This window comes from Theropithecus gelada, chromosome X (genome assembly GCF_003255815.1).
Source record: "Theropithecus gelada isolate Dixy chromosome X, Tgel_1.0, whole genome shotgun sequence".
Classification (NCBI taxonomy): domain Eukaryota; kingdom Metazoa; phylum Chordata; class Mammalia; order Primates; family Cercopithecidae; genus Theropithecus; species Theropithecus gelada.
Window position 1 is genome coordinate 116,407,044 of NC_037689.1, and position 144,179 is coordinate 116,551,222.

The 144,179-nt window shown below is 43.2% G+C and overlaps 3 protein-coding genes across 6 annotated transcripts in view; 2 read left to right on the forward strand and 1 right to left on the reverse strand.

Annotated features, from left to right (window-relative positions):
• The first annotated feature begins 29,710 nt into the window (after positions 1 to 29,710).
• Positions 29,711 to 74,632, forward strand: LONRF3 (LON peptidase N-terminal domain and ring finger 3). 3 transcript variants are annotated; one of them, XM_025372566.1, is made up of 12 exons: positions 31,407 to 32,024; positions 33,422 to 33,540; positions 37,940 to 38,062; positions 42,045 to 42,200; positions 44,530 to 44,794; positions 45,592 to 45,682; positions 62,727 to 62,841; positions 65,729 to 65,850; positions 68,413 to 68,571; positions 69,634 to 69,796; positions 70,805 to 70,954; positions 74,183 to 74,632. In XM_025372566.1, the coding sequence occupies exons 2-12, from the start codon at positions 33,529 to 33,531 to the stop codon at positions 74,336 to 74,338; spliced, it is 1,512 nt and encodes a 503-aa protein (XP_025228351.1). In that variant the 5' UTR covers positions 31,407 to 32,024; positions 33,422 to 33,528; the 3' UTR covers positions 74,339 to 74,632. The 3 variants fall into 3 exon arrangements, with proteins under 3 accessions (XP_025228349.1, XP_025228350.1, XP_025228351.1); XM_025372564.1 differs by lacking the exons at positions 31,407 to 32,024; positions 42,045 to 42,200 and adding an exon at positions 29,711 to 30,688; XM_025372565.1 differs by lacking the exons at positions 31,407 to 32,024; positions 37,940 to 38,062; positions 42,045 to 42,200 and adding an exon at positions 29,711 to 30,688.
• A 54,020-nt stretch (positions 74,633 to 128,652) lies between these two features.
• Positions 128,653 to 130,504, forward strand: LOC112615004 (cancer/testis antigen 47B-like). Of its 2 annotated transcripts, none has more exons than XM_025371635.1 (3): positions 128,653 to 128,916; positions 128,971 to 129,493; positions 130,380 to 130,504. In XM_025371635.1, the coding sequence occupies exons 1-3, from the start codon at positions 128,653 to 128,655 to the stop codon at positions 130,502 to 130,504; spliced, it is 912 nt and encodes a 303-aa protein (XP_025227420.1). The 2 variants fall into 2 exon arrangements, with proteins under 2 accessions (XP_025227420.1, XP_025227421.1); XM_025371636.1 differs by having other exon boundaries at positions 128,974 to 129,493.
• A 5,720-nt stretch (positions 130,505 to 136,224) lies between these two features.
• KIAA1210 (KIAA1210 ortholog) overlaps positions 136,225 to 144,179 on the reverse strand; it is a 77,111-nt gene continuing 69,156 nt past the window's right edge. The window contains 4 exon segments of the mRNA XM_025373170.1: positions 136,225 to 136,400; positions 137,905 to 138,010; positions 140,326 to 140,489; positions 141,471 to 144,179. The exon segment at positions 141,471 to 144,179 is cut by the window's right edge and continues 495 nt beyond it. Coding sequence (XP_025228955.1) covers positions 136,225 to 136,400; positions 137,905 to 138,010; positions 140,326 to 140,489; positions 141,471 to 144,179 — 3,155 coding nt within the window.

Sequence of the window (144,179 nt, forward strand, 5' to 3'; positions counted from 1 at the left end):
AGACGGGCGGATCACGAGGTCAGGAGATCGAGACCATCCTGGCTAACACGGTGAAACCCCGTGTCTACTAAAAAAATACAAAAAACTAGCCGGGCGAGGTGGCGGGCGTCTGTAGTCCCAGCTACTCGGGAGGCTGAGGCAGGAGAATGGCGTAAACCCGGGAGGCGGAGCTTGCAGTGAGCTGAGATCCGGCCACTGCACTCCAGCCCGGGCGACAGAGCAAGACTTTGTCTCAAAAAAAAAAAAAAAAAAAAAAAAAGTAATTATAGTTCATTGTACACAAATTATGATGGCTTAGAATGTTCCCTTTCCCAGAAAACCAGAGGAAGTAATATATTTTAGGTACCATGGTGGGGTCAATGGAGGAGATATTAGTGGTGGAGGCAAACTTCTGATTGCCCCAGCCTAGCTGACAGAGTGGCTTCTGCATGGAACCAAGCTGAAGGATGTTAAAACTGACTTTTTTTTTTTGGTGCCGTGAAATCATTATCAGCTCTAACACCTGATATGGCCAACTTTTTATTATCTGGGTATAAATTATCCTCATCATCATTTAAATGCCCCCTGCATCATATATGCCACCTGCAACAAAAGATATGTTTGTGTACCCAGTCAGGCACATATTTTTATCAATGGTTCTCAACTAGAGGCAATTTTGCCTTCCAGAGGACATTTGGCAATGTTTGGAGACAATTTCTGTTGTCACAATTTGGGGAGGGGGTTGTCATATCTCGCGAGTAGAGGCCAGGGATGCTACTGCTAAACATCTCTACAAGGCATAGGACAGCTTCACACAACAAAGAGTTATCAGGCCTTAAGCCGGGCACAGTGGCTCACGCCTGTAATCCCAGCACTTTGGGAGGCTGAGGTGGGCGGATCACGAGGTCAGGAGATTGACACCATCCTGGCTAATACAGTGAAACCCAGTCTCTACTAAAAATACAAAAACTAGCCGGGCGTGGTGACAGGCGCCTGTAGTCCCAGCTACTGGGGAGGCTGAGGCAGGAGAATGGCATAAACCTGGGAGGCGGAGCTTGCAGTGAGCCGAGATCGCGCCACTGCACTCCAGCCTGGGCGACAGAGCGAGACTCCATCTCAAAATAAATAAATAAATAAATAAATAAATAAATAAATAAATAAAATAAAATAAGTTATCAGCACTTAAATGTCAGTAGTGCTAAGGTTGAGAATCACTGGCCTAATCTGAGCTCAAAGGGAAATGTAAATCTGCTCTGCAGCCCCAGAACATAATACCATGCTTTCCAGGGTTTGATACTATTGACTTTTGGATTTCACAAGCTATTGTTTCCACTTTTTTTGGATGGAAACTTGAAGGTTGACTATGTGGTGGAAATATTCTTAAATGTAATTCAGAGCAACCGAGGTTTTTTGTTTGTTTGTTTGTTTTAAGGTTTCCACTTTGTTTTCTGTTAACCTGATAAATCAATGATTTTACACAAAATATTTTACATTGATGCTTTTGAACTGCATTCTGCAGAATGCAGTTTCAGTGGACTGAATGTTCATGTCCTCTAAAATTTCATATGTTGCCGGGCGCGGTGGCTCACGCCTGTAATCCCAGCACTTTGGGAGGCCGAGATGGGCGGATCACGAGGTCAGGAGATCGAGACCATCCTGACTAACACGGTGAAACCCCGTCTCTACTAAAAATACAAAAATTAGCCGGGCGCGGTGGCGGGCGCCTGTAGTCCCAGCCACACGGGAGGCTGAGGCAGGAGAATGGCGTGAACCCGGGAGGCGGAGCTTGCAGTGAGTGGAGATCGCGCCACTGCACTCCAGCCTGGGAGACAGAGGGAGACTCCGTCTCAAAAAAAAAAATTAATAAATAAAATAAATAAAATTTCATATGTTGACATTCTAACTCCCAGGGTGATAGTATTAGGAGGTGAAACTTTGGGAGGTGATTAGACCATGCAGGCAGAGCCCTCCTGAATGGGATTGGTGCCCTCATAAAAGAGGCCTCAGGGAGTTAGCTCACCCCTTCTACCATGTGAGGACACAGTGAGAAGCTGCCATCTGTGAACCAGGAAGCAAGCCCTCACCAGACACCAATCTGCTATTGCCTTGGTTGTGGACTTGCCAGCTTCCAGAACTGTGAATTATAAAATTCTGTTGTTTATAGGCCACCTAGTCTCAAGTATTTCGTTACAGCCACCCCGACACACTGACAGAGGTATTTCATGGGTCTCATTAGAAAATGGATGAAAAAAAGAGCTGAGAAGTCAAAGTTTTTACCCCCATGCTATCTTAGTCAGAATTGCTTTGTTTTCATATGTTATGTGTGGCTATTCTCTGCAAAATTTGTTTGAAAAGAAGTTCAACTGCTAAGAAGAAAAAACATATTTGAACAGCCCTGCTTTATATAATAGGTAAGTGATTGAACATGTGAATATAAATATAACTTTTTATTTCTCTGTGCACTGGGAACACATAGGGAAATAATTTGAAAAAATATTGCTGCATTCTTTGTAAAATCCATATCTGTGGATTTTCATGAGTCTGAAATAATTAAGAGTGTGTAGGATGAACAGCCTTTAAGGGTAGTGTTGGGGAGGGGGTGGGGCAGATCTGGGGAAGGACATTGTATTATTTCGCTGTTTTATGCCTTAGCAACAAGATGTAACTTCAGTACAGCATCAGAGTCCCTCAGGATTACAAATTACTTGAGGGCAGAAACTCTTTTCTGTAGCTCCTTCTTTTCTGTAGCTCCTTCAGCTCCCTGTCATGATTCTTTAAATATTTCATGTGCAAATGAGTCAATAAATGGTAGGAAGACAGAGCAGGAAAATTCTTTTCCTTCCTATTATCTCTTGTCCCCTACTCTTTAAACTCACTGGGCTCGGCTCTAGACAATGAGGTCAAGTTTATCTTTGGCACCCTTTGCTTTAGCAGGCATTCCTTTCTCCCAAGTGCCCAGTGTATTCTCCTACCCAGGGTCATTTCACTCTCAAATCCCAGAAAGGGCTATCTTCCCATATAGTATCTCATGCCTCAGACCTTTCCTAATCCTCTAGGAGAGGCTCTAGGACCTCTAGGCTTCCTTGTTATGAGTTCTACTTCTTGCTGTCTATAACCATTTTACAGAGTTAGCATCAGGCCACCTAGAGGATGAAGATTATAGAGAAGAGAGCCTTCAAACTCTTGTCTCTGAATGCAACTAGAATAGAACACTGCCCACCATCGCTCATTATATCTAAGCACTTAACCCCACCCATGTTGAATAACACTTACCTACCTCCTGAGACCTTTTTTCCTCCAAGGACAGTTTTGGGTGATCCCAGCATCATTTGATTTTTAAAGGCAGGTAAGCTACAAAAACATAGGGCATCCCTTTCTTGGGTTATCATATCTCCCACCCCTCATGGCTCAAAGTTACTGTCCTTCAAATCGATATATTGAGAAAAGCATGAGCTGCTGCCAGAGCAGTCATTTCTCTCCCGGTGTGTGGTTATCCTGGCCTACTTTGGCTCACAGGAGTGAAGGAAACAAGTTGCTTGTTTAAATTATCGAGAATCAGGCTGGGTGCGGTGGCTCACACCTGTAGTCTCAGCACTTTGGGAGGCCGAGGCAAGTGGATCACGTGACGTCAGGAGTTTGAGACCAGACTGGTCAACAGGCTAAAACCCTGTCTCTACTAAAAATACAAAAATTAGCTGGGTGGTAGTACATGCCTATAATCCCAGCTACTTAGGAGACTGAGGTAGGAGAATCACTTGAACCAGGGAGGTGGAGGTTGCAGTGAGCGGAGATCGTGCCATTGCACTCCAGCCTGGGCAACAAGAGCAAAACTCCGTCTCAAAAAAAAAAAATATATATATATATATATATATGGAGAATCAGTACTAAGGAGTTACTCCTTTAGTTTTTCAAACAGATGGTCATCATGTGCCTGCTATATACTAAACCTATTAACCCCCTGTGGTAGATTCTGATATAATTAACTTCTTAATGTATCATTTTGTTTTCTGTTTACTCTTTCAGCAAAATTCTTTAGGGAAACTTATGTAACTGGTTCAGTAACAAAAGCAAAGAACACTCAAACATACTCAAAACTCATGTAGCTTTTAAACCACTATCTGCAAATATTTTCAGTTTAAAGGCAAAAACAACTTGAGTACCAGGTGTGACTACAAAATAAAGTGATTATTATCTTTTGACAACAAACATAATAGGGTGTACCCACTGAAAGATATAATCTCTCCTTTAATGTAGCCACCATGAGAGTCCATGTCTTTGTTCTATCGGTATGGCAACAACTGCTTGTCTTTTGGGACTAAAATTAGACATCACTTCCTTCTTTCAGGAAGCTGGCCCTCACTCCTAAAGCTGGGTTTCATGCCCCTCTTCTGGGCTCCTGTGCTTGCATCAGTCAAAGCACTTGTCACACTGGATTATCTCTCTCCTTCACCTGGCTGAGTGCTCCCTGAAGATAGGGAGGATGTCTTATGTGGTTTTTGTACCCCTGGGGCCAAGCATGTATAGGACTAGTTGCTCAGTAAATGTTTGTTAGTTGATTGAAAAATATCTCTGTATCACATTTTTGGACCATCTTCAACAACAGCAAATTTTCATTCTTTTAATGGAGAATGATTTTTGGAAAACAAATGTTATTCAGAAACAAGTTGGGCACATAAGGTACTCATCTAGCTTATTTAAAAATTAGTTATGATCATAATATATTGACCAATTTTCTTCTCTGATTCATAGACTGGCTCTGAGAACAACTCCAAAGAAGGAATTACAAAAGGTTCTGAACAATTGTAGCTTCCCAGGGCAACATCTTTTTTTTTTTTTTTTTTTTTTTTGAGACGGAGACTCACTCTGTCGCCCAGGCTGGAGTGCAGTGGGGCCATCTCAGCTCACTGTAAGCTCCGCCTTCTGGGTTTACGCCATTCTCCTGCCTCAGCCTCCAGAGTAGCTGGGACTACAGGTGCCCGCCAACATGCCCGGCTAATTTTTTGTATTTTTAGTAGAGATGGGGTTTCACCGTGTTAGTCAGGATGGTCTCGATCTCCTGACCTCGTGATCCACCCACCTCAACCTCCCAAAGTGCTGGGACTACAGGCGTGAGCCACCATGCCCGACCCGGGCAACATCTTTGAAGGACTACATTCATTTACATGTTTAAGTTACAACATGTGTTTAGAGAATAGTCAAATAAACAAATATTTGCGATGATAATTATCGAATACATACTCTAGGCAGCAGAGCATACCTTTAGATGTTAAGAGCATTACTCTGGAGCTGGACTGCTTGGATTCAAGTCCTGGTTGTGCAGTCTATTTAGCTGTATAGCCTTGGACAAGTTATTCAACCAGTGGGTACCTCTGTTTCCTCATTTGTAAAATGTAGATTAAACAGTACTTCCCTCCTAAGATCGTTGTGAGATTAATTGAGTTAATCATGTAATATACTTAGAAACAGGGCCTGGTACATAGAAAGTGTTCAGTACAGGTTATTATTGTTTTCATCATTACCTTTATCATTATTACTATGTTTGAGGCATTGTGTTAGTAATACTAAATATTTATAAAAGGGGCCAGGTGCGGTCACACATGCCTGTAATCCCAACACTTTGGCAGGTAGACACAGGCAGATTCCTTGAGCTCAGGAGTTCGAGACCAGCCTGAGCAACATAGCAAAACCACTGTCTCTACAAAAAATACAAAAATTAGTCAGGCATGGTGGCATAACTGTAATTCCAACTGCTTGGGAGGCTGAGGTTGGAGAATTGCTTGAGCCCGAGAGGCAGAGGCTGTAGTGAGCCATGATTATGCCACTACACTGCAGCCTGGCAACTCTGTCTCAAAAAAAAAAAAAAAAAAAAAGAAAGTTCCTTCCCTCAGTAAGTGCACAATCGTATGAAAAACATATACATGTGATTTACCTTATAATACAACTTGATGGGTGCCCTTAGAAAAGCCAACTGTCATTGTGGGGAGGGATCTAGTAGTGGTAACATCTCAGTAGAGTTCTATAAGCACTGAATGCCCTCAATTCAAAACATTGTGTCTCAGGAATATGAGTGTCAGTACAACCAGATACCTGATATTCATGACAGTGATAGGAGCAGAAAGACCTGACTAAATTTTTTTTTTTTTTTTTTTTTTTTGAGACAGAGTCTCGCTCTGTTGCTAGGCTGGAGTTCAGTGGCGTGATCTCGGCTCACTGCAACCTGCGCCTCCCCAGTTCAAGCGATTCTCCTGCCTCAGCCTCCCGACTAGCTGGGACTGCAGGCGCATGCCACCACGCCCAGCTGATTTTTGTATCTGTAGTAGAGACGGAGTTTCACCATGTTGGCCAGGATGGTCTTGATCACTTGACCTTGTGATCTGCCTGCCTTGGTCTCCTAAAGTGCTGGGATTACAGGTGTGAGCCACCACGCCTGGCCCCATTTGTTTTTTAAACAAAGTAATAGTATGTGATGTTAATGCCTGTGAAAGTATTCAATGTACCACGCATCACTCTGAATAGAATCTATTCCGGACAGATAATTCACAGATTCTATCATTAATATGTCTCTATCTTTAAAAAAAAACCAATCCCACTTTCAAGAACAAAGATATAGTGCTGCTCTGATCCTTGAAGTGAATAATCTAGAAGGGCTTGCCAGTTTACCAAAATAGCTTACAACTCTACTATGGAATAAAATTGAATCAAAATTTAAGAAGAGTATTATTTAATAATGACAATCTACATTTGGGAAGTATATTGTTTCTTTCATTACTGTGTCATTTATTTTAATGTGCAGAAAATATTTTTCCTTTTTTTTTTGTTTGAGACAGAGTCTTGCTCTGTCGCCCAGGCTGGAGTGCAGTGTTGCGATCTCGGCTCATTGCAACCTCCGCCTCCCGGGTTCACACCATTCTCCTGCCTCAGCCTCCCGAGTAGCTGGGACTACAGGCACCCACCACCATGCCTGGCTAATTTTTTGTATTTTTAGTAGAGACGGGGTTTCATCATGTTAGCCAGGATGGTCTTGATCTCCTGACCTTATGATCCGCCTGCCTCGGCCTCCCAAAGTGCTGGGATTACAGGTGTGATCCACCGCGCCCGGCCCAGAAAATATTTTTCAATTAAAATATTGGTTTCCTTTTTTTAATTAAGAGTTTTTCTCTCCCAGAAGTAGTTATGAAGATGACAATATATATTGCAATCAGTTATTTGGTATGATTCATGAAGAAACACTTTAAAAATAACTTTGTAATAAAGACAGAAAACTGTTTCTTCACGATTGTGATTCATCATAATTATTTTTGAACATTTGGTAAATCTTATTTCTGTGAACTTTTTTTTCTTGAGACTTGGGTCTCGCTCTGTTGCCAAGGCTGGAGTGCAATAGTGCAATCATTGCTCACTGCAGCCTTGACCTCCTGGACTCAAGGTATTCTCCTACCTCAGCGTCCTGAGTAGCTTGGACCATAGGCCTGTACCACTATGCCTGGCTATTTTTTACTTTTTTTGTAGAGATGGGGTCTTGTTATGTTGCCCAGGCTGGTCTCCAACTCTTGGTTTTAAGCGATCTTCCCACTTTGGCCTCCCAAAGTGCTGGGATTACAGGCATGAGCCACTGCACTAGACTGTGAACTTTTAAGAACTTTAAAACCCTTTCAGGGCTTATTTCAGGCCCTCCTTTATGAATTCTGCAAAGGCTTCACTTTGTGAAGAAAATGGACTTGAAGTAGTAAGTGTAGTATAAAACAATGTGGTTACACATATGTTCCTGCAGACTTACCTTTTCAGTTTGTCTTCTGAGAAGTTCAAAGAAGTCAAGGGATTATTTGGGGGAATTAAAGTAATTGCAAAGAGAAACAGTGTGGGCCAGCAACCCTTCCAAAATGACATGCTCTGTACTCTGGGCCCAAGGGGCAAGCAGGAGGTAGGGTGTTTGTTGAAAGATTTCTCTTTCTCAAGAGAAGAAGGTAAGGTTACTATATCAATTCTTTATTTTCTTTTTTTGAGACTGAGTTTTGCTCTCGTCGCCCAGGCTGGAGTGCAATGGAGCGATCTCAGCTCACTGCAACCTCCATCTCCCGGGTTCAAGCAATTCTCCTGCCTCAGCCTCCCAAGTAGCTGGGATTACAGGTGCCCGCCACCACACCTGGCTAATTTTTTTTTTTAATATTTTTAATAGAGACGGGGTTTCACCATGTTGGCCAGGCTGTTCTTGAACTCCTGACCTCAGGTGCTCCACCTGCCTTGGCCTCCCAAAGTGCTGGGATTACAGGCATGAGCCACTGCGCCCGGCCGGTTACTATATCAATTCTTAAGAAGAGATCTGTAGTGGAGCCCTAGATGTGTTTTCTTCTGAAAGAGAAACAGAATATGGCAATGGTAATTGGGGCCATGTACTATATTTGGCATTTGTTCCAGGTCTACTTAGTTAAACTGAATTTTCTGCTTAAAGTTTGGAATTACTATTTTGGAAATGGGGAAGATGCCACTGTAAGTTGTACAGAACAAGTACACAGCTGTCATCTTTATTTCCCCTCAACGGCTATTAACAGTTTATCCTAAAGTGATGGATTTTATTCTGCTACATGGATCATGTGTAGTGCAATCATAAAGCGTATTAATATTGTGAGGAAACTGCATTCTGAGTATGTACACAATTAACACCGTTTCTGGACATGAATAATGATGCCTAGTGTTTCCAACCTCACCGAGAACTTCCTAAAGTTTCAGAAAATGAAATTTTCACCAGTTACAACTACTATAATTTCTGTTGTCCTTCTAATATCAAGATTTAAAAAAAAAATCCAAGCATGCACTTTCAGTCATGATTGCTACTTTAGGGCTGCCTGGGTCCTTTTCGTGTTGAAATGCCCCACCTAGACCGGGCGCGGTGGCTCACGCCTGTAATCCCAACACTCTGGGAGGCTGAGGCGGGCAGATCACGAGGTCAGGAGATCGAGACCATCCTGGCTAACACGGTGAAACCCTGCCTCTACTAAAAATACAAAAAAATTTAGCCGGGCGTGGTGGCGGGCGCCTGTAGCTACTCGGGACCTTCCAGAACCTGACAATCCCTAGGAGGGGGATAAACAGACACACACACACACACGACAGTACACACACATATATATGTAAATAACAGTAATGTAAGACAGACTATGAGATATGGTATTGCATAATATGGGAGAAGGCATTGATGCTAACTAGAGCACCTAGGAAGCCTTAACTAAAAGTAGAAACAAGGCTACCAACCCTCAAATCCCTGGACCCTTCCCCTTCTCTGAACAACTATCTTCAACAGATTCAGAGATTAGGTCCACTGAACTTTAATTTTTTCTCTTTTTTCTTTATTAGGAAATATTTCAGACCTGCAAATGGTCTATAAAAACCATCATAAATACCCATGTGCTCACTTAAGCAAGAAAATGTTACATAGTTGAAGTACCCACACAACTACAACTACAATTCTTTTACTAACATCCTCTGCTCTTATTTAAATTTTTTTTTTTTTTTAATGGAGTCTCACTCTGTCACCCAGGCTGGAGTGCAGTGGCACCATCTTGGCTCACTGCAACCTCCACCTTCCAGGTTCAAGCAATTCTCCTGCCTCAGCCTCCCGAGTAGCTGGGATTACTGCTTGCCACCACACCCAGCTAATTTTTGTATTTTTAGTAGAGACGGGGTTTCACCATGTTGGCCAGGCTGGTCTCGAACTCCTGATCTGAAGTGACCCACCTGTCTCGGCCTCCCAAAGTGCTGGGATTGCAGGTGTGAGCCACCATGCCCCACCATCCTCTGCTTTTACTAGCAGCTCTGAAAGATGACCCTCAGGGAACCCTGTCTTCTGGTATTCATGCGCTTGTATCATCCTCTCCCCCTGACTGTGGGCTGGACTTAGTGACTTGCTTCTAATGAACAGAATATGACAAAAGTTGTGGGATGTCAGTTCTGTAATTAGGTTACAAAAGACTGACTTCCATCCTGCTAGCACTCTCACTCGCTCATTCTGATGAAGCCTGCTGCCATGTTGTGAGATGCTCTATGCTCTTGATTCCTCCACATGGCAAGGAATCAAGGGAAGCCTCTAGCCAACACCTTGTGAAGAGCCGAGTCCTTCGTCCAACAGCCCACAAAGAGCCAAATCCTGACAACAACCGTGTGAGTGAACTTGGAAGCAGATCCTCCTGGTGAAGTCTTCAGGTAAGACTGAACCCCTGGCTGACACCTTGATTGCAGCCTTGGAAGAAACCCTGAAGCAAAAGACTCAGAGAAGCCATGTCTGGATTATGTTTTGAGCTCCTGAATTTTGGGGTAATTTGTTAATTTGTTATGCAGTATGAACTAATATACCTTCCAAGAGGTAACCACTGTCCTAAATGTGCTGTTTATCATTCTCACACATCTCTCTCTTTCTCTCTCTCTCTCTCTCTATATGTATGTATGTATGATCATTCCCATGCATGTGTATATATATAAATTGATTAAATGTTTTTATTCTAGTCTGCCATGGAATAAGCATATATAAGTTGTATTAAGTGTTTTAAAAATCCATATAAGTGCCATTACAATATTTGTATCCCTCTGGAACTAGCTTTTACCTTATTCATTTTTCTACTGCCACCACTCAATCTTTGCTCTTCCAAGAGGTCTTTCTCTCACAGCCCCTATGACTTCTAGTCTCCTTCCCCAGCCCAGCCTTTGGTGTTCTATTCAGTTTACGTGCAACAGTCTCAAGCCATTGAATTAAGCCTGGTCCTACCTTAAACAAAGCTCAGCTTCTTCCCATATTGCTCTCTAAACCAAAATCTGGGCCTAGGCTCTTTAATATTACATGGGCTTCTAGGCTTATCTAGATCATCACTTTGGTTTTCTTTGATAATGCTGCTTTCAATAGCAGTGTGCATGTTAAAGTTTAATGTGTGCAGGAATTACTTGTGGATCTTGTTAAAGTGCAATTGTGATTCACTAGGTCCGCAGAGGCCCTGAGACTCTGCACTTCCAAAACACTTTCAGGTGTTGCTGATGCTAGGTCCGCAGAGGCCCTGAGACGCTGTAGTTCCAAAACACTTTCAGGTGTTGCTGATGCTGTTGATACATGGACCACATATTTAGTAGCAAGGTTCTAGAAGCTAGACATCCATCTCTGTCTTTACAGAAATTGTTTTAACTTGACATTTTAATTTATATAGTGCAGCAATAAAGGAACTTAACATAAGCTTACCCAATGATTGAATGTGATAGCTTTCAAAGAAGGGAAGGTAGGCCGAAACAAAAACAAATAATGTAAGGAAACATTTTACTCAGTGTTATTTACCTAAAGCAAGTGAAAAGAAGAGAATAATTAGAGTGAAAATTAACAGACTAGATAATAGAAAAACAATAGAGAAAAATCAATGAAACTAAAAGCTGCTTCTTTGAAAAAAATTAACAAAATTGTCAAACCTTTAGCTACATTGACCAAGAAGAAAAGAGAGAAGACTCAAATTACTGTTACCAAAACACCCGAGGTTTGGTCTAGATCCTGCTGCTCCTGGCACAGAAAGCCACTCACTGAGACAATGAATATAACGAAGGAAGAAGGCTTTAATAAGGTGGGGGTGGGGGGGTGCTGCAGTTGAGGAGTTGGGAGATCAGTCTCAATTCCATCTTCCTGGCTGACTAATATTAGGGGTTTATTTAGTGGGGAAGAAATGTAACTGTGTGGGAAATCAGGAACTAGGGAGGGGTAAGGAAGCAATCATGAGGAATGAGTGGTTTGGCACCTCATTGTCTGGATGTGGTGATCTGTTGAGTTTCAGTTGTTTGATACTTTTTGAGAGGCCTGAGGGTCCTTTCCTGAGGAAGGAACGCAAATGAAACAAACGAAAGTTTCAAGCTTTAAGGACAAAAGGATCAATTTCTATGTTTATCTACAAAAACTGTCTCTGGGACTATTGGGTTGATTTCATTGATAGAATTACAAATTAAAGAGGGAACATTACTACTGACTGTACAGAAATAAAATAGATTATAAAGAAATACTATTAACAACTGGACATCAATAATTAGATAAAATGAACAAATTCCTAGAAAGATGAAAACTACTGAAACTGACTCAAAAAGAAAAAACGAATATCAATAGACCTATCACAAGTGAAGAGATTGAATTAGTAATTTAAAAAAACTAACCACAAAGAAAACTCTAGGCCCAGATAGTTCACCACTGAGTTCTAACAAACATTTAAAGAAGAGTTAATTTAGCTGGGCGCAATGGCTCATGCCTGTAATCCCAGCACTTTGGGAAGCCAAGGCAGGCGAATCATGAGGTCAGGAGTTCAAGACCAGCCAGGCCAACATGGTGAAACCCCGTCTCTACTAAAAATACAAAAAATTGGCCAGGTGTAGTGGCTCACGCCAGTAATCCCAGCACTTTGGGAGGCCAAGGTGGGCAGATCATGAGGTCAGGAGATCGAGACCATACTGGGTAACACAGTGAAACCCCATCTTTACTAAAAATATATAAAAAAAAAAAACTTAGCTGGGCGTAGTGGCAGGCGCCTATAGTCCCAGCTACTCAGGAGGCTGAGGCCAGAGAATGGCGTGAACCCGGGAGGTGGAGCTTGCAGTGAGCCGAGATGGCACCACTGCACTCCAGTCTGGGCGACAGAGTGAGACTCTGTCTCAGAGAAAATAAAAAATTAGCTGGACATGGTGGCAGGCGCCTGTAAGCCTGTAATCCCAGCTACTTAGGAGGCTGAAGCAGGAGAATTGCTTGAACCCAGGAGGCAGAGGTTGCAGTGAGCCGAGATCCTGCCACTGCACTCCAGCCCGGGAGACAGTACGAGACTCCCTCTCAAAAAAAAAAAAAAAAAAAAAAAAAAAAAGGTTAATTTAACACCAGTTCATCATCACAAAGTATCCCAAAATAGATGATGATGGAACCCTTCCCAACTCATTCTATGAGACCAATATTACCCTGATACCAAAATCAGATAAAGATATCACAGGAAAAGAAAACTAAAGATCAATAACTTTTATGAACATGGATGCAAAAATCAAAAAAAAAAAAATACTAGAAAACTGAAACCAACAACACAAAGAAAACAATGCAGTATAAAAAGTGGGATTTGGCTGGGCACGATGGCTCACGCCTGTAATCCCAGCACTTTGGGTGGCTGAGGCGGGCAGATCACTTGAGGTCAGGAGTTCAAGACCAGCCTGTCCAACGTGGTGAAATGTACTAAAAATACAAAATGTACTATAAATACAAAAATTAGCTGGTCGTGTTGACGCACACCTGTAGTCCCAGCTACTTGGGAGGCTGCGGCAGGAGAATTGCTTGAACCTGGGAGGTAGAGGTTGCAGTAAGCTGAGATCACATCACTGCCCTCCAGTCTAGGTGGCAGAGTGAGACTCCGTCTCAAAAAAAAAAAAAAAAGAAGAAAGAAAGAAAGAAGAAAAGTGGGATTTATCCCAGGAACATAAAGTTGGTTTAACATCTGAAAATCAATATACCACAGCAATTGAATAAAAACTAAAATTCGCATGATCACCTCAGTAGATGCAGAAAAAGCATTTGACAGGCTGGGCGCGGTGGCTCACACGTGTAATCCCAGCACTTTGGGAGGCCAAGGCCGGTGGATCACTTGAGGTCAGGAGTTTGAGACCAGCCTGACAAACACAGTGAAACCCTGTCTCTACTAAAAAATACAAAAATTAGCCAGTCGTGGTGGTGGGCCCCTGTAATCCCAGCTACTCAGGAGGCTGAAGCAGGAGAATTGCTCAAACCCGGGAGGCGGAGGCTGCAGTGAGCCGAGATCGCACCACTGCAGCACTCCAGCCTGGGTGACAGAGTGAGACTCCATCAAAAAAAAAAAAAAAAAAGCATTTGACAAAATCCAATACCCAATACCCTTTCATGATAAAAATATTCAACAAACTAGCAACAGAAGGGAACTCCCTCAACTTGATAAAGGGCAACTAGGAAAAATCACAGCTGACACTATACTTAATGATGAAAGAATGAATGACTTACTCTTAAGATTAGGAACAAAACAAGGATGTCAGCATCTCAATATTGTATTGGGAGTTCTATCCAGGGCAGTTAGGCAAGAAAAAGAAATACGAGCCATCTGAACTGGAAAAGAAAAAAGTAAAAGTGTCTCTGTTTGCAGATAACACGATCTTGTATGTAGAAAATCCTAAGGAATCCACAAAAAGGTCAATCAAGGTTGCAGGAAATAAGATCAATATATAAAAATCAATTGTTTATCTATATACTTGCAATAAACAATTAAAAATGAGATTAAGGAAAACAATCCCATTTACAATATCAAAAAGAATACAACATTTAGGAATAAATTTAAGAAAAAGAATACAAAAATTATACTCTGAAAACTACAAGGCAATGTTGAAAGAAATTAAAGAAGGTATAAATAAATGAAAACACATTCTATGTTCATGGGTCAGGAGACTTAATATTGTTAAAATGGTAATACTTCCCAAAGTAATCTACAGATTCAATGCAGTCTTTATAAGATCCCAGCTAGCTTTTCTTTAGAAATTGGCAAGCTGGCTGGATGCAGTGGCTCACACCTGTAATCCCAGAACTTTGGGAGGCTGAGGCAGGTGGATCACAAGGTCAAGAGATTGAGACCATCCTGTCCAACACAGTGAAACCCCGTCTCTACTAAAAATACAAAAATTAGCTGTGCGTGGCAGCACGTGCCTGTAATCCCAGCTACTCGGGAGGCTGAGGCAGGAGAATCGCTTGAACCTGGGAGGCGGAGGTTGCAGTGAGCCAAGGTTGTGCCACTGCACTCCAGCCTGGCTACAAAGCGAGACTCCGTCAAAAAAAAAGAAAGAAAGAAAAGAAAGCAAGAAAGAAAGAAGAAAGAAAGCAAGAAAGCAAGAAAGAGAGAGAGAGAGACAGACAGAAAGAAAGAAAGAAAGAAAGAAAGAAAGAAAGAAAGAAAGAAAGAAAGAAAGAAAGAAAGAAAGAAAGAAAGAAAGAAAAGAAAAGATTCCAAAATTCATATGGAATTGCAAGTGACCCAGAATACTTAAAACAATCTTGAAAAAGAAGAATAAAGTAGGAGGACTCGCACTTCCTGACTTCAAATTTTACAACAAATGGTAATCAAGACAGTGCAGTAGTGGTATAAGGATAGACATATACACCAATGGCATAGAATTGAGAGTCCAGAAATAAAACCATGTGTCTATGGTCAACTGATTTTGACAAGAGTGCCAAGACCATTCAATGAGGAAAGAATAGTGTTTTCAACAAATAGTGCTGGAACAACTGTATAGCCACACAGCAAAGAATGACGTTGGATCATGCCCCACACTATATATGAAAATGAACTCAAATGGATCAAAAACCTAAATATGGCCAGGCACGGTGGCTCACGCCTGTAATCCCAACACTTTGAGTGGCCAAGAAGGATGAATCACCGGAGGTCAAGAGTTTGAGATCCACCTGGCCAACATGGTGAAACCCCATCTCTACTAAAATTACAAAAATTAGCCGAGTATGGTGGCAGGCGCCTGTAATTCCAGCTACCCAGGAGGTTGAGGCAGGAGAATCGCTTGAATCTGGGAGGTGGAGGTTGCAGTGAGCCGAGACGGTGCCATTGCACTCTAGCCTGGGCAACAAAAAGTGAAACTCCGTAAAAAAACAAAACAAACAAACAAAAAAACCCATAAGATTAAATGTTCATGACCTCAGCTTTGGCAAGGAATTGCTATTTATGATACCAAAAGGACAAGCAACAAAATAAAAAAATAGATAAATTTGAGCTCATCAAAATGTAAAACAAGGACACCATCATGAAAGTGAAAAGTCAACCCACAGAATGGGGGAAATATTTTCAGTTCATTAATATTATAAGGGAGTGGTATCTAGACTATATAAAAACCCAATAATAAAAAGACAAACCAATTAAAAATGGGCAAGGGATCTGAATAGACATTTCTTTGGGGAAGATGTACAAATGGACAATAAACACATGAAAAGTTGCTCAACATCATCAGGGAGATGCAAGGCAAAATTACAATGAGACACCACTTCATACCCATGAGGATGACTATAATTAAAAAGTCAGATAACAAGTATGGGCAAGGGTGTGGAGAAATTGGAATCGTCCTACATCGTTGACAGGAAGGTTAAATGATGCAGCCACTTTGGAAGACAGTCTGGCAGTTCATGAAAAGTTTAAACAGAAAATTCTCATATGACCCAGCAATTCCCCTTCTAGGTATATACCCAAGAGTAAGGAAAATATATGTCCACACAAAAACTTATGCAGAAATTGTACAGGAATGTTTATAGCAGCATCCTTCATAATAACCAAAAGGTGAAAACAACACAAATGTCCATCAACTGATGAATCAATAGACACAATGTGGTATCTCCGTACAGTGGTATATTATTTGGCCATAAAAAGGAATAAAGTACTTGCTGATACATGCTACGACATGGATAAACCTTGAAAACTGGGAGTAAAAGAACCCAGTTACAAAAACCACATATTGTATGATTCTATTAATTTGAAAGTCCAGAATAGGGAAATCTATACAGACAGAAAGTAGATTGTTGCTTAGGGCTGAAGGGAATAGGGAATAGAACAGGGATAGCCCAAGGGCATGGGATTTCCTTTTGAGGTGATGAAAATGTTCCAAAATTGGTAATGGTTGCATTTTCTGTGAACATACTAAAACCACTGAATTCTACATTTTAAGTGGGTGAATTGTATGGTATGCGACTTATAGTACAATAAAGCTGTTAAAAAATAACCTGGGGCATTCATAGGGCTCACCTTGCTTGTTTCCCATCTTCCTGGGATCACCATCCTTCATCACCTACTATTAATATCTAGTGCCTTGAAAACTTACTTCATGTCATCTGTCTTTGATTCTATTTGGTTGTTTCATTCAGGAGGGTAAATGCAAACCCTGTTGCTCCATCTTAGCCAGAAGTGGAAGTCTCCCTATTTCTTAATTGAAGAAACTGAGGCAGCTAACTGGCTTGCCAAAGTTCACATCAGTCAGGACTATAACCAAAGATTTCCTGATTTCTAATCTGCAGTTGAGACAGAATTGTTTCATGTCTAACGTCCGGCACAACTTGATAGCAGAAGGTTGATTAATCAGGCATAGAAAAAGGAAATATGTGTGACTTGACAATCCCTGAAAGGTTCAGATCAGTTATCTGCCTTCCACTCAATCAAGCAAGTATTTGCCACATACCTATGCAGAATGTCTTTTGGGAGACACTACCGGGGATAGAGAAGTCAGTGCTACCATATCTGGCAACAGGGGGATCACCATCTATTTGGGAGAAAAAGCTACACATGAAACATCTCTATGACTCAAATGACTCAACCATGTTTACCTATAATATGATGACTTACTCAACTGTGCAGTCAAGAGAGTCAGGAAGGGTCACAGTGTGTGGCCTTTTCTCAAGAAAGGCTTCCCAGAGGAGGAGGGACTTGGGCTTCAAAAGATAGGCAGCCCCTGAATGGGTAGGGCAGTAGAGGCAGGACATTGTCTCCACAGGACTTATGTCAAAATGTACATGAAGCCTCAGAGGGTTCTTGGCTGAAAAACAACAACAACAACAACAACAAAAACACAACACTTGAGCCTTGTGGTAGGGAGGAAGGAAGGGGATGTTGTCCTGTCTAGAGGAAAGACCTACAGGACAGATATAGAAGATTTAATGGAAGTTCTAGGGTGAGGAGGATGACGAATAAGGTGTCTTTATGCCTACTGCAAAATCAAATCCTCCTAGGTAGACAGTTTTCATAGAAAGCAAAAAGTGTCTTCCCAGGTCATGAAGAGCAGGGCTGTCCACTCAAAGCTGCAAGACAAACACTCTAGACTCTACTCATTCAATCATGCAGTGAGCATGTATTGAACATCTACCATGCACCTGAAGTTGTGTTAGGGGCTGGGGACTCACAGTTGCCTAAGACTTGTGGCTTGCCCCAGTTTAGTCTAGATGAGAAGACAGACATTTGGATGATGAAGACAATTTTCCTTAGGGAAAGGTGCTCTGTTTCCCCACCCTACTCCCTCTGTCAGTCAACAGAAGTGGCCAAGTCCTTTCCATTTGCAGACCCAATATCAGGATCAGGGTGGAACAGAGGGAGAGACTTAAAGGCACAACAACCCGCAGAGGTTTCCGCTTAATGTTGGGATGGTAGGGAACACCCCTGGAAGACCAGCCCAAAGATCTCCTTTACAGCCTGGCTCAAAACTCATCGCCTCCAGGCAGCCTACTTTTCTATATCTGTCCCCCACCACCCTCACCAGAGGCCATCCTGAATGACAGTGATATGTGTGGACATGGTTTAGCTCCTCTAAGAAAGGCCCTTTTGGGGGGAACGCCTAGGCCTGCCTCAAGTTTGTAACACCCACAGAGCCTGCCACAGGACTCTGCACCAGATCGGTGTTTGGTAAATGTTTGCTGAATGACTCAAAAGGCTTTGGAATCAGTATCACCATGAATGGTGTTTCTCTTCTACCTGCCTAGGGCTTGACTGCCTACAAAGGGCCTTGCTATCCCCCTTCCTTTTTCTTGGGATCGTTTCCCTGGCCTCGCGTGAGGTTTCTGCTCTTCCGGCCTAGTGTGATTCTGCTGTGAGGCTGGGGACAACGAGGGATCTCACCCCTCAGGGGAGACCCTGCCCCCGCCCCCCACATACAGGGAGTGACTTGGTCCCTTGCTGGCCTCCTAGTCTACTGTGTCACAGCCGGAGCAGGCTGCGGGTGCTCTCCAAAGACAAACACCAGTGCAGGAGTGCCATCTCCTTCCAGGCCAGGTAAGGCCCACAGTCCTCAAGCCCAGCACTTCCTGCTGCTCCTGGAAGCCACGGGAGGGGTAGGGGACAGTCTGGAATGCTGGTCTCTCTTGGGATTTGACCTTCACTCCCACATTCCATGGCGGTCACTGCACAGGCTCTGTGACCTTGAGCTCAGCCCCTGGGATTGGAGTTACATGTCAGGGCTCCATCCTTCCTGTTGAGCAGGAACTGCAGCCCCACTGGGCCCTGATTCTGGGCAAGTCTGCACCACCACAGGCTCCTTTTCACTTACAGACTCAGCTACCTTGTGGGATTCGAAGAAAGATTATTATCATTAATATCCTCTGTGTGTGCAGGGCCTTGTCATTCACAGAGACACTTCATCATCTTACTGATGTCTCAGGACGGGCATATCAGTTGGGTTTTTCATAAACTATAATTTGAACTCCTTCCTCAGTCATTTTTTCTCTTCTTACTGGTTTTCTAACTCAGTGAGTGGCCCTCCCCCTCCAAAAGTATATTAGCAGTACAAGTATCTCAGAAAAAACAAACATACCCATATATCTTGGTTGATACTTTGAGTCTGATAACACCATGCTCAGCAATTACAGGGCAGGGACACACTCCCTGGGGAGCAAACAGTAGCGTTCAGGGAAAATCGCTATCAAGTATAAGTGTATTATGAGGTCAGAGACCCAATTTACCAAATAGATTGATGAGAGAGTTGCTAGTCACAGTTTGAAAGGGCAGTTATTTTAAAAGGCATTCATAAAGTTATTGAATTTGAGTGAATAAGCACTTGTTTATTCCCCGGGGTTTTCTGATATAAGTTTATAAAAAGAAAGTGACTAGTTACATCCCACAGTTAATTAGTGGTCTGGACTAGGATGCAAGCCCATTTTTCTTTCCTGAGCCTTGGCCTGTTTATATGAGCCTCCCTGGAATGGAAGGGTTTGCTTACAGGCTGCCCATTAAACACTAAAAGTAGAATAGAAGATAAAAGAGTGACTTGAAGCTCAAGTGTTCCAAAACATAGTACATTGGTGACCAGTTCAACATTTAGATAAAGTACTATACCTCTGAAATGAATATTTCCTGCATAGAAGTCAATGGGGAAATGGGACTTGAATTCCGTGAAGTGGCTTTACATACAAAGACCTAGCACCTCGTCTAATGGCACCTTCTGATGAAGCGAACAAAAGATGTCAAGGTGGAAAGCCAGGGTCCTAATTGAATTCTTTAAGCTGTGAGACCTCGTACAAATCACTTAGCCTTCCTCAACTTCCATTGATGCTAATATGTAAGTTACTACCAAAGAGAATCAATTGAGGTCATCCAGTCAGTCTCCACATCTGCTCTTATCCCTAAATGCCTCTCCTCTCCATCCTCTGTTCTCTCCTTAACTGAGTCCTCTTCATTTTGCTCTCTACACTGTAGCCAAAGAGATCCTTTGAAAAGGCAAACCCAGTTATGTAGCTCATCTGCTCAAAACCCTTCAATAGGTCTCTGTTATTATAATAAAAATCCCACTTCCTTACCCTGGTCTACAAGGCCTTTCATGATCTGGCACCTGCTGGTTTCTCTGGACTCATCCCACACTACTACTCCCTCTTAAATTCTAAGCTCTAGCCATAATTAACAGCTGTTCCTGAGTGAGCCAGCTTCTCTCACCTCCAGCCTTTGCACTAGCTTCTTGTTGTTCCCAGAACACTCAGTGCCTTGCAGCTCCCACTCCCCCTTTTCTTCTTCTAACGCTGTAATATTCTGTATCTATATTACCCACCTGGGAAACCCTCCCCCAGTCTGAACTGCTCTTCCTCTGTGTCTCCCCCGTCACACCCCCGCAGCACCCTATGCTTCTGTCTTCTTAACACTCATCAGCCTGATTAAACGGCCTTTTTTTTCCTTGTTGATTTCTCCTACTCACTTCTGCAGGACTGTGTCTTACTCATCATTATGCCCCCAGTGGAGCTCGTTGAATGAATGATGCATGTTTAAATGCTTTGTATACTGCAACTTGCTACACAAGTGTTAAGTATTATGTAACGTTATTGTGTTCAGATTGCTTGCTTAGTTATTGTTGGCATACTCATCCATTTGATAATAAAGAATATAGTATTTCAAGTACATTATTCTGGCTCCTTCTTAAGCCCAATAGTAACAAAGGTTACTACTTATTGAGCACTTAACCTGGTCGAGGCTCTGCGGTAAGATTTTACATGTACAATCTCATTTACTTATCATTATAGCAATCTTATAAGCAAGGTTCTATTATAAGCATCATCCCTATTTTTCAGATGAAAACATAGCTTGCCCAATGTTACACAGCCAGATTTTGAATCCAGATTTCTCAAGTTCAAGATCCATGCCCTGCCAAAGTCTTCAGATAAGGGAACTATCAACAGAGTGAAAAGACAACCCACAGAATGGGAGATAATATTTGCAAACCACATAGCCAGTAACGGATCAATATCCAGAATATATAGAGAACTCCTAAAACTCAGCAGCAATTGATTTCTTTTTTTCGAGATGGAGTCTCACTCTGTTGCCCAGGTTGGAGTGCAGTGACGCGATCTTGGCTCACTGCAAGCTCTGCCTCCCGGGTTCACGCCATTCTCCTGCCTCAGCCTCCAGAGTAGCTGGGACTACAGGTGCCCACCACCACACCCAGCTAATTTTTTGTATTTTTAGTAGAGACAGGGTTTCACCGTGTTAGCCAGGATGGTCTTGATCTCCTGACTTTGTGATCCGCCCGCCTTGGCCTCCCAAAGCGCTGGGATTACAGGCATGAGCCACCGCACCCGGCCAGCAATTGTTTTCTTAAAAAAACAAACTGATTAAAAAATGGGAAAAGGCTTGAATAGACCTTTCTCCAAAGAAGATATGAAAATGGCCAAAAAGCACATGAAAATATGTTTAACATCACTAATCATTAGGGAGATGTAAATCAAAACCACAATGAGATACTACTCACACTCATTATGATGGCTACTATAAACAAAACAAAACAAAACAAAAAACAGAAAATAACAAGAGTTGGCCAGCATATGGAGAAATTGGAACCCTTACGTAAGCATTGCTGGTGGGAATGCAGAATGGTGCATACTGTAGAAAGCAGTATGCTGGTTCCTCAAAAAATAAAAAATAAAAAATAAATAGAAGGACAGTGTGAACCAGCAATTCCACTGTTGGGTATGTACCCAAAAGAATTAAAATCAAGGTCTCAAAGACATATTTGTATAGTCATGTTCATAGCAGCAGTATTCACAATAGCCAGAAGGCAGAAGTAACCTGTGTCCATCAACAGATGAATTAATAAACAAAATGTGAGATTTACATGCAATGGAATATTACTCAGCCTTAAAAAGGAAGGAAATTCTTGCCGCCGGGTGACGTGGCTCATGCCTGTAATCCCAGCACTTTGGGAGGCCAAGGCAGGCAGATTGCCTGAGCTCAGGAGTTCGAGACCAGTCTGGGCAACATGGTGAAACTCCGTCTCTACTAAAAAATACAAAACATTAGCCAGGCATGGCAGCATGCGCCTGTAATCCCAGCTACTCGGGAGGCTAAGGCAGGAGAATGGCTTAAACCCGGGAAGAAGAAGTTGCAGTGAACTGAGACTGCACCATTGCACTCCAGACTGGGTGATACAGTGAGACTGCATCTCCAAGAAAAAATAAAAGGAAATTCTCATATGCTACAACATGGATGAACCTTGAGGACATTATGCTAAGTGAAATAAGCCAGTTGGAAAAAGACACATATTGTATGAATCTACTTCTTTGAACTGCTTAGAGTAGTCCAATTGATACAGACAGAAAGTAGAATGGTGGCTTACTAGGGGATTGGGGGAAAACGGAATGGGAAATTAATATTGAACAGGTATAGAATTTTGGTTTTACAAGATGAAAAAAGTTCTGGAGATGAATGATGACGATGGTTGCACAACAATGTGAATGTATTTAATGCCACTGACCATGCACTTAAAAGTGGTTAAAATGATAAATTTTATGTTATGTATATTTTACTACAATTTAATAAAAATATCTAAGCCCTGATTCTAACCATTTCCCAATCCTGCCAAAGCCTTCAGATAATTTGCTCCTGATGAATGTTTGCTGCTTTCCCTCCAGATAACCTGCCTTTTATTTCTTTTTCCTCCCATGACCAGACTGCTCTGTCTGGTCCTCTAGAGCCTCCACATTAGTGAGTGTCTCTGAAGAGGGCAGGGCCCAGGCTCAAGCCTCCTGCCCACTCTCCTCTTGGGAAGAAAATGCTTACTCTGAGAGCAGCCAGCACAAATTTTACTCATAACAATTAACAGATGGCTGTGCATCCCTTCTGTTCCCAGGAATCACATTTCACATCGGGACTAACTGCACTGTGCATTTTCCATCACTGGTAGCTAATTCCAACAGTGATGTTGGGCATTGTTATTCATCGGTGAAGAACAGACATAAAGAGAGAGGGGAAGTGGCTTGGGCTGAGTCACACAGCAAAGTTAGAACTCCAACCTCCTGGCGACTAACCTTGCCCTGGGCTCTGTCCCACACATCTGGCAGCTCAAGACTTGCTCCTTTCTGTACTCTGGGTGACAGACTCCCTGGCTTACCAAGCGGGTCTAACTTGTCTTGCAGAGAAATTAAGCAAAATCTTCCTTGGGATAGTATCTTGCCATCTTTCTGTTTTTAGTGGTTGACAGGCCAGCATCTCCACTACTTGCTGAATGACCTTGTGCGCATCATTGATCGTCTCTGGACTCTCAGTTTACCCTTCAGTAAAATGTAGGGAAGAATTATTAATGCCACCACCAGAGGAACTGAGGATGAAGTAGGGAGGGAAGAATTGGGGTAAACTCCTCCAATGTATTCTGCATCATCCTTTACATGGGTGAACATCAAATTTAACTGAGCATCACAATCACATGGATAGCCTTTAAGAATACAAATTCCTGGCTGGGTGTGGTAGCTCACGCCTGTAATCCCAGCACTTTGGGAGGCTGAGGCGGGTGGATCACCTGAGGTCAGGAGTTTGAGACTAGCCTGGCCAACATGGCAAAACCTCGTCTCTACTAAAAATACAAAAATTAGCCGGGTGTGGTGGTGCATGCCTGTAATCCCATCTACTCAGGAGGCTGAGGCAGGAGAATCGCTTGAACCTGAGAGGCAGAGGTTGCAGTGAGCTGAGATCCTGTCACTGCACTTGACCAGTCCAGCTTACTTGGAATTCTCTTTTTCCTGGGCCGCCTATCCCCTAATATAAAGGAAGTCCCCTGGTATTGAGCCTCAGAGTGGTCTTTCACTTCTCTATTTAAATCCTCTCCAACCTAGCTTAAAGGCACCTTTTCCATGAGACTGCATTGCAGTCTGTCCCCTTTGAGGGCTTCCGTGGACACACTGTTCCCTTAATTTTGGCACTTCTTACAGACCGCCTGTTAGTTTTTAAATCTTTGTCTCTTGTTTCCTCAGTTAGCTACTAGAGGATAAGGACTGTGTCATATCCTATTATGGCCCTACAAATGGCAGCTCCATTAGCACATAATATATGTTCAATAAATATTTGTTGAACCGATGAAAATCTTGTAGGTGGGAAATCTGAAATAATTTCTTACAATAAGTAAGAAGAAGGAGATGCGGGAGTTCGAAACCAGCCTGACCAACATGGAGAAACCTCGTCTCTACTAAAAAAACACAAAATTAGCTGGGCGCGGTGGTGCATGCCTGTAATCCCAGCTACTCGGGAGGCTGAGGCAGGAGAATCACTTGAATCCAGGAGGTGGAGGTTGCAGTGAGCCAAGATCGCACCATTGCACTCCAGCATGAGCAAAAGAGTGAAACTGTGTCTTAAAAAAAAAAAAAAAGAAGGAGATGTTCTGTGCTCTTTAGCTTTCAGATCACATGGAAAAAATTCTATAAACAAAGAGACAAAGAGATATGAACCCTAACTTCCAATTTGGCCATATCAAATTCATTATGACCTGTGGCAAGTCACTTGCCTTCTCTAGTGTTCAGTTGCCTCATTTGTGAAACCAGAGCTGACATGTAAGCTAACTTTCCTTCCTTCCTTCCTTCTTCCTTCCTTCCTTCTTTCCTTCCTTCCTTCTTTCCTTCCTTTTCTTTCCTTTTTTTTTTTTTTTTTTTTGACAGAGTCTTGCTCTGTCGCCCAGGCTGGAGTGCAATGGTGCAATCTTGGCTCACTGTAACCTCCACTTCCTGGGTTCAAGCAATTCTGCCTCAGACTCCTCAGTAGCTGGGATTACAGGCACGCGCCACCACGCCCAGCTATTTTTTTATAAAAAAAAATTCTTAGTAGAGATGGGGGTTCACCATGTTGATCAGGCTGGTCCTGAACTCCTGGCCTCAACTGATCCACCCACCTCAGCCTCCCAAAGTTCTGAAATTACAGGCGTGAGCCACCATGCCCGGCTAAACTTTCTTTCAGTTGTGAATTTTGGCTACTCTGTATAGCAAGGGGAGGTCTTGCTTTCCATATCGATACCATTAATGTTCATGGTTCCTTTTTTTCCCCCTGTAAGGACTGCAGATTTATGGGTCACCCCAGTTTATAAAATGAGACTATCAAATACAGAACAAATGCATGCTTTGGCCAAGCTTCCAGGCATAGAGTGTGTGCATGTGTATGTGTGCACGGGGTTGCTTACACCTTACCACAGGTCTCTGGCTTTGAATGGACTCTTTCCTCCCAGAGTTGCTCAGCAGTCCTTTCCAAGTACAAGACTGTCAACCATTTGTTATTTGTGTGCCCAGTCTCTGCTTTGTGAATGACCACAGTGCATGGCATTCCAACTGTTTCCTCTTGTCCCTCTGCACACTCCTAGGGCCAGAATGTTCACTGGCATGTTCAGTAAGATCTGTTCAAGCACTGTCCTGCTTATGTCACTGGAGGAGATATACTAGTCCTTGCCCTCTGAAGCTTCTAGCCTACATGGGAAGCCAGTACGAGGATGTGTGTATGTGGGGAAAGATGCACTATCATATGTGAGGGAGAGCCTGGGAGTTATGTGCTGCTTTTCTTTTTCACCCAGGCTGGAGTGCAGTGGTGTGATCTTGGCTCACTGCAACCTGGGTTCAAATGCTTCTCCTGCCTCAACCTGGGTTCACTGCTTCCTGGGTTCAAACGATTCTCCTGCCTCAGCCTCCCAAGTAGCTGGGATTACAGGCGTGCACCATGATGCCCTGCTAATTTTTTTTTTTTTTTTTTTTTTTGTATTTTTAGTAGAGACGGGGTTTTGCCGTGATCCACCTGCCTCAGCCTCCCAACGTGCTGGGATTACAGGCATGAGGCTCCACACCCGGCTGCTGCTTTGATGTGTCTCCAGTATCTAGAACAGTCCTTGGTATGTGGAAGATGCCCAACAAATACATGAAAACGTGTAAAAATTGCTATGGTTTTCAAACTTGATATTGTAAGGGACAGTTTTTCTTCAATGAAATCATACCTGGAGGCTCACTTTTGTGAAACAGATGGATACAATACTGCCCTGCTTGAAGGGAGCTAGGATCAAAGCCTGCCTGCTTGTCTCCTCTGAGCCCCAGAGAGATTCTTAAGAGCCCAGTTGGGAAACTACTAGTTGAAAATGAGGGGCAGCTCAATCCTTGCTCTCTCTTCTTGGTTAACCTCAGCCACAAGGTGAGCCTAGCAAAATAAATGGAGGTTTAGAGAATCTGACACTCCAAAGGGAATATGTGCACCTGAAAAAGATGGTGTTAATCTCCCCCTTCCCCTCATTCCAGGGAGTCTCCAATTAGTAAGAGCAGAGGGAAGGAAGTTCTAAGAAGGAGACTTCTGAATTGGTTCACAAATGTATATCAATACAATGGTAATATTTGTTTAACTTAAAGAAAGAAAGAAAACCACTGTGATAATGTTTTTCAGCATTCAATAGAAACCCACTTGGTGTTGTCCTACGGGCAGTCTTGATTACAATGTAAAATTCCCTGTGGAGTCTGGTCAGTGAGTAGCTGGTACTGCCATTTACACCAGAGTACCTTGCATTATCCAGAACGCTATTAACATTCCTAACCAAGTTCACGGTCAACCTTGTGCACCGGCAGCCAAGAGGGCCTGCCTAGAGAGAGCTTCTCTTCTCCATGCCTGCAAGACTGTGACTCTCTACCTGACCTGGCCCTCTCCTAGCCTCCCTACCATAACAGGGCAAGGGAGGGGAATCAACCCAGGAGATATTCCCTTGTCAAGGTCGTCCACGGAGCAAAGCACATCCCAGATTTGCATCTAGGAAACAATTTTGGGTAACAGACATATGTATATTTTTTAGATATGTCAAAGGGGTAAAGCTCTTTAATTAAGATGGTTTCATCATTATCTATCTCATGAATCTCTCTACCTTCCCCATCGAGTGTCCTTCTTCACAGGTGCCTGAAGGGGCAGGCAGATAATTAGTGCTGGGGATCTCATTTGATAGTAGGGGAAACTGAGAGGTGAAAAGAGCTCCCCTCAATTAGATAGCAAGTCACCAGGAACCCCAACTTCTCCCCTACTGTGTGGCACGGCCACCTCCTCCGCCTCTTAGCCAGTCCTCCAACTTCTACATCTTAAAAACTTAGCTCAGGGGCTGGGCGTGGTGGCTCACACCTGTAATCCTAGCACTTTGGGAGGCCGAGGTGGGCGGATCACCTGAGGTCGGGACCTGAGTTCAAGACAAGCCTGACCAACATGGAGAAACCCCGTCTCTACTAAAAATACAAAAACATTAGCTAGGTGTGATGGCGCATGCCTGTAATCCCAGCTACTTGGGACGCTGAGGCAGGGGAGTCCCTTGAACCCAGGAGGCGAAGGTTGCGGTGAGCTGAGATCGTGCCATTGTACTCCAGCCTGGGCAACAATAATGAAACTCCGTCTAAAAAAAAAAAAAAAAATCAAGCTCAGGTCTGACCCGACTAAATGGACAGCCTTCCATTGACTTCCTATCCCCTCAACCCCCGTTAAAGCCACCATCTACAGCATTTGGACTAGTCATTTGTACTTAAGTAACTGAGTACTAGTCATTTGTACTGAAGTAACACGAAATTTGGTCTTAGGATGAAAGCCACTCAAGGTTAGAGCTGGAGGGAACCTTGGAGATTAAGAGAAACTAAGGTTTGGAGAACCCACCTAAGGTTTCATAGCAAATATGTGACAGATCCAAGGCTTCAAGCCAATTTTTCCAATGTGTTCCTCATGCTTTCCTGGCTACAACTAGTTTCTCTATTTCTTCTTCTTCCTCTCCCTCTCCCTCTCCCTCCTTCTTCTTCTCCTTCTCCTTCTCCTTCTTCTGTGTGTGTATCTTTTTTCCCCTATATGATGCTTCCTTTCTGCCCTGTGACCCTCTCCCCCTGTCCTGTCTTATTAGAGAGAGGCTCTACAGCTAGCTGCATAGTACCTGTTCTCTGGGACCTTGGTGTTGATCTAAGGCTGGTTTAACTACTTAAAGAGAAGCAGAGCCCCGAGGGGGCCTGCCATAACCCAGCTCTGAAACATGACTTAATCCCAAGTAAGATAAGCTCTGACATTTGTTCAGAAGGAAAAATGATGGATTCCAAAGTTTGGCTTCTCCAAGGTCATCCAGCTAAGAGATGGCTGCAGCAGGAGGCAACAATAGGTCTTCAGGCCCCTGGGGCGGCACCCTGGCACTGCCCAAGAGCCTGCAGGCTCTGAAGGCCAACTGAGCCAGCGGCAAGCCTAGTCGCTGCCTCCCTGCTTGGAGCAGTGGACCATACCGTTTTCTGTCGGCTCATTTGTGAGCTTAGTTCCCATCCTAAATGTGGGGATTCAAGGGAGGCAAAGAGTGTGCAGTTGGCCACCCTGCTCGCCTTCAGGAAGTGTGTGGGACACCGTCGAGGCCCCCTAGCCATTGTAAACCAGGCACTGAGGCTCATGCCCAGTTGTACCCCTCCCGCGCAGCGCTCAGGAGCGACAAACCTGGAGGCTATTCAGTCAGTCACTGGGCTGTGCCAGGATTCGCGGACTTTCTCCTGAGCAGCGCTCTCAGTTAGCGTCTTCCGCCTGCCACTCTCGCACGCCCCCAGAGTACCCACCGACCTCAGCAGGCCGGGTACTCCCGGCCGCGCGCATCCGGCCAGTGGCTCCAGGGGCGGGCCTGGTATGTCTCCAGCTGGGCGCCCGCCGCCCGCCCCAGCGCTAGTTCTGGCGTTGAGGGGAGAGAGGTAAGGAGGGGAGTTGGCGGGGCATCTCCCTCCCAGGGCTGAGCTGGCAAGTGCATCTTCTCTGCGAGTTCCTCACTGTCCAGCGAGCGCTGCCCAACTTCTGCGCCGGTGGGACCCGCTGCTCTGAGTCGCTCTTGGCACGGAAGACCAAGCACCCTCAGAAACCGCATTTACCACGTTTGTGAGGCTCCTGAGAGAAGGCAAGAAACCCAGGCGGAGCTCCCAGGGCTCTCGGGCTGGAGCTGGGTTGTGTGTGTGTGTTGGGGAGGGGGCGGGAGGGCTTCATGGATACCCCTCCCAACCTGCTTCCTTTCCCTGACAGCAGCCATCTCCCCCAAAGGGAAAGCCTTAGGCGTCCCGGAAGACCCCGCGGACTGTGCACCTCGAGGTACCAGCCTCTCCTAGGAGGAGTAGGGGGCCACTGGTCAGCGGCTGGCAGAGGGGACCTGTTTGCTGGCCCGTTTGGACGTGGGATGGGGTGGGGTTTGGAGACTGAGAAGCCCAAGACACTGAGTTTCTCCCCATCCCCCAACTCCACTTCCGAAAAAGAACCAGGTGGCGAGGAGGAATAAGGCGACGTGTAAACACAAACAACCTCAAAAAGAAGGCAAGAAAAGCGAAGCCCAAAGAAGCAAGAGCAACACTGTTACAAAACTGTCTGGTTTTGTAACAATTTCCCCGCCGCCGGCCAATGAGCAGCGTGGCGGCAGGTCACGTGGTACCGTTTTATATAACACTTTGCTGAGACAAGACAGTTATTAGGCGGCGCGGGGCGCCCGGCATGGAGCTCTCGGAGGCGCGGCAGGGTCTGGAGCTCGGTGGCACGGCGGCGGTGGCTGCCCCGATTTCCTCCAGCTGCCACTCTTTGCTTCGTGTCCTCAGTCCCTAGACGCCTCTTCCCCTCCCGTGTTCCTCTTCCTATGGAGTCCTTACGGACCGAACAGATGCTGAGCTTGCCCGCCGAGGTCAGCAGCAACAACTTGGAGCCGGCGGAGCGAGGGGCATCAGCGGCCCAAGTAGACATGGGCCCCCACCGAGAGGCGGCTGCAGAGAGCCCGGCACCTCTACCGACGCGGGAGCCAGAGCAAGACCAGTCTCCGGGAACCTCAACGCCGGAGAGCAAAGTCCTGCTCACGCAGGCAGACGCCTTGGCGTCCCGGGGGAGAATCCGGGAAGCCCTCGAGGTGTATAGACAGCTCTCCGAGCGGCAGCAGCTGGTGGCTGAGCAGCTGGAGCAGCTGGTGCGCTGCCTGGCGGAGAAAGTCCCGCAAGGCGAGGTGCTGGCGCCAGCGCCCCCGGGCGAGGGTAGCACTGCAAGCGGCGCCGTGGCGGCGGAAGAGATTGGGGCCGCCGCAGCCGCGGCGGCCACCGAGGTGTGGGACGGCTTTAAGTGCCGGAAATGTCATGGGTTTCTATCAGACCCCGTGTCCTTGTCGTGTGGCCACACCTTTTGTAAACTGTGCCTGGAACGTGGGCGGGCCGCCGACCGGCGCTGTGCGCTGTGCGGGGTCAAGCTCTCTGCGTTGATGGTGGCCACTGGGCGGGCGCGTGGATCCCGGCGGGCTGGGCAGCAGCCGCCGCCGCCGCTGCGAGTCAACGTGGTGCTCAGCGGCCTCCTCGGCAAGTTGTTCCCAGGCCCGGCGCGGGCGTCGCAACTCCGGCACGAGGGCAACCGGCTGTACCGCGAGCGCCAGGTGGAGGCGGCGCTGCTCAAGTACAACGAGGCAGTTAAGTTGGGTGAGTTCAACGCGCTGCCGCGCCGGGGCTGGGGCTGGGTGGCTACACGAGGGAGCGGGAGAACAAACCCCCTAGCGAGATGGGATTTGGACCAGGGCAGAAAAGGGGGCGGGGGACCCATGGACTGTGGCCGGGTGGGGGAGGGGTGGTTCTGGGACTGGGTCTCTGAGTTTGTCCCGTTTTCACTGCTTTAGCTGTCTTTCACTGTGTTTGTGTTGATCTCCGTTGCTTTTTGTCTTTTCCTGCTACTTTTGTTAGCTTTTGTGTTCCTGTTTCTCAGTCCCCATTCTTTGCTTTTGGTTCTTTTTCTCCGTCTCTTTGCATCTTTGTCACTGTTTCTTGCTCGGTGTCACTGTCTCTGTTTTTCTGACTCTCCTTCTCCCGCTGCACTCCTGGCCTCCTCTTACACCTGCTCGCACCTTCCCAGCGAGGAGAGGAACTTCGCGCGCTCCTCGCACTCGCGCCCGGTCCTCCGTGCTGTAGCCAGCCCGAGATGTCCGGTCGGCGCCTGCGTCCACCGCTCGCGCCACCGGGTGTTGCCCCTTCCGGGGCCGCGGCTCCCTGTGGGGTGGGTCCGGCGTGGAATTAGGTCAGGAGAGCACTGGTTGCATAAGGGCCGCGAGCGGCCCGGGTCGGGCGCCCCTCCCCCGCACGAGCGGGCGGGATTGTGTAACCGCTGAGGTAACTGAAGTGGGCCACCACGCTCGCTTCGGAAACCATCCCACGAGCGTGTGCGGGGGGAGGGGGAGCGCTTGCGCCCCGCTGCCCTGTGACTCATTGTCACCGCTTCCTATCACACGATCCTCGGCTGAAATAGACGTCCCCCCTCCCCGCCCGCCCCGCCAACCCGTAGCCTGTGCCCTCGCCTTGAACCCCTTTAACCTGGCCAGCCCGGCGGGAGGCCGGGCCTGGCAACTGCTTGGGGATCCCCGGGGACCGTGGGCTGGCTACGAATGGGTCACGCCTCTGTCCCGCTTTCCAGTGCCACCTGGGAGGGTTGGGTGGGCTTTGCAGCTTCAAGGGCAACGTGGGCAGTCCCACATCTCCAGCTAGACTAGGGCACCCGAATTTCACCAGGGAGACGCTCTCTCCGAGCCACCGTGCCTGGACCCAGGAAGTGGCAGCTGAGCCGCCAGCCGGTGTTGCCCAGCTCGGGCAGTCTGCCAGGAGCTCGGTCGCGGGGCGTGGTGTCTGGCGAAGCATGCCGGGGAGGAGGCAGCAGGGCTGAGCAGGCAGGGCCCTGGGATCCGAGGGTGTCCTGGACCTGACTCTGGAGTGGAGGAGGGGTGTGGGCCGGAGTCTCCACGTGTTGAATCTCCACTCAAGCTTGCAACAGGTAATGGGGAGAGGAGGAGGAGGAATGAGGACTGACAGGGCAAAGCTGGCAGCTAGAGAAGGGGACCCCTCTAGCTCCTGTCTGTGCACAAGCAAGGCGGACTGTGAGCTGCCATCAGGCTGGAGTGTGCTGCAGAAGAGAAAAGACAGAAAAGACTGTAAACAATTTGCTAATGTCTTAAGAGCAAGTAATGGGCACCCAAGCAAGCCCTCAGCACACCCCTGGGGAAAAAACCATCAAAGCCTGTTGCCACAGAGGAAGCTAGAGCCCAGATCTTGGGGAAGAGCAGGGCAATATGAATGAGGCAGGTGGAGGCCACTTAACTCCAGATCTCTAAGGCAGGTTTCATACCTCTTAGCCACCCCCCAAGGGCCAGGAAAGCCCCTTCCTGCCCTCACCCTCCTATTGCCACCACATTCCCCTGGAGGTTCTTCCTTGCATCTTTGTTAATCCCCTTAGAGAAGTCAGGGTGAAAATGTCAAGGCCAGCTTTACCCTTCTAAGAGGAAAGGAGGCTCTCTGTTCTGGAAGATGGCCATTGTGTCCGCATTATTCCAAGTACTGTACACACCTTCAGTAAAAGGAACCTACCTGCTCCCCACATCCCAGCTTCAAAGCTTCGAAGTCTGACCAGTTATCAGTGACTGCCCAGCTAGCTGTGTGACCTTGAGAAGATGCCTTCCCTTCTCTGGGCTTGATTTTCCCCATCTGAAGAATGGGTTGATTGAGCCAGATAATCTCTAATAGCCTGTCCAGCTCTGACATCTAGTAATTCGGAGTTTTTGGTGAGAGCCAGCCTCACCTTATTCCCAGAAACCTTGTCCAAGTTCATTTACATTTGACCATGTGAAATGAGAGGATGGGACCATGTAAATGTATTTCCATTTTCTTCAGGGAATCTTCATATGTGCTGGGCTTTGTAGACTAAGATGTTGTTAATGTCATCAGTCATTGCCACCTGGAAAACTAACTTGGATTTGTCTTCTTGGTGGTTCAGATAGGGGTCACATCTGCCCACCTCTCTCTCCTTCCTACCTGGCCTGTTTTCTTGTTGGTAATACTGTACTCATAAACCAGGCTGCCAGGCCCTAGCTGTGTGTAGCCACATCTCATCTATGTCAAAGTGTCTAATGCATCACTGACACCACGGGGCCTCTAATGAACTGCTTGGGAGCGGGGGCAAAAATGACTTTGCAGCTGGGGAACCTCAGGCCCAGACTGGCTGGGGGTATAGAAAGCAGGACAATATTAGGACTGGAAATAGAGCCTAACCCTTTTGATCTCCAGTAGAAAAGTCCTGGAAAACTTGTCATTTCTCAAGATCCATACTCATACAGGACTTAACACCTGCTTGCACTGGGGGCTGTTAATAAGGGTTTTTCTTTCTTATTTTCGCAGCCCCGAATGACCACTTGCTTTATAGCAATCGGTCTCAGATTTATTTCACCTTGGAGTCTCATGAGAACGCACTGCATGATGCAGAAATAGCATGTAAGCTCCGCCCGATGGGTTTTAAGGTGAGTGTGGGATGGGAGAGGTGGGAAGGGGTTGTACTGTAGACAGGAATTGGCAGGAAGGGCTGCCTCCCTGGAGCGTAGGGGCTCTAGAGCTCAAGCAGAACAGGAAGAAGGCTTTGCAAAAGAGCCAGGGTAAAGATCCCTGGGCAAAGGGTGACTCAGGTCTGCAAGGGAACTGGATTCTTCCCCAATTCAGTCTTCAACTGATGACCTTCAGAACAGCCTGGGCACAGTGACTCTCTAGAATATGCACTTGGGAGCCAGACTGCCTGGGTTTGTGTCCCAACTGCTACTTTTATGACCTTCGTGGCCTTGGACAAATGACTTAACTTCCCAGTAGTTTATCATCACCTCATCTGTAAAATGGGGGATATTCAAAGCAGCTACTAAATAGGGCTGTTGTGAGGATTACATAAGCTAATAATGTAAGGTGCTTAGAACAGTGTCTGGCATGTAGCACTATATAAACGTTTTCTTTCTTTCTTTCTTTCTTTCTTTCTTTCTTTCTTTCTTTCTTTCTTTCTTTCTTTCTTTCTTTCTTTTTCTTTCTTTCTTTCTCTCTTTCTCTCTCTCTCTCTCTCTCTTTCTGTTTTCTTTGTTTTTTGAGATGGAGTCTCCCTCTCATGACCAGGCTGGAGCGCAATGGCACGATCTCGGCTCACTGCAACCTCCGTCTCCCAGGTTCACGCCATTCTCCTACCTCAGCCTCCCGAGTAGCTGGGACTACAGGTGCCTGCCACCGTGCCTGGCTAATTTTTTTGTATTTTTTTAGTAGAGACAGGTTTTCACCATGTTAGCCAGGATGGTCTCGATCTCCTGACTGTGTGATCTGCCCGCCTCGGCATCCCAAAGTGCTGGGATTACAGGTGTGAGCCACTGCGCTGGCTTTTTTATTATTATTATTATTATTGAGACGGAGTCTTACTCTGCCTCCCACACTGGAGTGCAGTGGCGTGATCTCGGCTCACTGCAACCTCCATCTCCCAGGTTCAAGGGAGTCTCCCACCTCAGCCTCCCGAGTAGCTGGGATCATAGGCGTGTGCCACCATGCCCGGCTAATTTTTGTGTTTTTAGTAGAGACGGGGTTTTGCCATGTTGGCTGGTCTCAAACTCCTGGCCTCAAGCAATCCACCTGCCTCAGTCTCCCAAAGTGCTGGGATTACAGGCGTGAGCCACCGTGTCCGGCCTACATAAATGTTTTCTATCGCCATCATTATCATCATTTTCCAGGGACATTAGAAAGAGGAAGGTGAGAGTGGTGTTGCTGGCCTGGTGCTCCTGAACCTCTACTGATAGCCAGGCTCCTTGGCAGCTTAACCAGTTTTCTCTGAAGGGATCCTCACACTCACACAATGGTTGTGCCATTTCAAGTCCTTAATATAGTCAGTCAGCCTGCCAGTGTCCCCAAGGATTTAGGTCAGATGGGGGGGTGAGAAGAAAAACAGCCTGGACACCTCTCAGGATGCCAGGATGCAAAGTGTCACTTTCCGTATCTTTGCCTGGCTTTAGGACTGGCCCTCAGCCACATGTCAGTACTTTGTTTAGAAGATTAGATTTGAGCCTGTGCTCTACTACTTGGAAACCATGGGGAGGTGACTTCACTCTCTGAACCCCAAGTATGCTTGTTTGCAAAATGAAGCTATTGATATCTGCCCTGACTGCCTCGCAATGATGCAGTGAGGGTCAAAAGTGAACGTGGCCAAGAGGACATTCTGCAAGCTATAAAGCTTGCTGGGTGTAATGCTCTCTCTCTACACAACCCAAGGATGCCTTCCTCAGAAAACCAATGTATCCAAGTTCAAGTCCATGATCCCTTATCTGAATCTTATAAGATCAGAAGTGTTCAGAATCCAGAATGTTTTATATTTTGCAAGGACCATATATTAGGTCTCAATGAGCTCTGGATAGCTTCCTGTAATCAAACACACTATCCAGCAGGTTCTGTGAAAATTCACACTCAGTGGGCTAAATATTTTTAAACACTTTATATCAGTTTAGGTCAGGTTTTGCCATCTAATGAATTTTGATGTCGAATTTATGAAAACAATGGATTATCAGAACTTTTTTGGATCTGGAACCCAGATAAAGCATGTGGACCTGTGTACTCTGCCATGAATGTCAGTTGAATATTGTATGTTCTTTCCTGAGAAGGTTTTCATGAGTGATGATGAATTAGTATGTTTTTTTTCCCCAAGGAACACATTTAGCGTTTAATACAAGGCACCAGTGTCTTAACCCAAAGGAGCTTCAGTGGGGGCACTTTCGGCCTCCCAGTAGTGCAAGTCAGGGAGCTGCCTAGGAGTAAGAGGACTTGCAGCTCTTTCCACCTCCACCCTAAGCCTAGATCTTACGGCTAAGAACCTTGATAGTGTGGTGAGAAGCAGAACTGAGAAGCAATGAAGCATTTTGGGTGTGAAATGGGAAAAGTGACTTCCCCAGTGAAGGAAGAGTTGATGAAAGTATTAAATAGGAGTTTCATTTCCCCATAGTGATGAAGTGATAGGTGGGGGCAGTGATGAGATAATTTATTGTCTTGGGGGTTAAGAGAAGACTGGAGGTGATGCATATAATTCAAAACCACCTCCCACCCTGATTTGCATGTTTCCCAACATTTCTGTGTAAAATGCCCCAAGTGTAGGGGTTTAATCTGGCAGCCCTATTCTCTATTCCAGCCATCCAGACAGAGTGTGTGGTACTCTGCACATCCTGCAGGTGATACAGCTCTCAGTGGTGTGAGCTGGTTGCCCTGAGCAGGTAGAGTTTATGGGTTGGCCAGGCGCGGTGGCTCACGCCTGTAATCCCAGCACTTTGGGAGGCTGAGGCAGGTGGATAACTTGAGGTTAGGAGTTTGAGACCAGCCTGGCCAACATGGTAAAACCCCATCTCTACTAAAAATACAAAAATTAGCCGGGCATGGTGACGCATGCATGTAGTCCCAGCTACTCAGGAGGCTGAGGCAGGAGAATCGCTTGAACCCAGGAGGCGGAGGTTGTAGTGAGCCGAGATCCACCACTGCACTCCAGCCTGGGTGACAGAGCAAGATTCTGTCTCAAAAAAAAAAAAAAAAAAAAAAAGAGTATATGGATTGCTACTTGATACGATTAGTGGGATCACACAGAGGCCTTTCTAGTCTCCCAACACTTCTCCCCTCTAGCTGCCCCGTGATGTCATGCAAGCCTTTCCCAAAGGCCCTTGGTAAACACTGCTGGGAGAAGCAACAAGGGAGGCCATCAACATCCATGTATCAGCCAAGACAAGGCTTCAGAAGGAGCTGGGGGAATGCAGAAAGGTCCTCGAGAGGTTTGGAGCAGGGGCCACTGCTCAAGAAGGCAGCTTCAGGGCAGCCCCTGCAGCCAGGCCATAGCCTGAGGGCTCTGGGGCCTGCAAAGAGGCATGTTAGAAAGGAAGGCAGGGGAGTATCCAGCAGCCACAACCTGGATCACTTCATTCACTAAGTTAGGCTTAGTGCTGCCAATGGAGGAGGCAAGGGAGCAGGCCACTGGGTGGAGGGACGTCCTAGATGACTCAAGTGAAATGCTCTTCAAGCCAAGTTGCTAGTGTCCACCTGTCTCAAGACACACACAGAGGGCAGCCCTCCCCCCCCACTACTATTTTTTCTTCCTTCTTTCCCAGGATGTTTCTCTGCTCTCCCTAGAGTGTCTTTCCCAGAGCAGTTGGGCTTGGGCCCTGAGGAACCATAAACTTCTTCATACTTTTTAAAGTATGTGGTGAGGGAGCAGCAGTGATCCAAGCCCCTAGGAGAGTAAGCATCTGCTCAGCCCCTGGTTAGCCCTCTGAAGGGCAGTCTGCTTTGTGGAGAAGAGCATCCTGGGAGTCCTGAGACTGCAGTTCTAGTTCCAGCTTTGCCATTAGCTACCTTTGAGGTCTTGGGTAGGTCAGATCCCTTCTCCCGGGCTTCTTCTGAAAATTGATCAGTTAGTTTAGGTGCTCTTTCAAGCCACTACTGAGGACTAGTTCTTTACTTGAGAGACTAGTTCAAACGAAGGCATAGCTGGGCAGGCCCTGAAAGCTGGTTAGCATGTGGTCAAATAGGGGTTCTTGCTACATTTGATGGTCACTCCGTACAATGATGGGGCACAGACAAGGTAGTGTGGCAGAGTGGTTAAGAATACAGGCTTTGGTATCAGTCAGTCCCAGGTTCAAACCCTGATTCCACAATTTACCAGCTGTGTTACATTGGGCAAGTTAACGTTTTTGGGTTTCAGTTTTGTCTTCTTTATAATGGCATTAGAACAGTTGCCTACATTTTAGGGCTGTAGATAAGAGAGTCCTTTTAAAATGTTTTACACAACAGAGAGTGCTCTGGGTTAGTTATTGTTAGAGCAGTAGTGTTAATAGGCTGAATAAAATGGGATTGAATGCTAATGTTTCCTTCCAGGCACATTTCAGAAAAGCCCAAGCCTTAGCCACCCTAGGCAAGGTGGAGGAGGCACTAAGGGAGTTTCTCTACTGTGTATCCCTTGATGGAAAGAACAAGAGAGCAAGATGTGAAGCCCAAAGAGTGAGTTGAAATGACATCAGGTCCAGCTGCCTATTGGACCCTCACCTCTCTGTCTTCTCTAGGAAGGGGAGTGAGGGTGCTGTCCTCCCTGGCATTTGGGGTCCTGAGTGGGTGGTTCCCTGGGTTAAGGGGACAAAAGGGAGAAGGGAGTGCTAATTGATTGCCCAGAAATACCGTCCTTCTGGTGTGTATGATCAGATTGGGCAGTTCCTACATTTTTGTAGGAGCCTGTGAGGAATGTTCTTGCTTCTTTGACTCAGGGTCTGGATTGTCAGTGGGAGAAAAACCAAAATCAAGTACATTAACATGGGGATTGAGGCTCACTGAGGACATTCTGGCTGTTGATGAGAGATCCAGGGTGTGGGGCTACCTACTGTTACATAACTTTTCTTTGGCTGAATCACAGTTTTCACCAGCCACACATGATAACCAGCCCCTGGGAAGGGACGTTGGTGGTCCCCACCTCTCCTATCACCATACACAGAACTCCAACCTTTAGCTCCTTTGCTAGAAATAAAACACACTGCCTCACAAATGCTAGTCAGGGACCATTACAATGGAATGCAAACAGTCATTCCAACTCCTGGGTCCCAGGAGAATGTGGTAGTTATAAAAGAAAAATGGTGTGAAATACCGAGAGCATGAGTGAAGGCTCAGGCATCTTCAATTCGTGGACTTTGTTGTTTATTGTTTTACAGTTTACTCTGCTGGTGTCTGGGTAATTGGCCTGTAAGTTGGATTCTGACAGTTGGAGGTTGTCTCTGCTCTCCTTGTGCCCCACCCGCTATTCACTGCCGAGCCTTACGGTTTCTGTCCCAGTGTGGTTTGGCAGAGAATTGGATAAAGAAATTGAGCAAGAGACAGAACTGGTTTCTGAAGGCTCTAGAAAGGAATGGTTAGCAAAATCGATGAACTAAGGGAACTGGCCCTGGATTTTCTGTCTCTCACAAAGGATCTCCTTTCTGGGAAGTTGCTTTGAATTGGTTTGAGTATGTGAAAAAGGTGTGCTTGAGAGGAGCATGGTTCGGGGAGAATTGCTTCAAGCTGTGGACCCTTCTCCAAATCTTAAGTGTAGTCCATGATGTAATGATAATAATAATAGCTAACATTTGTTGAGAATTTCTTCTATATTAGACACTGTGCTAGGCATTTTATGTAGAGTAGATTATTTAAACCCCACTACATTCCTGAGGCTAGCTTTGGTTATTTATCCTCAGGTTACAGATGAGACAGATGAAGCTTGGGCTTGCTGACTTTCCCAAGGTCATGCAGCTGGTGATTGGTGGGAAAGTATTCAAACCCAAGTCTATCTGCTTCCAAAGCCTGGCATCTTAGCTGCTCTGCCATCCTGCTTCCCATGAGGACATGGCCACAGCCTCAGCACTCACTGGTGATGCTGGGTCAATAGTAGCAATGGAACTTTCCAGTTCCGTGATGAACAAAGGCAGTTAGAAGAAACTTGTCTTTGGGAACAGAGCGTGCAAAGGCCAACAGAGGCAGGTCTTAGACCCAAGGAGGAATGGTTTCTTGACTCCTGTTTGTCCATTTCCCAGTTGGCCTGAGATGTTTTTGGTGTCATCAGTTGGGCTGACCTGTCTCTCCAGTCTGCTTTTATAGACAAACTGTTGTCATTTCCACAGCTGCCTAATGGTTTGAGGCAAGGCATTGTGTGAAGCTCTGGAGACCCAAAGAGGTGTAAGTCACAGTTTTAGTCTTCAAGGAATTTACAGTCTTGCATTTGTTAACATAAATGCCAGATGATGCAAGCGAGTGTATGCCCATGATGAGTGTTACAGAGTTCTGAAGTGAGGGCAAGAATTTAGAGGCGAATTTCCACTGAGTGTGATGAGGCCATGGCAGCGATTAAGAACGTCGAGAGTCCTCAGTTGTGTTTATTTACTAGATCATTCCAGTTTTAGGGCTAAAGATTTGACAGAGATGATGCAGGTTGAGTTGACATTAATAAGCTGCCTTTGAACTCACAGGCTTGTGTTTCTTTTTAATGTTTGTTTTTACTGCAGATTCTTTTTCCTCCTTCTTGACCTATTTGGGCCTTTCTAAGGCTGAGGCTGAAGTGTAGTTGACTTTCATTCATGTGGAGTGATCATTCTCACTGAGAATTGACCCTAACCTTTGTTTTCCAATGCCATTGAGAAGGCATAGAGAGAGATCGCAAGTAGTAAAATGAAGAAGGGAACTGCTGTTGTTATTTCTGCTTTGTTTCCTTTGATTTCTCCCTTTTCCTTCCCACCACCCTCTGCCCTTTCATCCTTGTACCTTGTGATGCTGTGTGGCTGCCATTGAAGAATATTATGCTCTTTTTGGGAGAATTCCAAGGATACTGCCTCCTCAGAACTGGCTTGGTCCTGTTGGGTCACTCATTAGGGCTTCAGAGGGCCAACCTTGGCTCCTGTGGAAGAGGGACCTCTGAAAGCTGGCATTTATGGCCCGGGGTGCTGTGAGTACCTCCCCATTTAACTCCTTTGCCAACTCATAACTGGAAAGTGGGTTTCTCAGAGCTGAAAGGAAACATAAGGATCAATCTGAGGACTTTGGGCCTGAATGCGAGGCCTCTCCCTGGGCCCTGGGGTGGATAAGTGTCTTAATTCAATTCCATCCCGTAGGATGAGTATTTATTGGGTATCTGTTATGTGCCCTCTAGAAGCTGGCCATCTGGCGGGAGAGAAAGGCTTACATCTGTGACACATTTCTAGGATAACACCGTGGTGTTCAAGATGCTATATTATGGTGTACTCTCTACTGCATAGGACAGGACTGGAATAGTGAGAGAAGGTAGCACTTGAGCTGAGCTTTGAAGGCTGAGCAGGGTTTGGCTTCATGGCAAGTGCTGGCATCTGAAGGAACATCATGAAGAGACTGCTGGAGGCCAGAGAATGAATGAATCAAACTGGAGTTTGGTGCTCTGTCAAATTTCACTGATGAATTAATACCCTAACTATGTATCCTCAGCACAGGACTGGAGCATCCCTTAGTGGGTCTCCAAATACTGCAGGAGCTGCTGGGTGATGAGCACTGGAGTAGGTTTTAGAAGCAAAGTCACCTGCTCTCCTTGTGTTACATGTTTCAGTATATGGAAACACACATACACACACACACACACACAAACACAGACACACACACACACACACACACAATCCTTGCCGGTGCTGGTACAGGGGAAACTTGGGGCAAGATTGTGGACAGTGAATGGTGCAAGCTACATTAGAATGCACATTTACCCTCCCAGCTTATCCAATTGCAAGGGAAAAGAGCAAGAGACTGGAACCTCCTTGCACCTAGTACTTTAACTTAACCTAACATCCTCTGGGAGGCAAAGGCCAGAATAGGGGAGGCAAGGCTGGGAGAAGAGGGAGGAAGCTGGTGTTCTGTTTTTCCTAACGGTTAACTGCTCAGGTTCCCAGCTTTGAAGGGATTAAAGATCCAGGGGTGATGGTGGGGAGAGGAGGAAGCAAAATGGATGATGGAGAAAAGAAACAGTGAGGATCCTAGAAGACATTTGTAGACTTCTACTCACTGAGGTATTATGAACTTCAAGTTCTCCAACTGAGGTTTCTCTCCTGACTTCACCTCTCTGTCTCTTTCCTCCTAGATGAGTTTTAAAATCCCACTGCAGATATTTCTGTGGAGTGTTAGCACCAGCATCGTGGCTCTTAACCTTAGCTAGGCAACAGAGGCATCTGTAGTGTGCCTTCTCAAAATCCAGATTCCTCGGCCACACTTCAGACTTGGGGGAGATGGTAGTAGAAAGTAGAGACCTAGATTTTTCAGAAGTTCCTCAGTTGATTCTGATGGCTGCTGAAGCGAGGACCCCTGCCCCAGTGTGGTGTGTTGGGGACACTGGTCCAACGCTTCCTCCCTGGAGTTCTGCCCTAAAAGCTGGCTCCCTCACCCCCGCCCTTCTCCCCTTCACCTGGGCACCTGTAGAAACTTAAGTAGTGAAGTCTTCTGTTTTATGTCACAGCTTCTCCTTAGTTTCTTTTCACCATCAGTCCCGGGGGATTCTCAGGAACATTCTCCCGATATCCTGAAGCTGTTGGCACCTCACCCTAGATTAAAGGAAAACGTAGAGTCAATGACTACTGAAGTTACCAGCCATAATCTGCCAAGGTTGTTACAGGTAAAACTCAACTCACCCAGCTCGCTCGTGACACTTCGTTTGGCTGTTTTGTGGGCAAACATGGGGAGTGAGCCCTCCCTCTCCTATTTCGGTTCCTGAGAAAGAAGAAATTGAGTCACTAGTGGTTCTGTTCTTTGCAAAGAACCTCTTAAAGATGCAGTTGTGAATTTCAGGCATGGTCCCAGAATTATTCATTACGTTGAAAAAAAATTTTGAGACAGGGTGTCTTTCTGTCACCCAGGCTGGAGGGCAGTCATATGATCATGGCTCACTGTAGCCTCAGACTCCTGGCCTCAAGAGATCCTCCCACCTCAGCCTCCCGAGTAGCTGGGACTACAGGCATGAGCCACCATGCCTGGCTGTTTTTTTTTTTTGGTAGAGACGGGGTTTCACCATTTTTGCCTAGGCTGGTCTCAAACTCCTGGCCTTAAGTGATCCTCCCGCCTTGGCCTTCCAAAGTGCTAGGATACTTTTTTTTTTTTTTTTTTTCAGTTCTTGGTTAGATCCAGCCAAGAGAGATTTGACAGAACTAGAAAGGAATTGGCTCACTGCCCCTGGGCCGTACAATTTGGGTGGGTTTATAGGCTTTGGGGAGGAGTCTGGGAAGAGGGCCTGAGGATCCCTCCTTTCTCCCTCCTTTCGAGCTTTTGTGTGTTCAAACTGCTGGCCTTTGAGTGCCAGCACTTACCCTGTGCAAAGACAACTCTGTTTGATTCTCAAATGGACGTAATTTTATATTCTTGCACTATGCCTTATACATAAGTAAGCTTCCAATACATATTTGTAACAGAGAAGAGGAAAGAGATGTTGGAAAGAATGTTGAGTTGAAGGACCTGGGAGGAGGACAGGTATTTGTACCTTTCTTTGAAAACCAGAAAACAGAACACAAGAGAGATGGGCTCCAGGCCCTGGCTTTCCCGGCAGAGGGTAAGTGATCAGAAGTTGAGGATCAGAAGCGCAGACTCCAAGGGAGAGTTTAGCACTGAATGCCTGGGCACCTTTAGGGGGCAGTTTTCCCTCCATTCATGCCCCATGTTCTTCTGTGTGTAAGCCCTGGACTCTCAAAAAAGGACTGAAGTGCAGGTGTGCCCCGCTTTTGTTAAAAAACAGCAGAACTTAGAGGAGCTCCTGAAATCAGAGAACCCCCAGTGATTTCAATCATTAAGATCACTATTACATGATTGAGGATGCTAATACTGAACCCAAATGCCTGGAGTGACTTCTGATTGCAGTTCCATCTGAAAAGAAGAAAAATAGCAGCCTTGGCTTTCCAGTGTGAACTAGCTGGGGAACAAGGATTGGATTTCCACCCAAACTTTGCTTTGCAAAGCAGTATACTCCTGAGTGGCCAATGCCTTCGGTTCATCGAAAGTCAAGGTTGTAGTACTGCTGTTGTGCTGGAGAAAACCCCAACTCCCCAAGTTAGAGACAGAAAACCCACATTATTTTTCTCCTCACCGCATTGTTTTCTCCCAGCTGTATGCTCCCCTTTTTCACCTGTCTACCAATTTTCTTTTGGTAGGGTTAGAGGGAAACAACAAGATGAGTATCTTGACCTGTGGAGTATGGGTTTAGATTAGAGAGGGGTTCTCCATGTAAATCTGCATAAACATGTTGTTATTGCACTTACTTCTAAATCCTTTTTCAAATATCCATCTCCTGGGAAAATATTCTTTAAAAGCCTAGAGACATTGTTTTTTTTTTTTTGGCCAGGTGATTTTGTCTTTTTTTTTTTTTAATGCTTTTCACCCCAAATCTAGTAAAAGGAATAGTTTGTACCTTGTTCATTTGACTAGCGTAGCATACAGCCCTGCAGCATGAGGTAACTTGGCAGGCCTGTGAGCAGACCTGTGCCAAAGCCCTACCAAAAGTCCTTTTGGAGCTGGAGTTTGGGGATCGCAGATGGCCGTGAGTGGCAGTGAGGGCCAGAGGAACTACTGAGTGACAGGATCTGCCCTCACTGCCTGCCTTGGTTTTGCTAAAGTGGTTACTGGGGAAGGATTTAATGGGAAGGGGAACTGGTGCTAGCCCTGGCATTTCCCCTTTTTGGACCTGCCCAAGGAGCCTCTCCTCCTACATACCTTCCTGTCCTTGCCTAGGGAAGTTCCCTAACTCCACCCAAGCTGGGCATGCCTTGGTTGCAGATGCTGTGTGAACAAGAAGTAGGAAATAATACCTTATGACGGCCCCCCAGCTGAGCTCTGTGTTCACTCTGCAATTGGGGTGGGGATCAGGACTCTATAGTTTCCCTTTGTCCCTCTGGGTAAGAATATCAGAGGACAATATTGGTCCTAAGAAGATTCTGATATGTGGCTCTTTCTTCATCCAGGACAATCTGGAGCTCCCACATTGTTCTAGTCAGGAGGAAGCAGCAGCCAGGGGAGATGGCAGCAGTCTGATGGATCCAGCTAAAGTGAAGGGGGATGGTCAGCAGCACCACATGAAAGACCAGGAAGAAGAGGAGGAGAAGTGGGATGCTACCTCTCCAAAAGCTGCTTCCAGCAAGACTGGAAAATGCCAGGAAAAGAAAAGGAAACATTGCCAAATTGAATCCCAAGAAGACACAGGGATGCCTAATAAAGCCTCCAAGCAAGGTACTGGCTCTACCCAGGGAGAAGGTAGCTTGGAGGAGATCCCTGGGCTCACCAGTATATACAAGTTACTTACCTCTGTCCGGGGGCTCCTTAGTCTCTGGGTGTGTGACCCAGCTTTGGCATTTACGAGCTGTGTGGCCTCAAAGATTCCTATGAGGCTTCTGTGAGAGCATGCACTGTGCGTAGCGCACTGTAGTAAGTGTTTGATACTAATTATTAATATAATGGAACGCCAAGGCATTAGGTCAAGCACAGTATCAACTAATGGCATCCCATACCCATGGGGATGCCACTTCCTTCTAGGGCAACCTCTCGCTACCCTCATCCCCATTCTAGGAATGCAGGATGAGGAAAGTGAGGTCAGGCCTCACCCTGCTCATTCCCAGCTGTGTTCCCATAGGTAGGCATGTGAGAAGCTGCAGCTGTGGCTTGCTCTCTTTCCACGAGAGTTTGGCAGTGCCAAGATTCAGTTTTAGCTTTGAAGGCCTGGCTCAATCCATTGAGTTGCTGTAGCTTCTGCTGTTGAGAGAGGTGCCTGTTGCATTTGAATGAAGTCCCCAGGGCTCCTGGACATTCTTTGACTTGCATTTCTCTTTCTGTTGGGGCTGCTGGAAACCTCTGAGAACCTACTTCTGAGTGTCCCACTCTCAATGGCTCAGGTGTCCACTAAATCAACTCTCTGGGAGGTGGTGGTGAGAGTGGCAAACTGAAAAATGCATTGGATTCTTTTGCCTCAGAAGTACTATCTATGAAACCGAGGTTGCGCCACTGCTGACTTCTTGCTTTCTAAATCACAGATCCTCCCACTGATCAGGGGGACAAACCTGCTCTCAGTTTACCACTTGCATCTTTCGACGCATCTGACCTTGAATGCGCTCTATGTATGAGGTACGTCCTGTGTACTATCATTTACTTCCTGATGTTTCTTCATCTCTGGTGTCTGGACCTTTCTGCTAGTGACCTACTGCTGGGTTGGTTAGCATGTAAAAAGCATAGCTCTAACGGAATGGAAATCACAACGTTGATTGTCAACGTGGGTCAGCTTGTGTCCCCTTCCCACAGACTGCATTCCCTGCATTCCTGACTCTTGACGTGGGGAAAACCTGGAGTGGGAAGGGAACGGTCTATTCGCAGGTCACAAACTGATGGCCCACTGGGCTGAATATGTCTGAATATGTCTTTTGTGTGTGTGTGCGCGTGTGTGTATCTTTTTTGGGAGACAGAGTCTTGCTCTGTTGCCCAGGCTGGAGTGCAGTGGTACAATTTCAGCTCACTGCAACCTCTGTCTCCCCAGTTGAAGTGATTCACGTGCCTCAGCCTCTTAAGTAGCTGGGATTACAGGCCTGCGCCACCACGCTTGGCTAGGTTTTGTATTTTAGTAGAGACAGGGTTTCACAATGTTGCCCAGGCTGGTCTCAAACTCCTGAGCTCAAGGGATCTGCCTGCCTGGGGCTCCCAAAGTCCTGGGATTACAGGCCACTGCACCTGGTCTGAATATGTCTTTTGTTTGGCCCTCATGGGGGTTGTTTTTCTTAAATGTGAATGTCTTGAGACAGGACGTGTACTCTCCAGTTGACCATGCCCCCTGCCGCCCAAATGCCTTATTCCAACCTGGTGTCACAATTGCATTACATTCCAACCCCTAGAGATAATTTAAATTTTGGACCCCAGCACTAATCTCAGTTACACCGTCAAGAACTCAAGTTCAAGGACTACTGTCACTGCCACAGATCTATTCTTGGGAAGCCAAGTGGTGGGCCTGACTAGCTTTTGTTTTGTGTTGTGCCATGAATATTAGTGGTGGGCCTGAGATACTTAGCCAAGTATCTCCCCACCAACCAGTGCCACATTATCTCTACTTCCTCAGATCTCTGGAGAGGCAGATTATCCACATGCTTCCCCACCCCCCAAAAAAGAAGCTATGATTATGGTGTGTGTAACCATATACAATTTTTTTTTTAAATTGCTTACATGTCTTTGATTTCACAGCTGTGACTTAGTAGCTTAGAGGAGGGGCTCCCTGGTGCTGTCATTTACTGGCTGTTTACCTGGATGGAGCAAGTGACATTCTCTGCTACTGTTTTCTTGTCAGTAAAATAGAGAACAGTGTACCTACTCCATGGGGTTGTCATGATTCATTGAGAAAAATCTATTTAACACCTGGAATAGTGTCTGGTATATAATAGATACTCAGTAAATGTAACTTTTTTTTTCCTTCTAGACCAGAGGTCCAGAAGGAAACTTTGGGTCTATGGACCTCTGAGGATGTTCTATATATGGATTCTAATAGATGTATGAATGTCTCGAAGTTGTGTGTTAAAGTATATGGGTTTTCAAGTACAAGGTCCACATCCTTTAGCAGATTCACAAATGTGTCTGTTTTCCAAAAGAGCATTAAAAGGAGGCTGAGATATCCGCACAAATATTAAGATGGTTGGCAGGCTGCTCTTTGTTGTGCTGGTGGGTCCTGCAGGGAGGACTATGGAGCTCCAGATCGACTACAAGAACAAACCAGCAATCCCGAGAGGACCCACAGTCCCTCTGAAGGAAGTGGGTTGCTTCTGCAGGACCCAGGAGACACCCTAAATACTCTGGAAGGCAAATAGCCTCGGGCAAGTTCTCAAGCCCCTCTCACTCTCCGAGTGGAAACAGACTTGGGGCTGTTGGAGGGGGTCACCGTGGAAGTGAGACTGGCCCTTCAGTTTGCGTGGGAGCTGGGGGAGGCCTGTGACTGCTGTATTTCCCCAACTTCCCTGGCAACCTGCATGACTCATCAAAGGCAGCCATAATCCTCCTAGGTACACAACTCCAGTGACCTGGGAATCTCACCCCCATCCCCCACAGCAACTGCAGCAAGACCCGCCTAAGGAGAATCTAAGCTCATGCATACCTAGCCCTGCCCCCACCTGATGGTCCTTCCCTACCCACCCTGATAGTGGAAGACATCCTATAATCTTAGGATTTCTAAGGCCCTGCCCACTGCTGCTCCCTCTCCACACTACCACAGCTGATGTTTTCTGGAAAGCACCACCTCCAAGCAGGAGGCCAACCAGCACAAAAATAGAGCATTAAACCACCAAAGCTAAGGACCCTCATAGAGTCCGTTGCACCCTTGACTGCCTCCACCAGAACAGGCACTGGTATCTATGACTGAGAGACCCATAGATGGTTCACATCACAGGACTCTGCAGACAGTCCCCAGTACCAGCCCGGAGCCAGGTAGACTCTGGGTGGTTAGACCCAGAAGAGAGACAGTAATCACTGCAGTTTGGCTCACAGGAAGCCACATCCATAAGAAAAGGGGGAGAGTACTACATCAAGGGAACACCCTGTGGGACAGAAGAATCTGAACAACAGCCTTTAGCCCTAGACCTTCCCTCTGACAGAGCCTACCTAAATGAGAAGGAACCAGAAAACCAACCCTGGTAATATGACAAAACAAAGTTCTTCAGCACCCCCAAAAATACACACTAGTTCACCAGCAATGGATCCAAACCAAGAAGAAATCCCTGATTTACCTGAAAAAGAATTCAGGAGGTTAGTTATTAAGCTACTCAGGGGTAGACCAGAGAAAGGCAAAGCCCAATGCAAGGCAATCCAAAAACTGGTACAAGAAGTGAAGGGAGAGGCTGGGTGCAGTGGCTCACACCTGTAACCCCAGCACTTTGGGAGGCCAAGGCAGGCGGATCATGAGGTCAGGAGATCTAGACCACCCTGGTTAACACAGTGAAACCCTGTCTCTACTAAAAATACAAAAAAATTAGCCAGGCGTGGTGGCGGGTGCCTGTAGTTCCAGCTACTCGGGAGGCTGAGGCAGGAGAATGGCATGAACCCAGGAGGTGAAACTTGCAGTAAGCTGAGATCACGCCACTGCACTGCAGCCTGGGTGACAGAGTGAGACTCCGTCTCAAAAAAAAAAAAAAAAAAAAAAAGTGAAGGGAGAGATATCATGGAAATAGATAGCTTAAAGAAAAAAAAAAAATCAGGGAACTTTGGACACTTTTAAAAATGCAAAATGCTCTGGAAAGTCTCAGCAATATAATTGAACAAGTAGAAGAAAGAAATTCAGGCCAGGCGCGGTGGTTCAAGCCTGTAATCCCAGCACTTTGGGAGGCCGAGACGGGCAGATCATGAGATCAGGAGATCAAGACCACCCTGGCTAACACGGTGAAACCCCGTCGCTACTAAAAAATACACACAAAAAAAAACTAACCGGGCGAGGTGGCGGGCGCCTGTAGTCCCAGCTACTTGGGGGGCTGAAGCAGGAGAATGGCGTAAACCTGGGAGGCGGAGCTTGCAGTGAGCTGAGATCCAGCCACTGCACTCCAGCCTGGGCTACAGAGCGAGACTCCATCTCAAAAAAAAAAAAAAAAAAAGAAAGAAAGAAATTCAGAACTCGAAGACAAGGTCTTCAAATTAATCCAATCCAACAAAGACAAAGAAAAAAGTAACAAACCTGCACGTTGTGCGCATGTGCCCTAGAACTTAAAGTATAATAAAAAAATAAAGGCCGGGCGCGGTGGCTCAAACCTGTAATCCCAGCCCAGCACTTTGGGAGGCCGAGACGGGCAGATCATGAGGTCAGGAGATCGAGAGCATCCTGGCTAACATGGTGAAACCCTGTCTCTACTAAAAAAATACAAAAAACTAGCCGGGTGAGGTGGCAGGCACCTGTAGTCCCAGCTACTCAGGAGGCTGAGGCAGGAGAATGGTGTAAACCTGGGAGGCGGAGCTTGCAGAGAGCTGAGATCCAGCCACTGCACTCCAGCCTGGGTGACAGAGCGAGACTTCGTCTCACAAAAAAATAAATAAATAAATAAGAAAAAAAGAAAAAAGAATAAGAAAATATGAACAAATAAGAAAATATGAGCAAAGCCTCCAAGAAGTCTGGGATTATGTTAAATGACCAAACTTAATAATAATTGGTGTACTTGTGGAAGAAGAAAATTCTAAAAGTCTGGAAAATGTATATGGGGGAGTCATTGAGGAAAACTTCCCTGGCCTTGTAAGAGACCTAGATAGCCAAATACAAGAAGCACAAAGAACACCTGGGAAATTCATCGCAAGCAGATCCTCACCTAAGCACATTGTCATCAGATAATCCAAAGTTAAGATGAAAGAAAAAGTCTTAAGAACTGAGACAGCAACCAGCTAACCTATAAAGGAAAACCTATTAGATTAACAGCATATTTCTCAGCAGAAACCCTAAAACCTAGAAGAGACTGGGGACCTATCTTCAGCCTCCTCAAACAAAACAATTACCAACCAAGAATTTTGTATCTGGTGAAACTAAGCATCACTTATGAAGGAAAGATACAGTCGTTTTCAGACAAACAAATGCTGAGAGAATTTGCCATTACCAAGCTACCACTACAAGAACTGCTAAAAGGAGCTCTAAATCTTGAAGTAAATGCTGGAGACACATCAAAAGAGAACCTCTTTAAAGCATAAATCACATAGGACCTATAAAACAAAACTACAAGTTAAAAAGCAAAAACATAAAACAAAGTACACATGCAACAAAGAGCATGATGAATGCAACGGTACACCACATTTCAATACTAACAATGTAAATGGCCTAAATGCCCCACTTAAAAGATACAGAACCGCAGAATGGATAAGAACTCACCAACCATCTGCTGCCTTCAGGAGACTCACCTAACACATAAAGACTCACATAAACTTGAAGTAAAGGGGTGGAAAAAGGCGTTTCATGCAAATGAACACCCAAAGTGAGCAGGAGTAGCTAGTTTTATATCAAACAAAACAATTTTTTTTTCTTTTTGAGACAGAGTCTCCTTCTGAGACCCAGGCTGGAGTGCAATGGTGTGATCTCGGCTCACTGCAACCTTTGCCACCCAGGTTCAAGTGATTCTCCTGCCTCAGCCTCCTGAGTAGCTGAGATTACAGGCATGCGCCACCACGCCTGGCTGATTTTTGTATTTTTAGTACAGACCAGGTTTCACCATGTTGGTCAGGCTGGTCTTGAACTCCTGACATCATGATCCACCTGCCTTGGCCTCCCAAAGTGCTGGGATTACAGACGTGAGTCACTGCATCCGGCCCAAAACAAACTGTAAAGCCACAGCAGTTAAAAGAGACAAAAAGGGACAGTATATAATTGTAAAAGGCTTTGTCCAACAGGAAAATATCACAATCCTAAACATATATGCACTTAACACTGGAAGTCCCAAATTTATAAAACAATTCATAATAGACCTAAGAAATGAGATAGACAGCAACACAATAATAGTGGGGGACTTCAACGCTCCACTAACAGCACTAGACAGGTCATCAAGACAGAAAGTCAACAAAGAAGCAATGGATTTAAACTATGCCTTGGAACAAATGGACTTAACAGATACATACAAAACATTTTATCCAACAACTGCAGAATACACATTCTATTCAACAGTGTATGAAACTTTCTCCAAGATAGACTATATGATAGACCATAAAATGAGCCTTAATAAATTTAAGAAAATTAAAATGATATCAAGTACTCTCTGAGACCACAGTGGAATAAAACTGTGCAAATACATGGAAATTAAACAACTTGCTCCTGAATGAGCATTGGGTCAAAAACAAAATCAAAATGGAAATTTAAAAAATTCTTCAAACTGAATGACAATAATGACACAACCTATCAAAACCTCTGGAATACAGAAAAGGCAGTGCTAAGAGGATAGTTCATAGCCCTAAGCACCTACATCAAAGTCTGAAAGAGCACAAACAATCTAAGGTCACACCTCAAAGAACTAGAGAAACAAGAACAAACCAAACTCAAACCCAGCAGAAGAAAGGAAATAACCAAGATCAGAGCAGAACTAAATTAAATTGATACAACAACAATACCAAAGATAAATGAGACAAAAAGCCTGTTCTTTGAAAAGATAAGTAAAATTGATAGACCATTAGCAAGATTCACCAAGGAAAGAAGAGAGAAAATTCAAATAACCTCACTAAGAAATGAAACAGGAGATACTACAATGACACCACTGAAATACAAAAGATTAGTGAAGGCTACTATGAACACTTTTATGCACATAAACTAGAAAACCTAGAAGAGAATGATAAATTCCTGGAAAAATACAACCCTTCTAGCTTAAATCAAGAAGGATGAGATACCCTGAATAGACCAGTAACAAGCAGCAAGGTTGAAATGGTAACTTAAAAATTGCTAGCAAAAAAAAAAAGTCCAGGACCAGACGGATTAACAGCAGAATTCTACCAGACATTCAAAGAAAAATTGGTAACAATCTTTTTGGCACTATTCCACAAGATAGAGAAGGAACCCTCCCTAATTCATTCTGTGAAGCCAGTATCACCCTAATACCAAAACCAGGAAAGGACAACCAAAAAAAGAAAACCACAGACTGATATCCTTGATGAACTCAGATGCTAAAATCCTTAGCAAAATACTAGCTAACCAAATCCAACAACATATTAAAAAGACAATCTGGGCTGGGTGCAGTGGCTCACGCCTGTAATCCCAGCTCTTTGGGCCAAGGTGGGTGGATCACAAGGTCAGGAGAGCAAGACCATCCTGGCCAACATGGTGAAACCTGGTCTCTACTAAAAATACAAAAAAAGTTAGCTGGGCGTGGTGGCGGGCATCTGTAGTCCCAGGTAGTAGAAGGGCTGAGGCAGGAGAATGGCATGAACCTGGGAGGTGGAACTTGCAGTGAACTGAGATCACACCACTGCACTCCAGCCTGGGTGACAGTATGAGACTTCATCTCAAAAAAAAAAAAAAAAAAAGATAATCCACCATGATCAAGTGGGTTTCATACCAGGAATGCAGGGATGGTTTAACATGCAAGTCAGTAAATGTGATAAACCACATAAACAGAAATCAAAACAAAAATCACATGATCATCTCAATAGATGCAGAAAAAGCCTTCAACAAAATCTAGCATCCCTTTATGATTAAAACTCTCAGCAAAATCAGCATACCAGGGACATACCTTAATGTAATAAAAGTCATCTGTGACAGACCCACAACCAACATAATACTGAATGGTGAAAAGTTGAAAGCATTCCCTCTGAGAACTGGAACAAGACAAGGATGCCCACTCTCACCACTCTTTTTCAACAGAGTACTGAAAGTCCTAGCCAGAGCAATCAGACAAGAGAAAGAAATAAAGGGATCCAAGTCAGTAAAGAGGAAGTCAAACTGTCACTGTTTGCCGATGATATGATTGTTTACCTTGAAAACCCTAAGGACTCCTCTAGAAAGCTCCTAGAACTGATAAAAGAATTCAGTAAAGTTTCTGGATACAAGATTAATGTACACAAATTAGGAGCTCTTCTATACACCAACAGCAACCAAGCAGAGAGTCAAATCAAGCATCCCCTTTACAATAGCGGTAAAAAAATAAAATACTTACCTAACCATGGAGTCGAAAGACCTCTACAGGAAAACTACAAAACACAAGTCAGGCACAGTGGCTCATGCGTGTAATCCCAGCACTTTGGGAGGCCGAGGCGGGTGGATCATGAGGTCAGGAGATTGAGACCATCCTGGCTAACACGATGAAACCCCATCTCTACTAAAAATACAAAAAATTAGCTGGGCCTGGTGGCGGGTGCCTGTAGTCCCAGCTACTTGGGAGGCTGATGCAGGAGAATGGCGTGAACCCAGGAGGCGGAGTTTGCAGTGAGCAGAGATTGCGCCACTGCACTCCAGCCCAGGCGACAGGGATACTGCATCAAAAAAACAAAGCAAAACAAAAAAAAACTACAAAACACTGCCGAAAGAAATCAGAGATGACACAAACAAATGGAAACACATCCCATGCTCATGGGTAGAATCAATATTGTGAAATCGACCATGCTGCCAAAAGCAATCTACAAATTCAATGCAATCCCTATCAGAATACCACCATCATTCTTCATAGAATTAGAAGAAAACAATTCTGAAATTCATATGGAACCAAAAAAGAGCTTGCATAGCCAAAGCAAGACTAAGCAAAAAGAACAAATCTGGAGGCATCACACTGTCTGATTTCAAACTATACTATAAGGCCATAGTCACCAAAACAGCATGGTACTGTTGTAAAAATAGGCACATAGACCAATGGAACAAAATAGAGAACCCAGAAATAAACCCAAATACTTACAGCCAACTGATCTTCAACAAAGCAAACAAAAACACAAAGTGGGGAAAGGACACCCTTTTCAACAAATGGTGCTGGGATAATTGGCTAGCCACATGTAGGGGAATGAAACTGGATCCTCATCTCTTTATACAAAATCAACTCAAGATGGATTAAGGACTTAAGCCTAAGACCTGAAACTATAAAAACTCCAGAAGATAACATTGGAAAAACCCTTCTAGACATTGGCTTAGGCAAGGATTTCATGACCAAGAACCAAAAAGCAAATGCAATGAAAACAAAGATAAATAGCTGGGACCTAATTAAACTAAAGAGCTTTTGCACAGCAAAAGGAACAGTCAGCAGAGTAAACAGACAACCCACAGAGTGGGAGAAAATCTTCAGAATCTATACATCTGACAAAGGACTAATATCCGGAATCTACAACAAACTTAAATCAGTAAGAAAAAAACAATCCCATCAAAAAGTAGGCTAATGATATGAATAGACAGTTCTCAAAAGAAGATACACAAATGGCCAACAAACATAAAAAAATGCTCAACATCACTAATGATCAGGGAAATGTAAATCAAAACCACATTGAGATACCACCTTGCTCCTGCAAGAATGACCATAATAAAAAACTCAAAAAACAGTAGATGTTGGCGTGGATGTGGTGAGCAGAGAACACTTCTATACTGCTAGTGGGAATGTAACTAGTACAGCCACTATGGAAAACAGTGTGGAGATTGCTTAAAGAACTAAAAGTAGAACTGCCATTTGACGCAGCAATCCCACTGGGTATCTACCCAGAGAAAAATAAACCATTATTCAAAAAAGATACTTGCACATGCATGTTTATGGCAACACAATTCACAATTGCAAAATTGTGGAACCAACCCAAATGCTCATCAATCAACGAGTGGATAAAGAAACTCTGGTATATATATACAATGAAATACTATGCAGCCATAAAGAGGAATAAATTAACAGCATTTGCAGTGACCTGGATGAGACTGGAGATTATTCTAAGTGATGTAACTCAGGAATGGAAAACAAAACATTGTATGTTCTCACTGATATGTGGGAGCTAAGCTATAAGGATGCAAAGGCATAAGAATGATACAATGGACTTTGGGGACTTGGGAGGAAAAGTGGGAGGAGGGTGAGGGATAAAAGACTACAAACATGGTGCGGTATATACTGCTCGGGTGATGGCACACCAAAATCTCAGAAATCACCACTAAAGAACTTACTCATGTAACCAAATACCTCCGGTACCCCAATAACTTACGGAAAAATAATTTCTTTTTTTATTTTAAGATGATTGACCCAAGAGAAAATATAACAAAAAGTCTTTTTATTTAATTTTTAAAAATTAAGTTAAATTAATTTTGGTTTTGAGACAGAGTCTCACTTTGTCACCCGGGCTGGAGTGCAGTGGTGTGATTTCATCTCACTGCGTCCTCCACCTCCCGGTTCAGGCAATTCAGCCTCCTGCCTGGCAAATTTTTGTATTTTTAGTAGAAATGAGGTTTCACCGTGTTGGTCAGGCTGGTCCTGAACTCCTAACTCAGGTGATCCACCCACCCTGGCCTTCCAAAGTGCTGGGATTACAGGCGTGAACCACTGTGCCTGGCCCTAAAAAAGTATTTTCATACACTACATGGTGGGATCCAGCCAGCAGAAACTGCTCAGATATGTGCCCTTTAATGGGCACATATGCTTCTCATATTGATCACCTGCATTTGTATTCTGAATGACTGTTGTCGGATGACTAAAAATGAGTAACATAGCCATTACCTGAAATGTGGACCTTCTTTCTCTTAAAAAAAATTTTGGATGCCAGATTTGCTCATAAGCTTTGGCAGACCTACTCAGCAGGTGGAATATTGAAGCACTCAAAGCAAGCCTCACATGATGTCAGGAGTTGGTGTGGGTGGAGTGGGCTAGGGTGGGAGGGGCTAAATGAGCAGGTTCCTTTCACTACTTCCCTCACTCCCTCACGATAGAATGGCAGGTGGGTTCTGGCAAAGCCAAGGTAGAAGATAGAGAAATCCTACTTCCAGGCAGAGCAATGGGCTCCTGTAGGTAATACCGTTGTGACTCTAAGCCCATGATGTGAGCTGTGGAGTAGATTGACTTAGCCTGCTCAGAGGCCAGGTCTTTGTTGTGCGTATCCTTCTTAACACTCCCCCCAACATCCAGGGGACAAGAAATCAAACATACAGACTCATCCTGTTTGTGTTTTCTCTGAAAACTCAGAATCCTGAGGTGTAAGTTCTTTTGTTCCTCTGCTTTCTCCCTTTCATCTTGTTTGTCCTTGAACTCAACAGGGGGCTTTGAAGGAGGTCTCCCAATTTGGTCCAAGAAATAAACACCAAGAGGATAAGACCCCCTTCTAGTTGGCTCACTCGAAATTTAAAAGCCACCATTTCTCTTATCCTGCCCCTCCGTTCTAAGTGAGACTTCAAAACAAAACAAAGCAAAACAAAACAAAAACCCTCTGTGCCTGGAGTAGCCATTGCATAAGCTGCTAAGTTATAGCTGGCCTCTCACTGCTTGATGGTGATAAGAAACCTACTAAATCTAGAAAGAACTCTGGATTTTGAGGTTCTGAAAACTGCAGCCATCGGTCAGAAGCATGTAGTTCCCTTTCCAACAGGGTTTGTCTGTAAGTTAGACATCGGATGTGGACAGAGGCTATTTCATACACATGCTTCAGCTTGAATTATGTTAGCATTGAAAAAGCTTTTGATTCCACCTCTGCAGTATTTTTCTTCTCTTTCTTGGTGTTAGGAATATGATTGGTTCTCTTGTTACCCTCATGTGTGCTTGTGGGAGAGTGTCTGGGAGTAAAGATAGTCTGAAACAATCTGTGGGGGTCATGAAATTAGACATTTCTACTATTTGTGCAAGATTTTAGTATGAAATCCAGTTTCGTGGAGCTGCATTTGTAGAAAAACAAGTTAGAGTGTGAATTTGTATACACAGATTCTAGAGAGAAAATTAGGAGGAGCAGGTTGTAAGTTCTACAGGGAAAAGGGTGGAAAGAGTGAGTGGAACAATAATCCGAGGTGTGTAAGTGAGGACCATTCCAATCTCCAAGTCTCCCTTGCTGAACTGGGAGAGCTCTGTTGAGGGAAGTTACCCACTAACTTCAACCCTTCAGAACTCTGCCCCTCAATCCTTAGTGGTTGCAAGTGCTCCTTTGATATTTGCCTCGTGTGGATACCTTAGCTGTTGGGGGCCACCTCTGGGGCTGCTGTGGAGCAGAACTTTTGGGGTGACAAGGACATTTTGAGATATGCAGTAAGAATGTTTGATATTTGAACCAGTTATCTAATGGCCCAGTAACCTCTTTGTCAATTCTAACAAGAAGCTTTATATTTAACCTAGTTTTAGCTACTCAAGTAGCTGGGTGTTAAGGATCCTGTCAGTTCACTCTCATTCAATCTCTCTCTCTCTCTCTCTCTCTCTCTCTCTCTCTCTGTCTCATACACACACACACTGTCACTCTGTCTTCCTCCCTCTTTCCCTATTTCTCCCTCTCCTTCTCCCCTCCCTCCTTTCCTTCTCCTTTCCTCTTTGCTCTCATTTGATAGCAAAAGAACACAATACAAGGATGTAACTGGTGGGAAAAGATAGCTATTTCCAGACAAGCCAAACATTTTATCCGGGCTGACATCAAACTGAAAGCATTTATTATTGCTATTGTTTACTCCATCATGTAACAATGTAAAATGTTTTTTGTGTGAAAATCTGGCCCTGCTCTGATTTATAAATACCTCTTGGACGTGTTTTCTGAAATCGTTACCTAAAGTGGTAAATAAAAAGAATTCTAGTCAAGTTCTCTCTCTCTCCGTCTGTCTCTCTTTCTCAGAAGGAGGGAGAGAGGAGAGAGGGAGGGAGAAAAGTGTGCATATGAGTGTGTGCATCTACATGTAGATGGATGATGTCTATTTGGATGCAGAAATACATGCACATAGTTGCTGTCACATCGTAGAGTGAAGAAGAAGGATGGGCTTGGGAGTCAGATCTGACCTCACATCCCAAAGCCCTGCTACTTACCAGCTAGCTGTGTGATCTTAAGCAAGTTATTTTAACCTGTCTGGGTTTAAATTTTCTCAGTAGTATAATGAAGCTAATCATAATTACCACCTCTTAATATACAAAGTTCAGTATTGACACACCAAGAAATATAGCCAGAGAAATAGATTCCATCTGTTCCAGTCACTTTACTCAGGCCGTGCAGAGAAGCAGAGTAGCCCTAAATATAGAAATGAATTGAGTATTGAAAAGTGTAATGTATTCTAAGCATCTGAACCTTGAACTATTTCAAAGCAATAATTATGCAGCATCTGTGGCCACATTTGTGTTTGCTACTACTCAGTCAGGGGCATTTTAATCACAGCTTTTGGTAAGAGATTGCTGTGTCCTTTTGTGTGTGTTTTATTCATCTGCTCACTAAATGTCAGTATTTATTGCAATTAATTAGCCAGCTATATCTTTGTTATTTTAGATAGATTGCATTAGGTTACATTCTTAAATGAATAATAGGCCCAATTGCGAAATTCTCAGGAAAAACAGTTTTGCATATTAGTTGTAGATACAGATTCATCAATCATCTTCATCATTAGTACCATCGAATAATATAAGGCATTCAGATTCACAGGACTAAGTTACCAAGGAAATGAGATATTTTGGTTTGGCTGCTCTGATAATTAGATCACAGCAGTGGTTCCAAATCACACTTTTGAAAAACATTTTAAATTGTGAAATACACACAGTGGAAAAGTGCATAAAATATAAATATGTTCTCTTAACAAAATATTGTAGAGAAGATACTTATGTAACCCCTCTCAGTTCAAGAAGTAAAACATTGCCAGGACCCAAGAAGCTGCCCATATGCCTCTTCCCAATCATAGAGGATACCCCTAGGGAGGTAGGTATCCTCCCTACCCCAACCACTATCTTGACTTTTATCCTGTTTCTCTTTATAGCTTTACTACCCGTATATGCATATCTAGGTGATGCAATCTAGTTTTGCCTACGTAAAAGCTTTGCATAAACTGAATTATCCAGAATTTATTCTTTCAATCTGGCTTGTGTTACTCAGTATTAGGATTTATCCATGTTATTGCATGTAGGTGAAGTTTGTTCATTTTCATTATTGTATAATATTCCATTGTATGAATCCACCAGTTCTCTTATGGATGGATGTTTGGGTTGCATCTAGTTAGGGGATATCATGGGCAACATTGCTATAAACATTGTTTACATCTGCTGGTGCATATAAGTGTTTGTTCATTTTCTGTTGGCTTCCTTCTCTTTTTCTTACTGACTTCTAGGGGCTCTATGTATGCTCTAGATACAAGTTCTTTGCTAGTCGTTATGTGTTGCAGATACTTTCTCCTACTCTGGCTTGCCTTTTTGCCCTCTTAATGACATTTTTGATGAACTTAAAAGCGTTTCCTCTTCTTTTTTATTTTGAGATGGAGTCTCACTCTGTCGTCCAGGCTGGAGTGCAGTGGTGCAATCTCAGCCCACTGCAACCTCCACCTCCTGGGTTCAAGCAATTCTCCTGTCTCAGCCTCCCCTGTAGCTAGGATCACAAGCATGCGCCACTACAGTCTGTTAATTTTTACGGGGTTTTGCCATGTTGGCCAGGCTGGTCTTGAACTCCTGACCCCAGATGATCCGCCCACCTCGGCCTCACAGTGCTGGGATTACAGGTGTGAGCCACTGCACTCAGCCAAAAGCGCTTCATTTTAATACAGTCAAAATTATCCATCTTTTCATTTATAGGCAGGGTTTGTGTCATAATTCATTTTTTTACCTTCAGGTCATAAAGATATTCTCCTCTTTTATCTTTATTTTCTTTTATTTGACTAATTAATTTATTTAAGACATGGGGTGTCAAACTTCTTGTCTCAGGCGATCCTCTTACCTCAGCACCCCCCAACAAGTAGCTGGGATTAGAGGTGCCAGCCACTGTGCCTGGCTATTTCATCTTCTGAATGTTTTATTGTTTTGCTTTTCACATTTATTTTTACAGCCCACATGGAATTGGTTTTTGCGAATGATATGAGAGATGATCCAATTTCATTTCCCCCTATAGATAGCCAACTCTCCTAATACCATTTATTGAGAAGGCTATTTATGTACTGAAAATCTTTCCCCCATCTGCTTTGAAGTGACACATTTGTCATAAATCAAGAATCCACATCTGGATCTGTTTCTGGGCTTCCTATTCTATTCCCTGAGTCTATTTGTCCTTGTGCTAGTCATATACTGTTTTAATCACCACAGCTTTATATGTTCTGTTATCTGGTAGAGTGAGTCCTCCCACATCATTGCTCTTCAGATGTATCTTGGCCCTTTGCTTTTCCTTATAAAGTTTAGAAACCAACTTGTCAAGTTCTACAAAAATAAACAAATGAAATAACCCATTGAGGTTTTTTATTGGGACTTAGCTGTTTACTTTCTTTCAATGAGGTGTTTGTAGCTTTTTCCAAAAGAGGTCTCCTATAACTGTTGTTAGATTTCTTCCTGGACACTTGATTTTTAAAAGCAGTTGTAAATGTTATCTTTAAGATGATAACATTTCTAATGTTTATTGCTGGTATATAGAAGTATAATTGTGTGTGTGTGTGTATTTATCTAGTAACTTTGTTAATTCTATTCTTATTCTAATAATCATTTGTAGATTCTTTTAGATTTTTCTAAGTTCACCATATCATTTGTGAATAATGACAGATTTGATTTTTTCCTTTCCAGTTCTCATATTTTGTTCTTGCCTTAGTGCACGGAGACCTCCATAGTAAATAGTTTTTGAAAAAAAAAAACTTTGCTTTTTGGCCAATTGGATAACTAAAATTTATTAATTTTAATTAATTTGTTAAACAAATTAACTACTTTTTAAACAGAATCAAAAAATTCAAAAAGTACCAAAAAGATGAATATATGAAAAGTCTCTCTTCTACTCCAGACCTCCATTGGCTTGTTAAAAATATCCCATTTTTTCTAGTCCCCTTGACATGCTGAATCTGGAACTTTGGCCAGTGGAGCTTCACGATGTTTTTTTGTTTTTTTTTTGTTTTTTTTTTTTTGTTTGTTTGTTTTTTTTTTTTTGCTCCACACGTAACTGATATTTGAAGACCAATACAGAAAGTTTGCCTATGCAGAGATTAATGGGATTTGTGTAACACAGTGATCCTCAACCTTGGCTGTACATTAAAATCACCAGGAGGCTTTAAAAAAAGTCTTGATGCCTGTCCTGTACACTGGGTCTACTGATCTGAATCTCTGTAGATGCTGTAGTGGGCATCTAGAGTTTCCATAAGCTCCCCAGGTGATTTGGGGAGGCAGGAAGGAGGGCTTACAAAGGGGCGAGAGGAAACATTTGGGAGTGATGGGTATGTTTCCTATCTTGATCGTGGCGATGGTTTCATAAGTGTGTACATATGTCAGAACTTATCAAATTGTACACTTTAAGTCTGTTCCATTTATTATATATCAATTTTGCACCAATAAAGCAGTTTAAAGATAAAGCTGTCCAGGTGATTCTGATGCACAGCAATGGTTGAGAATTATCCTTGCAATAGAAAAGGCACATGACTGGAAGTGGAAGTTGGATAGACTCTCATCTGTCAACAGTTGGCTGTGCACACTTAGACAAGTAACTTCCACCTTTCTGGACCTCAGGTTCATTCTAGTTAGTGGGTTCAATTTCTTCACAAGTACTTTTCAGCTGGCATGTTGATTCTTCTACTCAGCCTGGCAGTGCTGGCCAGGCTGCTGGTGCACCTCCTGGCCACACGAGGGAGCCGTACAGCTGGCAGCCTCTGACTTTCCACTGAACACTCTTGTGAGGTGAAAATAGGCTGGTCAGGCAGGGAGGGGTCTTTCCATTCTTCCTGTGCTTCTCCTTTTGGTGAATGCAAGCCCCACTCCTCAACGGTCATCTTCAACTACCCTCACTCACTGATTTCGCTGCAGGTGAGCCTTTTTTTAAGCAAAGCAAATCCATGAATTTCTGAAGGTACAGAACAGCTTTATAAAAGGATTCCCACATTGCTTTGAAAATATCCTACTCTCCCCAAGCAATTAAAATAGTACCAAATTGAAGTATATGTATGTATACATATGTATGTACACATGTAAATGTATGTATATGTGTATATGCATCAATATAGATCCATATCTGGTCTATATCAGTAAGCACACTAACAATACTATTCTCCCCCTATGAAAATTATCTATCTATATAAAAGGCAGTTATGTTTGTTAGAGGTACAGTTTTGATATCCTTCAGGCATTAACATTGCTTAGACGAAAAGAGGAATCAAGGTTAGCAAACAAAGTTTTTTTCCATGGTAATATGATGTAAAGTGCTTAAGTGGGTAAATGTGTAAGGGAGAGAGAGTGTGTGTGTCTGCGTGTCTGTGTGTGTCTGTGTGTGTTTACATATACTCAGGTGAACAGGTTGGCTAATATTTTCAGAATAGAATTTTATCCAGACACTCTGTGCATTAATCTCTATTTTTCTTGGACCAGACAGGGCAAAAAATCTGAATTCCCCAGAAGAGATAGACTAGAATTGATGTTACAAAATGATCTAGCTATGCCCTAAACTTTAATAAATGTATTTTAATCCAGCTCAAAAACGAAAGGCAAATGTTTATCTGAAGTGCAACAATAGCGACTTTTAAAAAAGAACTCCTCCCCCACCCTAAAATAGTCTAAATAATGCTTTAAAACCTTAGCTTTGAGTTGCTCTTTTATTTTTGGTCTTATTGAAGTTTTCTTCCATTTTGATTCCTAAATTTCAGATTATTCTATGAGCCAGTCACAACACCGTGTGGGCATACTTTTTGCTTAAAATGCCTAGAAAGATGCCTAGATCACAACGCCAAGTGTCCATTGTGCAAAGATGGTCTTTCACAGGTAAATTAATATTTCTTTGTTTGGTTTAAATCAGTATTTCTTTCTTGTTAGGTTTAGCTTATTTGGAATTGGGCACTAAGACAGTGTTCAACTGGACCCCAAGCCACTGCACTGTGGTAGGGCACATTACTTCCTCAAACCATCTATTTCTCCTGTCTTTTTTTTTTTTTTTTAGATGGAGTCTCCACTCTGTCACCCAGGCTGGAATGCAGTGGCGCGATCTCGGGTCGCTGCAACCTCCACCTCCTGGGTTCCAGCAATTCTCCTGCCTCAGCCTCCCAAGGAGCTGGGATTACAGGCACATGCCACCACGCTCAGCTAATTTTTTTTTTTTTTTTTGGAAACAGAGTCTTGCTCTGTCACCCAGGCTGGAGTGCAGTGGCGCAATCTTCGCTCACTGCAAACTCCCCCTCCCGGGTTCACGCCATTCTCCTGCCTCAGTCTCCCAAGTAACTGGGACTACAGGCGCCTGCCACCATGCCTGGCTAATTTTTTTGTATTTTTAGTAGAGATGGGGTTTCACCGTGTTAGCCAGGTTGGTCTCGATCTCCTGACCTCGTGATCCGCCTGCCTCGGCCTCCCAAAGTACTGGGATTACAGACGTGAGCCACGGCGCCTGGTCTAAGTTTTGAATTTTTAGTAGAAATGGGGTTTCACCATATTGGTCAGGCTGGTCTCGAACTCCTGACTTCAGGTGATCCACCCACCTCAGTCTCCCAAAGTACTGGGATTACAGGCGTGAGCCACCATGCCCAGCCTATTTCTCCTATCTTATAGCCACTGTTCCCATCTCCATAAAGCCCTTCAGGAAAATGAGGCAACATGCAGTTTTTTATGCGGTGTAAGTAGGGAAATCAATTTGTGTTGGAAACAAAAGTGTTAAATAGATGATAAACTTGGATCCTGGTTCTGATCTCATCATGGCACCTGATATACTGTGATCTTGAGTAAATCTTTTGTCCCCTCTAGGATTGGACTAGGTAAGCCCTGATGTTCCCTTATCATCAATGTTTATTCTGTGGCTTGAAGATAACAGCTCCAAAGGCCCCAGGAGAACCTCACAGAACTTCAGAGTGATCCTTGTCCAACCCCTCAGGAGCCACTGTACCTGGAAGCCCTAGAGCTTTTGCAGTAAGCCAATTTAGCAGACAGCAGCCCTCTAGGACTTCCAGGTTCTCTAAAACTAATCACACAGACTCCCACCTTTGTTTTTCAAGTGAACCTGAAGGAATTTCCTATAGAAAAAGAAGACCTGAGAATCCATCTTGTTTTCCCTCCCTCAGGGACTTATGTGCCACATTTTATGATTGGTGTTAATATTCCTTGACCCCTGTCATTCCTGAGGAGAGGTTGGAGATGCAAGGCTATCTCTAGGTGACTACAGGTCAAGAGAAGTCACATGTTGAGCTTTACCATCACCCCAGTATTTAAATTAAGGGAATAGAGTGAAATAATCATCACTGGTAGCCCTCAGGGTATGTGTTGGGATTGGGAGGAGGGCCAATGTCATACCTTTCCCTAGATAAAAGTTGTAGGATTTGCAGGCCTGATTGTAGGTGAGAAGTCCATAATCCTTATACTTAAATAATACATCTGTGTTGTTGTAACACTGGAAAATTCAGATTAAGTGGAAAGAAGAAAAATCTACCCATATGCTCAGTACCTAGAGAAAATCACTGTTAGTTAACATTTTAGTATGTGCCTTTTCTGGCTTTTTGTTTTAGCATCAGCAGAGGAGTCACCTACTTTTTGGACCGACTACCTCCTCAATCACTGCTTATCCCCCAAAACTGGGACTGGGAAGTGCAGTTGATTTTCCCATAGCCAGGCAATGGCAGTGACAGTGGCAGTGGCAGATAAGGCATCCTGGAGACAGATGCTATACGGTTCAGGACTTGGGGTCTAGAAGATATTCTCATCTATCTCTGTGTATTCACATAGGGTCACACTTGCACTATTTTACATAGGATTAAATATTCCAATCATGTTCACTGCAGAATAGAGACACAGCCCATACTGAGAAAGGAACAAAATTGTTTGAAGCCAACAGTTTTATACTCAGGCACTCTCCTTGCTGGGACTGTAGGGGTAGTTTCCATAGCAAGCAATTCTCCGCAGATGTTTTAACATCAGTTGTTTGATTCACACCGTTAAATACCCACTACTTAAACATCCCTGGGTGTGCATCGGTCAGAGGTGTTTGGGAGAAGAGTAACAGTGACAATTGAGCCTGAGTCCAGTTCTTGAAATCATGACTTTTAATCTCAGTGATACCTAGATGGTATATTAGAAAGGCAGATAGACAAATCAATATTTAGCTGTTTGTGTTTTTTAAAACTAAAATTAAAAGAGAAAAAATAGGTAGATTTGGCAATATCCAGAAGCCCAAGCATTGGGTTAGGCTGGGAGTGGGACAGGGCAGGAAAGGATCAGTGATTGAAAAATGCTTTTTAGTTCCCTGAACCTTTTGGCCACTAACTTTGAGCATATCCCAGATGGAGACCATTTCTGTGTGCTTGTAAACACGATCAACAGAAAATGGAAAGGGAAGGATTTCCCCCCACCCCACTTTTTGGACAAGAACATGATCTTGATTTCAGTATTTCAGGAAAATTGTGAGAGTTTTAAAACTTCCATGCAGGTTTTACCCCCTTGTTAAAATATTTTTTTTCTAATTATAAAGATAATCAATTGCATGTGTGGTTTTTTAAATGAAACTAACATCCAGAAAATACATATATTATGATGGTATCATCTGCTGATTTGTGGGTCCAGACTACTCCAATATGTGGGTCATGTGACTTGTCCAGTGATTACATCAGAAGTGTTTTGCTGATGACTGCATATTACCTAATTGCATATTATCTAATTGCCTCCCCCCATATAGTGCTTGGCATCAAGAAAATACAGCAAAAATGTAATAATGGAGGAGCTTATAGCTAAATTCCTTCCAGAAGAACTGAAGGAACGAAGGAAGCTTTACGAAGAGGAAATGGAAGAACTTTCTAAGTATGTATATGCATATTTCTGTTTTGTTTCCCTCATACCAGCTCATGAGAGGTATCCGACTTAGTGATGTCCTGCCAGCTGCTTGAAATTGGCTATGGTGAGAGTATTTACACCATGGAAATTGGCAAGTGCTACAAACCAGGGCTTCCCCTGCACCCAGAGAGCCAGTTGTTAAACATACCAGCATACCACTGAAGAAGCATAAGCGAAACCAGTGATGAGGGTACACCCTGCCCCCAGTAACAGGGTATTTGTTGGCGAGAGTAAATTGGAGTAGCTTAATCAGGGGAACTTAACGAAATGGCCAAAAGATTGTTTTCAGATACATAAGGAGTTGCTATGAAGTTAAGAACTTTGGTGTCAACCAGAACCGGGCTTAAGACCCAGTTCTACCTCAAAGTGAGTCTACTTCACAACCCTAGGCAGGTCACTTAACCTTTCTGGGCCTTAGTTTCCTTATCTGTAGCTTGAGAATAATTTAATAATTTGAGTTCTTACTTCATGGACTTATTTTTTGAGATTGAGCCTCACTCTGTCACCCAGGCTGGAGTGCAGTGGTGTGATCTTGGCTCACTGCAACCTCCGCCTTCCGGGTTCAAGCGATTCTCCTGCCTCAGCCACCCAAGTAGCTGAGATTACAGGCATGCACCACCATGCCCAGCTAATTTTTGTATTTTTTAATGGAGACAGGGCTTCACCATGTTGGACAGGCTGGTCTTGAACTCCTGACCTCAAATGATCCTCCCACTTGGATCTCCCAAAGTGCTAGGATTACAGGCATGAGCCACCATGCCTGGCCACCTCATGAACTTCTTATGAAAATCAAATGACCTTGTGCATAGTAAGCACTTAATTAATGGTAATAATACTAATACTTGTTAAGTGCTTTCTCTGCCGTGCACAGGTAATGTGAAAGGTGAAGGGGAGGGTCAGAGGTGTCAGTGAGGCTCTCAGCCCTCCGCCTAGCTGTGAGAACAGCTCCCTTCGCAGAAAAAGCAGGAGGCAATCACTAATTTCTGCCTGTCTTGCTTCTGCCCTCCCCTACCCCGATCCGCAGTAGAATCCTAACAGCATTCCAGAGGCAAGGTTCCTGACAGCAAAAATGGTTCTGGTTTCATGCCCACTGTGTAGAGAACATTCGTAAACTCTGCCAGTGACTTGTTTGAATGCACTCCTCACTTTGAATAATGTTTTTCTCAGAAACTAGAAATCATTTTTTTTCTCACTAATTTACATTGGAACTACTCAGGGGATCTTTATCTTTATTTCTGATCTGTAAATTAGCATTGAGCCTCTTGAGCCCTTATCTCAAATCTCATTTAAGGTCTTATTAACAAATACTGAGATGTATTAGGACTTTCTATGTAAATGAATCCTAAACTTGATCCTTTTGAGATTTGGGCAGTTGGTCTTGTATTTCTTGATAGGTTTAGGTTCAGATGTTCCTGTGTTGAATTTACTAGACAAATAAGAAGACAAGGATCCCAGAGGAGCTGGCTCTGTTTTGGTTCCCCAACAGGTTGTGTGTGTGACTCTCTGGGAGTACTTATTGAAAGGCAGGGCCGGGCATGGTGGCTCATGCCTGTAATCGTAGTACTTTGGGAGGCAGAGGCGAGTGGATTGCTTGAGGTCAGGAGTTCAATACCAGCCTGGCCAACATGGTGAAACCCCGTCTCTAATAAAATTACAAAAATTAGCCAGGCGAGGTGCCATGCACCTGTAATCCCAGCTACTCGGGAGGCTGAGGCAAGAGAATTGCTGGAACCCAGGAGGCAGAGGTTGCTGTGAGCCAAGATTGCACCATTGCACTCCAGCCTGGGTGACAGAGTAAGATTACGCTAAAAAAAAAAAAAAAAAAAGGAGAAGAAGAAAGAGAAAGGCAGACCCTTGGGTTCCAATTCCAGAGCTAATGCATCAGTATCTCTGGTAATGTGGTGTCCAAGTCATCTTGATTTAAGAGCCCCTGGTGATTCTGATGCAAAGAAGCATTTGAGCATCACTGGGCTGGATTACTCTTGCCTATCTCTTGGTCCTTCCTCCTTTCAGCTGTGCCTACTTTGCAGATTCTTTGGGGTCCTTGCAAATTTGAGATGCCCTAGGGACCTTACATAGAATTTCCCACCACCCTTCTGGAGAGCTGAGTCCACTTCTATCATCAGCAGCCTTCCCCATGCAGCCTGAAAAACACCTGAAGAGATTGTTTTGAGTAGAGAGCGTGAAAGAAAGAAAGACAAAATATGAGTTATAGCTGTCACCCACAATATTAAGGTGCTAGAGAACTTTTTCAGCCAAATTAAAATGTGTAGAATGCCAATTTTAATTTCTTAGACCTTAGGCTAACCTCTGCATCGGATAATGGAACTCAGCCCACACTATCAATTGCATTTCAATATTTTTCTACCAGCCATCAAAACTTGATGTATCTTTGGCAAGTGACACCGTCAAAAAACAAACTGGTGTCTCTTTGCCTTCCCCCAGAGGTATCACATGCTAACATTTGACCAACATTTTTGTGTTCTGTCCGATTGCTTTGAGATCCCTGTCATTTGCTCTCTCTGACAGCCTTAATAAGAATGTGCCTATTTTCGTGTGTACTATGGCCTATCCCACCGTTCCTTGTCCCCTGCACATCTTTGAGCCTTGTTACCGCCTGATGATTCGTAGATGCATTGAGACAGGCACGAGACAGTTTGGCATGTGCCTTGGAGATCCTGTCAAAGGGTAAGTAAGGAGCCATGCGAGCAAAAAGAGGTTGTGTAATGAGGGATTTCTCTTTTACTTTGGGGTACTCCCAGGAGATGGGGAGGCCTAGCTCATGAGGTTAGCCAACTGAAGAATATAAGCATTTGTAAGGATCATGGTCCCTTTGGTGGTTAGTTTACCATGTGAGAGGCTGTCTATTTAAAGAACTCTAGAATTAATATTTGGTTAAACAAGTGGTATATGTTATAAAACTTGTAAGAATGTGGGCCTTGGAGTCAAACTGCCTGTGTTCATTATCTAGTTGCAACCTTGGAGCAAGTTTGAGTTTGAGCAAGCTATTTAACCTCTCTGTATCCCAGTTTCCTTATCTGTAAAGTGGGTACAATAATAGTACCTACCTCGTTGGGTTTGCTGGGAAGATTGGTGAGTTAATAATGTACATAAAATGCTGAGCACAGTTCCTGGCTTCCTTAGTCCATTTTGTGCTACTGTAATAGAATGCCACAGACTAATAATTTATGAACAATCGAAATTTATTTCTCATGGTTCTGGAGGCTGGGAAGTCCAAGATCAATGTGCTGGCATCTGGCAAGGGCCTTCTTCCTTTGTCATAACATAGTGGAAGGGCATAGCAGAAGGGCAACAGAGAGAGAGAAAGAAGGGGGTCAAACTTGCCCTTTTGTATTAATAACAACCCTACTCTACTTTCACCATATCAGCATTAATGCACTCATGAGGGTGGAGGCCTAATCACCTCTTAAATGTCCCACCTCTTAATAATACTACAATAGCAATTAAATTTCAAAATGGGTTGTAGAGACAAACATTCAAACCATAGCACTGGCACGGCACATAGTATGTGCTCAATAAATGGTAGCAGTTACACAAACACATTATGATTTGTTTTTTTTCTTCACACAAGCACTGCCTGTTGTATACTTGAAACTATAACCCAGGGACAGGAAAATAGGCAGAAGTCCCTTGAGCCACAGCATGGGGTTACAGAAATGGCTGGGTGCCAGGCCAGGGAAACAGAACTCATCAAGGATCTATTCTCTCGACTCCATTCTCAATAAACAGGTTTGCAGAATATGGCTGCATCCTAGAGATCAGAAATGTTCAATTCTTTGCCGATGGCCGCTCAGTGGTTGACAGCATAGGAAAGAGGCGCTTCAGGGTGCTCCATCAGAGCCAGCGGGATGGCTACAACACAGCCGACATTGAATACATTGAAGACCAAAAGGTGAGGGTGGCCAGTGCCAAGAATCCCAAAGCCAGGCTATCCTCGTAACTTGGTACACAAAGATAATTGCGAAAGGATTTCTCAGAGCCCTTGAGGGCCTTGGGATTTCACACCAAATTGCTGCAGCAGCATTGAATGCTGCTGGATTGCTATCCAGTTGCAGTACGGTAGTGAGGGCACCTATTGTCCTGGTTCTGCTTAGCTACTGAGTTGCATTCATGCGTAAGAAATGCTATCCTAGATCAACCCTGAGGCTCATTCAGCTTGGGAGTTAAGTCTTTGTCAAAGATACCAAGGAATAGATCTGGGGTGGGTCTATATATATGTATATATTTTATCCATCGATTTATGTATATTTTAAACTTTTTTCTTTTGAGACAATTATAGATCCACACATGCATTTGTATTTTAAAGTACGTAACCTGGCTAAGAGCCCTTCCCAATAATCCATCATCCCATAAAGCAGAAAGATGACACATCTAGTCAATCCTTGGTTTTCTGAGCTAATGGGTGCAAGAAGAGGTAAATAATCCTGTGTTCATTTATATTTACATTTGTTACATGGTAGATTAATAAATATCTGATGACTAAGTAAATGTGTTTGACCAAGATAGTTACATGCTAAGACTGACATACTCCTGTGTGTTTTCCAGCTAGCAATGGGAAAACAGATGTAAAAATGAAAAGGGCAAAGGCATGGACCAGTATAACCTGATTTAACCACATGCCTCCACTCAGGCTGGTTTGAATCTCTGGTTTTCTGCATGTTTTGCTGTTTCAGCTAATCTACCAGCTGAGCCCTTCTCTTTCCTCCATGCTCAGCAGTATCTACACACTGTCCAGCACTTCACTAAGGGGAATTTCACATCAAGCACAGGAGAAAGCTGGATGGGTGAGCCTTCCCATAAGAAGGCAGAATGGATGCTCAAAGCGAGTCAGGTGTCAAAAGTGACTCCGGGAATGATGGAGAGGGTATAGAATGTTTCACTTCCACTTTGATATTTTCAGGTTCAGGGAGAGGATTGTGCTGAGCTCATGGGATTACATAACTGTGTCTATCAGCAAGCGTCATTGTGGTTTCATTCACTCAAATCATCCCTAAAGAATCGGATACTCAATCACTTTGGTCCCATGCCGGAGAAAGACGCTGATCCTCAGGTATAGAAAAATGTCTACTTTAAACGGGTTGCCCCACTAGAAGAGAGTGCCTAGTGTTTGTGATTAGATGGGTATGTGGTTGCCATTCAGCACATTGAATACAGAGAGGAAGATGGATTTAATTTGGTGTTGTTTGGCTGCATAGTGTCATGAGTAAGACCAAAAAGATCCCAAGTTAGAATTGGGGGTAACCAAAGTAAAGCAGTAGGAACTTGGATTCAAGGAAGGTTTTGAGAACTAAGTAAGATAAGAGAATGGGAACATAGATATCACCAACAGGAGAACCTTCCATGGGAGTCCAGATTCACACCATGGTAATGTTAGGGTGACAAGATACGTGCAAAGGCCAGGACTAAAGAGAAGGGTATCCTGGGAGCTGAGACCAAAAGCTGCTGCTTTTAGGTAACTTCATAACCCTCTCCTTCATTGCTTTGGGAACTAGGGGATAGGGCCAGCTACCCTTATAAGATTACAACTGCAAGACCACAAAAACTTCTCATGCCTCGGTCTATCTATGCTTTGCTCTCCAAGTCTAGACCCTTGCTATTGTCCTCACCAGGGCTGAACAGCTCCTGAGAAAACTGACCCCATCATTAAATACTGTTGGTTGAGTTACACTAGAAAGTAGTTTGTTAGGTTCTACTGATCAGTGTTCTTCCTGGGGGATAGGCCTATTTGCAAGATCAAACTGCAGATCAGAAGCTCTCTAGGAGAGTGGAGATGGTTTTCACTAAGCTTTGCTTGCCTGGTATAAATCAGGGAGTACTTTCTTTCTAGGATAAGGCTGGAGATATCCTAACCACATACTTCCTCATCACCATCTTTTTCTATGCTCCGAGCTGGCTCTCCTACATCAACACTCACAGAACTTCCTTGATTCTTTACTTATGCTCATCCTCAACGCTGTCACAAAAGAAATATCTAAATATGCATATTCTGACCAAAAGTCTGGTCCTTCTTACCTTTCTAGCAGTATAACCTTGGGAAGATCCCTTTCCCTTTCTCAACTTTTGTCCCATCTCTGACATGAGGAGGGGTCTAAAACCGCCTCTTCCTCTTGCATTCTGAGGTTCTAAGACACCAGTCTGTTCCCTAACGAGCTGAAACGTCTTGCTTTCCTCAGACCACAAAAGTGGCTCCTTCCCCACCCATGCAAAGGCATCATGAGTCTTCAAGGGAGAAAGGCCAGTTAGTGCTTCCTGTGACCCAGCTCCTGGCTCTGGGCCACGGTGAGTCAGGACTGCAGCATATACTTCTGAGCAAACTCACGATCAAGCTTAATGTTCCCCTTCACCTTCCGGGAAGCGTTCTCCCTTAGGCAAAAGATACAGATCAGCAATGGTAACGGGAAAACACAGATGCTACAGTGTGATTCATAAAGGCTAATGACAGAGAAAGTTGAAATCTTGGCTTTCACTTCCTTTTTTCTTAGTTCTGTTATGTTGCTTTGGCAGCAGCAGCACCAGCAAAAAAGAAAAACCCAAACCCATCCCAGTTTGCTCCAGTCAATGCTGCAGCCCCAGTGGTCCCACAAATAAGAATGTTCTGTCAGGAGGATGTTTCTTAGAAACTGCCACAAGTGTTAATACCAGCTTAAATATCTTTGTTGGTGATCCTTGGAAAAAAAGTTCAGAACATCAGTCTAATATTCAGAACTGATAATAGGAGGGAGAGCATGTTGCCAGCTTCAGGGAGGGACAAAAAAGAATGCAAATGAAGCTAGAGGCACAAAGAAGCAAAGAAGGCAGTGAGATGTGGTGACGATCAGAGGAACCAATTTGGAGCCAAATAATTTCAGGTGTAGGCACTTTTACCAGAATGGTTCTCTGTAGTCCTAAAACCAAACTTGTGAAAGTTGTGGGCAGAAAGCTCGTTTTAGGCTTAGAAGGAAATAAGTTCCCAATGTCTAAAATATGTGCCAGGGAAGCTGCTTACAAACAGAATTTTGGGGAAGGATTTATGTGGAATAGGAAAGCTCTTTATCTTAAAAGGAAATCTAGGGGCAGAATATATATATATATATATATATATATATATTTTTTTTTTTTTTTTTTTTTTTGAGACCAAGTCTCACTCTGTCACCCAGGCTGGAGTGCAGTGGCACATCTCGGCTCACTGCAAGCTCCACCTCGCAGGTTCACGCCATTCTCCTGCCTCAGCCTCCTGAGTAGCTGGGACTACAGGCACCCGCCACCACGCCCAGCTAATTTTTTGTATTTTTAGTAGAGACGGGGTTTAATCATGTTAGCCAGGATGGTCTCGATCTCCTGACCTCGTGATCCACCCGCTGGCCTCCCAAAGTGCTGGGATTACAGGCATGAGCCACCGTTCCCAGCCCCAGGGCAGAATATATTTCTAATGTGAATGTTTTCTAATTGGAATTTTTGCAAAGTGAGGTTGTGATTCTTTGGTACTGTAAATCATAGCCTTTGGTTTTCAGGGGAGAAGAGAGCTGTGGCCCTGTATAGTGACATGGTATATCTGGACTATTGCCTTCAGCCACATCAAAGAAATGAGGGGACTTAAAAGACATGCAAAGGTCAAGGGGTCATGGGAATTGAAGGCCTGAATGTTAAATGCATCAGTCCAAAGGACCTCAACAGAATATTAGAAATGGAAGAGACTACATAGTAGATACTAGCTTGTAAAATCACATTGGCTAGGAAGCATGGTGTATCTGTTAGGATATTGGTTGGTTTGCTTTAACAAGAACCAAAAATGACCGGAGCTTAAACAAGATGGAGGGGCTAAGTCCTGGACAGTTAGGGCAGCTCTATTCCACAAGAGCATTCAGGGACCCAGGCTCCTTCATCACAAAACTCTACCATCCTTAGAATGTTGCCCTCATCCTCTTGATTGAGGAAGGCTGATCCTCACCACATCCATGTTCTAGCTAGGGGAAAGGGAGAGAAAGAGGAAGGCAGAGGGCATATGCTGCTTTCCCAGAGCATGACCAAGAGGTTACACATATCACTTCCCTTTACATCTCATTAGCCAGAACTTTGTCTCATGGCCTCACCTAGCTGCAAGGGAAGCTCAGAAATGCAGTCTTTTTTCTGGGTGGCTATATGCTCTGCTAAAATAAGGGGGGAAATAGATATAGGGACAATTAGCAATCTGCCACATGGAGTTGTTCTACCTGGGTCTTGACCTTGAGCATTTGCAACTCTGCAGACTGATGTTCTTGGATGGGAATAGAATTGACCCCATTGTATTTCTCTGTTGCAGATGAACCCGAATGGCCCAGCCTGGTGCTGGTGGATGTTAGCGGTTCTTCCCTTGGAAAGCCGAGCTCAGCTCCCCTTCCTAGCAATGAGGTCCTTAAAGGACAGACTGAATGGTATTCGACGAGTCCTGGCCTTCATATCCCGAAACCAAAACTAGTGAGTGGATTGCTGAAGAGGAGCTCCCACCTTCCCCACTGCCGTTGGGGGGAGTCTTGTAAATATATCTAATTGCAATAATATCTTAACAGAAGGGAGTGTCAAACAGAGGCGTGAGCCTGCTGTTGATCACAGAGAGAAATTGAGTAGAAAGACCAAAAGAATGTGACCTATTTGAAACTTTCTGTCTTAAGATGCTTCTTGACATGCTGCGTAACTACATAAACAGCAGAGGTATTTAAGAGCCCAGAAAAACATAATTTGATTTTAACATTAAAATTTCCAAAAGTTTAAAGTGGTTTTGCTTTAATATTCTTTCTTCCATAGATCAATGACTGTGTGGTTGAAATGTGAAAACAAAGATACTAATAATGTTGCTGTATAATTTCACTGACTTGAGGTCTCATTCCAAATGGTTCAGGTTTTATAGAGCATTGTGTAAAATAATGTTCATACTTCTTTCTGTTTTAATAATTTATTTTTTGCACTACTGTATCCTTTTTTCTACATGTATGTTTGTAACTATGTAAGCGTATATTGCTCAAAAGTTCGTTGCTTTATTTATTGATGTGGTTTACCGTGTACCTAGGGGGAAATAACAATACTAGAAGTGTGCAGTTTTTGCTTTAATCTGTTTTTTACTACGGTGACACTAGTTCTTAGACCATTTCTGTATCTATCCAAGTGGATGCTTAAAAGAAGTTCAGAATGATGCTAAGATAATCTGTCTTCAGAGTCCGCTTTTTTTTTTCAGTTTGAACTAAACAATATAAAATACTTAAGGGATTTGGCCTAGATTATGGTGTAAGCCAAGGTAAAGTAAAATAATTCATTTTCTGTGTGTAATACAGAACAAAGCTGAAAGAATTATTTTTATTATAGGCATTTATTTCAGCAATCTAATTGTACGTATATCTAATTTTTCCCTAGTGCAGTTAGGAATGGGATTTTAGGCAGGATCATAATTAACTCTTCAGAGGAAATGGCGTTCAGTTTAGCACATCGCAGTCATGCCCAGCTAGCCTCCACACCCCATCTCTCCTCAGGGTTCTGAGGATCAAGACCTGGGCAGAAACACTTGATGAAGGACTTTTTCTTATTTAAAAGTGTAAACAAGCCAAATAGAGTAGAACCCTATAAACAATCTTTTTAAAGGAACCAGACGGCCGGGCCCAGTGGCTCATGTCTGTAATCCCAGCACTTTGGGAGGCTGAGGCAGGCGGATCACTTGAGGTCAGGAGTTCGAGACCAGCCCGACTAACATGGTGAAACCCTGTCTCTACTGAAAATACAAAATTAGCCAGGCGTGGTGGTGCATGCCTGTAATCCCAGCTACTTGGGAGCCTGAGGCAGGAGAACCACATGAACCCGGGAGATGGAAGTTGCAGTGAGCCAAGATTGCACCATTGCACTCCAGCCTGGGCGACGAGCAAACCTGCATCTCGAAAAAAAAAAATAAAAGGTGGGGGGGAGTCAGATAATCTATTATTTTATCTAAGTACTGCCTTTGCTTCTAGTTGCATGGGTGAAATATTTCAATGTAGGGGAAGAATACAGGGTGAGAAGTAAGAGTAAGCCCTGATTTAGCTTGCTTAGTGCTAGTTTGAGTCCTTCAGTGGCAGGACAGCCTGTAAAGTACCATGAGTATGGGAGTGTTATAATGGCAGAGTGAAACGATTAGAGCAGGGAGGAAGTGAATTGTGCCATTAGTACTTTCATGCAAATTATACCATGTGATTTTGGATAGCGAATGATTTTTGCATCATTCACTCACAGCTCATTGCTCTGTTAAGGTGAGAAGGGTAATTCTTACTTCTCCCATCACCACCTGTAGCTAGAAACAGGAAAGGGAGAATGAGATGATCCAGACAACATAAAAAAGATACATGTAAGCAGAAACCAGATGGTCTTTGCAGCACTCACTTAATGGACATTGTCGCCAGAGCTTTGTGTTTATCAGATTTGATGTTTGCAGCTAGTCTGGGCAGGTGAAGAACAGAAATAGATGGAAGTATAGGCATAATTTCTGCCCAAGCAAACTCTGCAAGGCTCAGGGAGCAGAAAAGACTCCCCCTCCCCCCTGGTTCTCAGACCATCTGGTCATAACACAATCCTAATAGTTTCTTATTATCTAGTGTAAATGCAACAAAGACAAGGGCCCTAAGCTTCTCTACTTATTAGATATATTACTTTTGGCAATTGATTTAACTTTTGCCAAGCCCCAGTTTTCTAATCTATGAAATGATAGTGATAAGTTCTGCATATAGGGTTGTTACAAAAATTAAATGAGATAACGTGTAAATCAGTTAGCACAGTGTCTCACACCTAGAATGCATTCAAGAAATAATACCTACTATTAGATTAGTCATAGTTATAGAATATCATCAAGGGCCTTTGTATAAAACGCTGCCTTTACACACAATATCCACTTAAAACCCCTTTAAACTTACTTGGGGGAATACATACCACTGATTTTTGGACCCATAATTTGATGATTTACAGATAATTCTTTTGGGAATTAAATCTGTGTGAAAGTGAAATGACTGGAGAACAAATGAGGGTCAGAGATAGCGATCAATCGTATACCAGAAATTTTTTTCCCGCTTCAATAAGGGCTAAAAGGTAGTGCCGTTTGTAGGTCTGGGATTTATTTTGTGTGTGTGTGTGTGAGAGAGAGAGAGAGAGTCCAAGTCTCACTCTGTCACCCAGGCTGGAGTGCAGTGGCTCGATTTCAGCTCACTGCAACCTCTGCCTCCCAGGTTCAAGTGATTCCCCTGCCTCAGCCCCCCAAGTAGCTCTGATTATAGGCACGCACCACCATGACTGGCTAATTTTTGTAGTTTTAGTAGAGATGGGGTTTCACCATGTTGGCCAGGCTAGTCTCAAACTCCTGACCTCCGGTGATCCACCTGCCTGGGCCTCCCAAAGTGCTGGGACTACGGGTGTGAGTGTGAGCCACCGCGCCCAGTGTAGGATTTCTGATAGAATGGAAGCCTTAAGTTCTAGCTCAATTAGAATAACCAACTTACCACTCCCTGTTCTCCAAAATATATTGAGAACCTTACCCATCCCAGATGATTAGAGTTTACAATCTGTGACTTCTGTGCTTAGTTGTAGTATTTCTTTATGTTGCCCAAAGTAACAGATTCAACAAAAATGTGCTGAGATCCCCATGTACCGGGTACTGAGCCAAGTGATCTCACATACCTGAGCTCATTAAATCATTTATTTCTCATATCAACCCTGCGAGAGCAGTTATATCCCTATATTATGAATGACAAAACTGAGCCTCCACTATGTTGAATGCTTTGTCTAGTTGCAAGGCAGGATGCAAGGCTAAGCTTTGGCGTTCTTTGGGATGTACCTTAACGAGGTAATCAATTGGTCTTGACCATTTTTACACTGGGAAATTGGTTTTGCTGCACAGCTTGGGAATGAAGGATATCTAGAAGAAAGACATAAAGCTAAATCTAGGCCAGAAAAATAAGACTTCCCCCACGGTAGATAGTGCCACTTATTTGGTTAGTTTTTTTGTCTGTCATGACTGACCCAGTCTTTTGCCTAGTAGGTTATTTTTTGGCTATTTTTTGTATGTATGTATATATGTCTTCGTGTGTGTGTGTGTGTGTGTGTGTATATACACACACACAAGGTAGCAAGCGGACATCATGCCTTTCTGCTTTGTACTGTACTACTGCTGCTAGCAAATAACCAGCAAAATGTAGAAAATAAAAAACCAATTTTCTGTAGACAACTTGGAGAAAAGAGTGCCTGCCCCTGACTTAGTGGGGCAGAGAATGACTATTTTTAAAGTTTGCCTTTTCTGAAGGCCAGCTGCTTCTAGCCCACTGCTGCCTAGGCAGCAAGGGGCAAGCCGAGTCATTGCGCATGTGGCGCTTCCAGCTCTTACCTGTGGAGCTGACCTGGGCTCAGATAATCCCCTGTGACTGGCCATTGGAGCGGTGCAGCTCCTAAGGCTTGTTCACAGCATCCAGAGGTCTCTTACAGTAAACAGATTGCATACTGTTGACAGACTGCAATCTGTCTGTGTTCCCCACACCAACTCCATTTCCAAGATGGGAATTTTATTCAGGGACTCATTCCTTGAGTTCCCAATATATTGACTTTGCATCCATTACTGCTCACCAAGGCAGAACCATAACAGTGGTGTGTGACAAAGATGCAAATGGAGGGCAGCCCAAACAATGGAAAAGGGAAGATTTTCAGCCCATTCTTGAAGCTGAGAAATGAGGTTTTGATTTATGATAGAAGACAGTTCTAAAAAGCAGCTGGCAGCATGGGCTTCAATTTGTGCCCGTTCTGAGTTCAAAGAGAAGGAAGGAAAAGGAGCCACATAAAATGTACACATTCAATTCATCTTAGAATGATAGCTCCCACCTTATTACACTGTACAACTATTTAATAATCTGGATTACACACATCCAGAGGTGAAATGAAGAAATTTTCACTTACAAAAGTGTATTTCCAAACATGCTAAGTTAACCTCCAGAGAGAAGTGCCTGTAATCTCTGTTCCTGGTGTCACTTTAAAGCTTTTGCTTCATGACTCTGTAGCTGTTGTTTAAAATGTTTTTGCAGCAAACGTGATTTAACAGAAGTTTACAAAGCAACACTGTAGCTAATGCATAATTTTAAAAGTCGATTAACATTTATCTATTGTTAAAGCAACACTAATAATGGAATAAAAGGAAAGTTAATAGGTCAATGTGGCACCATAGGCTTATTTTAGATAAACTAGTTCCATCATCTTATGCAGTTGTAAGTAATGCCAGGATTAAAATATCAAGCAAGCCACATAAACAGTGGCAAATGTGTGTGTGTTTTCCATTTGTTTGGTAAGCAGCCATTTTACTCTTGCACTGTAACGAACTGAAGGGAAATATAAGATAATGCTTTTTTTTCCCCCCATATTGCTATTCAACTACCTCTATATGCTTTATTTCTTTTTAGGATTCCCTTCCTCCAAATCTGTACAAAAACGTTTCAGCTCATCTATGTTGTAATAACAATGTGATACAGACAGTTTGTGTGAAAGTTGTTTGTTCATTAAAAAAATGTTTCCTATTGCCTCACTTTGTGTCCAACAAAACTGTATTCCTACCTTAGGAAAAAAATTATCCAAGTAGCTTCAGTATCACTTCGGTGGAAGCTGAGTAGAAAGGAATGCTTCAGGAACATCTATTTTGTTCTTGTTCCCATTGGTTGTAATACCTTTGACCAGAGGATCCTTTAAGGAAATATACCTGCATTCAGACAGCAAACTCCCATGTATGTGACAGTGAGGCAGGTGTGAACTGATTAATGTGACTGATGTGTTCTGAAAAACTGGCCATAAATTGTTTCAAAATGCACCAGAAAAGCTTGTTACATAAAGAATTATGTTGAAGCATTTTGTCAATATCTGCCCCTACTTTATATGTAAATCCAAGCATTCACATATTGGGTTTGCTTAAAGCAGAACACACTACCTACTATTTTCTTTGGCATCATAAAGTGTTCAAGAAAACAAATAACACGTTTTTACTTGAAACAAGCAGTTTATTAACAATAGGCTAAAGCTAAGGCCCAAAACAGAACCTTTTAACCGGAAAATTGGTAACATTTGTGACAATGAGTGATACTGACCAAGCTGACCCCAGCAGAAGAGCTTCAGCAACATCCCATCTTCTCTACAGTACTAATTTTAGTCTTACGCCATTGGTAACTTTTAAATGAGTTCTTACCATTGAGGGAAGAAGGACACAAGAATGAGACAATTAAAAATGAAATGATAGAAAATTCCACTTGAGCTTGATCTTATTCTGTGTAATAGGATCTTGGGGGTTATTGGAAAAAAAAATCAGAACTCCTGCCCATCTAGGCCCCAGAGGAAAGGCTTGGCTCTGTTGGACTTTGTCCTTCTGTGCCCAGTCTGCCACTCTCTGGTTCTCAAGAGATAGAGTACACTTAAAGGCACAAGACAGTCCTGCCCAGAATCCCTGCATAATTTTTCTCTGGAGAACCGAATTGAACCACCTTAAAAGAAGGTTCTGTTTGCAGTTGTCCTCCAGGCCTTTGTTAGAACCAAAGTTAACACTGTGCATCGTCTCTTCTGGGATCCACTCTGGCTCTTTTGAGTTCTCCAGGGCCAAAGATGCCTCCCTAGAAGATAACGCCAGTTGAAAAATGAGATATGAACAAGAGAAAGGAAGGAAAAATGCCCTAGACTCCCAGAAGCCTAAACTTTTCCTTATTCTCTTATGATTTCTTCATTCCCAGGAGGGCCCGAGGTGGGATGGGAAGGGGCTGGTGTCAGTACTCCCATATTGACTTCTTCCAGGTAACGTAGAGATTTCCTAGCCAGACTCGTCTGTGGTCAGCTCAATGCAGAGGTATGTTCTGGGCAAGGTAGAGAAGTGTAAGTTCTGAGGAACCCTGCCTCTGTATCTCTGAGGCCCCTTCTCCCGCCCTTTCCAGTTTTTGGTTACTGATTTTCCTATTTCAACCTATACTCACATTGACTGTTCATCCACATTTCCTGTCCACTTACACACACATATTATCAAATGTTATCGTTGCATTACAAAGACCTGAAAATACTCTTTACTCCATTTATTGAAGTACGGCCTCCCAAATTGCACCCTTTTGCAGACTACTTCCTACCTTGCAGTAAGTCAATATCAACAATTTCTGGACGCTACAAGTGCTGCAAAGTGCCGAAATAGCCCACTTGCCCTAAATCCAGGTTTGCTACAGAAATCTTGCTTCTCTTGGATTTTAGAAGTGCATTATGGGGATATTCAATACCGTTATGGGACCAGGGGAGATCATTGCACCTTTGGCCTATCAGGATGTCTGTTGCCACTGATAGAAGGCAACTTTACAGTCTCAGGACCATGTGTTTCTTCTGCGAGCTGAAACGAACACTTTCATAAGAAGATAGGGCTGGGCACCGTGGCTCACGCCTGTAATCCCAGCACTTTGGGAGGCCGAGGCAGGCAGATAACGAGGTCAGGAGATCGAGACCATCCTGATTAATACGGTAAAACCCCGTCTCTACTAAAAATACAAAAAAAGTAGCCAGGCGTGGTGGCAGGCGCCTGTAGTCCCAGCTACGCTGGAGGCTGAGGCAGGAGAATGGCATGAACCCGGGAGGCGGAGCTTGCAGTGAGCCGAGATCATGCCACTGCACTCCAGCCTGGGCGACAGAGAGAGACTCCATCTCAAATAAATAAATAAATAAATAAATAAATAAATACTAGTGGTTATTAGGGAAGGGGGAGCATTATGTCCACAAATGGAGTTAAGCCCTTCTGCTTAGGCAGTCTACAGTGATGAGTTCCCATTGGAGGGAGAAAAGGATGGGGGCAGGAAAAGAGAGGAATGAAGGCAGAGAAAGGTTATGGAAATGGCTAATTATGAGAGCTGAAGTGGCTACCTTTTCATCTCCTGGCCAGAACATCATGTATCCTCTTCCTATATTAACTGTGGCCTTGATCTTCCATCCTGATTTGGGAAGTCACTTATGCCCAAACTAAGAATGCAGTCATGTCTTCAGGAAATATGAGCCATGTTCTTGCACCTGTAGGCTGATCCCAGAAAGGACAGACAGTGTATCCGCAGCTCCTCATTGAGCTGGTCACTGATCCAAAGGCCAAGCCAGTGTCCATTGAGTGTTCATTACATGCCATGTTTTTTTTCTAGAATATTTAACATTCTTATTAGAAACAATAATCTGTGGCCAGGTGCAGTGGCTCATGCCTATAATCCCAGCACTCTGGGAGGCCGAGGTGGGTGGATCACCTGAGGTCAGGAGTTTGAGACCAGCTTGGTAAACGTGGTAAAACCCCTTCTCTACTGAATAAAAATTTTTTTCCTGAGCCTAGTGGCATGCGCCTGTAATCCCAGCTACTTGGGAGGCTAAGCCAGGAGAATCACTGGAACCCAGGAGGCAGGGGTTGTGGTGAGCTGAGATTATGCCACTGTACTCCAACCTGGGTGACACAGCAAGACTTCGTCTCAAAAAGAAAAAGAAATAGTAATTTGTGAAATAGAGCTCTTCACAATAATCTGAAGTAGAGCTCACTATAATATATGAAGTAGACATCTTGTTATATACTTGTTATAGGCAAGTAAACTATGGCACAGGGTGGTTTTGTTACTTGGCAATGGTCATACTGATTAAGATCTGGGCCAGAGTCCGTATGGATTCCAGAGCCCACATTTTTACTCACTATTATGGGCTGCCCATTGTGTAGTGCCACAGACCCAAGAGAACAACTCAATTCATAAATGCAAATCAAAACTACGATGAGATACCATCTCACACCAGTCAGAATGGCAATTATTAAAAAGTCAAGAAACAACAGATGCTGGTGAGGCTGTGGAGAAATAGGAATGCTTTTACACTGTTGGTAGGAATGTAAGTTCGTTCAACCATTCCAGAAGACAGTGTGGTGATATCTCAAAGATCTAGAACCAGAAATACCATTTGGCCCAGCAATCCCATTACTGGGTATATACCCAAAGCAATATAAATCATTTTATTACAAAGAAAAAATAGGAGTATAGATTTGGAGATTCAAAAGGCAAAATAAGGGATAAATGTTGAAAGCTACATACATACAGATGTATGTTCTAGAGTCATACATCCCAGTGCTGAAAGAGGCCTTAAGAAATCATTCAGCCCAGCTAAACCTCCTGCTTTCAGCCAGTATTATTTTTCCCATTTTGCAGATAAGAGAACTATGGTTGCATAGCAGTGTTCAAGATCACTCCATGAGTTAGTGGCCAAAATGAGACAAGAGCCTAAAATGTAATGCACACTCAACACACTAGAAGAAGCTCACAGCTGGCCCTCCCCACCCCATGAGTGTTCTGATGTGTGGCTTCTTGGAGATGGAACTTTCATTGGGAAGAACAAATAATTTTTTAAAGAGCTACAGCCTATTTGGAAAGGCCCCTTTGGGGATTGTTCTCTCTCTGACCCTCCCCGACCCAGTCGTCTCTTTAGATTGCTTCTCTGTTCTAGGAGCCTTTCTCTCACACAACCTGTTACTTGGGAGAAATCTTCCACTCCATTCACAGAAGTTTGGGTTTCATGCAACTGAGGCAGGCTGCTTTGGGCTGAAAAAGAGGAACCTCATGCCTGCCAACTCACACACCCTCTGCCCCAGTCGTTCAGGTGACATGGAAGGAGTCGGAATGGCTATCCCAGTTAGGACTAAAATCAGATTTTGGGATCCTGATCCAGCATAGACAGCCCTTCAACCCACAATACTTTCCACTGCATTTATTAATTCATTAATCTGCCCATCAAATATTACTACAGTGCAGTGGTTGAGATCACAGATGCTAGAGTTAGACTGTTTACGTTAGAATCTTGCCCCCATCCCTTACCACCTATGTAATAAAGAAACTGTGTCTCAGTTTCCACATCTGCAAAACAATTGTATCTACTTCATAGGGCAGGTCATCAAAATATTTCCTATAATTTTCCCACCCCAAATAGGCATGCATTATCTTTTTAAATAGGAAGACAAGAAGCAAGAGATTTCAGGGCTAGGGTCACAGGTTCAACAATCCCAGCCAAGTGCCTGGTCTGTTTCTATTTTTCCTGAATGGTTTTAAAGCCCCATAGTGAAGTAGATTCACAAAGAAAAGCAGCAAGTCAATCTAGTCCTTTCTGCTGGGGACCAGATGCCTTAAAGGGAGGGTTTTTTGTTGGCTACCAGGTCTAAAGGGCTACAAATTCACAGATGAAGGAATTTTTAAAGTGAGAAAGGGGGAATTCTAGTGCTCACGCCTACTTCAAGGTTCGAATGTGAGGATGTTCACTTATAGAAACTGCCAGGAAAATAGAGACTCAGCTATCATGGTAATTCTTAGTCCAGGCCCTAAAAGGGCATTAACATCTCTAATTTATTCATTTATTAATGGAACAAACATTTGCAGGACACGTATTACGTGCTAGGCATTGGGCTATAGAGAGGAATACAACACTATCCCTGCCCTTGAGAGGTTTGCAGCCTAAGGAAGAAAACACAGACTTATTCATTACACAGGGCATGGTGGTGGGACCTCATAGGAAAGGCACCTAATCTTGCCTGGGAAGGTGTTCAGGGAGGGCTTTGGAAGGAGGTGATGCAGGAGCTGAACTCAGAAGAATGAGACACTTTCCACATAAGAGAGTAGAGAAGGGTTGAAGCAGATGAGAGAGTGGAGAAGTGCTGAAGAGTACTCCAGGCAGACGCAACAACTCATGAAAAACATCTGGTGATCCATAGAGAGAGAATTGACCAGTCGTGTGGAATGTTGTGAGCAGTTTAGCCTGGTAACGAACAGGGCTTAAGGTATGCAAGTTCCTGACAGGGGAGCGGGGCCTGGTTTCTCACAGTTTTGTTTCATTCCAATTAAAATCTGGTCTCCAAGGGGGTCTCCAAGGAGGTCTGTGCAGCAGGTTTTTGAGTGAGGGGGAGAGGGTTGGCCTATGAAAGCCCAGCTTGCTGGCCAAGTCACAGTTTAATGGGTAGCCACCAAGGGAGTCCTCTTGGCACAGCCTGATGCTGGGTGCTGGGCTCAGGAAGCCCAGGGTTTGGACAAGAGGAAGAGAAGTGGCAGCTGGTGATACAGACAATTTTTGAGGAGTGATTGGTGTTCAGAAGTGGGGGCCGCGCACAGTGGCTCACACCTGCAATCCAAGCACTTTGGAGGCTGAGGCGGGCAGATCACCTGAGGTCAGGAGTTCGAAACCAACCTGGCCAACATGGCGAAACCCCGTCTCTACTAAAAATACAGAAATTAGCTGGGCGTGGTGGCATGCGCCTGTGATCCCAGCTACTTGAGAGGCTGAGGCAGGGGAATTACTTGAACCAGGGAGGCAGAGGTTGCAGTGAGCCGAGATCGTGCCATTGCACTCCAGCCTGGGAAACAAGAGCAAAACTCCATGTCAAAAAAAAAAAGAAAAAAAAATAGAAGTAGGGAGACTGGTTGGGAAGGGAAGAGGAAAGCAAGCAGTCAGCATGACCAGAATCGAGGATTATGATTTATACGATCTGGAGGCTTTGGGACAACGGACCCAGGTGAATCTCTTCACCTCGATCAACCAAACACAAACTAGGGCTCTGCCTGTGGCGTGCTAGAACTGGCTCATACTAGCTTGTAAGAGCAGATCTTTAAGACTTCAAAAATTTTGAAAGCCAGTTGTTAAACACAGTCATTATTTTAAAAAATTAAGTGATCTAAACTTACAATTAAGTAAGTAACATTAAAAACAAAGTAATAAATACTCAAAACCTATTGCTTCCTAATTATTTTACTACTTATAATGTTATCTGTGCTTTGGAAGGTATTTAGGTCTACTGCATCTGTGTGGTGGCAATGCTATTATAGAATGGTGTGCTGCTAAGCAGCTCTTCCCAGCTCCACGTTCAGTGATGTCAGGGTGGTAGCTGAAATTGGCAAGGTGGGAGTATTTACATCACACTAGAAATGAAGACAGCCTCACAGAGAACCGGTTGTTACATTTTTCCAGCATACCACTGGCTCTGAGCCTACTTCCTTTCTCTGTCTTTATGTTTACCTCCAATACCAATAGGGCTGTTTTCAAGAAAAAGAAACCCCCGCAACTAATTCACATGGATGTGTAAAGTGCTAAGAGTCCAGATTTCTGGTCTTGGTTCTTAGGTAATTTATTTGCACTTTAACAGAGATCGCCAGAGACACCATTCATAATGGTGTGATTGAGAGATTATGCTATTGAAATGTGCATAATAAACAACAATCTCCTACGTTTTTGCTTACGGCCATCCTTCCAGCTCACCCCCTTCAAACCACAAGATGGAAATTATTTCCCCTGCCTAGGATTTCAGTGGAATAAAGCAGTTGAATCCCTCATCATTCATCCCACTAAGGTCATGACAAGATGGACTGAGAGGTCCCCAGCCCAGGAACTCCCAGCTAGAGAAGTTTCTGTGCACCGACACGGGTAAATAACAGCAGCAGCAGCAGCAGCAGCTAATATATATTTATGGCTTCCTATATAACAGGCAAAGTGCTTTTTAACACAACGGTCCAATAGGGCAAGTACTACTATCATCCCCATTTTATAGAAAAAGAAACCAAGGCTCAGAGAGGTTAAGGAACTTGTTTAAAGGCACACAGCAATCGAGCAGTGGAGGGAGATCTGAATGCAGGCAGTCTGCTTCCAGAGCGCTCCTTCTTCATGTTAGAGAACTTTTTCCCATTAAAGTTGTCCTGGTGGCTCTTCCCATGTTGGGAGAAAAGCTGAGTGTTGGGAGAGAAGCTGAGGCAGGGCTTGCATGCCTGCTAGACTTGCTGGCTCCTTGCTTCTAGCACTCCCATTATATCAAGTAGCCATATGTTTCTCTTTCACTTGATACACTCTTTCCTTTCAACCCCCACATCCTCGCCAACTGTTTGTTTGATCACCAATAAATAGGGTGGGCTCCCAGAGCTTGGGGCCTTCGCAGTCTCCACCCTTGTGATGGCCCCCTGGTCCCACTTTCTCTCTCAAACTGTCTTTTTCTCATTCCTTTGACTCTGCCGGATTTTGTCGCCCCCACGATCTGGTGTTGGGTCTGATCACCCCAACATTCCTATAGCTCAGCCCAGACTCATCGCTGCTCTCTCTGACCAGCCCATTTCCTCTCCCTGTCCATTGTGGGCCAGCACACCTGGAAACTTTGATAGGTTGCTGAACTTGACTGTTACAAATGAGAAAATTACAGAAGCTGAGAAAGTCCCAGGCCGTTTTCATTTTTTGATCATTCTAATGTATTAAAGCAGACAAATGAACAAACAAAAAATGAGGAAATGTCAAAGAAAAAGTTGGAAAATGTGTGGAAATACCATGCCTGTACTCCTGGTACTTTGAGAGGCTGAGGTGGGAGGATAGCTTGAGCCCGGGAGGTGGAGGTTGCTATGAGCTGAGATTGCACTACTGCACTCCAGCCTGCATGAGACAGTGAGATCTTGCCTCAAAAATGAATAATAATAATGATAATAAAAGAAAATTTGTGGAAATATATTCACACATTTAATATACAGCAGCTTAATGCAATATAAATTTTCTACTTATAAGATAAACAGAGAGTTGTTCAATAGGGACAGTTTTGGTTTTGCAAGATAAAAAAGTTCTAGAGATCTGTTGTATAACAATGTGAATATAATTAATGCAACTGAACAGTACATTTAAAGATGGCTATGATGGCAAATTTCATGTTACATGGTTTTTACCATAATTTTAAAAAAATCTTTTTGTGAGTATAAAAAAAATGAGGAAATGCCAAAGGTAGGGCTGCAAATATTGTGGTAACACATTTGCACATTGAATCACAGAGCAGTTTAATACAGTATAGCTTTGCTCTTTGCAAGATAAATCCAGGATTTATATAAAAATTAATTTGTCCTGCATTATATGCAGTGTGGTCTAGAAAGGAAACACAAGCTTAAATTTGTTTTGGTTTTTTTTTGTTTGTTTGTTTGTTTAGACAGGATCTCACTCTGTCACCTGGGCTGGAGTGCAGTGGTGTCATCTTGGCTCACTGCAACCTCCTCTATGTGGGCTCAAGCAATCCTCCTGCTTCAGCCTCCCGAGTAGCTGAGACTACAGGTGTGTGCCACCACAGCCAGCTAATATTTGTATTTTTCGTAGAGATAGGGTCTCGCCATGTTGCCTAGCCTGGTCTCAAACTCCTGAACTCAAGTGATCCACCCACCTCAGCTTCCCAAAGTGCTGGAATTATGGGCGTGAGCCACCGCACCTGGCCACCACGCCTGGCCATGATGAATGTTGTCTCTGTTCAGTCCTGTCCATAAATCTCTGAATGTATTGAAAAATGGCCTTTTTTTGTGAGATAACCTCAAACATAGAGGCCCTTCAAGAATATAAGGCCGGCTGGGTGTGGTGGCTCACGCCTGTAATCCCAGAACTTTGGGAGGCTGAGTAGGGCAGATCATGAGGTCAGGAATTCAAGACCAGCCTGACCAATATGGTGAAACCCTGTCTCTACTAAAAATACAAAAATTAGCCAGGCATGGTGGTGCACGCCTGTAGTCCCAGCTACTCAGGAGGCTGAAGTAGGAGAATGGCTTGAACCCGGGAGGCGGAGGTTGCAGTGGGCCGAGATTGCGCCACTGCACTCCAGACTGGGCGACAGAGGGAGACTCCGTCTCAAAAAAAAAAAAAAAAAAAGAATGTAAGGCCTTGATCAAATGGCTTTTCCAGCTGCCCTCCATACATTTCACCCAACACAGAGCTTGTTACAGCAAAAGGCCTGCGACGAGTACTGGTCTGCTCCACTTGGCCTCGTAGCTCCAGCTCTCACTGTAGCTTGTAGACAGGCAGCACAAGCGTGAAAGTATTGCTGTATCTCAGTGATTATCACCACACACGTGGAACACCATCTGCTCTCCAGAAAAAGGCGCGCACGTGCGCACACACACACACACACACAATTTTTGCATGCACTTTGCATACAGTCTACAGACCTCCCCTGAATCAATGTGTACTCTGTGTATAAGACTTTCTACACGCTAAAGTCCACAGTCCTTAATAGGAAGTTCTAAGCCATAATTGTTTGAGACTACCAAGGTTGCATTAACATGAGCGCCCCATAATATTTCAATATTTGTTGGTGGTTAAGTATATTAGGACAACATGCTAAATTTGGACTTATCCCACACTCCCACTTTCCCATTCTGACAAGTCTGGGGACTGCCCTCTCCACCCCATCTGCCTTAGTCTCCCAGACATGCTGGCTCTCTGGCTATAGCCTAGAATTGACTCAGTAAACAAGCAAATGTCAATACTCATTGAATCTTTCTGGGGCCATTCCATGGAAACAGAAATATATTAAGTTTTTCTGCCTTTGAGAAAACACTATAGGGCACATCCATGGGCAGATATATTTGGTGGCTCTTAGACCCCCTGACATACACCCACGGACCATCCTGATCTATTTGCTTTCTGGCTTCTGATCTGGGCCCTTCTTGGGAATAGTTTTTCTCTGACCCTAGAGTCTTGACTAAAGCCAATTGGATATTCACTTCCCATTTTTTTTTTTTCCCCCATTTGTCTGGCAGTTTCTGTCCTGGCTTCCCCATACTTGGGCTCTCCTATCTTGGATTCATAATTATATTTCTAGCCACTTTTTCTTTCTGACTCCTTTAGCTCTTCTTCTTCTTTTCTTTTCTTTTTTTTTTTTTTTTTTACAATTATATTTGTATAAATTTAAGGAGGACAAATGCAGTTTCGTTATGTGGCTACATTGCATAGTAGTGATGGTTAGGCTTTCAGTGTATCCATCACCCAAATAGTGTACATTCTACCCATTAAGTAATATCTTATCCCTCACCCCTTTTCCACCCTCCCACCCTTCTGCATCTCCAGTGATTATTCCACATTCTATGTCCATGTGAATGCATTATTTAGCTCCCACTTATGAGTGAGAACATGCAGTATTTGACTTTTTGTTTCTGAGTTGTTTCACTTAATGGTCTCCAGGTCCATTCATTTTGCTGCAAAATTCATAATTCCATTCTTTTTATGGCTGAATAATATTCCATTGTGTACATATATCACATTTCCTTTATGCAATCATTCATTGATGGACACTTAGTTTGATTCCGTAGCTTTACTGTTATGAATAGTGCTGTGATAAACGTGCCTATAGGTGTCTTTTTGATTATTTCTTTTCCTTTGGGTAGTTTCCAAGTAGGATTGCTGGATTTAATGTAGTTTTATTTTTAATTCTTTGAGGCCTTGCATTACACCGTTTTTTTCTCCCTTTCCCCCCAAGTAGCCTCTGAACATTACATGCCTAGTCATCCTCTGCCTGGCTCAGCTGATGGTCCTAGCATCTCCCACTGATGGGCTTTTTCTTGTTCTCCTGAAGAGTTTCATATGGCTCCATAAGATACAACTGCATTTTGATTATGATTCTCATAGATTTCTGCTTTGCAAAAAACAGACAAAACCCCACAACTCAGGAAACCACGTTAATATATTTTTCAAAAGTCTAGTTCTGACTATTTTTCTATTCTCCATTGGCTTTTACTATTCAAAACCCCTCGCTTGCCAGCAGTGGCATTCCACCTATCCCCACCTCTCTTAGCTGTGGGGCTAAAGGATAGAACATTCTATTTGGCTAAAGAAAAAAGGTCATCAGATTGAGCCCAGAGATGTACACGTAGGGGCTCATAAACAAAACAACCTCATTTCACTCTTTTACAACAGAATTTTAGCTAGGTCACTTCTACGAACAGCCATCTATTGGGGGAAAATTAATGACTATCAATTTACAAAACAGGATGATGGAAAAGTTTTCAATGAGAGCTACATAGAGAAACTATTGGGTTAATCCTCCTCAGTGACCTAGAAGTATATTGAAAAAACAAAATAGTGCATTTCTGATAATGAAACATGACAACTGTACCTAACCTTTTAAAATTAACAGTGGTGCATGTATACTGTGATCTTTTCAAGGGCAGCAGGACCACATCTGAATCATTTTCTCCATAGATTATCTTGAGGAACATGATAGTCAAATGTCCGTAGGTATCTCCACCCATCTGGGCTTTGGGTCTTGAATTGATGCTTATACAGGAACTAGCTGCCATTAGGTGGAGCAATTTGAAGTCCAATAGGTCATCTAGAAGGATATCGGATCAGGAGGTTTAAGAACTCCAGATGTTTTAATTTAGGTGAGTGCAGCTACAAGGCTGCTAGGACATTAACAAAGAACTGATTGATAGAGAAGAAAAAGTGGCTGGTATTAGATAATGGTATTAGATAAAAGTAGCTGGTATTAGATGATGGGAGGGGCCTGACGTCTGGTTGCCAAGGCACCTAACTCTTCGCTCAATAGTCCCCCAAGCACAGGATTCATGGCTTTCGTGGCCCCATCTCTTGGGTGTGGAGCATAATCCTTAGCTGACCTTTGAAAAATGCAACCTCAGGCTTGCCCGGCTTCTGGTACTTCCAACTCTTCTTTGCCATTATTATAAACACAACTATCAGTCTTTGAGGGGAGGCTGATCTTTTAGTTCAGATTTCCACAGTTCAGATTGGCAGGTGTCCTTTGTCATCTCATAAAGGAATTAAAGTGACCTGAGAAAATGTCCTCTGGGTAAGATCAATGCCACCTGTACTCTGTCCTTGCCTGAACTCTCTCATCAGAGCTCTCATGTGCATCAGCCCTTCCCCACTCCCTTCAAGCCTGTACAGCCCAGGCATGACAATGAATTTGGTCCTTTAGCAATAGCATGTACAACTTCCAGGTTATTGTCTATCCTTTTTGAGAACTCAATAGGATTATTATTATTTGAGACAGAGTGTTACTCTTGTCTCCCAGCGGGAGTGCAACGGCATGATCTTGGCTCACTGCAACCTCTGCCTCCTGGGTTCAAGCGATTCTCCTGCCTCAGCCTCCCGAGTAGCTGGGATTACAGGTGACCGCCACCACGCCCAGCTAATTTTTGTATTTTTAGTAGAGACAGGGTTTCACCATGTTGGCCAGGCTGGTCTCGAACTCCTGACCTCGGGCGATCCACCTGCTTTGGCCTCCCAAAATGCGGGGATTACAAATGTGAGCCACCATGCCTGGCCAGGATTATGTGATTGGAAATGTGAAAATAAGAAACAAAACAAAAATACCCCAGGAGACAAATTATATTTGTCTAAGGTAGAAGGCTTTGAAGTATTCCCCACTGTGAAAGAGAGCATTATACTTAAAATATACCCAATTATTCATTGAATAGTTGATTTAACTTTTTTTTAATTTAACTTTTTATTGGGGGGAAAAAAGGTCAGTAGAGCAAAGGTTTCCATAGCAACCTGGCAGCCGCACCTCTTGTAACCTATGAAATCATTAAGTTGAGAGGTGCAACTAGGTCAGAGAAGAGCTTTATGGGAATCGGCTGACCAATGATTATATAATTGGAATAAGTGAAGGTCACAGCCCACTCACCCAGGAGGAAGCAAGTAGGTCTTTATAAAGGCCCCAGGTTGCATCATTCTTCTCTATTATCAGGAGGGCCTTCACCTGGGGTGAGAGACAAGGTGTGTGCCTATGTTTTCAGGATGGGAAGTGGTAGGGAAGTGCATTAAAGAATGAAAAAACAAAACCTAAGAAAACAGACAGCTTAACAGAAACATGTTGTTCCTATGTTTTCAGGATGGGAGGTGGTGGGGGAATGCATTAAAGAAGGGGAAAAAAAAAAAACCTGAGAAAACAGAACGCTTAAGGTTTGAGTTAGAAGTCTGGCACTACCCAGTCTAGATGATCCCTGCTGTTCCTGTTAATCTGGTAAGAGTGGGCAGGCCTCTTTTTGATGGGGGAGAAGGGTCAGCGGGGAGGCCTACTGTTATCCCCCTATAGCCAGCTGGACTTGGGAGTAAAGCGATATGAGGACAAGAAAACAGGACGACCAGGATGGGCTTGCTGGCAGTTACAAAAAACCTAGGCTTGGGAACCTGAAGGTTTGCCAACATTAGGAAGGCTGAGCTATCCAAGAGACACATTCCTTTCAGTCCTCATTCTTCCCTATCCCACAACCTATTCCAACCACTGTAAGTTCCCATTATGCCTACAAGTTGCAGATAAAAACCTGGTGCTTAATACAGAGACTGCTGGAAATGAATACCCATGGTTAGGCTGTTTTATCTTAGCAACCCCTCTGCAAACCAGATGCAAATAGATTAATCAACCCAGTTTCATTTAATGTGGGAATTGCAGAACATTATACAAGGCAACTGTTTTCTTTTGCATCTGCTGAAGAGAACGAGGGTTGACTTAGAAAAAAATTGTTTCCAGCCTGGGTCACACATTGAAGGAGAGAGAGATGGATTCTCTTTTCTCAGCATCCTGTGGCAGGAAAGCCTGTCGCCTGATCCACATCAGTCCTATCACAGGGGTCAGGGTCCCCATTCTCACCAATCATGCAAATGCTAAAAGACCAGTCTGGGATGCCGCTCAACTCCTTAGCCCTGAAAATTGCTTTCTTGTCAACATCCTCGCTGTCTCAGAACCCACCTCTGACCTCCCCATTCCCCAAACAGCACACCCAGGTGGCTTATTCGTTACCTTTGATCACGTTTGTCTGAGAGAAGGTAGGAGTGCAGGACTGAAGAATGTATAACTCGGGGGGAGTGGTAATGAGAGAGGTCAGTTGGGGATAACAACCAGAGCTACAGCACTCATGCGTTGGCTCTAATACTAAAGTCCAGGGTCATTTCCAGCTTGCTGAGTGACCTTCAGTCCTCTATGAGTCACAGCTGCAGCTGAGTCATAGGCAGTGGGAGACAAGCTATGTTTTCCGCTTATAGGCCTCCTTCCTCATTCCCTCCCATACTCTTCCCAGTTAATTGAGGAAGGAGCTGTGTCTTCTATTATTATTATGACATTTTATGGCTTCAGAGTCATACAGATTTGTCATTTACCACCTGTAGATTACTTCCTTTGTCTGAGACTTAATTTCCTCATCTACAATGAGGAGATAAAATGGTACTTTATAATATGTCACAGGATTATCATGAAGTTTAAATAAGATAAATCATGTGAAAAATGTCTCAAAGTCCCTGTCATACAGTAAGTGCTCGAAGAGTGTGAATCATTATGACATTACTCCCCCAAATCATTTTGGAAGTTAAATTAGTTGATGAAATCTCATCTTGGAGTCACTGCTGTATAGAGGTCAATAGAAGGTTATCTCCACTGTAAATCACTACATTGGCCATGTGTGTTTAAAATCCATTATTGAGGCCGGGCGCGGTGGCTCAAGCCTGTAATCCCAGCACTTTGGGAGGCCGAGACGGGCGGATCACGAGGTCAGGAGATCGAGACCATCCTAGCTGACACGGTGAAACCCCGTCTCTACTAAAAAATACAAAAAAAAATTAGCCGGGCGTGGTGGCGGGCGCCTGTAGTCCCAGCTACTCGGGAGGCTGAGGCAGGAGAATGGCGGGAACCTGGGAGGCGGAGCTTGCAGTGAGCCGAGATCCGGCCACTGCACTCCAGCCTGGGCGGCAGAGTGAGACTCCGTCTCAAAAAAAAAAAAAAAATCCATTATTATGAGTTTGATTAGTGAGAATTATCTCCCCAGAACCTCATCACCCTGGAAGAGGAGGCAGTGATCCAATCTAATTTCTGCATCCTAAAAGCTGAGTATCGACCCTCAGCACATGTTGACCCAACTGAAGGCCACATATCCCAAAAAGCTAGGCATGAAACAACACATGGGCTTCTCTCTGAGCTTCCCTGGTGCTTGGTAAGGAGTGTATGAATGCATTAACTACCTTCTACCATGAATGTAGTGACTATCTTCTGTTAACTACCTTGTTAGACTTCTGCTAGGGTCTATCCCAGGGTTCTCTGTGTTCATACTAATGGAATGATTTGTCCAGCCCATATAGAAGATGATGTCATTGTTCATCACTGTCAGTATAACTTGGCCTTTGACCACTTGGGTGCTCCCTGGGTTCTTCTGCACACTTGACCTTTTAGGCATCCCTTAGATGCCCTAACATCATACTCAGCTCTCAATGGAACTGACCAGCTCTCAAATTGAAGGCTATTTAGCGAGTTTCATTCTCTGGAAACAGCACATTAATCAATACATATATATTTTTTGAGACAGAGTCTCGCTCTATCGCCAAGGGTGGAGTGCAGTGGCACAATCTTGGCTCACTCCAACCTCTGCCTCCCGGGTTGAAGCGATTCTCCTGCCTCAGCCTCTGGAGTAGCTGGGACTACTGGCGCACACCACCACACCTGGCTAATTTTTGTATTTTTAGTAGAGACGGGGTTTCACCATATTGGTCAGGCTAGTCTTGAACTCCTGACCTCATGATCCACCCACCTCGGCGTCCCGAAGTGCTGGGATTACAGGCATGAGCCACTGCGCCTGGCCTAATCAAGATGTTTTCTAACAAATTTCTTTATGTTTAATTTGTTTTTTTGTTTTTCCCTCAAGAGAAAGGAAACTCTGTAAGTGAGCTTCTGTGAAGTGTTACTAAGTATTTTCCATGACAGATTCAGAGATCTAATTTCAGGGCAGGGAGTGCTTTTAATCCCCCCCCACCCCAAAATCAGTGAAGACCAATTCGATCTCAGATTGTAGTCATAGGAAATAGATAGGATTCCAACCTCCAGAGGCAACTTTTTTCCCCCCCAGAAACAAAGCTTCAGTAATGGTATACACACACAAAACCAAAGGCAAGATCTGTGCAGGTATTTTAATTGTCCAAGACACAGTCATCAAAGAACTATCATGTGGGCACCCCTGAAGCACTCCCATGTGTTCCAAATGCAAAGAGTAGAGGCACTGAAATGTTGACAATAAGGTGTGGCCTTGACAGCTTCATTGGGCATGCTAATGACATACAAGCTGTGCCAACCTTCTCCAACAGGTTATTCCAGGGCTCCTGTTGTACTTTACCCCTCACGACAGACTACTGCTATGGGGAGAAATGTGCTACAGTACTGGTGAGGAGCCTGTATTTTCCTCTGATAACCTCATGGACATTTAATCCAATAATTTATGGGAAAGCATTTCTGTTTCCTGACGTTTGGAGTAGTAGAAGTCAGATAGAGTGGACTTTTCAGTAATAAGGGAGTTATGGAATTGTCGTGGAATGATATTTAACTTTGGAAGGGCTCGTATGTCCACATTTTTAACAAGTGAATAAACTAAGTTCTAGAGAGGTTTTGTCATTTACGCAAGGCCATTATGTTTATTTAGTGGCAGAATCAGACTAGAATCAGACTAGAATCCAGGACCCCTGATACCCAATTCAGTGCCCTTTCCAGGACTTTCCACTGTAATATCCACTGCAACTTTCCACTGTAATATCATATGTTTTACCTTCAATAATAACAGCTAATACTTATTGATTACTCCCTATTTGCCAGAATTGCGAGAAGCACAAAACAAATGCTAGGAGGTAGGAACTTTTATTTTCTCCACTTTATAGATGAAGAGATGGAGGTTTAGACAGGCCAAGTAACTGAACCAAAATTGCACATCACACTGCACAACTCTTTTAATGTTTAACTTACTAAGCTAACCAATCCAATCCAAGAAGACTACTCAGACTAGAGAAGATACTTACATTGACCAGAATCTACAAGGCAGAATGTCAGAATTCTGTGTACATTTTTTTAAATTTTTATCCTGAAAAGATAACTTCCTGTGTTAACACTTACAAGTCTATTTCTGGGAGATTCTTCCCCCTTGTGAATGCTCTCATTGACATTCACCACTATGTTTAGGATTGGGAACAGGATGAGCCTTTACAAATGTGCACAAGTTGGAATTAAGAGTGGGCAGGTAGAGATTTGAGAATTAAAATATACATATTTTTTAAGACAGTCTTACTCTGTCACCCAGGCTGGAGTGCAGTGGCATGATCTCGACTCACTGCAACCTCCACTTTCCAGGTTCAAGTGACTGAGTAACTGGGATTACAGAAGCGTGCCACCACATCTGAATAATTTTTTTTTTTTCATAGAGATGGGGTTTCACCATGTTGGCCGGGCTGGTCTCGAACTCCTGGCCTCAAGCAATCCTCCCACCTTGGCCTCCCAGGGTGCTGGGATTACAGGTGTGAGCCACCAAACCCGGCCGAGAATTAAAATATTGATCAAACAGATTGAGTATTCTCAGCTGCTCAGAAAAGATACATTTATTTATTCCATTTGTCATTTCCAACTCTTCATAAATCTGTTGATTTTTGGTAGAATAAAGCCACTTAAATAAAAACTACTTGAGGTAATAAAGCTATCTTCTGTTTTATTCTCTTTTTTTCCCCCTACAAGATTTCTTCATATGCATTTCCCACTCTGCTCCTCTGCAGTTGAGCACCAGGTGTCCTTTATATCACTCAGGTAACCATAAAACAACACTTTGAAGCCACTCATTTATTACCACAAATGGGCAGAAAAACACAAGAGAAACTATGCTAGAATGTACAGGTTATGAGAACCTGTGGGGTCATTTAGCAAATGTCTTCTTCAGTTTCCATTCAAATCACTTGGGTCTCTATGATTTCCACAAGACTATGTCTTAGTCTATTTTTTGTTGCAATAACAGAATGCCATAGACTGGGTAATTTATAAAGAAATTTATTTAGCTCACAGTTCTGAAGGCTGGGAAGTCTAAGATGCCAAGCCTTGCAGGCATCTGGTGAGAGCCTTCTTGCTACATCATAACATGGTGGAGGGTATCACATAGCGAGAGGTCAAAAGAGTCAGAGAGACTTTGCTTTTATAACAAAGCCACTCCTGAGATAACGAACCCACTTCCATGATAACAACATTAATTCATTCATGAGGCCAGAGCTGACATTAATCTATTCATGAAGGCAGAGAAATTAAGTTTCCAACGCATGAACTTTAGGGGGATACATTCAAACCATAGCATTGTCCAAACATTCCACTCTTCATTGGAAGTAGAGTTTGAACTAATAGACAGAGTTAGTAATTTGGAGAATTAGATTATAGTGTCAGCCATCCTCTCAGAAACTCAGTTTCCCCAAAGTGTAATACCCACTTTTTCAACATACACAGTGATTATATAGACAACATAAGAAAATATGTGAATGTTCTTTGAAAAGTTACAAGTTATACAAATGCAAATTATCATTTGTGATGGCTAATTTTGTGTGTCAACCAGACTAGGCCTAGATATTTGGTCAAGCATTATTCTGGGTGTGTCTGTGAGGGTGTTTCTGGATGAGATTAACATTTAGGGGCTGTGTAGCAGCTCACACCTGTAATCCCAGTACTTTGGGAGGCTGAGGTGGGAGGACTGCTTGAGCTCAAAAGTTCAAGCCCAACCTGGGCAAAATAGTGAGACCCCATCTCTACAAAAAATAATAATAATAATAATAAAATAGCCTGGCATGGTGGTGCATGCCTGTAATCTGAAATGAGAGGATCACTTGAGCCCAGGAAGCAGAGGCTGCAGCGAGCCATGATTGTGCCACTGCACTCCAGCCTGGGTGACAGAGTGAGAACTTGTCTCAAAAAAGAAAACAACACAAAACAAAATAAAACAAAACTCCATTATAATCAATATACTGAGTAAAGCAGATTGTTCTCTCTAACGTGGATGGGGGTGGGCCTCATGAATTAGTTGAAGGCCTGAATAGAACAAAAAAGGCTGACCCTCCTTCTAGTAACTGGGAACTCCTCCTACCTGATACTCTTCAAACTGGCTCTTCTTTGAGTTACAAGCCTGCCAGCCTTTGGACTGGAACTACACTGTTGGTTCTTCTGGGTTTCAGTTGTTCTGACTCAGACTGGAACTACACCATCACTCCTCTGGGTCTTCACCTTGCCAACTCATCCTGCAGATCTTGGGATGTTTCTGTCTCCATAATCATGTGGGCCAATTTCTTATATTTCTCTCTCTCTCTCTTTTCTTTTCTTTTCTTTTTTTTAGACGGAGTCTCGCTCTGTCGCCCAGGCTGTAATACAGTGGCACGATCTCAGCTCACTGCAAGCTCCGCCTCCCAGGTTCACACCATTCTCCTGCCTCAGCCTCCCAAGTAGCTGGGACTACAGGCGCCCACCACCACGCCCAGCTAATTTTTTGCATTTTTAGTGGAGACGGGTTTTCACCGTGTTAGCCAGGATGGTCTCGATCTACTGACCTCGTGATCCGCCCACCTCGGCCTCCCAAAGTGCTGGGATTACAGGCGTGAGCCACTGCGCCCAGCCTCTCTCTTTTCTTACTCTTTAGCTCTAACCTCTCACTTTTGCTCCAAACTTAAGAGTTCATTTATGCAATAAATATTTATTGAATGCTTGTTTAGGTGCTGTAGATGAGGTGCTAAATAAGATAAACAAGGTCTCTGTTCTCATAGAGCTTACATTCTAATGAAGAAGAAAGAGAAAATAAACAAAACAGTAAATACAGAAGAAAATATCCAGCAATGATAAATTATTTGATCAAAATCAAACAGAGATATGTGATAGTGATTGAATTGAGTAAACAGGCTAATTTAGATTAAATGATCAGGCCTTCCTGAGGTGATGACTTCTAAAGGAAGAACTGAATGACAGAAAAGAGTCAACCATGGGAAGATATGGGGGGAAACAGAAAAGACTTGCAGCAAGACTCTATGGTTGTGTTGAACTTGGTGTGTTCAAGAAATAGAAACAGAGATAGAGAGGCTAGAGCATAGTGAATAAGAAATTAGTACAACATGAGGTCACAGACATAAGCAGAAACCATATCATATAAAGCATGTAGGGCATGATAGATTTATGTGCCAGAAAAAGCCATTGATAAATTATAGGTAAAAGAGTACCACGATCTGATTTATGTCTTTAAAAGATCACTTGAGCTGGGTGTGGTGGTGCTCACCTGTAGTCCCAGCTACTCAGGAGGCTGAGGTGGGAGGATCACTTGAGTTTAAGACTGGCCTGGACAGCACAGCAAGACCTTGTCTCTTAAAAAGAAAAGAAAAGAAAAGAAAAAAAAGAAAAGAAAAAAGGCCGGGTGTGGTGGCCCACACCTGTAATCCCAGCACTTTGGGAGGCTGAAGTAGGCAGGTCACCTGAGGTCAGGAGTTTGAGACCAGCCTGACCAATATGGTGAAACCCCGTCTCTACTAAAAATGCAAAAAAAATTAGCCAGGCATCGTGACATGTGCCTGTAGTCCCAGCTACTTGGGAGGCTGAGACAGGAGAATTGCTTGAACCCAGGAGGCGGAGGTTGCAGTGAGCCAAGATCGCGCCACTGCACTCCAGCCTGGGCGACAGAGTGAGACTCTGTCAAAAAAAAAAAAAAGAAGAAGAAGAAGAAAGGAAGAAGAGGAAGAGGAAGAAGGAGAAGGAGGAGGAGGAGGAGGAGGAGAAGGAGAAGGAGAAGGAGGAGGAGAAGGAGAAGGAGAAGGAGAAGAAGAAGGCAGGCCAGGCACAGTGGCTCAGGCCTGTGATCCCAGCACTTTGGGAGGCCAAGGCGAGCAGATCACTTGAGGTCAGAAGTTCAAGACCAGTCTAGCCAACATGTTGAAACGCCGTCTCTACTAAAAATACAAAAATTAACTGGGTGTGGTGGTGCACACCTGTAATTCCAGCTATTTGGGAGGCTGAGGCAGTAGAATCAGTTGAACCCAGGAAGTGAAGGTTGCAGTGAGTAGAGATTGCACCACTGCACTCCAGCCTGGGCAAGAAAGTGAGACTTTGTCTCAATAAGTAAATAAATAAATTAAGTTTTAAAAGTTCACTCTGGTCACTGTATAGGGAATAAAGTGTGTGTGTATGTATGTGTTTGTAGTCATCTGGCAAAGAAATAATAGAATACATTTTAATAATATAATAACCTTAGGCTTGGCCTAAGGTGGTGGTGATTGAGATGGATGGATTTGGGATAAGTTTTGGAGCTGCAGAAAATACTACTTCTTAAGATATTGCAGGTGAGTGATAAAAAAAATAAAAACAATTAAACATGAACTTTAGGTTTTTGGCTTGAGCAACTAAGAACTGAGGTGGGAAACACTGTAATTGGAGGTGGGAAAAAATCAAGAGTACCATTTGGGATATATTAAATTTAAGATTCCATACAAGTGGAAAGCTGGATATATGTCTGGAGTTCTTGGAAAAAGTCAAGTCTGGAGATGAAAAAAGGGTGTCAACATGATTGACAATATTTAAAGCCATGGGACTGGATAGCATTGCTAGAGAGAGAGGGGATGGAGAGCAAGAGTCCCAGGGCAGAGCCTTGGTCATTCTAAGACTTAAAGATTAAGCAGATGGGTAGGATGCAGCAAAGGAAACTTAGAAGAGATTGGTGAAATAGGAAGAAAAATCCATCGAGTGGTTCCCCAGAAGTCTAGAGAGGAAAGTGTTTCATGAAGGAGAGTGTGGTAAAGCATCTTGAATGTTGCTAAAAAGTGAAGGAAACACATAGAAAAATGGACACTAGATTTTGCATCATATCAGATCTATGTCCAAAAGATCACTCTAATAACCGCATGCAGAAAGGGTTTGTGTGGGTGGGAGGTGGTGGCAAGAATGGTAACAAGGTGATAACAGTTAAATGATCATTGTTAATGCAACTACAAGAGAAAATCACAAGGGCCTGGACTGAGGCAGTGATAGTGATGGTGGAGAGGAGAAGATACACACAGAAAATCTCTAAAAAGTAAAACCAAAGTTCTCTTCTCTCATAAATACTTCTTCCCCTACATTTCAATTGTTCCTATTTCAGGACCTCATCATCTCTAAAAGCACAGAGCTTGGAAAAAAAGTTAGAGATTACCCAGACTAAGCTCTAATATAATGGTTCCTGAATTAAATATTAAGCAAGTCATGCCCCTAGTGAAAAGCTTTCCATGGCAGAAATAAGATTAATACACAAAAAGCAGTTGGATTTATCTCTACTAGCAATGAATATTCCAAAAATGAAATTAAGAAAACAATTCTACTTATAATATCATAACAAATAATAAAATACTTAGGGGTAAATTTAGCCAAGGAGGTTCATGACTTACACACTGAAAATTACAAAACATTGCTGAAAGAAATTAAAGAAGACCTAACTCAATGGACAGACATATCATATTTACAGATTGGAAGACTTAATGTTGTTTGATGGCATATTCCTTAAGTTTATCTACAGATTCACCATGATCCCTATCAAAATGCCAGCTGGAATTTTCAAAGAAACATACAATTTGATCCTAAAATTCACAGGTAAGGACAAGGAATCCTGAATAGCCAAGATAAATGTTTAAAAGAACATAGTTGGAAGACTCAAACTGCCTGATTTTAAAGCTTGCTACAAAGCTACCATAATCTTGACAGTGTGGTACTGGGCATAAAGATAGACATATAGGCCAACAGAACAATCTAGGGTCCTGATATAGGCCCATGCATCTATAGTCCATTGATTTTCAACAAGGGTGTCGAGACGATTCAATGGGAAAAGAATATTCTCTTCAAGAAATGATGCTGGGACAACCATATCCACATGCAAAAGAATTAAGTTGGGCTTTTACCTGCCTCACACCATATATAAAAATAAACTCAAAATGAACCCAAGACCTAAACATTAGAGCTAAAAGTCTAACCGTCTTAAAATAAAATATAGGCTTAAATTTTTGTGATCTTAGCTAGGCAATGGTTTCTTAGACATGACCAAATACACAAGCAACCAAAGAAAAATTAGATGAATTGTACATTATCACAATTAAAATATTTTGTGCTTTAAAGAACACCATCAAGAAAGTGAAAAGACAATCCAAGGAATAGGAGAAAATATTTGAAAATCATATACCTGTTAAGGTACTTGTGTCCAGAACATATGAAGCACAATTACAACTAAGCAATAAAAAGAGAAGTAACCCAATTAAAAATTAGCAAAGGATGTGAGTTGACATTTTTTCAAAAAAGATATGTAAATGAGCAATAAGTACACAAAAAATGCTCAACATCATTAGCCATCAGGGAAATGAAAACAAAACTACCATGAAATATCACTTCACACTCACTAGATGGCTATAATAAAAAAGACAATCATAAGTGTTGACAAGGATGTGGAAAAATTGGAACCCTCATACATTGGTGGTAGAAAGGTAAAATGGTACAGCTGCTTTGGAAAACAGTTCGGCAGTTCTTCAAAAGGTTAAACAAAGGCTGGGCACGGTGTATCAAACCCATAATCCCAGCACTTTGGGAGGCTGAATCAGGTGGGAGGATCACTTAAACCCAGGAGATTGAGGCTGCAGTGAACCATGATTGCACCACTGCACTCTAGCCTGGGCAACAGAGTGAGACCCTGTCTCAAAAAAAAAAAAAAAAAAAAAAATTAAACTTAGAATTACTGTATGACCCAGCAATTCCACTCCTAAGTATATATCCTAAATAAACTGAGAACACATTTCCACACAAAATCTTGTACATAAATATTCATAGCAGCATTATTCATAATGGCCAAACACATTTGGGTATTCATAAAACCCAAATGTCCATGAACTGATGAATGGATAAAGTGCAGCATATCCATACAGTATATCAAAAAAAAAAAAAAAAATGAAGTACCTTACAACATGATGAACCTTGAAAGTATTCTGCTAAAGAAAGAAGCCAGTCACAAAATGCCACATTTTATATGATTCCACTTATATGAAATGTCCAGAATAGGTAAATCCTTAGAAATAGAAAGTAGAGGCCGGGCGTGGTGGCTCAAGCCTGTAATCCCAGCACTTTGGGAGGCCGAGACGGGCAGATCACAAGGTCAGGAGATCGAGACCATCCTGGCTAACACGGTGAAACCCCATCTCCACTAAAAAATGCAAAAAAAACTAGCCGGGCAAGGTGGCAGGCGCCTGTACTCCCAGCTACTCGGGAGGCTGAGGCAGGAGAATGGCGTAAACCCGGGAGGCGGAGCTTGCAGTGAGCTGAGATCTGGCCACTGCACTCCAGTCCGGGCGACAGAGCGAGACTCCGTCTCAAAAAAAAAAAAAAAAAAGAAATAGAAAGTAGATTGGCTGGGTGTGGTGACTCACACCTGTAATCCCAGCACTTTGGGAGGCTGAGGTGGGCAGATCACGAGGTCAGGAGTTTGAGACCAGCCTGGCCAAACTTCATGAAACTCCGTCTCTACTAAAAATACAAAAAAATAGCAGGGCGTGGTGGCGGGTGCTTGTAATCCCAGCTACTTGGGAGGCTGAGGCAGGAGAATCAATTGAACCTGGGAGGCGGAGGTTGCAGTGATCCGAATTCACGCCACTGCACTACAGCCCCGGGGGGCAGTGCGAGACTTTGTCTCAAAAAACAAACAAACAAACAAACAAACAAACAAACAGAAAACCAGGAAAGTAGATTCGCATTGGCATGTATGTGTGTGTGTGTGGACCTTAACGCTGCTGCCCTGCTGCCACTGGCGTGCACATAGACCCACTGTACCGCTGCCCTGCTGCTGCTAGCATGTGTGTGCCAGCGCAGACCCTGCTGCCACTGCCCCAGTGAGGTACTTTTGCTGGTATCCCCCATTGGAGTGTTGTTGCCAGCGGACCAGAGACACTTCAGCCCCTCCAGCACAGCAAGTTCCCTTGAGGGGCCAGAGAACAAAGCTGTGCGCCTAATCCCAACCCCCAGTGTATGACCATGCAGTCCAGGAGTGCTGAGCTGAGCCTTGGCCTCCCGAAATCATCCAGAAACAAAGCCAGTCAACTACATTCAATTTATACCACAGTCAAACCTTCAAAGACATCAAATAATATAAAAGCAAAAAGCCTCTTCCAAAAGACAACAACTTCAAAAATTAAAGGAACATCCCACACAGATCAGAAAGAACCAGTGCAAGAAATCTGGCAACTCAAAAAGCCGGAGTGTCTTCTTAACTCCAAACAATGCAGCAGCTTTCCAGCAATGGTTGTTAACCAGACTGAAATGGCTGGAATGACAGAAATAAAATTCAGAATGTGTATGGCATTGAAGATCATTGAGATTCAGGAGAAAGTTGAAACCTAGTCCGAGGAAACTAAGGAATTCAGTAAAATGATACAAGAGTGAAAGGTGAAATCACCACTTTAAGAAAGAACTAAACTGATCTGATAGAGTTGAAAAACTCACTATAAGAATTTCGTAATACAATCAGAATTATTAACAGCAGAATAGACTAAGCTGAGGAAAGAATCTCAGAGCTTGAATACAGGTTCTTCAAATCAACTAGTCAGACAAAAATAAAAAAGAATAAAAAAGAATGAATAAAACTTTTGAGAAATGTGGGATTATGTAAAGACACCAAACCTATGGCTCATTGGCATCCCTGAAAGAGAGGGAGAGAGAGTAAGCAACTTGGGAGACATATTTGAGGATATTGTCCAAGAAAAATTTCCCAACCTCCCTAGAGAGGATTTTTGCCTGAACAAAACTGATACCAAAACCTGGCAGAGACATAATGAAAGAAGAAAACTTCAGGACATTTGCTCATGTAACAAACCTGCACATGTACCCCCTGAACCTAAAATAAAAGCTGGAAAAAAAAAAAACCAAACAATGTGGTAACAGAGCAAAGATAGACAAATAGTCCAAAGAAACAATAGAGAATCCAAGAAATAACCACACATATATGAAACTTGACAAATGAAATAAAAGGAATGGCAAATTTTAAGAAAGAAAGAAAGTAGATTAGTAGTTTCCTAGGGCTGGAGGTAGGGGGAGATGGTGGTAGGGTGGGTAAAGGATAATGGGTATTGATGGCTAATGCCTATAGGTTTCTTTAAGGGGAACAAAAATGAAAAATTAGGCCGGGTGCAGTGGCTCATGCCTGTAATCCCAGCACTTTGGGAGGCCGAGGTGGGCAGATCACTTGAGGTCAGGAGTTCGAGACCAGCCTGGCCAACATGGTAAAACCCTGTCTCTACTAACATATAAAAATTAGCTTGGCATGGTGGCATGCACCTGTAATTCCAGTTACTCAGGAGGCTGAGGCAGGAGAATCACTTGAACCTGAGAGGCGGAGGTTGCAGTGAGCTGAGATCACGCCACTGTACTCCAGCCTGGGCGACAGAGCGAGACTCCCTTTCAAAAAATAAAAAATAAATAAAAAGAAACAGAAAAATTAGATTTTACACTTCTTAAAAAATTTATTGAGGTCTCTAATTTCTCTCAATAATGTTTTGTAGTTTTCAGTATAAAATTAGATTGTGGTGAAGAATGTACAACTCTGTGACTATACTATAAAACATTGACTTGTCCACTTAAAATAGGTGAATTGTATGATATGTGAATTATATGTCAATAAAGATGTCAAAAAATAAAAAAAAGTTATTTTTTATTTTGTCCATGCCTCTTCCTGCTTGCCTTGTCTCTCATCACTGTTCTACCTATATTGCGGCCTTCAGCCAAATCTCGGTTAACTCCATTCCCCAATTAGCATCCACACTTTTCTGTGTCTGTGCATTTCTTTGACCTCAACTAATTCCCTCTCATTTCTTCCTGTGGAAATCTCATCCATCCTCCAAGACTCATTTCCATTCATTTGTCACTGACCACATATTCTAACTTGTATTGTAGTTATTGGTTGTTGTCTTATGTCCATAATTAGGCTGGAATCCCTTGAGGTCACAATTCATGTCTGTTTTGCTACATTCCTGCAGAATGTAGCTCAGCAACAATTAGGAACTGAAATGAATTCACCTTGAACTAAGAGTGCTCCACAATAAGATTTCCCTTTTGCTCTTTTAAAACTTTTAAATACTATGATTTTTAGTTATTTAGACTCAACAGTTTTATAGCCATCCCTGAATTCCTGCTGAGTTTTTAGCCCTTTGTTAGCCATATGGTCATGGAATGCTGAGACTTCTGATCCTTCACTACTCTTTAATTCAATATATGTATGACATGAAATATATGTGTACATGCACATATGGTACATATATACATAAATATATAAAGATAAATATAAACACATACATATTGAGAGAAAAAGAATATATTATATGCCAGATACTGGGAAGATAGCAAGACATAAAAGTCATAGTTAAGAGTCTTTGCAGGTGGAAATGAAGGTGGGCATACACAGACATAATGAAACTTCTAGATTTGGAAGTGCACAGAGGAAATCTTGCAGTGAGAGACTACTGAGTGCCAGTGCTGTTCTCTTCAACCTACCTCCCCCCAACTCTGCAAAGTACCTAAGTCTTTTTAACTGCCCGAGTGTCATTTGAGGCCATGTCTTAATTTACAGATTTGCTTGCTTAATTTTCAACCATATTGCTTTTCAAGTGTCTTATTTATTGTTTTCTTATTATGTATTAACTTGTCCTTAAACAGATTCTGTTTATTGACCTATTTTAGAATTTTTGTTGTCCCTTTTCTAAAATTTGAAAACTAATATGTTGAAGCTTGTAATTTCTTAATGTAAAATATATCTAGCCATTTAATCAAGTTATACCACATTCCATCAATAACTCAAAGAAATAGACAATATCCATTTTATTATCACTGGTTTCATCTAATCAGTTTTAAGGATGCTTTCACCAATGGGTGAATATGGGCCACGGATGCTCTTAGGAGTAAAGTGAACCAAAATACTGATTTCCTAACTCAAGAGCTATCCAACACTTTTAATAGTCACATTTAATTACTTTCTTAAAGCTACAATAAATAAAAGTTTTAAAAAATAATGAAATAATTTGAAGTAACCACAGCTTTCCTTATATTCCTGCAATAATAATTCTTCTTCTTCTTCTTCTTCTTCTTCTTCTTCTTCTTCTTCTTCTTCTTCTTCTTCCTCTTCTTCCTCTTCTTCTTTTGTTTTTTTGTTTTTTTGTTTTTGTTTTTGTTTACTTGGTGTCAACGTAAGTGTCTGGGAAAGGAACCCAAGTGAAGAACCTCAGTCAAAAGACATACAGTCCATCCTTGTGCCTGGTGGAAAACCAACCACTAAAATGCCAAAGGGATCAGTCTTCTGATTAATGGAGGGTTTGATAGAACGTATAGTTTACCACGTTTTTGGCCCTTAAAATTTTTATCCAAAATGGGTGAATCCACTTTCATGCCTGAGTCCTAACACTAATGCTCTGAGAAGAGGAGGTCCTCAGGATCATCATTCTGAACATGGGCCGTCTTCATCTGGAACTGAAAATGGCTGCTGAGATTGGATTTACTGTCTCCTGAGTCCAAATAGTCCTAGATTTGCTTTCAAAACATCCCATGAGCCTCTTCATATTCTCCCAGCCTGTGGCTTGCCTTTTCATTCACTTAATAGAATCTTTTGAAGTGCAGTTTTTAATAGTAATAAAGTCAAACATATCAATTTTTTCTTTCACAGATTAGCCTTTTGGTGTTATATCTAAAAATACATTGCCAAACTCCAAATCATAAAGTTTTCTCCTATGTTTTCTTATAGATCTTTTGTAGTTTTGCATTTTCCATTTAGCTCTATGATTCATTTTGGGTTAATTTTGTGTAAGGTGTGAAGTGTGTGTTGAGATTCTCTTTTTTTTGTATATGGATGCCCAGTTGTTCCAGCACCATTTATTGAAACACCCAATTAATTTTTGTAGAGTGAGTGGATTAATTTTGAAATTGTTGGTCTTGGTTATACATTGTGCTCCTGTTTTCTTTACGTTAACTGTAAAAAATTTTGAAGTTCTTACTCATTGCAAGATGGCCTCAGCAGGTTTCTTGGGTGACTAGTCCGTACATTATGATCCATAAAATCTTTTTGGACTATAAATATGATACTTACATACTATATTATTTTATATTTATATTTGTTGGATATTCAGCTTGCTGAAATAGCAAGAGAAAATTAGATGACATTTTAAGAGGACTTTAAGACCTAGTGATTGGAAGACCTGGTAGCTTGTGTCAATCCAGGAAACATCACTTATTTTAAGAAACCTGAGTGTCCCTTACACCAAAATGAATTCTAAATGGGTCGAGGATTTTACAACCAAAATCATGAAGAAATGGAAGAAAACACAGGATAAGTTTTATATATAATTTTGCAATTGAGAAAGCCTTTTTAAGTATGACAGAAATCCAGAAGCCATAAAAGGAAGCATTGATAAATTTGACCTCATATAAGTAAAACAACTTCTGTGTTTCAAAATACACTATAAACCAAGAAAAAAGTAAAAAATAAAAATGACAGACTGGGAATAATACTTATTACATGTATCATAGACAAAAGGATAATTTTCTTATTATACATAAAGAACTCCTACAAATTGATACAACAACAACAACAAAAGCCATCAATTCAACTCAAGTTTGCAAAGGAATAAATAAAAAATTCACAGGAAATATAAGAGCTACATCAGTTCATGAAAGATGCCCATCAATAGTAGTAACAAAAGAAATGCAAAATGAAACCACACTCAGATACCATTTTTACCTGTTATGTTGGCAAAGACAAAAAGTTTACACCTTGTGTGATTCAAGATGTGGGAAAATAAGTACCCTCATGCATTGCTGGCAAGAGTGTAAACTGACAATACTATCAAGCTGGAGAGTGATTTGGCAATGTCTATTAAAACCAAAAATGCACTTACCCTTCTCACACACACACATCTATCAATATTCACTCATTGTATCATTATTCATAATAGCAAAAAATTGAAAACTATGTCCTTCAATTAAGACTGATTCTACAAAATACGATATATATACACAATAGAATACTATGCAGCCTTTAAAAAATGAGGCAGCTCTCCGTAATTTGATACTGAAGGATCTCCAAGATGTAGTGTTAAGGGAAAAATAAAGCACACAACAGTGTCTAGTATGCAACATTTCTAAGAAAAACATGTTACAGACTGTGTAAGTGTGCAACATCTCTTAATGTACGCAAGGAAATCAGTAATCTTGTTTATCTCAGGAGGATGGTTTAAGGGAAAGGCAGGAGGAAATCTTGCTTTTCACTGATTGTCTTTTTGTGCATATATTAATATTTTAAAAGTAAGATGATTTTTAAAACTCAAGTGATAGTTTTCAATGTCGTTTTAGAAGCCCCTTAGGCTCTTACCTCTCACTCTGTCACAGGTTGGAGTGCAGTGGCGTGAGTCAGCTCACTGCAGTCTCAACCTCCCAGGCACAAGTGTTCCTCCCACCTCAGCCTCCCAAGTAGCTGGGATTACAGGCACGTGCCACTACATCCGGCTAATTTTTGTATTTTTTAAGAGATAGGGTCTCTCCATGTTGTCCAGGCTGGTCTCGAACTCCTGGGCTGAAGTGATCTGCCCACCTTGGCCTCTCAAAATGCTGGGATTACAGACATGAGCCACTGTGGCCAGCCATACACTAATTTTCTTTGTGTTATTGAATCATGTGCAGTTTTAAATTTTCTACATTGAACATGGATTGATTGTGTGATTAAAGAAAATCTCTCTTACTATGAGCATTCTTGTCCATAAAATATTACCTTGTCTAATTTATGCTCTACGTCATTAAAAATGAACAATCAAGAAATCCTCATTGTGTTAACATACTAAGAAAAAGATGAGTGTGACAGGAGAATGGTACAAGATCCCTCTGTTCAGGCATAACTCTTATTCTAAGGTCATCTACTTTCTGTTCATGGAAGAAGGAGCATGGCTTGCTCGCTGGTTAAAGGTGACTCTGGATTATTAAGATGAGAAAAACTGGTGAGCAAGCCAGGAAAAGCAAGTGCCACATCTCAGAAGAGTTAGGGCCAGGTCTGAGAAAACTATGAAGTAGGCCCACAAGTGACCCCAGCTCTGTATGATTCAATTTTGCTCTTCTATAACATCCCCATTTCTAGCCCCGTTCAAGAGGGTGGAAGTGAGAAGACGGAAAAAGTGAAGGTGTTACTGGGAAGTACAGGAATCCTTGGTTCTTGTCTAATTTGGGAGAAAGAATTTGGCCAAGGGACAATTAATAATGCAAGTCAAGGTTTGTTAAAGAGATAAGAGTACAACCCAAGAGAAGGGCCAGTTAACTTGGCTGCAAAACAGCTCTGGGCTGGTCTGTCTGGAAAGCAGCAGCAGTAGCAGCAAGGTTTATTTACACGGACAGTACACTTGGAAGCACGAGTCAGAGCAGGCTGCTCAAAAGAATGGGCTAGCAGCAGCTGGTGCGAGGGGACTCTAAGAGAATCTTACATGATTATTCATGAAGGGGCATAACGAGGTGTCACTTGCAATCATATTTTAGGTGGTCCCCTTAGGCACACGTGCTGGATGATTGTACATGTTAGTATGCATGACACATGTCTCATTAACATTTAAAATCCACACTCAAGGGTCTGTTTTTTGCTATTATAATGAGCAAAAGGGTACTCTAGGGCAAGCTATTGGAGGAGTGTGTATGTACATCTGCCCGGGAAGTCCCTACCATGGTTATCTCCGGCTAGGGCCTGATAAGTCTCCTTCAGGGCTGGAGGAGCCCAACCACAAGGTCAGAAGTAGCCAGTGTAGCCTGTCTTTTTTGCTGTCAGTGGGCAACATCTCCGCGACTTCTTTTCCCAGAGCCTCCTTTGCCTACTCGTTCCTGGCTATCTGCCTACTCTAACAAAGGGACTTTGTGGGGGGTTAGGAATAGAGGTAAAGTGACAGAAGACTCTCTTGCCTGGCATGAATAAGGGGTTTGCTGCAGCTTTATCTCTCACATGTAGAAGTCTAAGGGTAAGCATGAGACACAGGAGCCAAACAGGGAGAACAATGGAGGGAAATTCCAAATCCATTGCTCAGATAAGCTTTGTTAGAGGCAGGCAAATGGAAATCCTGTGGCTCTGTATTCCATGACATGAGTAGTTTATTGTAAAGATTGAAATATTCTAATGACTGAGGCAAAATGCCAATTGGATTTGTCAAGTTGTGTGACAAGCCTGCTTCTGTTTCTGGAAAAAAAAAAAATACATATATATATATATATAGTCACAAAAACTGACTGAGCTGTGGCCAAAAAGAGATAAAGTGTAGTAATTTACTCCTCAGCCATACTTCTTGTTTTAAAACTTTCTTGGTGGAAAAAAAATTCATTATGTCCGCTATGAAGAAGAGAATCATCCTGGAGGGCCTCTATTTTTCAAATGGCTTGAGAACTCTTCAAATGAAACTGCAACACCTATAGGTTCATAAACTTCAAGTAGTTTTAACATAACATTGTCTTCGTTATCATCTCAAACTTAGCTCACCAAATCTAGAAACACGTGCTGTGTAACCTTTCCGTGTTAATGATCCTAACAGGTTTTTCAGTACTTCTTTTTCTTTTTTTTGAGACGGAGTCTCGCTCTGTCGCCCAGGCTGGAGTGCAGTGGCACGATCTCGGCTCACTGCAAGCTCCGCCTCCCGGGTTTACGCCATTCTCCTGCCTCAGCCTCCCGAGTAGCTGGGACTACAGGCGCCCGCCACCTCGCCCCGCTAGTTTTTCATATTTTTTAGTAGAGACGGGGTTTCACCGTGTTAGCCAGGATGGTCTCAATCTCCTGACCTCGTGATCCGCCTGTCTCGGCCTCCCAAAGTGCTGGGATTACAGGCTTGAGCCACCGCGCCTGGCCGTTTTTCAGTACTTCTAAGGCTGTTAGGTCTCTACTGCTCAGGGCTTCACTTGGAAAGAAAGTATGGATTTGATGGAGTAGGAAAGATACACGTTGCCAAGTTACAGTTTCCCATCTAGATTGTGTCACCCAGAGCAACTCATCAAGGGACAAGACTATGGGAGAAAAGAAAAACATGGGAAACAATGTTAAGTAATTGAAAAGATTCCATAGCCAGAGACTGGAGTCCTTCAGTACTGGTTTCCATTATTAGCTCATTCGATGAGACAAAGATAATGGGACCGAACATTTTACTAAGAATATTGTAAGTATTTCAAAAGCGTCTAAAATCGTGGCACACAGACAGTCTCCATATTGTTCTTCTCTATGTTAGTGAGTGGGTTGCTCCTGTGCAAGTAGAAATTTAAATTTAAAGTTTCTGAGATAATCGGCTCAGGAGTATGAATTTGAGTTTGTTATTGTGGGTCTGTGATTCATTCATAATTAAAGAAATATGATCATCTGTAAAATATGGATTAAAAAAGAAAAAAGAAATACTTTATTAAATTTTAGAAAAATGTTGCCAGCACGTTTTTCATTGAAAAGATAATGTATCAAAAGCTAAAAACATTTTCTAAAAAGAAATATGGCCAGGTGCCCGTGGCTCACACCTATAATCCCAACACTTTGGGAGGCTGAGGAGGGTGGATCACCTGAGGTCAGGAGTGCGAGACCAGCCTGGCCAGCATGATGAAACCTCATCTCTACTAAAAATACAAAAATTAGCTGAGTGTGGTAGCAGTCGCCTATAATCCCAGCTACTCAGGAGGCTGGGGCAGGAGAATCGCTTGAAACTGGGAGGAGGAGGTTGCAGTGAGTTGAGGTCATGCCACTGTACTCCAGCCTGGGTGACAGAGCAAGACTCCGTCTCAAAAAAAATAAATAAATACATAAAAAGCAAAATATGTTTAATAGTTGTAATCAGAGTCAACTTGCTTTAAAATTTTAAAATGTAATACAGCTGAAATTGAGTATTTTTGGTTATTAAACATAGAAATGCCAGTTCACACACAGAACTGTTATTTTAGTTTTACTCTTTGCTTATTTAATCATTTATTTTATTTGAATCAGGATTTCGCTCTGTTGCCCAGGCTAGAGTGCAGTGGCCCAATCATAGCTCACTGCAACCTTGAACTCCTGGGCTCAAGTGATCCTCCTGCCTCAGCCTCCCGAGTAGCTGGGACTACAACCATACACAACTCTGCCCAGCTAACTTTTTTTTTTTTTTTTTTCTTTTCTTTTGCAGAGATATTACCCAGGCTGGTCTTGAACTCCTGGCCTCAAGCTATCCTTTCGCCTTGACCTCCCTAAGTGTGGGGATTATAAGTTTGAGCCACCACACCCAGTCTCAGTTTCATAGTTTAATTATTTCTGAAACTGTGGTTCAGATATTTAAAATTACTATTTGTAAAAGAGTGGGTAAGAGTTTAGCTTTTGTTTTATAAGGGATATATATGTATATATACATATTTGGTTTTGAGACAGGATCTCACTCTGTCACCCAGGCTTGAGTACAGTGGCATGATCACAGCTCACTGCAGCTTTAATCTCCCAGGCTCAGATAACCCTCCTATCTCAGCCTCTTGAATTGCTGGGAACACAGGCATGTGCCACAATGCCTGGTTAATTGAAAATATATATGTATTTGTGGAGACAGGGTCTCACTGTGTTGCCCAGGCTGCTCTCAAACTTCTGGCCTCAAGTGATCCTCCAGCCTCAGCCTCCCAAATTGTTGGGATTACAGGCATGAGCTACCGTGCCTGGTCTACAAGGGATATTTTAATAGGTACATTTAAGAAAAAGACTTGGATATTTAGTATGTAAGCATTATCCTTCAATGTAGAGTAGTTATAAAAAATAAAACTAAAATATTTCTATGCGGGAACACCTTGTCAACAGTCATTTCATATCCACTTTTTATTTTCTGCAGCATATATTATTTTGGTGCTAGTAACACTGATGAGATGTGACTGTGATAAGTATGAGGGAAAAAACAAATGGGACAATAATAGAAGCTGAAAACCAAATGAAAACACTACTGGTATTGTATTGAAAACAAATCACATGAAATAAAATAAATTGAATAGCCAAACCTAGGATCTACATGCATGAAAAGAGAAATAAATTAACACTATTTTTATAACAAAAGAAATGAAATCTATAAAATATGCAAAAGCTTTATCTTTCAGGTTCAGTAAACACTTATTTATACTTCCTATATAATATGCTTTTCCACATACATTATATTGGATTTCCTTGATAACATTTTTACTGATTTTAAAAAGTAGACTGGGCACAATGGCCCGTGCCCATAATTCCAGCACTTTGGGAGACTGAGGCAGGAGGATTGCCTGAGGCCAGGAGTTCAAGACCAGCCTGGGAAACATAGTGAGACCCCCATCTCCACAAGAAATTAAAAAATCAGTTAAGTGTAGTGGCGTGCCTCTGTAGTCCTAGCTACTCAAGAGGCTGAAGTGGGAGTATCACTTGAGCCCAGGAGGTGGAGATTGCAGTGATCTGAGATGGTGCCACTGCACTCCAGCCTGGGCAACAGAGCAAGATCCTGTCTTTAGAAAAAGCAATATATGTGCATGCATGGAGGCAAGGTATATATGGGAACTCTCTGTACTTTCTGCTAAATTTTTTGGTGAACCTAAAACTTCTCTAAAAAATAAACTCTATTAAAAAAGGCAATATATACTTATTGTAGAAAATTAAATATACGAAGGTATAAAGAAACTTAACATAACCCACAATCTTACCACCCAGAAACCACTATTGACTTTTCTCTTTTAGTTTTTTCTGTGCATATATATTTATAACCATTTAAAAAATAAAATAACAATCATGCAAAAAACAGATGTAATTTAACCATTCTACACCTACAGGAATAGCAAAACGTTAACACCAGAAATTAATGTGCCTTTCAGCAATAAATTAAAAAACCGAATACATTTTGTTAACTGTTTGGTCAAACAAAAATTTATTTTCACAATTGGTGGACATGCAAAACAGTTGAAATATTCTGAAAAAAACCTGGACATATATAATTAAAGTAACAAACACATTTCTTTTTTCTCTTTCTCATCAGGATCTAAGCCAATAAACTAAAAATAAAAACACGAATCAAGAATGATCCCAACAACCATGCTGGAAACTAAATATTTCATTTTTGTTTCACTAAAGATGTGTCATTAGCATAACTAAAGAAAATTATACTCCAATTGGAAATACAATGTGAAACTTTATACTGTATTGAATCCTGCACACAATAAATTGAGAAATGAAACCATGAAAAAATAAACAGAAAAAAAGCAAATGAGACATTATACATAAAAATAAGAATATGACACACTGAGAACTATAAAATATTGATGAAATTGAAGACATAAATAAAACGATATCCTGTGTTCATAGGTTGGAAGAATTAATATTATTAAAATGTACAGACTACCCAAAGAAATCAACAGTTTTAATGCAATCCTTGTCAAAATTCAAATGACAAGAGTTTTTCACAAAAATGGAAAAAAAATTCCTAAAATGTGTATGGAACCTCAAAAGACCCCAAATGGCCAAAACAATCTTGACCAAAAGCAACAAAGCTGGAAGCAACACACTACCTGATATCAAAATATACTACAAACTACAGTAATCAAAACAGCATGGTACTGGCATAAAAATAGACATTCAGACAAACAGAACAGAATAGATAGCCCTCAAAGAAGTCAACACATTTATAGTCAATTGATCTTTGAAAAAGTGCCAAGAACACACAATGAGGAAAGGACAGTTTCTTCAATAAAGTGCACTGGAAAACTGGATATCCACATGTCTCCTTTGAAAAAGAATGAAATTAGACCCTTTACTCACACCATATACAAAAATAAAAGAGATTAAAGACTTAAATATAAAACCTGAAATTTAAAACTACTGGAAGAAAACATGGGGGAAATAACTTCTTGACATCAGTCAGGGCAATGATTTTTGGAATATGACTTCCAAATCATAGGCAACAAAAGCAAAAATAAATGTTTGGGATTGCACAAACTGAAAAGCTTCTGCACAGCCAAGGAAACAATCAACAGAGTGAAAAGACAACCTACAGAATGGAAAAAAATATTTGCAAGCCATGCATCTGATAAGGGGTTAATATCCAAAATATATAAGGAACTCAAACACTCAATGGCGAGAAAACAAATAACCCAGTAAAAAATGAGCAAGGGACCTAATAGACATTTCTGAAAAGAAGACATCAATATGGCCAACAGGTATATAAAAAAATGCTCAACATGCTTAATCATCAGGAAAATACAAATTAACACCACAATGAGATCACTTCACACTTGTTAGAATGGCTGTTATCAGAAATATGAAAGAAAAGTGCTGGCAAGGATCTGAAGAGAAAGGAACCTCTTTCTATTGTTTGTGGGAATGTAAATTGGTACAGCCATTGTGGAAAACAGTGTAGACGTTCCTAAAAAAATTAAAAATAGAACTACCATATGATCTAGCAATCTCACCTTTGGGTATATATTCAAAAGAAATGAAATCAGTATGTCAAAGAGATATCTACAATCCCATGTTTGTCGCAGCATTATTCACAATAGCTAAGATGTGAAATTAACCTAAGTCCGCTAAGTGTCCATTGATGAATGAATGGATAAAGCAAATGTGGTATATATACACAATGGAATACTATTCAGCCTTAAGAAAGAATGAGATCCTGTCATTTGTGATAATGTGGATGAACCTGGAGGACATTATGCTAAATGGAAGAAGCCAGGCAGGTACAGAAAAGACCAATACTACGTGGTCTCACTTACATGTGAAATCCAAAAAGGTTGAACTCATAAAGGCAGAGAGTAGAATGATGGTGGCCAGGGCCTGGGAGTGGGGACAGTGGAAATATGTTGGTAAAATGGAACAAAGTTTCAGTTATGTAGGATGAATAAATTCTGGAAATCTACTGTACAGCACGGTGACTACAGTTATGGTGTTGTGTACTTGAAAATGCTAAGAGACTGAATCTTTAGTATTCTTACCACAAAAAAAAAAAAAATAAGTGAGTTGATGGGTACGTTAGCTTGATTTAATCATTTCACAATATGTATGTGTATATACATATACATATATATTATATATAATGACATCATGTATACTGTAAATATATACAATTATTTTATTTGTCAATTATACCTTAATAAAGCTGGAGAATAAATGAGTATATAACTATGCACCTATCAGAATGGCTAAAATAAGAAATAATGATCACAATGCATGTTGGTGAGGATGAATACCTGGCACCTGTGAAAGGTGGGGGTTTGCTAATGGTGGTAGTTCAGGAACTCTCCCTGGAGACTCTTCAAATCAGAGGTAGCAGGCCTTTATACACTTGTAATTCTATGATTTTTCCATATGTGGGAAAATTTATATTTGGCTAAATGTGCAGCCAGCTGCTTGGCAACATTTCCCAGGAGAGCCGGGATTGCAGTAAAAAGGGACCATTTCTGGCACTGTTTTTGGAACACCCTAGATTGGCTTCAGTGGTTTCAAAGGAACATTTTTGCACAATTTTCTCAAAATTAATTTTCCCAATTCATTTTATACCAAAGATAATTTAAGGCAGGAAATACCCCCTGAAAATCCTTCTATCTAAATTGTATTTTATCCCTGGTTCTTCCTCCACAAAGCCTTCGTAGACTCACTTGGCCCGCAGTGAGCTCTTCCTGTGAGAATTCCTCCTGTATTTATGATACAAGTTCAGGTGGCCTTTCAGATGGCCATGTAGTTTAGCACACTCTTCTGGGTCTATGTTGTTGCTCTGTTTGTCAGCAATTGACTCTCTCCCCAATCAGGTTGTCTACTCCTTGAGAATAAGGTTGGTGTCAGATACCTTAGTCATACTGCCTCCCCAAGCCCCTTCACTGGGTTAGCATAGTTTAGAACCAAACGTCTGTTCAAAAACATGCAACCAAGAAAGGGGATGGGGATGACATAAAGTCTGTGTCCCTGTAAAGCACTTAAAAATAGCTTCAAGAGAGCTCCTTGCATGAACACCTATTGCAATTTTCTCCTGGATGCTAAAACCATGCGTACATTATGTTGGGCTCTGTATTTAACCAGGCTGAAGTCTGGATTTATTTTCCTTGGGCCCTCAGCCAGAGACCACAGAGAAAAAGCAGCCTTGGGTGAATGTCTTGGTTGGAAGTGGAAAGACCTTGTTCAAGTGTTGGTGTAGGAATAGCAGCAGATAGGAGCTGAGCTACCTCCCTAACTGGGGGGTGATCAGTAAAAAAGGAAATTACTGTCCACGGTAGATTGTGAGATTGTGCCCTATTGGCAGCTGCTGAGTGATAGTGCTGAGATAGAAACCAAGGCAGGTTGGATCCACAAGCTGTGCTCTCAACCACTAGGTTACACTGCCTCTGACGATGGTTCCCTGTTAATGAACATACTTGCTATTTCTGGTTTTTAAACATTTGCAAGTACTCTTCCTTCGTTCATTGAGCAGGGACTCTCTCTCTCTCTCTCCCTATCTGTCCAATCTATCTTTTATCTGTTTATCATCTATCTATCTATCTATCTTTTTTTTGAGATGGAGTCTTGCCCTGTTGCCCAGGCTGAAGTGCAATGGCGCAGTCTCCACTCACTGCAAACTCCACCTCCCGGGTTCAAGCAATTCTCCTGCCCCAGCCTCCTGAGTAGCTGGTATTACAGGCGTGCATCACCACACCTGGCTAATTTTGTATTTTTTAGTAGAGACAGGGTTTCACCATGTTGGCCAGGCTGGTCTCGAACTCCTGACCTAGAGTGATCCACCTGCTTCGGCCTCCCAAAGTGCTGGGATTAGAGGCATGAATCACTGCTCCCAGCCTTTTTCTTTCTTTTATCTGTCTATCTTGTTCCCTGTTGTATCCCCAGTGCCTGGCAACGGTTGTTAAGGAAAAGTTGCTGAAAGAAGTCCCTCTTCTATCCCTACAGTGCTCTGTAATTGCCTCTGTCATTTTACTTACCATGCTGTGTTGTATGAGGTGGGACTGCACTTATTTCAGACATTTCTTTGTTTCTTGGAATTTTTTACATGAACCCTAGTAAGAAGGATGCATCCATACCCCTCAATCATTTTAGTGATATTGTCAATATCCTTTGGCCAAAGATCACTAGGCACACACATGTTGATCAACCTGGGTTTATCACTTGTTGAAGTGAGGGGGCATGTACACCATGAAGAACTGTGAGGCATCTCAAGAATAGTGTGTTAGAAAAGATTTGTTATAGGATTTGGGCATTGGCTAGATGACTTGGGGGAAGGTCAAAAAAAGCTGTGGTTTGCCCTAAATTGTATGCTGTCGGACAGTAGAACAATTCTGTGATCAAGTATTTCAATAAGTTTCAGCTAGAGGGAGGGCAGAGTAGAGGGAAGCTACAGCTCTAGTTAGTAAAGAGTAGCAGTCATTCATTTTAGCTGGGAGAGGGATGTTTGGTCATTTCTGGGGTTTGGACAGTGTTCACATTTTGTCTGGGTTCAGCCGTTACAGAATGATCTTGCTTCTGCCTTGATCCACCATAGTCACAGAGTTGCCTTGTCTGATATTGGCATTCTGTGGATTTATGTTCAACAGAACAAGACCTAGTTTGGTGTTGCTACTAGTGCTAGGCCAGCTCCTAGCAACAGCAAGGCCTAGCTGATGGTACTAGTCCAACTCCCGGATGTTAGGAGATGCTTTTCTCTTTCTCATATCAGTATTTTACCAGAAGGGCATGCACAGGGAGCTACCCTAAGTGCATTTCAAATAGGCTCCTGAACACCTCCGTCCATCCCACAGGCGTTCTACCTCCAAAGCCCTATTCTCTGACCCCAATGAATTGCTCTGTTTCTGTCTGTCCAACCCCTGCTCTATTTCTGGGCCAAGTCCTACCTCTTATACGAAGACATCTCTGACCACTCCACACCAAAAGACTTTCTCACTACTCTGATCTCAGTGCCTTTATTGTTTGTTCTGTTTCTTTGACATTTTCTGGTTATACCAAGACTCTCCGGCTCACTATCATATCCTAAGGCCTAACACTACATACAGTCTAGTGAAGTGGTAGCATGTACTGCTATTTAATCTTTAATGCATGGGTTTTATCCCCCCAACTGAACTCTAAGCTAGTTGAGGGCAGGAATTATATGCTGAGGACCCATATGTTACTTATGTGCCAGGCTTTGTTCTAAGATTTTACATCTATTAGTTCATTTAATACTCACAACAAGCCTATGTGATAAGTGCTCTTATTAGCTACATTTTTCATATTTTAAAAAAACCACTGAAGTGCAGGGAGGCTAAATAACTACCCAAGATCACGCAGGTACTAAGTGGCAGTTCAGCCCCCGAGTTTGACAAATTCTTTTTTTATATTCACAGCAGGAACATCTGGAATTAAAAAGTACCATCCTCTGGAGAAAGGCATCCTTATTCCTTTTTTCCCTGGACCTGAGGTGTCTCTCAAGGAGTTGGAGAAATCAGAATCTCCCTAATAGAGATGAGCTCAAGGGTAAAAAAAAAAAAAAAAAAAAAAAAAAAAGTGATGGATAAGATCTAAGCTTAGTACACAGATAAATGACTGCATATTACCCGCATACCAAAGCACTTTTTCCTTTACAAAACCCTTCCCTACAAATTCCTTCAAAGAGAAAGTACCCTAATGCATTTCAAACAAGCTCTCTGTCTGCAACATTTCCCTTTCAGCCCTCCCCTATCTCTCCCCACCCTCTCCAACTGTCAGTGGAGTGGCTTGAGTGGAAACTGCTATAGGTTTTTTAGAACTTATGGTAGTGAATGTGTGCTTTTAAATTCCAGAAGACTCTGGAGGTCAGTGGGCTGGTGAGGCAACCTGTTGCCAAACAGTGCCAAATGGACATTTGAAGCTGAACCAGCCCAGAGGATGAGCCTGTGGGTCATACTGCAAAGAGAGTTGTTTGGTTGTTGGCATGGGGCTTCCTGAACTAGACCTGTCAAACAGCCCATGGAGCTGTCTTGAAATGTTCTTTAGTTACAGTCATTTACAGTAGCTCCTTCAATTGCCCCATTGATAGCCCTGCCATGAGAAACAAGAATCCCTTCTGCAAGCCATTTGGAATATAGAGGAAGGGGAAAAATCATATATATATATATATATATATGTATGTGTGTGTATGTATGTGTATATATGTGTGTGTGTGTATATATATGTGTGTGTGTATATATGTATATGTGTGTGTATATGTATATATGTATATATATGTATATATGTATAAATCAATATGGCCAAGAGCGACATGATTTTTGTTCTCATTTCTTTGAACTGAGGTCCGCTCAGTTATAACCTTGCTTGGTTATTTCCCAGTCCTAGACTGCCATAGATAATGGGCTTGCAGCTTTGTATGGAGGCATTCATGGGGCACCAGTGCACTGACAGTCTCTGAAGAATTATTAGGTCAGCTGGTTTCAAAGCATTTCAGGCTGATTAAGGCCCTGGAAGAATCTTTTTCCTAGCCCCTTCTGTTACCTCTTCCGTGCCTTCCCCTCCAGTTGACTCAGAGGTTGGTTCATGACCCATCGCAAAAAGCAGGGTAGTAGCGCATACAAATCTTCTCTCTAAATACTCTTCGGACATATTTCACTTTGTATAATACATGTTCTTGAAACTTTGTATAATACGTGTTCTTGAAACATATTTCACTTTGTATAATACGTGTTCTTGAAACCAAATGGTCAAATGACCATTTGGCACTGTTTGGCAACAGGTTGCCTCACCAGCCCACTGACCTCCAGAGTCTTCTGGAATTTATTATGCATTAATAAAATTGTGTTTGCTTGAATAGAGAAGCTACCATCACTGTGTGGATCAGAATGTCATTGGTGTAAAAAATCTATGAAGATACTACATCTACATGCCAAGTTAGATCAATGCAATTTGGTATGTGGTATCTCCTTAGATCCTCACAATGCCACCCTTATCCTCCTGTTACAAGTAAGGAAACTGAGGAAGAGTGATTCCCAGAAAAAGAAGAGGAAGACAAGATAGAGACGTAAAAGAAAAGAGAAGGAAAAGTACAGGAAGTTTTGGGCAAAAAGAAACCAAAACTTAAACATTTCTGGAGACACTGCCTGGGCCACCCTCCTGGAATGAAGATCTGAGGTCAGGGTAGCTGGGAAAAAAAAAAAAAAAAAAAAAAAAAAAAAAAAAATCCTTCTATAACTTTTGCCTTCTCTTGGAGCGAAGCGCGACCTCTACTCTGAAACAGAGTCATACAGCTCCACTCAGTGGCAGTCTCTAGGTAGTGCACCGAGAGTGTCTGCAGCAGCCACCCAGACCCAATGAATCAGAATCCCGAAAGACAGAGGAGAGGCGATTATGTTATTTTATTTAATCCCCACGAGGTTTTGATGTGATACAACATTTGAGAATTTCAGGCCAAACTTGTGCTTTCTCTATGACATGAGGACTTTTTAATTTAATCCCCACGAGATCCTGATGTGCTGCCACATTTGAGAATTTCTGGCCAAACTTGTGTGGTTTCTCTATGACATGAAGGCTTTTTCTGATGCCAATCAGTGTGGCAGGAGGCACCTGGGCAAAGCAGAACCTAGACCCTCTCTTTGCTCTTTGAATTCTCTTCTCAGGAGTTTCCTTCTTTCTCATCAACTATCACTTCTCAGTGCGTGATTATGTATTAGGTGCTGTGGTGATATAGCATGGCACAAGACAAACGAGATGTCTGTTCTTGTGGGGCTTACAGGGAGAAAGACAGCAAATCTATACTTACAGATGGTGATAGGTTCTATGAAGGTAGTAGACAGATATAGCACTGAGACAGAAAATAACTGAGGTTAGAGAAGGCCTCTTTGAGGAGTTGACATTGAAGCCAAGACTTGAAGGTTGAGAAGAAGCCAGCCATGGGAAGAGTAGAAGCAAGGTCTTGCACACCAAGGAGCAAGCTTGGCAAGCAGACTGCAGGCTAGACTTCGGCCCACCCTACACCTCAGCTGGATACCTTTGTGTAGAGAACAATCTGCATAATCTTACAAGAGAGTAAGGGGTAAGGGGATTGTTCCAGCAGATGGAATTTCATGTGTAGGAAAGAACATGTATTCTAGAAATTACGAGAACAGTGCCAGGCAAAGACTAGATCACACAGGGTCTTATGGGGTAAGGTAAGGAGTTTGTATCTTATTTAATTCACAAGAAGTCAGTGAAGGTTTTTAAACAGGACGACTGAAAGGATATGAATTATATTCTTTAAAATGTGCAGAGAATCCACCGGAAGGGGAAAAACCAATTAGGAGGCTATTGAGTAGTCGAATCAGAAATTCTAATGGTTTACATTAGAATGCGAGTATTAATAGTTGAAGAGGTGAGAAATGGACAGATGTGAGAGACGTTTAGGAGGTAAACTGACAGATGGAATGGATGTAGAAAGGAATTAAAGAGGGCAACCAGGTTTCCGATTAAAGCACCTTGGTGGGTAGAAGTGCCATTTCTTAAGAAGGAAGAACAAGCAGAGAGGAGGAGCAAATCAAGAATGACATTTTAGCTACTTCAAGTTGGAGAGATCTGTGAGATATTCAAGTGGAGATACCAAGTCAAATTTGTTATAAACTTGGAAGAGGGGTTTGAGACACAGATATCAATTTGGAAATTATAATCATTGGGTTATATTCAAGGCCTTGAAACAAAGATTAGATCACTGAGGAAAGGGAGTATAGAGAGGCAAAGTCCCAGAACAGAGCCCAGAGAAACTCTAGTTTTGGGGGAATGAGGTAAAGAGTGGCCAAAGAGGAGAAAACTCAGAAAACTGTAATGCCACAGAAATCCTGAAAGAGGCTGTTTAAGGAAGAGTAATGTGGGTAGCTGCTGCTGAAAGATCAAGAAAACTGAGAATAGAAAGAGACTGATGGCTTTGACCACATGGTGGTCATTGGGGACCATAATCGGAGCAAGGGCACCCAAAATAAGAAGTGGTGGTCAGAGTGTGGAATTCTTAAGATTTTTTAATCTTGAGATTTTGGGAGTGATGCATATTTTCATTAAGAAAGGTATAGGATCCTTGGCATGGTCCTGAGAGTAAGTGGATGAGGTAGGGTAGATGGCAAATCATTGGAAATGTAGAAGTTAAGAAACAAAAATGTTTGTGTGTTCAATGGCAAAATTGTCAACAATTTGAGGTGGAGAGAAAGTGTAGTGAAACTGTGGTTGCCAAGCAATCTTGAACGTACTCATGACCACAAATTTTTAGTCAACTTAGTCAACCAATTTTCAATATTTTTATCTGCTTCATTTAGTGGCAAGGAAAAAGTAATAGAATGCAATTCAACTAGAGTTGGGGTTTTGCCTAGTAGATATGATAGACAGCTAAGAGGAGAAAGGGAATGGAGTGACTTTAACGTGAGTAGGTATTGTTTTCCTATTGCTGCTGTAACAAATCACCACAAACTTTGTGGCTTAAAATACAGACTTACAATATTAGAGTTGCAGAGGTCGGAAGTATCATTGAGCTGAAATCAAGGTGTGGGCAGAGCTGTATTCCTTCTGGAGACTCTAGAGGAGAATCTGTTTCTTTGACTTTTCCAGCTTCTACAGCCTGTCCACATTCACTGGCTTATAGTTCCGAACTTCCTCCATCTTTAAAGCCAGCAACATCAGGCCAAGTCTTTCTCATGCTGCCACCTCTTTGGTTCTCTCTTCTAATTCCCTCTCCCACTTTTAAGGACGCTTGTGATTGCATTGGGCCTAGCTGGCTGATCCAGAATAATCTCCCTATCCTAAAGTCAACTGATTAGCAACATTAACTCTATCTGCAACCTTAATTCCCCTCTGCCAGGTAACCTAACAGACCCACAGGGTTCTGGGGATTAGGACACGGGCATCTTTGGGGAGGCCAGCATTCTGCCTGTGATAATAACAACACATAATGGATGGAATTTATGTAAGTAGGCAAATGAAGAAGATGGTAGGAAGGTAGAGTGAAAAAGTGGTTAGGTCAGCAGATTGGGGAAATAATCTGATGGAATTGAAACATTGTAGCAGTAGAGAAAAAATTTTCTAAATGGTGCCATTTCTGGTAATGGAAAATGGAAAAGGCTAGTGTAGGACCATGGGGGTAAGCATCTGATGTAAGGTTGGAGAAAAGATCAGATGAGGAGGTCATGGAAGTGGAATTCCAGGGCGTGGGATGAGTCATCCCTGTGGATGTTAAAGTCACCAAGAATGATGAACAAACTTCAGTGTAGGGAAGAAGACTGAGGATGCAAGGAAGGGCATAAACCCCACAAGCTAGATGAGCCTGTAAGTGAAAAGGAGCCTGTGGTGGTGCAGACTTGCCCAGAATTGGAAGAATGGAGCCCTGACATGCAACTCCACTCCCAGGGGCTGAGCTCAAAGTCACAGAGTCTGTGCAATGACCCCTTGGGGTGTGGGGGTCAAGGTCAAATCCCAAGAGAGACCAGCATTCCAGACTGTCCCCCACCCCTCTCGTGGCTTCCACGAGCAGCAAGAAGTGCTGGACTTGAGGACTGTGGGCTCTCCCCCGCCTGCAGGGAGATGGGACTCTTGTGCCAGAGTAGGCACAGAGTAGGCACCCACAGCCTACTCTGGCTGTGACACAGTAGACTAGGAGGCAAGCAACAGACCAACTCACTCCCTGTATGTGGGGGGCGGGGGCAGGGTCTCCCCTGCGGAGTGAGATCCCTCATTGTCCCCAGCCTCACAGCAGAATCACACTAGGTTGCAAAAGCAGAAATCTCACACGAGGCCAGGGAGACGATCCCAAGAGAGAAAGGAAGAGGGGATAGCAAGGCCCTTTGTAGACAGTCAAGCCCTAGGCAGGTAGAAGAGGAACACCATTCATGGTGATAGTGATTCCAAAGCCCTTTGCTTCATTTAGCAAACATTTATCAGACACTGACCTGGTGCAGAGCCCTGTGGCAGGCACTGTGGGTGTTACAAACTTGAGGCAGGCCTGGACGTTCACCCTAAAGGGCCTGTGCTTTCTTAGAGGAGCTAAACCATGTCCATGCATACCACTGTCATTCAGGATCATGTCTGGTGAGGGTGGTGGGGGACAGATATAGAAAAGTAGACTGCCTGGAGGCGATGAGTTTTGAGCCAGCCTGTAAAGGAGCTCTTTGGGCTGGTCTTCCAGGGTGTTCCCTACCATCCCAACATTAAGTGGAAATCTCTGAGGGTTGTTGTGGCTTTAGGTCTCTCCCTCTGGCCCACTTTGACCCTGATGGTGGGTCTGCAAATGGAAAGGACTTGGCCACTTCTGTTGACTGATAGACGGAGGTGGGGTGGGGAAAGAGAGCACCTTTCCCTAAGAAAATCTGAAATCCTGGGTTGTGCCAACTACCTGACTTGGCAAAGATCAGATGTCATTGGTGGGATAGCTGGAGATAAAGGAAAGGTAGCAACTACACACCAGAGATAAGGGAATGTGACATCCTGGATGGGTCTGCATCTGCAGGCAACAGGCTCAGGCAGATAACCAAGGCTATGGAGATTGTTCCATGGACTTCTGGCTCACCTACTTGCCATGAAGAGAGCCCCAATGCGGGAGCTGGGAGGACACTCTCCCTCAGTTTCACTTCAGGTAGTTTCACTTCACTTCTTGAAAGCACACCTGCTCAGCTTTTTCCTTTCTCTTCTGTTTGCTGGTGCTAACTAGTTTCCCCTCCCAGGGACTTGGAAACAACCGTTAAGATAGCTTACTGCCACTGCAACAGAACCATCTCCTCCAGGATCTGCCTCACTCCTTGACAACAACTTGCTCCATAACAAGCCCAGTGCCCAGTCCTATCTCCCTGCAGAAAGAAGCAGCTACTGCTGTGCACTAGAGACCTCAAAATTGACAGCAGTCATCACATTGTGTTTCACACTTATTGATAAGTGGACAAGGCAACTGAAGAGGAAATGATTTAGTATAAACTGGAGTCTCGGCAAATATATTGGAACGTTGACACTATGCAGCTGGGAGGGCTCAGCTTCCAGAGGTCTGAGCTAACCTCCACCCCAAAGAGGGGCATAGGAATGATGGGGGAAGAGGTACTAGGATGTAAACCATGAGCAGTCTGTCATCTTTGGATTTCATCAGTCAAACAAGCAAGAGGTACAAATGACAGTTGTAAGGAGGCGTGGCATTGGTACATGGAAGGCACTCGATACATTTGGTAAATGAATAAATAAATGGTTTAATGAATAAGGTTGATCACTTTAGGTAGGAGGTGAAGAAGATCGGAGGGCACTGACCAGGCAAATACAGAAAAGAATGGTGGTACAGGCCAGGCACGGTGGCTCACGCCTGTAATCCCAGCACTTTGGAAGGCTGAGGCTGGCAGATCATGAGGTCAGGAGATTGAGACCATCCTGGCTAACACAGTGAAACCCAGTCTCTACTAAAAATACAAAAAAAATTAGCCTGGCATGGTGGCGGGCACCTGTAGCCCCAGCTACTCGGGAGACTGAGGCAGGAGAATGGCATGAACCTGGGAGGTGGAGCTTGCAGTGAGCCGAGATCACGCCACTGCACTCCAGCCTGGGCGACAAAGCAAGACTCTGTCTCAAAAAAAAAAAAAAAAAAAATCGTGGTACAAAGAGGAGTATGTGTCCTATGGAAGGCAGGAAAACTACTTAGTGATAGTAATTACATAATAGTCTCCATATTGCTTCCGGGCCTTGCAGAACCTAAAATGTTTCCTCTCTGCCCTTTACAGAAGTTTCCCCAATCCAGGGTGCCTCCACATTGGACCACTATAGTGTTGCTAATAATCGTAAAATTAAAAGGACAGGACTTGTGTGGACCTAAAGGCTGGCCCTGGACACTAAGGCCTCAAAGAAAAGGTGGAGTTCTGGATTCTGAGTTGTCCTAGAGCTTAAGGGCCTTGATCTTCATTGGACGCAGAGCATGTCAATCTGAAGTTTTCAGCAAATGAGCTTAGAGCTCACTGAGAACCCCTGGTTGACCCTCCCGGTCCCGCCCCCTGTCGCCTGCCAACCGGAATCTTTCCCGCCTTGTCTAAGTCCTCTCAGGCCAGCCTTGGAAGGAGGCTCCTGGGATTGGCTCCCTGCCCTTCCCACCATAGGGTGTCCTCTGAGACAGACTCTTATTCCCTCAGTAAGGAGACAGACTCTTATTCTCTCAGCAGCCAGACCCTCACCTCCCCTCAGCCACAACCACCTCAGAGGCCACCGACTTCACCATCGTCGCCTCAGCCTAGTCGCCACTTCAGTTGAGGCACTGACTGGCGTCATGTCTGCCACAGGGGATCAAGACCCGATCCAAGAGGACCGGAAGGCCCCAGTGAGCCAGGAGAGAGCACAGGCCGAGGCGGGAGGTGACCGGGAGGCTGGTGACTCTGGCCCAGACAGTGGCGACATGGTGCCCGTGGCCGAGGTGGCCGGAGTCACAGGGCCCACGAGAGGCCTTGGGGAGGAGGAGGGTGAGCAGGCGGCAGGCTTGGCCGCAGCCCCTGTGGTCAGGAACCCCGAGGAAGACTCAGAGATCAGGATAGTAGTGGAGATGGTGGAGGAGGAGGAGGAGGAAGAGGAGGAGGAGGAGGAGGAAGAGGAGGAGGAGGAGGAGGAGGAGGAAGAGAGGAATGAGGCGGGCAACTTTGATTTGGTCGCGGCCACCCGTCGCTACCCCATAATAGGCTTTCGCGTGGAGTTTCTGGACATGGTCCACTCCCTTCTCCGCCGCATCTATCACAACGACCACATCCTGATCGGGATGCGTGGCGGCCGCCTGATGCGGAGGCCCCGCACTGCGGCGCCCAGTGGCTCAAATGAGCCCGCACTGTTGCTGGTGCGTGAGAGGCTGGGCGTGGGGGCCATGGGCCCTGAGGGCGAGGGCCTGGGCCTGCTCCAGGAGGCCGCGTCGGTCCCAGAGCCTGAGGTGCCAGCAGACCAGGCTGAGATGACCAGGGAGCCTGCAGAAGAGTCCGCAGAGGAGGCCTCAGAGGAGCACGCAGAGGAGGCCGCAGAGGAGGAGCTTGCAGAGGAGGCCGCAGAGGAACCGGCCACAGAGGAACCAGCTGCAGAGGAGGAGGCCGCAGAGGAACCGGCCGCAGAGGAGGCTGCTGCTCCCGAGGGTGAGGAACGGGCTACCTGCAGTGGCGGGGAGGCAGGGACCCGTGCATCCGAGGGTTCCAGGCAGGGCCGCGGTGTGCGCATAGCTGGTGAAGAGGGTGGTGAAGCGGGGGTCGGGGCCTCGGGTGGTGAAGTTTGGGTCAGGGCCCTCCTGAAACTTAAGGCCAAATGTGTCCCAATGAGTCGAAGCCCAATTCTCTAATGACCTCTATGATTTTGAGAAAACATGCTGCCCTCTACCAACCTGTATTTGATAGGAGATCTGAGATCATCGATGCCATTTGGGGGGCCCACAGATGAATGGCCGGGTAGATAGGAGTTCAAGAGGGAGCTCGGCAGGAAACAGAAGGGATGCCGGAAAGAAAAGAACAGGCAAATGGCAGACATCCTTTTTGGTTCATGGCTTTTCAAAGTGTAAAGATTCTTAGAAAGTTGATCCCCAAATGATGAAGTGATACATTGGCCCTTGGTAAAAATGAAACATTCAGGGGGGTGAGGAACCAATGAGCTTCACCATAGAATTTGTCTTTTGAGGTAACAAATATTTTCCCAACAAAGTTCTGACCAAAACACTTGGAATGAGATCAGACACAATGATTCTAATCTCTTCTTCTCCAAAGAACTAGAAATAATCAGCAGCTTTGGGTGGGATATTTACTGGACAAAAGGGAAATAGTGTCACTGTGGAAATGATCAAGCAGCAGCAACGTGAGGTCCATGGAACTGTTGTGAAAACCAGTAGGAAGATGGCCAGCTATTCCTTCCTTAGTTAAGTCTATCCTCCTGCTTCTCCTGAGGGTAGAGTACGGGATGCCGCTGCTAGTTATAAATTGGGCTATATTTTCTGCGAATGTCTGGTCCCAACGTCTCTATTATTCTCCACTAAAGAAGTCACTAAATATCAGCATGAAAAGTGGGATGAAAAGGCCCAAGATTCTGCAGGCGAGGAAGAGAAAGAACAAGAGAAAGAGAAGGATGAGGAAAACAAGGTGAAGAACTCCAAAGGGACCTAGACGCAGCAGAGGGGAAGCTGAGAAAATCCAGGTATCTGTGTATAGCTTTGAGGATCACTCAACTATTCCTGGCATTTACCTGTTACTGACAGTTTTATTTTTAAAAAAATCCCAGTAAATTAATTAAGAAAATGTTTTAGTTTAAAACTTCAATTTAACTTACTTAAAATGTTACTAGAATATTCATGTACCTAGTAATATGAACTGCAGTGTGCTCTGAAATATACTTCATGGCTACTCATTTGTTCATGTTGAGGTCTTTTGTCTTCTAGCTGCAGGACTACTAACAAGTGTCAAATGTATCAGACCTACTACCTAAGACCAATATTTGTGTAGAAAACAGTTGCCAGACGCAGCATCTAACTTTGTTGGGCCACACATTAGTTGGGCCTTCATTACTTAGCCACAGAAATGCAGGCTCCCATAGTAACTAGGAGGCAACTCAATGCCTTTTACAAAGTGACTACTTACAAATAGCAAAAAGCTAAGAATTTCAAGTAGGACCATATTTAATGACTAATACCTAAATATTTGTTTAGCTATATATCTTTGTATTTTATGTGACAAATGAAAAGAATGTGTGTAATTAAGTCTTAAGGCATATCTGTCTTTGAGTATATTTAAATGGTTAATATTTTTTCTTTTTTTTTTTTTTTGCATTTTCACAGCTGTATATTTCATAACAGCTTCTTTCTCATATGGTAGATATGGAAACCAAGGGTCTGGGAGGGTAAGGGAGTATCATTTGTGGAACTAGCACAGGCTGTTAAAGCTCGAGAGATTTATTTAAATCCCAGAATTGCCTCTCATGTAAAAATAACAACAACAAGCTTTTCTGGTGCTAGGGAGACAAGGTTGGTGTGATCATTTGACTGGAACCATCAGTTCCACAAGCACCCTGATATCTAAGCTTGCGAGTTACAAAAGGAAAAGGTGTTCTTCTCTGCTTGTTTAAGATATAGCACACGAATCTTGCAGATATACACAGAGCTGGCCATTTTCTTCTATTTAGAAAGTCACTGGTGCTGCTTAATGTACCATTATTTATTTTTTTCTCATTTCATTCTGTAGTTGGGAAGAATAGTAAGAAGATGAAGAAAGAAGACTCTGCTGTTCATTGTTTTTATTTTATTTTATTCAGATGCCTGCGAGAATTTTAACACATATCATTCCGAAGTTCTTTACCTCAAACCTGGTATCTAGTGACATCTAACTTTTATCTTTCACAAATATATTTGACAGTGTTTGTTCAAGTTAAAAATAAGAGTTTGTTTTAAATGAATAAATTGAAACATGGGGAGATTTTTCAATAAATAATTCTGACTCAAATCTCTCTTTTACCTCTTTGTTTTGGCCCACCCTACCTTCACTGAAAGATATTACTTTCCACCATTTGGTAAGATTGTTTTAAATTCTTTTACTGCAGCCAAAAGTCAATTAAAATGTCAAGTTTAAAACCATTTTTGAAAAGAGAGAGGTGGGGCTCAAGTCTTTAGAGCTGTGCTGTCTACTACCTTAGTCACTAGTAACATTGTGGCCGCTGAGCGCTTGTAATATGGCTAGTCTTATTAATATGTCTGTAAGTATGAAAATAATATTGCATATCTTACTAATGATTTTCATACTGATTACATGTTGAGATGATAATACTTGAATTAAAATGAAATATTAAAGTTTTTGTTGGTTTCTTTTTATTTTCTAATGTGGCTACTAGAACATTTAGAATTACCCATGTAGATCACATTATATGTCTATTGGACAATACTGCTCTAGAGCACGGTTTTGAAGAAAACTTCATGGATGGTCCAGGTTGCCTAGAAGCCACATGGTATTGCTGAGCTTGGGCCCAGACTTTGATTTGGAGCAGTGGTTCTCAAAGTTTGGCCCCCAAGCAGCGTCATCAGCATTACCTGGGAATTCTCAGACTCCACCCAAGACCTACGGAATCTGAAAATCTAGGGTGGAGTCAGCAATCTGTGTTTTAACAAGCCCCCCAGGGACTTCTGATGAACACTAAGGTTTGAGAACCACTGGTTTCAGGCAACAGAGGAAGAAGTTCAGCACCTCCTGTAGAGCCAGGGTTAATTCACTGGCTCGGGGCTGTTTCAGGTAAACTGAAAGGGACAGCAAGGGATGGGCTGGGGAGGAGACTAGAATTCACAGGGGCTGAGGCCTAGGGGGAAAAATGCATAAAGAAAAAAGTTGGGTCCAAAAGGATACAAACATGATACCATGTGTATGACTTCGAAGAAAACATACAAATGATCACCATAAATTGATTGTGGGTACATATAGAGAGACTAAAAGGTGTGCATGTAAGAGATGCATACAAGTGTAGCATACAGAAAGACAAGTACATTTGAGATGGTAGTTACCTCTCAGGGAAAGAAAGGGAGGGGCATTCTAGTAGAGAAGGCTCCACAGCAGGTATCAACTATATTTGTAATGTTACATTTCTTAAGCTGAATAGTAGATGCATGGATGTTTATAGTAATGTTTTCTACAATTTTGTGTAGGTGTGAAATATTTCTAAAGCGGGAGGGGGAAGGGGAGTAGTTCTTCCCACATCACTGGGGCAGGACTTACGGGAGGCTGAGAATTCTAGAACCCAACCTGGCCTTTGAGGTCATTATGAACGTACATTTGTCATGGAAGGAGATGAACCATTAAATAAAACATGCTATATTTGTTTATTTAAATATTTCAAATACTTAGACATATGGTATGCGGATCCCAAGTTGAACTCTTGTTCTAAACCCTGAACATGTTACAGATGAACCAGGGTCAATAGCTGGCCTATAACCCCTTTCCCTTTCTCTCTCCATGCCACTTTGTTACCTGAGCACAGTAGGGCCCCTTGCTTCTGAAAAGTGCTTGTTCCAGTAGCCCATCTTGCTATAGGACTTGGACTTTGTCCCTGACGCAGGCTAGAGTGCAACCACCAATCACCTTGTCTCTTCTGCTCCCCACCCCAACCACACCCCCTCTTTATTCTCCAGGTGTTCAAACCCAAAACCTCTTCAATGGCCCTTCTCCCCCATACCAAATATCAGTGCGCACCTGAAAGCCATCAGCTTGGTCAGGCACACCTGCGTGGACTCCCTTTATTCTCAGCACCACCTCTTAAGAACATTTTACTTCTCTGACAACCTTCAGCTCTGAATTGTCAATATCCTATTTGATTTCCCGTCCCATGTCACAGACAGAGATGGACTACAGAATAGGCTTTATTAAATTTATTTGCTTTGCATATATCATAAATCAAAAAAGCTAAAGAAGTAGAAAACTTGTCAGAATGTGCCTTTAGGCATTTAAAAAGAACTTAATCTCTTCATTTAAAAACAGAGCTTTGTTGTTAACTGTGGAAAAGAAATTGTTATTGGAGAGTTCTCAGAGTGAGAATAACTGAATACAGGTTCACTGTGAAAAAGGGAAGGGAGATGTAACAGCTAATCTACCAGGAGTACCCAGATAAAGGGCATCTACCTTAATATATTGTTCACTATGGGAATACAAAGGAAATAAAATTCACTCAATCAAAATAGCATTATCAAAATGGCAAAGGCACGGTATCAGGAAAAATAGATGTTATATAGAGAAAATGCAACATTTAGCATGTAATTGTACTGTGTCACATTATACCAGCATCAGCAAAACCCAGCACCAAGTGTTTAGCTCCGACACCTCACTACCTCTCTGGATGTTTTTGCATGGGGCAGCACCCCACTCAGAATATAAAGGCACAGTCAGATGTCCAGGTCTTCATTTCTGTTTAAGCAAAGCAACACAGTGTAACAGAGGCAGACACAGTGATAACTATACTGAGAAGTCACTTCTGGGTCTCCTAGAAAAACGAGCTAGGTTTACCCCCCAGACATCCAAAGGGAGCTCTCCCTTAGTGTTTGGTGGGTTTGGGGGATGGAATGAAGGGAAAGACATAGAAAGGAAGATTTAACCAACTTCTAGTGAACCTACATGAGATTCTAGGGTGGTCTGCATCTCAGAAAGCCAGCCAATTAAGGAACTGGCTCTGGGGGTAAAGGTGCCTACATCTTCATTCTTAGCCGAGGAGTTCTTAACGGAGGCTGTGCTACAAAAGAAAAAGACTGTGTGGCAAGATGGGAAGGGAGGCATCAACATTTGCAGGCTACTTGCCCCCACCCCTCATAGCTGACCATCCCTCTCATTCTCTTTCTCACTCTCTCTTTTTGGTCTTCCCTCTGCTCCGTGGCTGGGAGATGAGTGGGTCACTGGAAGGTAGTGTCTCTCCAGCCTAGTAACTTTTGAGGTGTGTGCCCCTAGGAATGAGGGTGCGGAAAAGCTGATTTACTCACTTAACGCTTCCAGGTAGCAGAAAGTTCATTTCTCAGTGGCTTTGGGATTGCGCTCTTGCTTTGGGCTAAAACCTTGTGAAGCAAAGATAGCTGAGGGAAAAGGACAAGAAGCTACATGGAGTTCTCCACCTTAAGGCTGGAACCAGAGAGGAAGGAGTTCCAGTGGCCCCAGATGTGCATTGAGGCAGTAAGCTTGCCATATGCCTGATGGAAAGTACAGCTTTTGGCATCTGTAGAACTCTAATTTCAATAGGGTCTTCAGTGCTTAACAGGATATATATGATAGACAGTGATTTCTGTGCGATCAGAGAGGGTCACGGTAGTATTGGGACAAGAAGCAAAACACTGATGGACTCACTATCCAGAGGAGTAAGATAATTCCCAAGAAGCATTCTGCGTTATAGGGAGGTGCTCGCTGCAGCCAGGCCTGTGACAGGTTGACGTGAGGCATGTCCAAAGAGGGAGTTTTGTGTAAGTGCTCTGCGTGTTACTATCACTCAAGGAGAAAGCATCAGGGGCCCCCAGGGACACAGGGAAGATGTGTCAAGGGGTGATAGGCTGTGCAGAAATTTTCTTGGAGACCCAGAATTTTCACTTCCACCATCTCTTTTAGGAGTCTTTGCAAAGTTTGGAGCAACAACCAAATAATTGCAGCATCTATCTAGGCTCATAAAACCTAAAGGCCAATCTTTGGGTCAAATCATCTGAATGTTTCCATTCCAAAGTTAAAGATTTTGCAATTCTACAGCAGTGCAAATGTTTTCCATAGTTTTAATAGAGGAAATGCTGGGTTTCTGGGTGCTGGCAGTGGCTATATGGAAGGTTAAGCATTCATGGCATTTATTTCATTCAAATAATTATGTTTTAATTCACATTTCTAAGGCTATTTTGCTTAATAAATTCTTATTTTGCTTAATAAATTCTTATTTTGCTTAATACATTCTTATTTTGCTTAATACTTATTTTGCTTAATAAAAGTGGTCACAGTAAAAAGATCACTACATAGAATTAATACAGCTATTAGCAATTATCATTTAAAATGCTGATGCTTGGCCAGGCGCGGTGGCTCACACCTGTAATCCCAGCACTTTGGGAGGCTGAGGTGGGCGGATTACAAGGTCAGGAGATCGAGACCATCCTGGCCAACATGGTGAAACCCCGTCTCTACTAAAAATACGAAAACAAAATTAGCCGGGCATGATGGCGGCTGCCTATAGTCCCAGCTACTGGGGAGGCTGAGGCGGGAGAATGGCGTGAACCCAGGAGGCGGAGCTTGCAGTGAGCGGAGATCGCGCCACTGCATTCCAGTCTGGGTAACACAGCGAGACTCCGTCTCAAAAAAATAAAACTTTTTAAAAAAATGCTGATGCTCCACACAAGGGCTCTTTATTGCATCATCTCTGCCATGTGGCTCCATGCTTTGGCTTTCTTCCTGGCCAGGGAGAACCAGACAGGCTCAACTGGCTCTACTGGCTTCTGGAACTTGGCTGGGAGAATTGAAGATCGTTTGGTTTCTTTTTCCATGGCAGGCACTTGCAGTATCTTCTGAGCTTCAAATCCAACTGGAACCACAGCAAATAACACACAAGCAATAAGGAATCCCAGAGATATTGGGGTATGTTGTTTATGGAATGCCAAAATGTTTCCTCCTTTCAGGCTTCCTCTGATCCCCCTGCTCTAGTGCTTTCTAAACTCTTCTCCCTTTGGTGCCAGACTTCTAAAAGTTAGGGCCTGTGTGATGCCATGTGTGATATGTCAAAGGTGTAAAATCAACATGGCTATAGCCACAGGGCCCTGGGCATGGGAAGGCCTGGGAGGTAATACCTATGCCTATAACTGCCAATCTTTGGGTGGTTATTACTGGATTGTCTTACATCTTTGAACTGAGACCAGAGGGAAACATACTGTATCTGCTTAGTTTCTAAAATTTCAAATAAGGTAATGTTATTTGTGTTTGCCAATCCATGATTTCATGTGAAATGAATTGATTGATGACTCAATAGATGCACCCAGTAAGAGTTGATGGTAAATAATATTGTACCAACCCAACTACCCCAGCCAAGCAGACTACCTCCCTACTCCTAATTCCACTCCCTCCCTCATCCTGCTTATCGTCAATTGACTTAGTGACTTAGACTCAACCAGTGGTTCTCAATCCTGGCTACACATTAGAATCACCTAGGGCTCTTTTAAAAAACGCCAATACCCGTGCCGTTTCCTGAAGCAAATGAATTAGAATCTCTAAGGATGGAGCCAGGACCATCTGTAATTTTTTTAAAAACTCACCAGGTGATTCTGATGCACAGTGACAGTTGTGATTCACTTGATAGGAGTATAGTGCCCATGAGGCCATTAAAAGCTGTGAGCAAGTCAGCTGCTGCTATTTCATGGCCAGAAAATGGGTTCCTGAATTCCTGGTCTAATTTCTTCATGAACGGGATTAAGGGAGAGGACAAAGATGGTTCAATATAAATCCATCCTCCACTCCCCTGCTCCTGCTGAAAAAATTCTCTCTAGCACACAACTCTTTCTGGTGAGATCACATTTTATTATATCCCAGCAGAGTATTCCTCTCAGCTGTCAACATTTCCTCACCACTTACACATCCCTGCTCAGAATACAGAGAGGCTTAAACAAGCCTTCTAAATAATTAAAAACAATTGAATATCATTGGGCCTTTAGAGTGAATTATTTTCAACAGTTTCGTTGGGGATGTAGAAAGTGAGAAAACACCGCTTTGCTATGAACTGGAAAGTGACTCGGTACTTTCCTCTTGCATACCCAACCAGAAGAATGTTTCAGTGAGTGACCACAGTTTTGTGCCTAGACAGCTTCTCTGATGAGGCAAAAGACTGGAAGACCCTCTGAAAGTTATACACTGGACTTGTATTAGTCAAAATAATTAGATTTTTCTAAAATAAGCTGTATCTAATTAAAGAGCCACGCAAGAAACCATTAAGCTGACTTGGGAGGTAAGAGACAAGTATTACCTGAGCTTGAAATTGCAAAAGTTTCACAACATTTTGCCAGGGCTGTTTTCCGAGAGGTCGGGATGTATGCTTTTACCTGGTTTTGTAGGCTTAGGTGGCTTCATCTGTGCTCTCTTCTCCTGTTTATGGACACTGGAAGTGAAAATCTTTTTAGGTTGGTTTTCATTTTCAGGGCCAGCTCCCTTTAATACAAAAATGAAAACAGAAAGCTTGTAAGTTCTGACATTAAAATGGCAGATTGCTTATTCAGAGGACCATAGAGTGCAAGCCCTGTCCTGGGTACTATGAGTTTAACAGTACCCAAAAGGAAAGATTAGAGATATATAGATAGATAAGGAGAGAAATAGCATTGAGACTTTTGGCTTGAAATTTAGGTTCACAAAACCTAAGCTGGCTCAAGTTTATCACCTTTCAGACCAGAAGGAAAGAGCTGTTTAATTTTACAAATAGTGAAAGCAGGTTAAGAAGAGAATTATTTAACTTGAGAACAACGTTTTCCTTAGCACTTTACCAACACTTAACAGCAAGCTAACAGAACATGGTAGTTGCAAACAAATCTGATCAATTCATTCAAGTGAGTTCCATAAGATTTCTACTTTTCAAAACTAACTGACATATGACTTGAAACATTTCTCACATTAGAAAGTAATATACCTGTAGGTCTTTCCAAAATTCTGCAGTTTATTCTTTTCAAATTAACCTCTTCATAATTGGTCTAAATTAGTGAGTTTATATACACTAATGTATCTCTCCTGACAAAAGCTTTAATCAGGCTGAGAGCAGTGGATTATAATCCCAACACTTTGTGAGGCTCAGGCAGGAGGACCACTTGAGCCCAGGAGTTCAAGACCAGCCTGGGCAACATAGTGAGACCCATATTTACAAAAAAAATTAAAAATTAGCTGGGCATGGTGGCGCATACCTATAGTGCCTATAGTCGCAGCTACTATGGCGGGGATGAAGGGGAAGGATAATTGAGCCTGGGAGGTTGACACTGCAGTAAGTTGTGATTGTGCCACTGCACTCCAGCTAGGATGACAGAGTGAGAACCTGTCTCAAAAAAAAAAAAAAAAAGCTTTAATAAAGGTGGACTTTACCCCTGTGTGATCCTGTCCTCGTGTAAATACTAACGATGAAAAAGAAAAGACCTTTAAAGCAAAGAGTTACACAGGTCCTTGCATGGTCCTTCAACAAATTTAATAAGCACTTAAAAGTATAGGAGCTTAGACATATCTCTTGATATGCGAATCTGGTATGTTTCCTTGAGTCAGTTTTCTGCAGGTTTGATAAGAGGAGAAAGGCATCATCCCATCAGCTCTTATCCACATGTGGTAGTTAGCCTAGTTTACCACATCACATTTTATAACTTACAGGTAGGTGCCACACCAAACCAAATCAATATGTAGAAATCCAAACATCAAACACAGAAAGGGAACTTGTTTTGTACTAATATGGAAAAGTGCCCAGAAATAAAATGTTAAATGAAAAAAAAAAAACCAGTATTTATAGTTTGATTCCATTTATAAACATGTGTATAGATAGATAGATAGGCATAAAATATCTGTAAAGGTAATCACTCAACTCTTACCCCAGTTATTACCTTTAGGTATTTTTTTAAGCTATGAGGATGCAAAGGCATAAGAATGTTACAATGGACTTTGGGGACTCTGAAGGAAAGGGTGAGAAGGCGGTGAGGGATAAAATACTATGAATTGGGTTACAGTGCACCAAAATCTCACAAATCACCATCAAATAACTTACTCATGTAAACAAATACCACCTGTTCCCCCCAAACCTTTTTTTTATGGAAATAAAGAATTTCCTTTTTTATGGAAACAAAAAATTTCCTTTTTTATGGAAATAAAAAATAAAAAATTAAATTAAATGACTTACTCCTTATTTCTCAACCAATTTTGTGGAACCTTGCTTTAGAATATTGAGGGCAGGATTTGTTTTGTAGATTCTATATTCATGACTTTACACAACACCCCCCCACACGCACATGCACTTTTGAGAAAGGATCTCGCTCTGTCACCCAGGCTAGAGTGTAGTGGCATGATCTTGACTCACTACAGCCTCCATGCCTAGGCTCAAGCGATCCTCCCACCTCAGCCTCCCACCTCAGTAGCTGGGAATGTCAGTGCATGCCACCACACCCAGTTATGTTTTTGTATTTTTAGTAAAGATGGAGTTTCAGCATGTTGCTCAAGCTGGTCTTGAACTCCTGAGCTCAAGGAATCCACCTGCCTTGGCCTCCCGGAGTGCTGGGATTATAAGCATGAGCCACCACACCTGGCCTGCACAAACCCTTTAAGAGCATAAAAGCAGGGCATATTTGTATAAATGCAAAGCAAGTCTTTCCCTAAAGACTCCTCCTGCCTTGATTAATGCTCCCAAAGAGAGGGGGAGCTGCATGTCCACAAAGTTCCCAATAGAAGCCTAATCAGTGATTCCAGCAACCTTTTTGGAGTGTTTTCTTGGCTACCCCAGGTCCTACCCCATATTTAGGCTCCTTAGGCTCAGCATTGGCTCCAGCTCTGCTCTTAGTTTTCAGCTCTTTCATAGGAATGTGGGCCTTGAAACTCCTCTGCTTCTGCTTTGCCATATTTATCCAAACTGGCTCTGAGACAGCATAATCTGACTGTTGACCATCAGGCTTTCCTGAGAAAGAAATGAAAGGAGTTAGAACTGAAGCAAGGCAGGCAGGGTCTTGAGCCTGGCTGGGGCTTACCCACAATAATATCCCAAATGGGACCCTTGTTAATTGCCAAAGGAAAATAAACAGATATCAACCAGAGAAGGCCCCCCTTTTTTGGGGCCCTCCCTACAACTTGGCAAGGCAGGAATTCCTTGGGTAGTAAAGAAGCTGTACTTAAAAGTGGGCATCCTGTCCCTTTACTGGACCCTTCCCTCGTCCATCCCTCGTCTCATCTGCAAATCAGGGTAGGACAACGCTTGCCAGGGGTGGGCTGGGAAAATCCCAAGGATGCCAGAGGCTCAGGCCATTGATGCCATTCCTCTAACTCCTAGAAAAATCTTAGAGTATTTGTTACTTCATAGTCCCTCCTACAAGTGTGTGGTTACATAAGTGTGGTTACAGGAATATAAAAGACTTTCCCAAGGATGGAGTGTGAAAGTCCAAAGGTTTTGGGAGACATTAGTGCCCAAAAGATCGCCTAGCTCTAGAGCGAAGAGACATTTATGGCAAATTAAGATTTCAGGCTGAGAGACTGAATACAATGTTCTACTAATGAGTTGGCTTTAAAAATCCACATGGTGTTAGAGAGGGGCTTAATGCATGTAAACGTATTTTGAGAAAAGCATAAAATTCCATCCAAACGTAACGTGTGCAGAGGGTGAGGAAGAGGGAATGGGGAGATGGTCATGTGTCTACTGTGGAATGTAGATGGATGTCCAGAGGGGGACCCCATTGGGAAAGGGAAGACTCAAAATTAACTACCTCCAAATCTATTAAATCTAGAATAGGCACTATTTTGCTCCCAGACCCATAAGCCAGCCCTGTCAAAGCCACAATTCAGTAAGCAAGGCTAGAATAGACTTTAATGCCCATTCAAGGCTTTGCTTTCCAGTTCTTCTTTCCACGTGATATCTACTTGCCATCTGGAGAGATAAAAGCCTTACCTGGGATCTTGCAAGCAGGTTGCTTCTTGGCCATGCTTTCAGATTTGGGCCTGCTCTGTTGCTTCTCTGCAACGTTAGATATTTTGGTGAGGTTCCCTGCAGCCTCCAGGAGCCCCTGGGAAGTGCTTGTTGTGATTTTATGCCCCCTGCCTACAGAGGATGAAATTGGGCCCGAGGGCACTGAAGCAAGCTGGTTGAAGTTATCTTGTTTCTCACTCTTATACTTCTGTGAGGAAGGGGCTCTTTTCAGTCGAACCCCAAAAAGCTTTTCAATATCATCCTGGTTGGATAGGTTTGCATGCTCGTTATTATTACCATCACCACTCTCAAGATCTTCTTTCTTAGAGCAAATGTCCCCAGAAGTGGATGTTTGCCCAGCAGGGGCAGTGGTGAGCTTCCCAGGTCTGGTAGCAGGGGCCGGGATGCTCTTTATGGGGTGTTTGGAACCTTGGCTGAATTTATTGGTTTTGTTTGCAAAAGCTTGATCTCTTTGTAGGAACCAGTTGTCAGAATTGCTCTCAAAAATAGACCGCCTAGCAGCAGCATTCACAGAACTTGAATGAACCTGTTGCTGGAAAGGGCTACTTGGAGGCAGGTGCTTCTCACCGCTGCTCTGCTTTACAGGTACATTTGCTGGGCCCTTTGATGACATCTGTGGCTGGAATTTAGACCTATCTGAGGCTTGGGAAGAATGTTTGGGAGGCAGCTGCTTTTTAGAATTCCTCCACTCTTTAGGAGAGCTGGCAGAAGCAGAGGAGACTTTTTGCTCATACTCAGGTTTCCTCAAGGCCTGGGAAAGCTGTCTGGGGGACAGCTGCTCTTTAAAACTGCTGCACTTCCCAGGAGCTTTCTCTGAACATGAGAAAACTTTCTGTGGGTCTTCAGGCCTCCCCAAGGACTGTAAAGGGTGCTTCATAGGTAGCATCTTTGAAGAAATGCCTCCCTTAGGATTAGCACTCCCTGAATCTGAGAAAACTTGGTGCTTGATTTTAGGCTTCGACAAAAATTTGGAAGGAAGATTGGGAGGCAGAGGTGCCACTTCACTGCCCCTCTTAAGAGCAGAGCTCTCTGAAAAGATTTGCTGTGCCATAAATTTCACGAATGACTGGGTTGGACGCCTGGGAATCCGTGATTTCTTAGAAATGCCTTCAACAGCCATTTTCTCTAGACGTGAGGTCATTTCCTGAACTTTAGACCTCTTTAAGAACTGGGTAGCGTATTGGGGAGGCACTGGGCTCCCAGAAATGCCTGCCTCAACAGCAGCCCTCTCGAAATCTGAGGACAGTTGCTGGACTTTATTTCCCACAGTAAACTGGGAAAGATATCTGGGAAGCAGCTGCTCCTTAGAAATGTCCTCTTCAACAGTAGTGCTTTCTGGATGTGCAGGGAGTTGATACAGTTCCTCAAATTTAGGGGTCACCCATGGCTGGGAAGTGTATTTGGAAGGTGTTGGCACCACAGGACTGCTGCATTCTGCAGAAGTACTCATTGAGTCTAGGAACTTAGGCCTCTCCGAGGGCTGGGAAAGGCATCTGGGAGGCAGCGACTCCACATAAGTGCCTTCCTCAACAGCTGTGCTTTCTGAGATTTGCCGGATTTGAGGATCTGTCAAGGACTGAGGAGAATATCTGGGGAGCAGTGGCTCCACAGAAATGACTCTCTCAACAGCAACATCCTCTGAACCTGAGAATATGTTTTGTTGAACTTTAGGATTCATCAAGGGCTGGCAAAGAAGTTTAGGAGGCAGAAGCTTCACAGAAATGCTCTCTTCAACAGCCATGCTCTTTGGAGATGAGGAAACTTCTTGCTCCACTTTAGGGTTCACCCATGGCTGGAAAGGGTGTCTTGGAGGGATTGGCTCCACGGAACCACTCTGTTTTACAGAAGTGCCCACTGAACTGGTGGGGACTTGTTGCTGAACAGTAGGACTCATAATGGGCTGAGAAGGGCATCTGGAAGGCAGCTGCTGTGTAGAAGCATTCTGCTCTTCAGGAGTATTATTTGAAGCAGAGGAGACTTCTTGTTGGTTTTTGGGCTTTCCCAAGGCCTGAGCAGGGTGTCTGAGAGGCAGGTCTTCCTCTGAGCTGCTGCAATCCTCAGAACTGTTGTACTTTTCAACATAACTGCTTGATTCTGTGAAGACTTCTTCATCTTCAGGCTCTTCTAAAGCCTGGGAGGGGCATCTGGGGTCCAGCTCCTCCTCAGAGCTGCTCAAGTCCTCAACAAAACTTTTTGATTCTGAGAAGACTTCTTGTTCATCTTCAAACTTCCCCAAGGACTGGGAAGAGTGACCATGAGACAGTTCTTCAGAACCATCCCCCTCCTCAAGAATATTCTCTGAATCTGAGGAGACTTCTTCAGCATCAGGCTTCCTTGAGGACTGAAAAAGGTTTCTGGGAGGCAGAGTCTTGGCATAAACATCTCCTTTGGCGGTAGTACTTGTCATACCCAAAACACTTGCTGTAAAGGCCTGGTGAACATTTCCAGAAGGCTTTTCTTTGCAGATAGTTTGAACATCCTGGGCTGACTCCATTTTGGATTGGGCCTTTCGTGAATCAAAGCTGAAAGCTTCTTTATCTTCTAACTGGATATGAGAAGGATTCATAGCCACCTGAGCCTCTGCTGCTACTGAGAGAATGGCTTCCTCTTGGGTTGTAGAAAGACTTTCTACCATCAGTGAAAGAGAAGCTCTGGCTTCTGTCTTCTCAG

Bases quoted from the DNA above. Each gene is read 5' to 3' on its own strand.
- LONRF3 (XM_025372564.1), top strand. From the start codon at position 29,872: ATGGAGTCCTTACGGACCGAACAGATGCTGAGCTTGCCCGCCGAGGTC. The intron at 62,842-65,728 runs GTAAATTAATAT...CCCCCCATATAG, and splicing joins GCAAAGATGGTCTTTCACAG to TGCTTGGCATCAAGAAAATA. The intron at 70,955-74,182 runs GTATAGAAAAAT...TCTCTGTTGCAG, and splicing joins AGAAAGACGCTGATCCTCAG to ATGAACCCGAATGGCCCAGC.
- LOC112615004 (XM_025371635.1), top strand. From the start codon at position 128,653: ATGTCTGCCACAGGGGATCAAGACCCGATCCAAGAGGACCGGAAGGCC. The intron at 128,917-128,970 runs GTGGAGATGGTG...GAGGAGGAAGAG, and splicing joins ACTCAGAGATCAGGATAGTA to GAGGAGGAGGAGGAGGAGGA. The intron at 129,494-130,379 runs GTGAGGAACGGG...TCTCCACTAAAG, and splicing joins GGAGGCTGCTGCTCCCGAGG to AAGTCACTAAATATCAGCAT.